General features: G+C 41.9%; 1 protein-coding gene across 1 annotated transcript; it reads left to right on the top strand.

The window, feature by feature from the left end:
- Window positions 1-13,060: 13,060 nt before the first annotated feature.
- Window positions 13,061-100,342, top strand: SLC1A3 (solute carrier family 1 member 3). The gene is made up of 10 exons (XM_007065743.4): window positions 13,061-13,694; window positions 15,460-15,739; window positions 38,318-38,455; window positions 79,418-79,622; window positions 81,397-81,439; window positions 89,799-90,094; window positions 92,815-93,048; window positions 93,459-93,653; window positions 94,917-95,051; window positions 97,669-100,342. The coding sequence occupies exons 2-10, from the start codon at window positions 15,559-15,561 to the stop codon at window positions 97,871-97,873; spliced, it is 1,632 nt and encodes a 543-aa protein (XP_007065805.1). The 5' UTR covers window positions 13,061-13,694; window positions 15,460-15,558; the 3' UTR covers window positions 97,874-100,342.
- Window positions 100,343-144,179: the final 43,837 nt, after the last annotated feature.

Consider the following 144,179-nt stretch of genomic DNA (forward strand, 5'->3'; position numbering starts at 1 on the left):
TCTTGATTGCTATAATTATGATTCTATAACAGTAAACATGTATAAAAAATTCACATTAACATAATGCTCCACATAAATGAGTTTCCTTAATTGAGCTTCATTTAAATGAGTGGTGTTCTTTGTATTTGTATTTTATTTGCTAATGTAAAAACTACCCAGAATTCATTTAGTTTAGATACAGTAATTTCATTATAGGTAAAATGCAGATGCATAAATGAGAGTGTGGACACAATATGGGCTTCATACAGAGATGCTGCTGGAATGAATCCATTTTAGAAATAATAATTTCCTTTAATCATGCTTCTCGTTTGTCTGTACTGCTTTCATGGGGGCAGAATGTCTAGAAAACAGAGGGGAAGAGCAAGAGAGAAGGATCCAGAGTGACCATGATCATTGTATGGGCCAGATCATACAATCATACAATCATACAGATTGTGGATAAATTGGAGAGAGTCCAGCGAAGGGCAACAAAAATGATTAGGGGTCTGGAACACATGACTTATGAGGAGAGGCTGAGGGAACTGGGATTGTTTAGTCTGCAGAAGAGAAGAATGAGGGGGGATTTGATAGCTGCTTTCAACTACCTGAGAGGTGGTTCCAAAGAGGATGGATCTAGACTATTCTCAGTGGTAGCAGATGACAGAACAAGGAGTAATGGTCTCAAGTTGCAGTGGGGGAGGTTTAGGTTGGATATTAGGAAAAACTTTTTCACTAGGAGGGTGGTGAAACACTGGAATGCGTTACCTAGGGAGGTGGTAGAATCTCCTTCCTTAGAAGTTTTTAAGGTCAGGCTTGACAAAGCCCTGGCTGGGATGATTGAATTGGGGATCGGTCCTGCTTTGAGCAGGGGGTTGGACTAGATGACCTCCTGAGGTCCCTTCCAACCCTGATATTCTATGATTCTATGATCATGCCCTGGTGATATTTCTGTTCCTGGAAGAGAGTCATCCACTATCTCCACAGCATCTGTATCCCGTGGGTGGGAGGATACTCAAGGTGGGAGGGTGAGCAGCAGGATCCAGGAAATTCACATTGTCCCCTACTAATCCTGTGAGGAATCTGCGGAGAAGTTAGCACAGCCTCAAGCAGGTATTCTCACCCCCAGTAAAGGGAGTGAGAAGCCTTGAGCCTTTGCACTGAGGCCTGCTATGAGGTAGCAAAGGAATACATGTACTGAGCACTGCTGGCTCCACCAATAGCACTGGTCTCTCTGGAAGGGGCAGGAGTGGAACCATGGCTCTGTTCGCTTGCCACCTTGGCCAGCACTGACCTCGAAGGGTACAGCTGGCACTGCAATTTCCCAGGCAGAACTTTTCCTGGGGACTCTCAGTAGTTCAGTTAATTCACAAACTGGTTAAGGTTAGAACTGATTGGCGAGAAGCTTAAAAAAAGAGGGAAGGGAAAACAGAATGGGGATTAAGTGACATGACAGAGAGAAGACTGCAGGATTCTGGCTGCAGTACAGTCCCCCCACACCTCTTTCCATAATTAGTCCTGAAGTTGCTTTGGAACCCAACTAAGAGGCAGAATGTTTCCAGAAGCTGTGATGGAGACACTGCAAGGCATCTTGGAACCAAAATCTCCAACAGCCATTGTAGAGTCCTCCAGTAGATCCCTGATACATGGAGGCCAAACCCCTAGCTTGTTCTATGGGGTAAACTACCTGTGTATACACATACATACCCTTGATGTAATGCTTTGCGGGGGGGGGAATGCCCCAAGTTGCATTCTCTACTTGCATAAATCCATTACATTTTCCTCCCGCATATCCTAGGGCAGGGGTGGTCAAACTTTTTGGCCTGAGGGCCGCTTCGGCTTTCAGAAATTATATGGAGGGCCGGTTAGGGGCGGCTGTGCCTCCCCAAACAGCCAGGCATGGCCTGGCCCCTGCCCCCCTGCTTCTCACCCCCTGACGGCCCCCTCCGGGACTCCTGCCCCATCCAACCCCCCCATGTTCCCTGACAGCCCCCCCACAGGAACCCTGCCCCATCCACCCCGCCCGACTCCGCTCCCTGTCCCCTGACAGCCCCGAAACCCCCGCCCCTGACTGCCCCCCGCCGCTCCATCCAACTCCCCCCCTCCTTCCTGACTGCCCCCCCAGGGCCCCTGCCCCATCCAACCACACCTTCTCCCTGACCGCCCCCAGAACCCCTGCCCCCATTCAACCCCCCTGTTCCCTGCCCTCTGACCGCCCTGACCCCATCCACACCCCCGCCCCCTGATCACCACCCCAAACTCCCCTGCCCTGTATCCAACCCCACCCCCCGCCCCCTGCCCCCTTACTGCGCTGCCTGGAGCACTAGCGGCTGGCGACGTGGCTGTACCAGGAGAGGCAGCCGCACTGCACAGCACAGAGCACCAGGTCAGGCCGGGCTGTGCAGCTGCATTGCCCCAGGAGCTCGCAGCTTTGCAGCCCCGCCACCCAGAGCACTGCGCCGGCAGTGCAGTGAGCTGTGGCTGCGGAGAAGGGGGAACAGCAGGGGAGAGATCGGGGGCTAGCCTCCCTGGCCAGGAGCTCAGGGGCCGGGCAGGAGGGTCCTGTGGGTCAGATGTGGCCCACAGGCCATAGTGTGCCCACCTCTATCCTAGGGGGCGGTGATCTGTCTCCTTATATTTAAAGGAAACAAGGTTGCCTGTTCAGCTACAGTCATGCATACAATATATGTGAGGGTCCAGTCAATCTATGATGTTGAATGGCGATATCGGAGGTTCACATTTCTCTGCTGAGAACTTTTGCAGGGCAAAGAGGAATATTGCAGTTGTAAGTCTAAAGCTGTCAGAAATCTCAGCATAAAGTTACAACGTATATTCATGGCAAAAAAACTTTTAAATGTTCTCTAATTAAAATGAAATGGCTTTTAGAGAAAAGAAGTAAAAACAAAATCAGAGGATTTGTCTGCTAGCTACAGTCAGCAGAAACACAGTAATGCAGGGGAACGGCCACCACTGTAATTTGAAAACCAATACAAATTTAGATATAAATCACTGAAAATATGAGTCCTGCAGATCAGATAGCAACTGTTTTGCCTAATCTCAGAGAAGATGTGCTTCCAAAACATCACACTTCTTGTGGCTCAGTAGGATTTTATAATAATCTCTTATACTCCATCATCAATAGAATGGCCCCTTGGCATTCTCTTCCACAACTTCTCCATCATAAATCACATTGGCTTACTGACTATTTGCAACAGATGAAGTGAAAAGAGATGGCTGAAGTTGCCAGTAGAGGAGGTTTCACATTGATGACCAATTATGACAAGAAGGTCTTTTGCCATGGCTGAGCAAAGAAGAGGTTCTTTGCCTCCTCACAGCATCTGCGAAATCTTGAGCACCAGAGTTATTCTATGTACTCCATAAACTGCTGAATCCATGCTATCTCTCACCGAAGCTCATTAGAGTACCTTCTATTGGAAGGAAACTGCCTTTTATTTTGCAAAGAAAATTGTTCAGATTAGAACTGAACGAGGGCCCTGTCCCCCCATTTCACACTGGCTCATAGAACAGACTATAGCATAACAGGAACATGCTGCAGTATCTTAAAGGATCCTTGCTCCCTTACATTGACTAGCAGGGCACAATCTAGCCCTGCATGATAATTTAAATGAAAGGAGAAATGCTGGATTTCAAACACATTCATACATTTGGTGAAAGGAGACGCAGTTTGATAATGTAATTTTGCACTGGTGTTGATAAACATCCATCAAAATGCTACAAATTGTAATTTGTTATTTATAACTGTACAGCATAGAGGAAAATATTGGATTTCCCTTTATCACATACAGCTAAGTAATAAGCACAGGACTGGGTTTGAAACCACTCCTGCAGGGAATGGCAATGGCCACACATTCTTTTTCCTGATGTGACAGCATACCTGTACAAACATGTACCTGGCACAAGCCACAGACAGATGCAGGCATGTCTACTGCATGTCAGAAGTGGAGCTCTAAAATAACCTGACATACGATTGCCATTAATCTTCATCTGTCTCTTAGTTCTGCCATTTACTCACTCTGTTACCTTGGGCAGGTCATGTAAACTCTCTGCACCTCAGTTTCTCCACCAGTATAGTAGAGGATAATGATACTTACCCACATTTCTAAAGTTGTCTGAGGCCTATGGATGAGTGTTAAATGCATTCTGTCCCACTGGATCAAAGGCAGGACATATCAAAAACAATATATGAGAACAAGTTCTCATGAGATTTCCATACCAGTTTTTCTGATATAAGATAATTTGAATAAGGCTTTGACAGGCTGTTCATGAGCGTGTCTAAACCTCCAGAACTTTTGAGATTCACCCAGCATTAGTATACAGTGATCATTTGCTTAGAGGTAAGAATGTGTTCACTTTAAATGGTTAAAATGCGTATTTCAGCTGGGATCAATGCACTCATCTGTGTTACATATATGATTATTATTATCATCATCCAAAAAAAATGGTCATATTGAAGTTTATTATGTATTACTTAATTTCCACCTCTTACATTTTTTACGGCTGGATTGGCTTGGTTGCTGTTTAATAGTTTGATGTATCTATAGAGATATAATAACAATACTTTACATTTATATAGAACCTATCATCAAAGTGCTTCACAAAGGTACTCAGATACTTCAGTGACGGATGCCAGTAAAACCCTACATAGACAAAGAAATACGTATTATCTCTGTTTTAGAGGTAGAGAAATTGAGGCATAAAGCAGTTAATGTAATTTGGTAAAGATCATACAGTGAGGCATAGATAGGCATAGATAGGTATAGATTACAGGTCTCTTAATTCACATTCCCCTATTCTAGCCACAAGACACACTGCCTTCTCTTTCTTATATTCTCTTTGTTGATTAACTTCAGTCTAATATTATCATGTTTTAAGTACCTTTTCCCAGAAACAATAAAAACTCTAACACTACTGGAACCATAGGTTGAATTTAAAATGCTAAACTTTGAGACAGCTCAATGTCCATTTTCTCATTAGGTTTCAATACTAAATTCGTTTCCTTTCACAAGAAAATACTACATTCTCATAATATCTACAAGTAGTTAAATGAAGATATACTTGCAAATCACCAGTATATACTGGCCAATGTACATGGCAGAGGGGCATTGCTGGCACATGATGGCATATATCACATTGGACAGTCTCTACGTAAAAGAATAAATGGACAAAAAGAAAAGGAGGACTTGTGGCACCTTAGAGACTAACCAATTTATTTGAGCATGAGCTTTCGTGAGCTACAGCTCACTTCATCGGATGCATACTGTGGAAATTGCAGAAGACATTATATACACAGACACCATGAAACAATACCTCCTCCCACGCCACTCTCCTGCTGGTAATAGCTTATCTAAAGTGATCATCAAGTTGGGCCATTTCCAGCACAAATCCAGGTTTTCTCACCCTCCGCCCCCCCCACAGACAAACTCACTCTCTTGCTGGTAATAGCCCATCCAAAGTGACCATACACACACAAACTCACTCTCCTGCTGGGGGTGGGGGAGTGAGAAAACCTGTATTTGTACTGGAAATGGCCCACCTTGATTTTCATGCAGGTTGTAAGGAAAGTAGTCACTTTGGATAGGCTATTACCAGCAGGAGAATGAGTTTGTGTGTGTGGTTTTTGGAGGGGGGTGAGGGGGTGAGAGAACCTGGATTTCTGCAGGAAATGGCCCACCTTGATTATCATACACATTGTGAAGGGAGTGGTCACTTTGGATGGGCTATTACCAGCAAGAGAGTGAGTTTGTCTGTGGGGGGGCGGAGGGTGAGAAAACCTGGATTTGTGCTGGAAATGGCCCAACTTGATCACTTTAGATAAGCTATTACCAGCAGGAGAGTGGCGTGGGAGGAGGTATTGTTTCATGGTGTCTGTGTATATAATGTCTTCTGCAATTTCCACAGTATGCATCCGATGAAGTGAGCTGTAGCTCACGAAAGTTCATGCTCAAATAAATTGGTTAGTCTCTAAGGTGCCACAAGTACTCCTTTTCTTTTTGCGAATACAGACTAACACGGCTGTTACTCTGAAATAAATGGACACAAATCTGACATCAGGAATCATAACATTCAAAAACCGGTAGGAGAACACTTCAACCTCTCTCCCACTCAGTCAAAGATCTAAGGGTGGCAATTTTGCAACGGAAAAGCTTCAAAAACAGACTCCAAGGAGAAACTGCTGAGCTTGAATTAATATGCAAACTAGATACCATTAACTTGGGTTTGAATAGAGACTGGGAGTGGCTAGGTCATTACGCATATTGACTCTATTTCCTTAAGTTAAGTATCCTCACACCTTCTTGTCACCTGTCTAAATGGGCCATCTTGATTATCACTACAAACGTTTTTTTCTCCTGCTGATAATAGCTCATTAGCCTCTCACAGTTTGTATGGTAACTTCCAACTTATCTGTATGTGTATATATATAAATATATATCTTACTATATGTTCCATTCTATGCATCCGATGAAGTGGGCTGTAGCCCACGAAAGCTTATGTTCTAATAAATTTGTTAGTCACTAAGGTGCCACAAGTACTCCTGTTCTTTTTATTAAAAACACAGAAAGGCTAGAATGACTGACAGTGATGTGCAAAAGAAATTAGAATTAGCCAGATTCGAAGCTGAAGAGAGACAAAAAGAACATGATAGACAGATGGCCTTAAGGCGCTTGGAGATGGAGGCAGAAAAAGCCAGGGTGGAGGCAGAAGAAGCTGTCCACAAGAGAGCCCTGGAGAATAAAGAAAGAGAGAGGAAGCATGAACTGGAGTTAGAGATGGCAAGGGCTAAGCAGAATATACCAGACAATCCTAGCAATCCTTCTCCAGGTACCGCTTCCCAACCCAGAAAGTTCCCCACCTACAAGGTAGGCAATGATACAGAGGCCTTCTTAGAAAATTTCGAAAGGGCCTGCCTTGGGTACAGCATCTCTACAGACCAGTATATAGTGGAGCTGAGGCCGCAGCTCAGTGGACCATTAGCAGAGGTGGCGGCTGAAATGCCTAAGGAACACATGAATAGTTATGAACTTTTAAAAAAAAAGCCAGAATCAGAATGGGGCTAACACCTGAGCATTCCCGTCCGTGGTTCAGAGCCCTAAAGTGGAAACCGGATGCGGCATTTTCCTGACACGCCTACCACATTGTGAAAAATTGGGATGCCTGGATATCAGGAGCAAGCGTTAGATCTCTGGAAGATCTGCCTTTCCTAATGCAAATGGAGCAGTTCTTAGAGGGTGTTCCTGAGGAAATAAAGATACATCCTAGATGGGAAGCCCAAAATTGTAATCAAGGCAGGGGAGATTGGAACCAAATGGGTGGAGGTGGAGGAAAAGAAAAAAACTAGTAGCAGTTGGAGCGGATATCAGAAGGGGCAACCCGAGACAACACCCTACCACCGGGGGCAGCCCAAGGCCCCACCTACATCCCAAGGAAAACCGCAAACACCTTATCCTCCCACCACACCCATCTCCAGCAACCCACCTCGCCCCAGTGACCAGTCAGCTTGGCAATGTTTTAAATATAATGAGCTGGGGCATGTGAAGGCCAACTGCTGCAAGAACCCCAACAGACCGCAGTTCATTACACCAGAGTCACACCAAAGGTCCTCAGGCCCAGATGCCTCCCACGTACCCTCAGAGCGAACGGAAACTGTGAGTGTGGGTGGGAAGAAAGTTATCGCATGGAGGGACACTGGAGCACAAGTGTTGGCTATCCACCAATCCTTAGTGGACCCCAGCTTAATCAACCCAGAGGTCCAAGTGACGATTCAACCCTTCAAGTCAAACTCTTTTGACTTGCCTACAGCCAAGTTGCTTGTCCAGTAAAAGGGCTGGTCAGGAATGTGGACTTTTGCAGTCTATGATGATTATCCCATTCCCATGCTGCTGGGGGAAGACTTGGCCAACCATGTGAAGCTAGTCAAGAGGGTGGGAATGGTCACTCACAGCCAGGCTAAGCAAACCTTCACACCTAGCTCCATTCCTGCACCTTCTAAAAGGGCCCAGTCAGTATTACCAAAGACCCAGACTGAGGTGGTGGAACCGGACACCATGCCAATGTCTGCGACAGCTGTAGTGGTTCCAGTCGCAGAGACCCAGACAGAGCCAGTCCCAGAACCAGAACTGGTGGAGCAACCAGCACCAGAACCATTGCCAGCACTGAATCCAGTGCTTGCAACCCCGTCTACAACTCTAACACCAGAGGGCACCACTGAGCCTGCCCTGCCAGCAGCAGCTAAACCTACGCAAGAGGCTCAGCAGGAGCCTGAACCACAACATAGTGCACCAGCGGAGAGCGGTTCACAGTCAACGGAAACAGCCCCATCACCTGCATCGCTTCCCGAAGGACCAAGCCCAAGTCCACAATTCAATGAGGAACTGATGTCTCCAGCATCAAGGGAACAGTTCCAGACCGAACAGGAAGCAGATGAAAGCCTCCAGAGAGCTTGGACGGCGGCACGGAGCAACCCACTGCCTCTCAGCTCTTCTAATCGATCCAGGTTTGTTGTAGAAAGAGGACTTTTATACAAGGAAACTCTTTCTGGTGGACACCAGGAAGACTGGCATCCTCAAAGACAGTTGGTAGTTCCAACTAAGTACCAGGTAAAGCTCTTGAGCTTAGCCCACGATCATCCTAGTGGCCATGCTGGGGTGAACAGGACCAAGGACCATTTGGGGAGGTCATTCCACTGGGAGGGAATGGGCAAGGACTTTTCTACCTATGTCCGGTCTTGTGAGGTGTACCAAAGAGTGGGAAAACTCCAAGACCAGGTCAAAGCCCCTCTCCAGCCACTTGCCATAATTGAGGTTCCCTTTCAGTGAGTAGCTGTGGATATTCTGGGTCCTTTCCAAAAAAGACACCCAGAGGAAAGCAGTACATACTGACTTTAATGGATTTTGCCACCCGATGGCCGGAAGCAGTAGCTCTAAGCAACACCAGGGCTAAAAGTGTGTGCCAGGCATTAACAGATATTTTTGCCAGAGTAGGTTGGCCCTCCGACATCCTTACAGATTCGGGAACTAATTTCCTGGCAGGGACCATGAAAAGCCTTTGGGAAGCTCATGGAGTGAATCACTTGGTTGCCATCCCTTACCACCATCAAACAAATGGCCTGGTGGAGAAGTTTAATGGGACTTTGGGGGCTATGATATATAAATTTGTAAATGAGCACTCCAGTGATTGGGACCTAGTGTTGCAGCAGTTGCTTTTTGCCTACAGGGCTGTACCACATCCCAGTTTAGGGTTTTCACCATTTGAACTTGTGTATGGCCGTGAGGTTAAGGGGCCATTACAGTTGGTGAAGCAGCAATGGGAGGGGTTTACACCTTCTCCAGGAACTAACATTCTGAATTTTGTAAACAACCTACAAAACACCCTCCGAACCTCTTTAGCCCTTGCTAGAGAAAACCTAAAAGATGCTCAGGAAGAGCAAAAGGCCTGGTATGATAAACATGCCAGAGAGCTTTCCTTCAAAGTAGGGGACCAGGCCATGGTCTTGAAGGCGCTCGAGGCCCATAAAATGGAAGCATCGTGGGAAGGGCCATTCACGGTCCAAGAGCGCCTGGAAGCTGTTAACTATCTCATAGCATTCCCCACCTCAAACTGAAAGCCTAAGGTGTACCATATTAATTCTCTAAAGCCCTTTTATTCCAGAGAATTAAAGGTTTGTCAGTTTACAGCCCAGGGAGGAGATGACGCTAAGTGGCCTGAAGGTGTCTACTACGAAGAGAAAAGTGCTGGTGGCGTGGAAGAGGTGAACCTCTCCGTGACCCTTGGACGTATACAGCGACAGCAGATCAAGGAGCTGTGCACGAGCTTCGCACCGATGTTATCAGCCACCCCAGGACGGACCGAACGGGCATACCACTCCATTGACACAGGTAATGCTCACCCAATTAGAGCTCAACCTTACTGGGTATCTCCTCAAGCCAAAACTGCTATAGAACAGGAGATCCAGGACATGCTACAGATGGGTGTAATCCACCCCTCTAACAGTGCATGGGCATCTCCAGTGGTTCTAGTTCCCAAACCAGATGGGGAGATATGCTTTTTCGTGGACTACCGTAAGCTAAATGCTGTAACTTGCCCAGACAACTATCCAATGCCATGCACAGATGAACTATTGGAAAAACTGGGATGTGCCCAGTTCATCTCTACCTTAGACTTAACCAAGGGGGTACTGGCAGGTACCGCTAGATGAACCCACCAAGGAAAGGTCAGCCTTCACCACACATGTAGGGCTGTATGAATTTAATGTGCTCCCTTTCGGGCTGCGGAATGCATCCGCCACCTTCCAAAAACTTATAGATGGTCTCCTAGCAGGATTGGGAGAATCTGCAGTCACCTACCTTGATGATGTGGCCATATTTTCTGATTCATGGGCAGAACACCTGGAGCATCTGCAAAAAGTCTTCGAGCGCATAAGGGAGGTAGGACTAACTGTTAAGGCTATAAAGTGTCAAATAGGCCTAAACAGAGTGACTTACCTTGGACACCAGGTGGGTCAAGGAACTATCAACCCCCTACAGGCCAAAGTGACTGCTATCCAAAAGTGCCCTGTCCCAAAGTCAAAGAAACAGGTCCAATCCTTCTTAGGCTTAGCCGGATATTACAGGCTATTTGTACCGTACTACAGCCAAATCACCGCCCCACTGACAGACCTAACCAAAAAGAAACAGCCAAATGCTGTTCAGTGGACTGAAGAGTGTCAGAAGGCCTTCAACCAGCTTAAAGTGACACTCATGTCTGACACTGTGCTAAGGGCCCCCAACTTTGACAAACCGTTCCTAGTAACCACAGATGCGTGCGAGCGTGGTGTGGGAGCAGTTTTAATGCAGGAAGGACCGGATCAAGAATTCCATCCTGTCGTGTTTCTCAGTAAAAAACTGTCTGAGAGGAAAAGCCACTGGTCAATCAGCAAAAAGGAATGTTATGCCGTTGTGTACGCTTTGGAAAAGCTACGCCCATACGTTTGGGCACGGCGTTTCCACCTGCAAACCGACCATGCTGCGCTGAAGTGGCTTCATACTGTCAAGGACAATAACAAAAAACTTCTTCGATGGAGTTTAGCTCTCCAAGGTTTTGATTTTGAAATACAACACATTTCAGGAGCTTCTAACAAGTGGCTGATGCACTCTCCTGTGAAAGTTTCCCAGAATCAACTGGTTAAAATCATCCTTGAAATGTGGAAAATACTGTTAGGTTTTCTATAATCAGTAGTATATCTAGAGGTGCATGTGTCTTATTAATTCTGTTTTCTCCTAGAGCTCCAGAAAGAAATCACAGCCAGTGTGGAGCAGGCTGTCCAGCACCGTCTGTGATTTGAGGGGCATGTCATAAATATACAGCTGAGGGTAGCATAAAATCCCTCCTTACCTGTAAAGGGTTAAGAAGCTCAGATAACTTAGTTGGCATCTGACCAGAAGGATCAATGGGGAAAGAAGATACTTTCAAATCTGTGATGGTGGGGGGGAGGCTTTGTTTTGGTGCTCTGTGTGTGTTCTTCCCGGAGACAAAGGGAGAGACAAAGCAAGTAATCCAGCTCCCACTGAAATGATACATCTAATATTACAGAAATAGTAAGTAATAGCAAGAAAATGCGTTAAAGTATCTTTTGTTTTTACTTGTGAATTGTCCCTGTGCTAAGAGGGAGGTTTATCCCTGTTTTTGTAACTTTAAAGTTTTGCCTGGAGGGGAAATCCTATGTGTTTTGAATCTTTTTGTTACCCTGTAAAGTTATCTTCCATCCTGATTTTACAGAGGGGATTCTTTTATCTTTTTTTAAATAAATTCTTCTTTTAAGAACCTGATTGATTTTTCATTGTTCTTAAGATCCAAGGATGGGTCTGTGTTCACCTGTACCAATTGGTGAGGATATTATTCTCAAAACTTCCCCAGGAAAGGGGATGTAGGGCTTGGGGGAATATTTTGGGGGAATAAGACTCCAAGTGGTCCTTTCCCTGATTCTTTGTCTAAATCACTTGGTAGTGGCAGCATACTGTTCAAGGACAAGGTGGAATTTGTGCCTTGGGAAAGTTTTTAACCTAAGCCGGTAAAAATAAGCTTAGGGGGTCTTACATGCGGGTCCCCACATCTGTACCCCAGAGTTCAGAGTGGGGAAGGAACCCTGACATATGCATTCATCCAATTTATTGACAGTTCAAAATGAGTTCAATTTTGATGTTTGTTTTCTTTACTCAGCACTAAATATCTAAGTACCAGATTCTTCAGGCTTTACTCAGCATTTGGACCTAAATTAACTACAAATGTTGTTCTTTAATCCAATATTCTTTGTGTCTAAAAGCAACATTGTTAAGCAGAGTAGACAGTAATTATCCATTGACTCTGCCTGGTTTTGATAGAGATCTTTTTAGATACTCCTCATTTTATTTAGAATACAGCTGAAATTGGGCACAGTACACATGGTGAATATAGACTTACTCCCTAAATAAGAAAGCAGAAACATTGGTGTGATTTTTGGCAAATAATTCTAATCCTATCAAATTTATTCTCCACGTTTATCCTTATTATGTCTAGTTTGTATGACGGTTGTGACATTTTATATTTTTTCTTTTTACAGAAAGCTTATTAACTGAAAGTCCTGTCCTCTGAAATAGTAATAATAATATTAGCACCTAGTACATAGTATACTTAAAACTTTTCATCTATAATCTCAATCAGGAGTCACAGCTCAGGAATTTGATGAAAGATATGCTAAAATGTAAGCCTCTAGTATTTAAACAACATGATTTATCACCCGGCATCTGTCAGTGACTCAACCAGCATTTAAAATCAAAATTCATATTCTGAAAAGGTAAAAGATGCTGCTTTTCTTCCAATGGTGCAAGCTTTTAAATGCAAAAAGGGCCACTTATTTTTTAGGAAAAGCTGGATGTTTTGTGCTTTTCCCTTTATTAGTCACACTGTGCTGTTGAGACAATCTTTTCTGAACTGGGTTGACTCTAAAAGAGCTTAAATTACTGAACTACAGACAAGTATCATCTTGCTTTTTGAGTAACAAGAAAACTACAAAGAACTATATCTCATCATATTTTGATCTATTCTTGATAGTGTTCCAGTTACTCCTGAGAGATGTAAAGCTGTTTCCCCACCTTTCAGAAAGATGCTTCCTTAAATAACTGTCATTAAGGATTCGAAAATGCCTTGGAACCCCAAACCAAAACACTTTTTAAAGTAGACTAACATCCTCATATATTTCACCATTTTTTTGGAAAAGGTAGTGGAATAATGTTATATAATTATGTTTAATTTTTACTGACTCCTGGTTTCAAATCTCTAATCACAAAGACTTCCAGCCTTCTGTGTTGTGTGTCATTCTTCAGTTCTTCCTGAGTCCTGATTTTGCATTTCTAATGAAGCTGAACTGACAAAGCGTGAAAGTGGTCGAAAGGGGAAAAACAAAGAAAGCAACCCTGTTTTTACTGTGCCAAGACTAATCAATATTCCAGAAGCTCAGCTATTTTCCCCCCTTCAGTTGTGTTTTTTATTTTTTTCCAGAGTTGGATTAATAGTCTCCTCCCCTTTTCTTAAATTGCAGTGATAGTAAGTTGGTGTATCCGGAGCACATGCATATTGTCAGTCTTCTCCTTCTCTTGCTCACTGAATTTTTCATCTCTGTTGTACCTACTGGGAAATTTACCTTGTTGCTTGTCTTTTGTGCTTGGAACATTGCAGAATTTAAAAAGGTGAGTTTGTTTACTTTGTTGGTGTTTTTCGCTTTTCATTCTCTTCCTTTGTAAAATACTTTTCTAGGTCATTTGATATAATGACGCTTTGGGGGTATACTGAATTTTCTTTCTTCTTAATCTTACTTATAAAGCGTAGATTGGGATGATATTGTGTTAAATGATCCTGGAGGGAAAAGGGGGCTGGGTGAATCTATAAGCTTGTTACAAAATACTGCAAACTAATTTTCTGAAGAAAACTGTTTCAGAGACACACACAGCAGTCACACCTCCAAGATCAAAAATACCATACACAATACATTTAGCTCAGCCTAAGAATTTTTTCCCCACTCTGCAGCCAATTAAGAAAAGACTAATTACCTCTTTTAGCTTTTTCCAATTTAAAATATACATTTGTTAAAAAAAAGGAGTTAGGTGAGACAGGAAAGGGGGAATGGGAGATGTGTGTGTGTGTGTGTGTGTAGACAATCTTCTTTAAAAAACATATTACAATGTGTTAAAATGCAGGGGAAATAGTATATTAGCATACTAATTTTAAACATATATTTAACTCCAAAAGCAAGACCAAATCCCATCGAAAACATTTTCTTACCTTTTTAAATAACATGATAGCCACTTCAATCATCCCTCTTCTAAAACTTGAACTTTCTAAATGCTTTCTGCAAAGCTAATTAGGCAATAGATGTAGCAAGGCAGAAAGATATAAACGATCTATATAATTGAGAATGGATTTCAGTGCTGAAGCCAGCTATATCCATTCATGAATTTGTGACCCTACCAAAGAAATACTGGAGTAGGTAGCAGGTATAGTTGTGTTATCCAACATTGTGGAAAAGCAGATTCCCACTTTGCAAAATAGTTTTGTGCAGATTTAATTACAGAATAAATTAATTTCAAACAGTCAAAAAAATTAGTGTGTTTGAAATAAAAAGTAGATTATCTTGCGAACATATCCCAACTATTTTAATGAAAGCTTTTAAAAAAAAACTTAAAGCCAAATCTGTAGTGTGATAATTATCAAATCATATCAATGCTTTGCCAGGCAATGCAAAGCATTATCTTGTAGTGTGAACTTGTAACAAACATGAAGTAACAAGCTAACTGGGTTACATCTTCTGATGTTTTACAGATGTGTCAGAGTAGCTTACACACTTCAAAGATGAATGTTACTATCAAAGGCATACCTCCTGAGTAGTAAGTAAAGAGATAAACTATTCCTGCTGTGTTTTGCCACATAACAGGAGAGAAATCAATGCAGGACAAAAAGCATTAAAATGATCTAAAAACATCTGAAATACATAGTATTCTGAATACTATGATTTAAAAAGATATTATTTATCAGAAGTTTCATTTAGAAGATGGGATAGGCAGATTCTGTTCAGATAAATGTGTGCCTGCTAAATAGATGAAAATGAGGCTTGATCAATAGTTATAGATATTCAGCATCTGATTGTCCTGTAACATTCATTTTACATTATTGTAACTCCATTGACTGCAGTGAAGTTACTCCTCATTTATACCAGCATGAAAGAAGAATCAGGCCCATTCCCTGCAGACCGAGAAATACAGATCTGAACAAAATCTGTACTTTAAACTCAGGTTTCCACCAAACGTTGCAGTTATTTACCACATACTGCAATCAATTAATTAATCTAAATAATCCAAGTCTGATTGTTATATGATGAGTATTTGCCTGCATGTGCAGATATTGATCATTCCTCTGAAGTTTAACTTATTGTGACATTTGATATATCTTGTCTTCTAGCTTCCTCCTGCACTTCCCAAGGAAGAAGGTCTTCTGTCTTTCTGGGGAGATTTTAACAGCAGTAAATTATAAAAGAAGAAATCACTTTTCAAAATATAAATGACTAAAAGTAACGGAGAAGATCCAAGATCTGGAAATAGGATGGAGCGCTTTCAGCAAGGAGTCCGGAAACGTACACTACTGGCAAAAAAGAAGGTGCAGAGCATAACTAAGGATGATGTTAAAAGTTACCTAGTGAGGAATGCCTTTGTGCTCTTCACCATCATTGCTGTCATTGTTGGTGAGTAATTTGATCAATAGGGATATTCTGTTTCTCCATTGCATTTGACAGCCTTAGAAAATGTCACTTGGCCTCAGCAATTAGCATTCTGAAAGAGATCCCAAATTCTTCTCCACTGATAATAACTTGCTGGCTTGCAGTATTTTTGGCTATGCAAGTTGTATGTTGAAGTTTTGGAGAAAGTATAATTTTAGTTATTCTAGTACTCAAAGAGGTGAATCATTTTGGTGAAGGACATTAAGTCAGCTGTTTTATTAACTCCTCTATTTAAGAATCAACCCTGCTATAATAGAATCAAAAGAATGAATAATCAAACAAAATCGGTTTCTGCCAAAAAGCAGTTGCAATACAATGCCACAGAATACAATACAACTTTCCACTAACCCATGCAATTAACATGTTGAAATGAGAGAGAGAAGTCCCCAATATTAATTATAGGATCATTTACTTCTCAGACAAGCCAAATATCAGAGATCAGATCCCAGAGTCTAAACCTTTTGTGTTTTCCCTTGGCGAATATAAAATAAAACACAAACCTAAATCCAAGGTCGTGCTTTCTCAATAACTCTTATTCTTACACTTGCATCTTTCAGATACAATCTGGGAGACAATGAGAGTTCTACTTGCTCACGGACTGCAGGATGGTGCCTGATTAGACATTTTTTTATACATGGTGGAAATTCAGTAGATCAAACAGCATGCCCGAACTTTTCAGCTTCCATTGACTTCAATGGGAGTTGGTCTGGCCTGCAAAATGAGCATTGCTGGATTTAGAATGTGTCAAAATTTTAAAATATTCTTTTAAACTATTTTTAGCTACATAAAAGATTGGTTTGACAGAAAGACTTTTTATCTGAAGACAATGAATTTTTACCAAAAAGTGCTCTATATAGAAATATTTTATCATTATTCATAATTGTTATTTTTCTTAACTGAAACTTCGCTATCTAAACAATATAATTTTGCACTGAATAAAACAATTCCTTCTATTGTGGAGCAAGTAGATTTTGGTTCTGTAATAAAAAAAAATTGTGATCAGATTAATTTCAAGCCTAAACATATTAACCCGCCCACCCAAATGCCAAATTTTAGAGTTTACAAATGAGGCCAAATCATGCTTGGGTGAGCAGTCCCATTAACACCTTGTAGAAACTGCTGTAATGATGCTTTCTTATGTGGATTTGATTGCTTCATTTCCTAAGCTGCCTTAGGAATCAGACGTCATTGTTGCTTTTAAAGGTCCTCATATCTGTAGGATTATTTGTAAGAATTCCCATTTTACTGGTGGTAATTGGTTAACAGTGTTTTGATTTCTAAGTAAGAATTTGCCACAGTCAACAAAAAAATTAACTAATATCAGTAACATAAAACATAAAGGTTTTTTAACTGGATGTCCACTGAGAAAGGTGCATTATAGGATCTAAAGTTAAAAAATATGATCTAATTCTAAAGCAATCTAATTCTTAGACTGTAATCTGCTCACAGCAGGGAATCTGATTAAGTCTACACTGAGGCACTAGCAATTCTCCCAGTGTTGGTCTAGCAGCTCCTCCAGCACTACCAATGGTGGGAACACTAATATAGGCTCCCATGTTCACTAGCGCATCCACCATTGCTAGCACTGGTGGAGCAGCAGTGGTGCTAGAACTGCTGAAAATTCCCAGTGTAGAAAAGATCATTGTGACAAATTATGACTACACATACACGGGTATATCTGGAGTACCTCTCACTCCAGCAGCTTCAAAAGAGTTACTTTGGATACACTAGTGCAATGGAGAGCAGAATTTGCCTATGTTTGTAAAATGATACGTAAACTTACAGTATGTGCATGAATAAAGGGGAGGCATATCTATGGCTCTCAATAAAAAAGCAACTTCACTCTTTAGTGGTTATAAATAAGTAGACCTCCTATTACTGGTATGCTGAGGTAGAAATATATACTAATAAGGGACTGGATGGCTTAAGAGTATGGACATCTCTAAATTGTCACTCTGAATCTGGCTCAGGTTGGTAAAGACTAAATTTTGTTACCATCCATCAGTTGTTTGGCAATCTACATAAAATCAGATGGTGGGCTTGGTTTAGTTCCTAGTGGACAATAGTCCACATCACAAAACTAATCACAGTTAGCACGAATTGACAACCTTGTTAGCTGTCTCAGTAAAAGGACCAAGGTTTGAATGAACATGAAAACTGAACTGCGTTTTTATGCCATGGTAGGGTTGAAACATCCCAAGGGGTAGCAGGCAGGGCACATTTGAGGAAGCTTTCATTGCTGACAGCCCAGGCTCTAACAATTAGATAAATAAACCAAGGGCTTTAGTTTCCAGGGCTGTCAGTACAGCAGCTTTCACAAGGTCTAAATTCACTAATAGTAAAATCAAAGGTTAAAAAAGAAAGTATGAATGTTGGTGTACCAACACTTTCCTGCAGGCCTTTTTTGTCAAGGTGAGAAAGCATGTTTAATATGGCGCTTCCCAGTTCATTTGCTAAGCAGGACTGATTCTGGTAGAGGTTAAATTGGTAGGATCATAGGTCTTAGCCCACAATTTCAGGACCATAGTTTCAAATGGCCTTCTGAGTTCGTGTAATAATTGTTATGAATGCATAGATATATATTTGCTCATACTGAGTGGATACACATTTATCTGATTTGTGCACATATATTTTGTTGACTTAACTGACATTACCTAGCACTCACCGATAAGCAAGAGCATAGTGTACAGGGAAACAGCATCATGATCCTCACAAGATAAGGGGAAGTGTATCTATTACCTCTAACTTCAGGTGCTACTGCAATGAAAATTGAAGAGAATGAACAGAACTGATTAAAAAGCATGGGTGTATTCATGCTATTGCAAAGCATGAAACACGAGAGAAGGCAATGCAAAGTGCCAACTATCTTTGAGGGGGAAGCACAGAATCAATGGCTAGGGTACAGACAAAAGGCTTCCATAGCTGCTGAAATAAAAGCAAATTAAAGTAAAAAAATGTTGGCATCAAATTCTGCATGTATGGTCTGTGGCCAGGGGATCATTATTACTATTATATTTTTATAAAATTGGAGCTGATTTCAAACAAGCTATCTTTGAGAAATATGATGTGGAAAAAAATAGGTCATTCTAAATTTTTGAAAACTCCTGGAAGTTTTTTTTTGTCTGCAAAATGAGTTGTCTAGAAACTTTAAATGAGCTTTTCAGTGGATCTTGGCAAGATCTAGGGTACAGGACCTATTCTGAGATGGAGAAAGGCATATTTGGGAAGTTGTTCACTAGTGAATTGAATATGACAAAATGACCAGTAACACTTCTAAGGTGTGCTGCAGGTCCTGAAGGCTTTTGGAAAGTTTGCAGGAGGTGTTACAGATTTTGAAATGTTCACCAAAAACTCTGGCATAATCTCAACGGCTGTTCCATTCCCCATGCTTCCCTCCTTGTATAGTCTCTCCTGATTCCTGCTGTCCATCACCCAGTTTCCAAAAGTCCACAGGAGTCCAGATTTTTTCCAGAAGAACTCCGAAACCACACAGGAACTCCCGTGGAGTTTGGTGGCTACACAAGGGAAAAGCTCAAGTCACACAGAGGTTATGAGTAGAACTCTTGTGAAGCTGGTCACCGGGGAGCACTATTAAAACTGAGAGGTCCAGTGGTGCTAAAGGAGAGTGGGGAGTACATAAGATCAGCAATAGTTCCTGCATATTTTGTGAGGTGATCATGACCCTAATGAACTCTCTAGCTAAAATCTTTTCACAGTGCTCAGCCTAACTAATCTGGCTGTGCATTGGGACACTCCATGGGGGAAAGGGAAGGAATCCACTCCTCAGTCCAGGGAGTGAAAGCGGTGCTGCTTTGTGACTGCTAATTGAGCCTAATGGCTGGAATAGGTGAAGGACCAGAGCATGTGCACAGCAGAAGATTCTCCTGCCTCACCCCACAAAAGAGTAGAACACAGGTGATGTGCACCCCAGCATGGTGTGCCCAAATTTTACCTCCCTGGTGTGGTGAAGCTGCTCCTCAAGGGGCCTCTGTATCCCAAGAAGAGGGGTATAATTTTCCCCATGTAAGATGCACATGACCCAAATATACACTTTGTAAGTGCCTGAGATAGAGCGCTTAAAATTCACATGGGACCAAGACATCAGGCTACGATAGTAAGGAACCCAACAAGGTGTGGTTTTAGGTGAGCAGGCATGAGCACCTCACATAGGGCACAAAGGGTTCACCTGGAAGCAAGCAAAAGGGACAGAGACACATAAGAAGATGGCAGTGGTCTATGAAGAACTGAGTTCCACTCATGCAGAATTCAGAAGCAGTAGAGCAGTCTCTGTGCAGTTCCAGTGTTCTGCTGAAGAAACTGCACAGTTCACAAGCTCCTCACTGACTCCTCTCACTGAGTAATTCCAAACTTTTCAAAAACGCTTCAAGCATATTCCCAGGCAAACACTTAAATTGGAGTTAAGATTGAAAAAAAAAATCACTATGGGAAAAAAATGTAAAAGATGACTTTAATTTTCTTACAACAGAACAAAACCTGAAAGTTCAAATGTACCAAGTTTTATTTATCAGTTACTTCTTTTTACAATACTACCATAACTTTAATTTTGCAGTTATTGCACACTCTCATCTTTTGAAATGAAACAGCATCCAAAAATTCAAATGACTACTATTTTATTTAAAGCCACATGCAGTACAGAGAAATCACATACTTGGTCAATTTGGGAATCAAAAATGTACATATTGGGGACAGATCAACCAAGGTACAAGTGCTCTTAGATACATAACTATATGTACAAACTTCCTATGCGCCAAACCCTGGAACTATCATAGGGTAGAATAGTGCTGAAAAATAACATTTTGGAGCTGTCACAAAATCTGTGTGCGGAAGTACATATTTACTGCACTCTACATACAAATTATGCTAATATCATAACTTTTTCTAAATAGAAGATGTCAGAGAGCTGCTAAAAAGTCAGTCTAAGTTGTTTTAAGCTGATTTAAGACTACTTACAGACTAGATTTGAAGGCTGTGTTGCATGGAACGTGAGAGGTTGGCATGAGCACAGTGTTAAAGATGTTTGTGTGGCTTTAACTATGATTTCAATAAGAAATTCTCTATGTGAAAAGATAGCAGGACAGGGCAAAGGCTCTATGAAAAAAAATATGTTAATAGATATTCCGGTCACCCATTCTTTTGTCTGAAGGTCATTTTATGGGCTGCATATTTGCATGACACTCAGCATAAGGGGATTAAAGGGGATTAAAAACACTATTTTAGCAGGAGCTATTGTAAAAACTACTGTTAAGGTTGCTTGACCCTTTCTAATCTATGATTCAGTTGCTTACAAATTTCTGAAACTTTCATTTTTCAGCCTGAAATTTTCACTATCATTTCTTTAACATAACCTGGAATCTAAAAGATTATATGAATATTTAAACCGTATTTCAGGGTAATTCCAAAGACACCATGATATGGCAGATTAAATAGTGTTTTATATGTAGCTATTATGTTTACAGATGAATTGGGGGAGAAAGTATTTTGGAAAGTAAATAAAGGCCTCCTGGTTTTAAGGATTTTAGTATGAATCATGAAAAAAAGGAAAAAGAAAATTGTTAGATTTCTGGGACTATCTAGTATATCCTTGGCTACATAAGATACACTGAGAGACAGCCAGTGATAGCGAACTAATAGTAAAAAGATGTCCAAAATAATTGCATTTTGAGGAAATTTTTGAAAGACGTGATTTGGGGCAAAGGAAGAGGTGATAGTTCTAGGTGAAAAGTACACCTGGAAAGAGTTGCAGGGTTGTAAGTAGGAGAAGAGATAAAGGAAATTGGAGGTAGTTCAAACAATTAACATTAAATCTTCATGTATAGAAGAAGTAGGTGTGTTTTCTATGCATTTTCTTGTTTGATTTTTTTACAAATCTGGAGATTGGCTATTGGGATGGGTTCTAGGTCATAAATAGAAATCAGTCAGATGGTCTTATCCTTATTCTCAGTAGATATTGGCATGGTTTCCGCATTTCTTTGCAAAATGGCAGAACTGACACAATGTTTGTTCAAGAAAGGTATAAGATTGAATAAGAGATGCGTTGTGCATCCTGGTTGATATGCCTTAGGTGAAATACTGTATACAGAGAAAGTTAGGTGTCTACTTATACCGCTAGCTGCATCTTGTTCATTATATCTGTTCCTCAATTTCATGAGGACCAACTTTACAAACAAAAAAAACCAAAAAATGCCATACACCTCTCTGGGTATCAATCTATCAAGATGCTACTTAATCAGATATTATTGGAAGTACTGAAAAGGCAACTCACATATGACACTGTCTAGTGCACAGATTTTGGTGTTTCTTACAATTATTTTCACCTAACCTTTTTTGCCATTAGTGTAGCCTTTAGGATGAGTGAGTTGTAGCCCTTTCTGAAAAACGTTTAACAGATCAGGAGATTTATTTGCAGATGCCATATCTGCAGGTAATGTGAATATACATTCATTAATCCTGTATGCAACAGGATTATAGGATCATGATTCATGGACCACCCTTCCTAGAGGTGTGATCCTTCAAGAGGTTGAACACTAAAGAGAATGTTGGGAAGATACAGATGAGAGACTCTGAGGTTGAAATGTCAACAGAAGTGCTGTAACAAATAGATACATTAAACAGACTGTACTGTCAGTAATACTGGACAGTATTCATCCAAGAATTGTTAAGGAATTTAAGAATGAAGTGGCTTAGCAAAAATATGCAACTTATTAAACATCAGCTACTATACCAGAGGGCTAGAAGGTTGCAAGCGTTGTACGGGAACCTACCTATCTTTTAATAAGTTGCTAGAGGTGATCTTGTGAATTACAGATCAGAAAGTCTTATTGTACTTCAATACCAGGAGATATGATTGTAATGATCATTAAAATTATAAAAACACTTAATAAGCACAATATAATATATAATAAGGGCAAACCAGCCTGACGTTTGTGAAGGGAAATCCTTGCTCTAACCTACTCAGGTTATTTGTGTGTGTCAAGAAATGTTGGATAAAAGAGAACTTGGAAATATAACTGAACTGGATTTTCAAAAATCCTTTGACAATGTCCCTCACAAGAGTCTATGTTGCATGAAATGAAACATCTTTACTCTCTAATATTTACAGGCATAAAATACTTTTGGCACAAGCAGAGTTGGATTCAACAAACATTTGTTTAGCACTGTGACAGACACCTCAATTACACAGTTAGACTACCCAAGTACTAGATTTCATACATTAATGGGTAGTCATTGCAGGAATCAGGAGTTATGGTAGGTCTCTACAGAGATCATGTATTCTGGATGTTAAAGTGCTATGCATATTGCAAGAGCAAACAGGAACTAATTAAAATAATGAGCATGTTATTTATAAATGTGATTGTGACATGGTGCCTATGACTGCCTCCCAATAGAGTTAGAGGGAGTGAGTGATAGGAATTAGAGTATGATATGAAGCTTGATGTCATATGAAGTATGATATGAAGCTAAAGCAATATTGGAACTAGTAGCAATTATATTTGAGATAACTGAGGATTGGAGAAGGGCAAACATAGTACTTATCTTTAAAAAGTGGTACAAAGCGGACCTAGGGACTGGTCTGCTAACTTTGATATCGAGAAAGATACTGGCATAAATTATTAAACAATAATTTTATAAGCACCTAGATGATAATAAGGTTATAAGTAATAGCCAACATGGATTTGTCAAGGACCAATCTAAATTTCCTTCTTTGACAGAGTAATGTGTAACTGACATGGAAAACTGTCCCTCTACCTCAAAACAGATTTTAAAAATAGGACAGTATTATTCTGCACTTCTAAATAACTTCCATCTGAGGATCTCAATGCATATTAATGAACTATGTTTTATAGCAGCCCTGAGAGTTCTGACAGAATTATTCAGTTCATCAAAATTGAAACATCCTGTGAAGATTATTCTATTTCAACAAAATTCCAATGGCATTCTGCCTGCCAGGCAACTTTTGAAACGTCTGGTTTCCTGCCAGCTTGCTTCTCAGTCCCAGGGATTCCAGGGTCCACAGCCTTGGGGCAGCCAGCCAGAAAACCTGCTCCAGAGTTGGGGTCCCAGGATCCATGGCTCAGAGGAAGCCAGACAAGTGAACTGCCCCTAAGTCAGGGACCCCAGGTCTTCTACGGTCTGCAGTTCTGAGGAAGCGAGCCAGGTGAACTGCTCTGGAGACACAGACTCCAGGACTTTCCTTTACACAGATTTTCAAAATTTTTAGTTTTTATTCCTAATCGGAACAAAATCAAATTTCAAAATATTGAAATCCCCAGTGAAACGGAATTACCTTTCTCCACACAAGTCTATTGGCTAGGTACAGTTACTGCACTATTATCCCTATTTTGCAGATGAGGAAACTAAGATACAAAGAAGTCATGTGACTCACAAGAAATGTGTAACAGTCCCAGGAATGGAAGCCACATCTGCAGATTCCCAGTCCTATGCTTTAGCCACATGACCCTCTTTCCTTGCAGTTCATGTAAAGGAGAAATCATTGGTGAGGAACCAATGTAAGAAGGATTAATGGAAGAAGAGGGTTTTAAGGAGAAACTTGAAGAATGATAGAGAAAGCATTTGGTGGCTAAGAAGCAAGAGAGTATACAAGTTCTAGATATATAGGGTACCCAAAAAGAAGTACTGAAGCCAAAAAGTAAGGAGAGTGAGGTGGATGAGAGATCTGAGAATAAACAAATGTACAGCACAACTCAGCAGGTAAGGAACGTCTGAAGGTAGCAAAGGGTTGACTACAGTGATTGTTTTTAAAATGTTTATAGTTGCAGCTTGCAAGTAATTAGCCTTATCATGGCACTTGCAATATCACCCAATACAAATAGAATTGGCCAATACATGAGTTCAGGTTCACAGGAAATTTTGCTATTTTAAAATTTCCTGAAAACCAAAATTCCAAGAATATTTTGTTTCAGAAACACCAAGACATGGTGTTTCTGAAACTAAATTTGCTCCCAAGGACCCTGACAGCCGCTGAGTGAAACTGATGTCCTTGACAGTTTCACTCAGCAGCTGCCTGGAGCTCCCAGGGTCTGTGGCTCTGGGGAAACCTCGACATGTGGGCTGCCCCAGACCAAAGACACTAGGGCTTCCAGACTCCCAGGCCAGCTGGCAGCCTGAATCATCAGTAAGGCTGAGGGTCTTAGGCGGTCCACATGGCAGGTACCCGGGGACTCAGTAGCACATTTCTGGACTCCCAGGCTCCCAGCTCCATGCAGGGCAGTCCACGCAGTGAGGCTGCCTCAGAGCCACAGATCCTGGAATGGAAAGAATCAAATTTTGATAATTTGAGATCACCCATTTGATATTAAGGAAGATTTCAAATATACCGATGTTATTAGAAAGCATCCAGGTGATTCTGGGAGCACAGAAATGCAGGAGGTCAAACAGTATTGAGAGTAGAAGTGTTTGGGGGGTTTATTGTTTGTTTGTTTTGGTTTATTTACTGTGGGAAGAGTCTCTGATCAAATCAGGAATTAAAGGTCATATCTGTGATAGCTGATGTCCTGCCAGATAGTTTCATTTTTTGGAACCTGAACCTCTAGTGATTTTTACACCCTCATCATGGAGGAATCTGCAAAAGATGAGACATGCTCTTGGTCTCAGATGAGACATACTCACATGTAGAGAGAAAAGGAGTACTTGTGGCACCTTAGAGACTAACAAATTTATTTGAGCATAAGCTTTCGTGAGCTACAGCTCACTTCATCAGGAAAGGGGAAAGGAACAAGTAAAGGAAGTAAGGATGTCATATAAATGAGTAACCAACCAATCCCACAGCAATAAACACTAAATGTCCACAAACTAAGTAAAAATAACAAAAATGCCCCCATAGTCTCCCCATAGGCTATAGTTGGTTGGTTGGAGATCAATGAGAACTAAAAGGCTGCTGGTGTCTCTAGCTCTTCCTTCTGGCTGGAGAGGGTCCCTGGTGGCCACAAGCCTTGGCCATCCCTGGTTTCTAGTGCAGGGGAAACTTATCAGGCTTGGGGGGCAGGCAGTCCTCACAGGCACAGTGGAGTGAGAGGATTCAGTCTCTTCCCTGTGGAGCTGTGGGCTTTGAGTCAGTCTCAGGTCCTCTGGCTGAAAGAAACAAAACAGCATCTTACCCTTGGGTTGCTTCCCCTCCGACTGCTGTAACTTGTCACTTTGCAGCCAGTTCTATCCCCACAAACTGTTCCTGCTTGTTCTCAGCTCACAGGTGTGGAAGTCCTAACCATGTGCAGGCTATCTGGGGCCTGCAATTCGGTGCCTGGCTTGTTCATAGTGTGGCTGGTCTGGCCCCCAAGCTGTTTCTGTCTCTCAAGCAGAGGGGAAGCAAGCAGTCCCTGTTTCAGTTCCCTCAGTTTCTGCTCTGTGCCGCTGTCTGTAAGAAGTGCTGGGAGCCACTTCTATCAAGCCCCCAACTGGTAAGGGACTACACCCAGATAAATTAGGAGGATTATACTACCAAGAAAATATATTGGGTGATATTCTGTGCTGCATCTTTAAAAGAAAATGCACAGATCTCTTAGCCTAAGAGAACGGGAATTAAAGTGGCTTTAACCTATCTTAACACTCTCCCAATTCTGGGCTGCTCCAGGGGCTGACATAACCCGCACATAACTTAGCCCTGGGGGCTTGTCTGAATTACTGCAGTAGGTCCCTGGCTGCCTATAGGCATCAGTGCAGCCCAGAAACACTATGTCCTACAGTCCTACCCCTGACAATCCCCTCCTGCTCCTAGCCAGTCCCTGGCATGCCTCATACTCCAGAGCTTCCAGCAGACAGCTTGTAGAAGGAAGACAGCATCCTCCTGCACTAAGGGAATACTCCCCTGGCTAGAACAAGGACATTTAGAACCTATTTAGGCTATTTCACCCCTTTTACCTGAAATGAAGGGGCTGAAGATGGGGTTAGAATCTCCCGCACTGAGCACACACTATGAACGGAAATCAAAGAGGCATAATAAAGCAGTAATAATGGGTGATTTCATACCCACATATAAAGTGGTCATATGTCACAGTGGAACAAGGTTTAGAGAATCAATTTCTCCACAATTTAAATGATTGCATGATGGAACAATTAGTTCTCATGAGCACAAGAGGCAAGACTATACTCAACTGAGTCCTAAGGAAAACTAGAGTTGGTTTAAGAAGTAACTATAGTCGAGCCACTGAGCAATACTGATAACAATATGATCAAGTTAATCTGGAGGTGAGAATCTAGTCAAAAAGTTCCTAAAGTAAAGAGTATATTAAAATCCTTAGGTTCATCATGCCATTTACTTAAGTATATCAGAATGGAGTCACAGAAAGTATGCCGACCCCTAAATAACAAAGGAAACAAGAAGGCAAGGAAAATAGTAATGGGGTTAAATGGCAATGTACAGGAGGTCATTTCAGATGAAAAATCAAGCCTATATGAAGCCAATAGAAAGGAACATAAACTAGGGCAGATAACATGTAAGATGGAAATAAAAAGGGTAAATAAATCAAAGTCTTTATATGCAGTGTTGTTGTAGCCATCTTGGTCCCAGGGACAAGGTGAGTGAGGTAATATCTTTTATTGGACCAACTTCTGTTGGTGACAGACACAAGCTCTTGAGCTTACACAGAACTCTTCTTCAGGTCTGGGAAAGGGACTCAGAGAGTCACAACTAAATACAAGATGGAATAGATTGTTTAGCATAAGTAGTTAATACATATTTCAAGGAACCATGCAAGGTGAAGTAGCCTATTAACGCTTCTCCAGTCATAAGGGAGAAAAGGGGGAGGGAGCTGTGAGGAGGGTTTAAGTGGGTCATAGATTGTTGTAATAAGCCATAAATCTATTCAGACCATGATTTTTAGTATCTAGCAAATTTATGAATTTAAGCTCCAAGACTCGTCTTTTGAAGGGGTTGTACAGGTTTCCTTTGAGGATGAGGATTGAGAGGTCAGACTGTGATCACTTTGTGAAACATGTTCACCCACAGGTGATATAATGATTTTGTCTTTTATCATTTTTCTGTGTGAGTTCATTTGAGAGCATAGCAACCATCTCATTTCACACACCTAGTTGTTATTGGGCCATTTAGTGGACAGGATGAGTTACACCACATGTGGTGATAGGCATGTGTAGGACCCATGGATCTCAAAAGGTGTGTTGTGGGGGGTGCTGATCATCATAACAGTGGAGCTAGGTCCACACATTTTATATTTGTTGTTCTGGCAGTGTCTGGTGCCATTTTGAATTGGTATGCCCTGGTCTGTGGGGAGCTAGCTTCTGATGATGAGCTCGGCAAGGTTGGGGGGTTAATTGAAGATCTGAAGGGGGGGTCCAGGAAAGATTTCTTTCAGGATGTGGCCCCTATTGAGTATAAGTTGTAATTGTTTGATGATACCCAGTATAGGTTCCAGTGTGGGGTGGTAGATGACAACCAGAAGCATGCAGTTGAAGGAAGTTTTATTTCTATATCAACACAGGTTCTATCAGGGCATTAGGGTGGCCCATTCCATGATGCAATCTACTTCTCTCATGGAGCGTTGTTTAGTGAAGTTGGTTTTAAGTGTGTTAAGGTATATATCCTGGAATTTCTCCTCGGATCATATTCTGTGGTATCTGAGTGCCTGGCTGTAGATAACAGGTTTCCTGGCATGGTTGAGGTGGTTCCTGGATCTGTGAAGGTAAGGATGGTAATCCGTGGGTTTCTTGTATATAGTTGTCTGTAGGGTTCCATTGCTGAAGCTGACTGTGGTGTATGGGAAGTTGGTGGGAGTGTTCTAGAGAGGGATTAATGGATGGGTGGTGGCCACTGAAGTTGTGGCGGAAATCTACGAGGGAGCTTACGTCATCTGTCCGGAAGATGAAAATACCATAGATGTTTCTCAGATATATCATTGGTTATGTGGTGCATTTGTCCAGAAATTCTTCTTCAAGGAGGCACATGAAGAGGTTGGCGTATTGGGGAACCATCCTAGTATCCATGGCTGTTCCCATGGTTTGTTGTTGAATGTAAAATTTGTATAGGTAAGGATGAAATGGATGAGTTTGGCAATGTGTTTGGGGCAGATGTCTGAAGGTTGTCCATTATCTTGTAAATATTTGAGGCAGGCAGCAGTGCTGTCATAGTGAGGCATATTGGTATATAGGCAGGTGACTTCCATGGTGGCAAGGATGGTGTTCTGAGAGAGGTTGTTAATGTTGCAGAGTTTCTGGAGGAAACTGGTTGTGTCCTGGAAGAAGCTGGGCCTTTCTGCTGTGAGTGGTTGGTGGATGGTTTCTAGGACTCCTGATATTCTTTCATTAAGAATACGGTGGCCAGTTGTGATGGGTCTGCCTGGCTCCTCTTGTTTGTGTATCTTGAGGAGCATGTAGGAGGTCCCTCAGATGGGTTCATAGGGAATGAGGTTGTAGAGCTTTCGTGAACATTGCATGGAAAGTAAAGTTAAGTGGGTGCATTGACCCAAAAGATGCCTACACATATGACATTGTGTATCACATTGAATCCTACACCAAGAATGTATGTAATCGGTTGTGTCAAACGGTAAAAAGTAACAGAAACAAATACCCATTTTTCTACTGCACCACAGCTGAAATCATTAATTGCCTTGAAAAGGCTCAAATGGATGGGGAAGTGGTGTCAATAGCTGATGCAGAAGCTAAGTACAGAGAAGAATGTGCTTTGAATGGCACTGAAGACAAACAAATGCTTACAAGAAAGGCTCTTAGAGCATTTATTGAAGGTGAACTGTGGGATAGGGACGTACTTTTTAGCAATCCTATCTGCAGAAATGAATCACAATGCATATCCTTAAAAGCTGCAAAAGATGGGGCTCTATCAAAAGTGGCAGAAAGCACTGATGTCAACAGTAATATGAAGACTGTTTGCAGCTGCTAAATTTTTGTGGAAAAGCTTTTTGTCCTGCAGTATGTGGGAGTTTCAGGGATCAAAACCTGATGCCAAACCTGAAAAATAATACCATATGACATGTACTACTTCTTGAAGTGGTGCATTGGTGATTGCAGTGACTTCAGCACCAATGAGAATGAAAGTAAGCAAGTGGAAAACAAGGCCGCCATTTTATCAGAAAGCCTCTGTCATAAATATAAAGGGAAGGGTAACAACCTTTCTGTATACAGAACTATAAAATCCCTCCTGGCCAGAGGCAAAACCTTTCACCTGTAAAGGGTTAAGAAGCTAAGATAACCTTGCTGGCACCTGACCAAAATGACCAATGAGGAGACAAGATACTTTCAAAGCTGGGGCGGGGGGGGGTTGGGAAGGGGTACAAAAGGTCTGCCTGTCTGTGTGATGCTTTTGCCAGGACCAGATCAGGAATGCTCTTCAGAACTCCTGTAAAAAGTTAGTAAGCAATCTAGCTAGAAATGCGTTAGATTTCCTTCTGTTAAATGGCTGGTAAAATAGGTTGTGCTGAATGGAATGTATATTCCTGTTTTTGTGTCTTTTTGTAACTTAAGGTTTTGCCTAGCGGGATTCTCTATGTTTTGAATCTGATTACACTGTAAGGTATTTACCATCCTGATTTTACAGAGGTGATTCTTTTACTTTTTCTTTAATTAAAATTCTTCTTTTAAGATCCTGATTGCTTTTTCATTGTTCTTAAGATCCAAGGGTTTGGATCTGTGTTCACCTATGCAAATTGGTGAGGATTTTTATCAAGCCTTCTCCAGGAAAGGGGGTGTAGGGCTTGGGGAGATATTTTGGGGGGAAGACATCTCCAAGTGAGCTCTTTCCCTGTTCTTTGTTTAACACGCTTGGTGGTGGCAGCATAGGGTTCAAGGACAAGGCAAAGTTTGTACCTTGAGGAAGTTTTTAACCTAAGCTGGTAAGAATAAGCTTAGGGGGTCTTTCATGCAGGTCTCCACATCTGTACCCTAGAGTTCAGAGTGGGGAAGGAACCTTGACAGCCTCATATACAAGTGCTTCAATGCAAGGCAGGTTTCCAACACATACATAACTGCGCATCATATGTATAGTCTACTATGACAAGTAGCTGTTGGTTTGAGAGAGAGAGAGATCTATCAGTGTTACATATGCAGAGCATTGGCTTCTCCATTGACTGTAACAAAGTATTCTACCTGGAGACTGCAATTGCAAACAAAGTTCTTTGCTGCGTGGAACTGAATGAAGGGTTGTCCATTCCCCCAGACCTCATCAAGGGTAAGTTTATATTTTGTGCTGCCGATAACTTAGACTTCCTTGAAGATACAACTGATGGCAACGGTACTCTTTATGCTACTGTTGTGGTCAGGAGTATATTAATGGGAACCAGTCTCAACCTCAAGTGTTGTCTGGACTATCAAAGAACAATTCCTTGAAGGAGCTTCCTGACTTAATGACTCACTTTCCTACTAAGGTCCAAAAAATCTGAAGCCAAGAAGTCCAGTTTTCAGTGAAGCAGCAGTTAAATTGACTGTAACAGAGTTTTCTATATTCACTATCTTTGATCTCACTTGGTTATTGTGCAAAACTGGGATGCACTCCAGAGGTTAAAAATCATTGAGTATGGCTTCAGATGAAGAGACAGAAGACGTACCATCAAATGATCTAGACACCCAGGACATATCATACCAAACCATTTAAGGAGAAAGGTACATTCCAACCTGGTCAGCCTTTAATTCAGCACCATACGAGGTACTGGAGCAAATGACCTGTGTATGCATCCTGCCAATCATACCTGTTAGCCCCATTGATCGCTCAGTTCACTCAGCAAAATTGCCACCAAGAAGGGATGCATTTATACCTGCTTCAAGGGGGCAAATTATCAAGCAATGGAATGGCTCCAGGATGATCGAGTTCATCCAAAACTACCCTCCCCTATCAGGCATGGATGGGTCTTGAAAGATGGACCAATGACACCAGTTATGTGTGAAATACCATGTGCTTCCAAATCAATCCTGCAGCTAATCAAATCCAAATGCTCACCATGCAGCAAATGTTTAGCCAGCAGCCTACCTTGTATGGACCTGTGTGAGTGTAGCGTAGACAAGGATTAGTGTGACAATGTGTCTAGCAGTGATGCCCTAGACAGAGATGACATTGAAGATGATGTTAATGAATAAATATTTTCAGTCCTACTTGTCAAGGCTAACTTCTCTAGGATTCCCAAAGACCTTTTTTTTTAATGTAAGCAATACAACCCTGTGTTAAAGTACAATTTTTAAAAGTTGATGTTTAAATATTTTCTCAAATATATCTACATAATTCTTTTAGATTTGTCATGTTTGGTACTACTGTGTTCATGTGAGAAAAGACTTTCAAATGATACCAAATTCAACCCATTTCCAAAGACTCTATTATCAAAATGTCTATGAACTAGAGGACTTGGAGCTGGGAGCCGGGGGTGCAGGATAGGGGGAGGCAGCAAGCCCTCCCTGCCATGCCCTAGACAGTGACACCATTGAAATTATGATTCTGTAGATGCTAACAAATCAAATGACACTTCCCTTAGCCTTCTATTAATAACTTGCCCATGGAATAAGATTTTGCTACATTATACTCCCAGACTACAAACATGACAGGACAGGGACAAACTAGCATAGCTTTAGTAAAGGAAAATCAACTAGAAAACCTTACATATGCTAAAAGAGGGGAAATAGCACATATAATTCATCTGACCTTTCAAAACCTTTGAGTAAGAATAATTGGTCAATTTTCAATAAAGTAACAGATTAACAGCAGGGTGCCCCAATATCTTGTACTGGGGCTGGTGTACTATACTTTTTAATGATCTGGAAAAGGGAGTAAACTACAACATATTAGATAGTCAGACCTAGAGAAAACTGAGAGGGTTTCAAAAAGACTTAACAAAATCTTGGTGAATGAACAATATGGTGGCATATGAAATTTAGGTGCTGACAAATGCAAAGTAATTGGAAAGAATAATGTGAACTACTCATTGCTAGTTCTAAATTCAGTGTAAACCCCAAGGGGAAAGGTCTAGCGGTGAATGTGGACAGCTAATGTGAAAGCTTTGCTCAGGTCACAGAAATAGTAAAATATATATAGAAAGGGTCTATAAAAATTATTTAGAGGCATGGAGATTTTCAAACACTAGTGTGTAGTTCAGAGAGGAAATGAGTAAGAGAGAGAGGACAGGGTAGAGGTATATAAAATGATGAATAGTGTAGGGAAAATAATCAAATGCTTCTAATGCTGTTGATCAAGCGCTCCTATTTGTCTTCTTGTAACACAAGAACAAGGGAATATTCAACAAAAATGAAACATATTAAAATTATTAATAGAAACACTTTTTATGAAATACATAATCCATGTACAGAATTCACTGCTACAAGATATCATTAGATCCATGAGGTTAATGGAAGTCAAAAAAAGGATTACACATTTATATGGATTGTGGAAACATCCACAGTCATATAAAATATAGAAATTCTCAAGCTTCAGGGCATAAACCAATCACTAACTTTTTAGAGTGAGAAAGAGGTTTATTGCATTCCATATATGTCTCTAATTGAGAACTTGCACCATCCTCAGCAACTGCTTCTGGTCATTGTGAGAAACAAAGTACTAGACAAGTGCTCAGATCTGACCTGGCAGGTTCCGTTACTACCCATGTAAATCAGTGGCATGCAGTTGTTCATTATGTCTTATTTGAAACAGAACATTATTCCCAGAATTGATGCTAAATCAGCATTAACAGCCACCCTCAGTTTGGTGCGTTATTTTTACCTAGTAGAAGAGTAAGAACGTCTGTCTCAGTTAGGTGTCAGGTTTTGGTGTCTTCTGTTTGCACCAGGAAGGAAAATTCAGATCTTGTACCTTGTAATGGAAGCACTGTCTAGTAATTTTCTTGCGGAATACATGTTGATGTTTTCAGTTTAAAACAGCTAGGTCTGGCTTTTGATCATGTCAAAAATAAAAATCATTTATTTTTATATTTTGTTCTGAAATATTCCACAAAGAAAGTTTATTTAAGAAATGTGCACTGTAAATAAATCTACAGTCCTTTATGTCCACAACTGCATGCTTCTGAAATAGAGAAACAGGTTAGGGATTCACTATTACTTTTAAAAACTGGAAACTCAATGGTTTTACAAAACTGAGTTCCTGTTAATGTTCATTTCAAAATTGTTTGTCTTTTTATCTTTGAGAATTTCTGTGCTAGTTTCAATATTTCAATTATTTCAGGGGAAGAAATCTACTGAAGCTACAAGACTTAGTGAAGGACCCAGCCACAAAGTTCAGATATCAAGGTGATGAGCTCAGGAAAAAACCCAGCATTAGAGAGAAGATTAGATTTAAATTTCCCTAGAATTCAGAAGTGCTTCGTACTGGGTTAGGGTCGACCTCTAATTTACTAACTGTGACCAGATGGTTCTACTGATGTAGAAACTAAATCCTGTTTGAAGGTGTGTGGCCTGCCATCCATCCCATCTATACAACACTATGAGCCAGGTGCTGAAACAGTTTTCTACCATTTCAAGACCAAGCCCACACTGAAGTATAGACAGGACTATAAGAAGTTCTTTATCTGCTCAATAAGGGGATTTTTATGTTCCTTTTAAAATTCATTTTACAAAATGACGCATAAATTTTGTCTTTCAAAATAAACTGCTGGTGCTTAGATTCCTCTCATAGAATCTCAGAAGACTCCTTTTGTTTTGCCCACATAGAAAAATATATCCGTTATATTCACTGTTACTCAAAGGAAAAAGAATAAGAATCATTTTAATAAATAAATTATTCTCAAAAATGCGTTAAAATGTATTAATTTTAATTAATTAATTGGTCTCCCTTCTAGCAGAAAGTTTAGTTGTAGCACACTAAATTACTCTCCACCTGGTGTTTATACCTTTTGGATAATTATAGATAATTGTCATGTTTCCTAGCCACTAGAGAAACAGGTATAGTTTCTAAGATATGAATAGGGGAAAATGGGCACTCTAAATTTGTTACATCTTCTTGGTGCGAAAGTGTCTAGAATTGAATGCAATATTCCAATTTTAGTTTCACCAGAGTCATGCTTCTCCCTGTCCTATGATATCATGGCTCTGTATAAACAGCCCCAAAGCACGTTTCCCTTTTTTTGATGCCATTTGTATTATAAGATCACATCTAACTTGTTTACTCACTTTCATCCCTATGCCACTGTCAGCCTTATTAATTTTTTCTTTCTATGAATAATTTGTGTTTTGGACTATTTTGTCCATTGTGTTTAAACATGCTGAATCTCATTTGAATATAATCACTAAAAAAAACTGCAATAAAATATTCCCAAGGCTGGGTCTAGGATTTTGTAAGCCCCACGTTCTTCATGGCAGATATACTCTCCTTCCTTCCCTCCCAACCATGTTTTCATCTTGTATCTCCTTTCTTCAAATTTACTCTTCCTCATGTGTCCCAGGGGAAATTGGGGCACAGCATCAAATTCCCTCCATCCCTACATTCTAGTCAAATAAAGGAAGACGTTCTAGCAGCTGGGTGTTTTCTCACAGTTGGCCAACAGAGATCACACTGTCCTCCGCACTTTTAGCACTGTCTATTGCTAGGCCATTAGTAAAATGCCAACTAATGCAGAAAGACAGCAAAAGACTCCACCATTGGGACTGTCCCACAAGCTGGGAGTTTTCCAGGAATTCAGTTGCATCTGTGACGGGTACATCCTAAAACCCGTCTCTGATTATTCCTAACCTCAGTTCTTTCTGTTTACAAGAATAACTGTACAATTCAACCAAGGGTCTGGTTTTGTTGTAGTACTATAGTTACCTTTTAAAATTCCACTCACTGACTTTAACAAACAGTATTGATTTTTGTCTTGAAGAAGCCAAAAGATTCTGTTACAAAATGGTTCTCCACTACAATGCAGAAGTGGTGCACCATTTTACCATTCAGAAAGTTGGGCTTCTGATATCATAGATTGCTTGCTCTTTACTTATATAAAAGGTAGAGGAAAAACTTGTGCAACAGGTTGCGGGAACGTTTTATGTGAGGCTTTGTTTCAGTACAATGTTCAGTCGGAATCAGAAACCTGAAACTCTTACTGAAAAAGGCCAGCTCCAGCATTCAGCCTCTTCAAGCCTGATCCTGCAGGGTACCAGAAACTGCTAAGAGGTGTTAAGCACTCTGCTTCACAGCAACACTGGATCAGGCCCTGCTTCCTGATTTGAGTTTGATAGATAGCCTTATCACTATACTTTATCTTTAAAGGTCCACTACATCGATAAGCTGCTTTGTCTCATTGTTTAAGACTTTTAAAAGATAGCACTACAGACTGAATTGAAACAAGTTAAGAAAATTTGCCATATCCTTTTCAGACTTATTAGTCACTTTAAAAAAACATTGTAAATATGTTCTATAGCACGGATATAAAATGTGGTATTTAAATATTTAAAATCACTACTAAGTTCATGTTAAATATCTTTTTTATTTTTCATAGATTTTAAGGTCAGATGGGATTATTATGATCATCCTGGACTGACCTTCTACACAGCAGAGTCCATAAAATTTCACCCTAGTGACTCCTGCACTGGAGGGAATTATTCTTTTAAATACTTTCCTACACTGCTAATAACATTATCTGACCATAATTAATCCTCAAAACAAACCTTTGCAGCAGGTACATTATGTATCATTATACCAGTTTTACAAGAGGGGAAACTGAGATCCAGAGAGGTTAAATGACTTGCCTCAGCCATACATGATGTCATTGGCAAAGCAAAGATTAGAGCTCATCTCATAGCTCCCAGGCCTCTGCTCAGCCCTAGATCATTCTCTTCATCTCAGAAGTTCTGATTCCTTCTACTATGTAATGCTGGACAACCACTGTAATATTGCATACAGTGGTTTACAGAACAGCATAATAAATAACACAGAAAAATCAGCAGAAATTCTTGGCATCTCAAAAAGAAAAGGAGTACTTGTGGCACCTTAGACACTAACAAATTTATTTGAACATAAGCTTTCATGAGCTACAGCTCACTGCATCCGATGCATGCAGTGGATGCATCCAATGAAGTGAGCTGTAGTTCACGAAAGCTTATGCTCAAATAAATTTGTTAGTTTCTAAGGTGCCACAAGTACTCCTTTTCTTTTTGCGGATACAGACTAACACGGCTGCCACTCTGAAACTTGGCATCTCAAGTTTCAGGAGCTGCAGTAACTGCTTTCACATTCAGATAATATTCATAGAACTATTCACTGAAGCAGGCTCATAGTGGGGCCCCAAGTCTCCACTATGTGCAAAAAATGGCCTTAGTGGACCAGAAAATATAGCCCTTATAACACTGTATAAGGTTTGGATCCTGACATGCTCACAGACCCTTCCTTACTGATTTCTGTGGGGCAAAAGGAGGCCTCCATCTGAAGATAATTACAGGATCAGAGCCTAAGTAAGAAGCCCGTCTATTCTACTTGCTTATTATTCAGTACGGTGCTTATTAAGTGTAGAAATGAAGTGTCCACATACATTACTCCAACAGATTCTTTATGCACAAGAATTGTGTTTTCCATACAAAGAAGAGAACCATAGACAACTCATGCCTCTCCATACTGTGGGGTGGGGGAGCACAATCTAAAGGGGAGAATACATGACTGCTCCATGTGTCTTCTCTGCGCAGTGACATCCCCCGCACGCTAAGCCCAACCCAGGCCGCTGTGTTCTCCCTGCCCCACATTACCTGTGAGGGAGAGGGCTCTGTCCTTCTCTCCCCGCGCTTCACCCTGGCACATTTGGCCGCTCTCCCTGGCAGCCGGGCGGGGAGCAGGATAGAGCTGCTTCTGCCTGAGAGAGCCTGGCTGGGAGGCAGCAGGGATCCCCCACCCCGCCCCGGCATGCTTGTCCCTTGTCCTCAGCAGACGAGCCTGGGTAGGGTGTGGGCCGCCGCTGCCTCCCAGCCAGGCTCTCTCAGGCAGAAGCAGCTCCATACCGCCCCCCACGCAGCTGCCAGGGAGAGTAGCCAAACATGCCAGGGAGGGAAGCACAGAGAGAGAACGACAGAGCCCTTTTCCTCCCCACCCCCAGCAGGCTAATCTGAGGCGGCACTTGACCCACATATACCCCCCCAGACACATCGCCTCTGAAGAGAACAATCACAATCATATTGCAGGAGAATTTAAGGACAGCTCCATCCACAGAGCAAGGTGCCGACTCTATAACATGCTTTATGACCAGGTAACCTCATAGATTCCTTCTCTCCCCAGGCCATATGACCTAATATTCAGTGCATTACTGTTTTTTATTTGAAATTGTATATTTTAATATTGTAAAGGGACCTGGAGCATTAACTGGGCACCTAATGACTGAATAATATTTTCTATAAATCTAATAAATAAATAAAATTATAGTGCAAGCAATAAGCCACATTCTGATACTCTTACTCATGTTCAGAAGCAATTCCATTGACCTCAATGGGACTACTCAATGTGAGTAAGGATATGAGAATCTGGTCCATAATAAAGTCTGTATGTTCTACTGAGACACCTAATGGCAACTACTGCACACACATTTATGTTCAGATTATCTTACTAGTGCTTAACCTAGAAAAGTAAGTCATGCTTTTTGTTTCCCTCAGGCATAATCCTTGGATTTTGTCTCCGACCATACAAAATGAGCTACCGGGAAGTCAAGTACTTTTCCTTTCCAGGAGAACTACTGATGAGAATGTTGCAGATGTTGGTCTTACCACTCATCGTATCCAGTTTAGTTACAGGTACAAAAGCCTAATCAACTTTTTAAAAGTTTTCTCTCCTCTCCATGAATTTGTTAAAGATAAAAACATGAAGTCATAAAAAAATGTGCACTCCATAATCTAGACAGACATGGCATTGCAAAGCTATACAATAAATTATACTAACCTGCAACATGAGGTATTGCTCACAAAAAAGTAGATCCACACTCAAAAAACAGCCAAATGATCCAAAAGCTGGATTTTTCAAATGACAAAGTCATTGTAACTACACAAAACAACATATCTACTATCAAGTTGCAGTTGGCTGTAGTCTTCTTCCTTGCCCTTACATCCTGCCCAGAAACCGTTTTCCACAATATCCTACTGCCATCACGGGCAAGAGAATAGTCTATATTCCACTGTTGTTCCAAGACTCGGTGGAGATTTAAATTACTCTGTGCTGAGTTTGGGCAGGTACCTCTGCCACTCCTCTGTCACATACTTGTCTACCTCCAGTCTGTTCAGTGGCAGGATGGAGGCCAGGAAAATATGTATCTGTTGTGCAAGAGATTGCAGCCTCCATTCCATCACTTGTGGAACTTCCTCCTCAGTTCTGGTTTCCCTTTTCCACCCAATAGGCTCTTCTAAGCCTCAAGACCCCATTATTAACTTGCTCCTGGTATTAGTCAAGCTAGTGATGATGAAGTTGCAGATAAGGAGAATAATAAAAATAAATAATGCATTGTCCATTTCTAGTGACTTTCTTACAAAGTTGAATGTTAATTAATTAAGGCTCACAACATATATGTGAGGTAGGAAAGTATTATTATCCCTATTTAATAGAAGAAGAAACTTGGGAATAGAGAGATTTCTAATGTTACACCACAACTCAGTGACACAGCTAGGAATAGAACCCAGAACATATGACTCCATTTTATGATCTAAGCACAATGCCACACTAGCTTTACTGGTATAAGATCCATAAATAGGGTGATCATATTTCCCTATGCTGAATACAGGACACCTGGTAAAATTACTCATATTCAAGCGAGTTCAAAGGCAATCAATCAGAAGTATGCAGTACAAATGTTCAAATTAACATCAAGTTGATTGAGCCCTTGTTAAAAAGAAATACTGCGTAATTGGATTCTTTTTATTTACCTTCTTATCTTTAAGGTTCACACAGGGAGAGGTAACAAACACACTCTCCCATACACCTCTCTCGCACAGGACAGGTAACTGACCAACCTGACCCTCCCTGCCCTGCACTCTCTGCCCTCCATGCCTGGCTGAGCCCCTGTGACAGACCTGCCTCTCCTGGTACCTGGCCCCACATCTTCCTGAGGCAACTCATGGGGGGGGGGGGGGCATGCAGGGTCACATGCCTCCCTCCCCAGATTTCTGCCAGGGTTCACACCACAATGTGGCCAGCGGCAGCCTTTCAGATGCTTCCAGCCGCAGGGGTGAGGAGTGGGGAAGGGATGACCTGGCCCATATCTATGCAGAGCTCATCTCTTCCCACCCCTCCACCCCACTCCCCTGTTTCCCTGTGACTAGAAGGAGCTTGTCCTTTCCTGCCCGCACAGTGTCAAAAGGCAGCTAACACCTCCAGGCTGCTGCTGGCCACCGACATAACCGAGCTGCCTCCTGTCCCCCGGTTACAGCACGGGCAGGAAGAGGTTAAGCCCTAAGGATGAATTGTGCACCTGGACCCAGGGAACCTGACTACTGGGGCTTCAGCGAACCCAGCCAGAGAGGTGGCTCAGCAGGGACAGGAGCCTAGGGGACCGAGCAGCCCATCATTCCCTGGGGGGCAGGACCCAGGACGGGGTGGAGGGGCGAGTGAAGAGGGTGCTAAGCCCCTGCCCAGGGCACTTCTGTGGAACCTGCACGGGGCACGAACAGGCTGGAAATTGCTTCCCTCCGTCCTCCCACCACTCCAGAGCTTAGCTGAGGGATGGCAAGGTTTCCCTGTACCAGCGCTGTGCAGGACTTTGTCACATCCAGGGTTCGGTTCTTCCTGGCCAGTGCCCTGGGCCGGAGGGTCTTGGGCTTTCCTGGGGCGCCAGCCCAGCCAGAGGCAGTGAAGGAAGGAAGAAGCCTGCCAGCCAGGCTGCTGGTGCGCTGAGCACTCCGACCAGGGGCTGGTTCTCTGCACAGCGCTGGGAGCAGGATGTGCCCCGCCGAGAGGGATATGGAGGAGCAGCAGGGTTGGGGGGTAAAGGGGCAAAGCAGGGAGAGGACAGCAAGAGGGAGAACATGTAAAGGGCTGATGGGTGGGAGCCAGAGGCAACACATAACCAGCTGCTGCCTGGCTCCTGCCCACACTCACCAGCCACCACAGCTCCCAGTGCAGTGCCAGCCAGAAACAGGATGGGGGACAGGACTCTGGTGACCAAGAGCCAGTCTGCAGAGGGGGCTGCACAGACGGACCAACAAGGGGAGCGTCCGACCCCACACGCAGCAGCTTTACTCTGCCACTAGCCTTACAAACCCTCCCCCATTGTCGGCCACTGGACCTCCTCTCCCCCCCCTCCCCACTCACCGTTGGTGGGCAGGCAGCTGGCAAGCAGGGATCCGGCCAGCAGCAGGACCTGCTAGTTCTGATGAGGGGGAGACAGAAAATACGGGACAATTTGCCTGTTTTTAAGAAGAAGTCGGGACGCCTCCAGGAGGGCTTAAATATGGGATTGTTCCTTTTAAAACCGGATGTCTGGTCACCCTATCCATACGCTGAGTACAGCAATCTTCTGTTCTAGTGGTTCTTAAACTTTTTACCATGAAGACCCACTTTTCTGAAAGCAAATGAGCACATACTCCACCTTCACAAGTGCTAGAGAATTATGGGTTCTTTTTGCTATGGGGCAAAGGGGGAATTGCCCCCCTTCCTGACTTTGCATAGCTCCTCGCCAGCTGGCACTGTGGTATCTCCCCCCAGGCCCATGAGAGCTGCTGTGGGACAGGCCAGACCAGAGGCCAAATCTCCACGATGTCAGTATCACCCCACGGTCCCCATTAGCCAGACAGGAAGCAGCAGCGGTGGCCTGGGCTGGAGCTGAGCAGAGAGTGACCCAGGCCCCGATCCCTGCCATGGAACAGCCATCAATGAGACAACCTCCCAGCCCTTCACCCCCTGGGATAGGACAGGGACGCCACCTCCGCCCACCTCCAGGTTGGGAATGGCCTGCTAACTCCCTACAATGAGCCATAGCCTCAGTGGGGAGGTAGAAGTAGGGATGCTGACACAACTTTGCACTCCTTGAATTTTTCTGAAATAATGCCCAGGAGACAATATTCATATATATCAGCTGTTAATGAAAAACTAGATTGCTAAAGTATGTAGTATTATAATAGTATTTATTTTGACAAATGTTAGTGAGATAGAGGAGTTTGTTTCTATGTACATAGGTTATACAGATGTGGAAAGTCTGACCCAAAGTGAAACTAGAAACTGAGTTGTACATCTCCCTATGGGAACAGGGATCCTGTTTCCTTTGATTCCCGTTTCTCCCAACCTGCCCTCCATCCTTCTGTTGCCCCTCAAACTCTGTCCCTTTCACCTCCTCCCACCAGCATGGGAAGGCACTGAAAGCAGAAGAGAAGAGTCAATCTCCCTGCCCTCAGTGCTAAGACCACTGCCACCCCCAGTGACTTGGATGAATCACTGCAGTAATAAAAACCCTGCTCAGTCCCTGTATCCCTTCATCCCTGCTGGGTGAGTGAGAGAGACTCTAATTGGAGCTGGAACAGCAAAGCAAGACATTTGGAAGAAAGCCCATGTAGTGATTTGCATTGTCTTATTTTCAAATGTGTAAATAAAAAAGAAAGAAGACAGATTGAGAGAGCCTGTTCTGCACAACGTCCATGGCCTCAGTAGAGGCTTTTGTGAAACAACAGTCTTTAAATGGGTTCTCAGCCCAGTGTCTTCTGAAAGAACCTTACATCACCTGATATGAGCAACTCCTAGTTTTATAGATCTTCATGGCTGATATTTTTCCTGTTACACTCCTCTGAGCCTTGTACTTTTTTTAGTCTTCTCCTTTTCATGAGAGGCATTAATATTACCACATTTAAAGGTTTTGGCTAAAACTGACAAGCTATCCATCCATCTAAGGTATTTATATGGTCGCCATCACTATAGGAGCTAAGTGCCTCAATGTATTTATCCTCACAGCACTCCTGCGAGGTAGGGCTAATCCATGCTCTATGCTTTGAACATAAACGAAATATATAATATAATTAATATAATATATAATAAAACCCCACTGTACCTCAACCAGGGTCGGGAGAAGAGCAGAATACTCCATGCAGGCCACAAGGGACAGATTTGATTCTCCAAGGAAGTGCTTATATATTTTTATTTTTTAATAAATTCATTGGATAATATCAGTGTTTATTTTTACGCATTTTTTCAATTTTTATCAATTTAAACCAGTAGTTCTCAACTTTTACCATTGTGGGCCACATATGCAGCTCTCTATGGTTATGTGGGCTGCATCCACACAATATATATATTCCCCGTATGGCTCTGAGAATGTCACATAGGCTGCAGCTGTGTGCTGACTGGGCCGCAAGCAGCCCCCCGGTTGAGAACCATTGATTTAAATTTTCGCAGTGATACTACTTGGTGCTCTATTGCTACAAATAACAATATACATAGATATTTGGTGCAACATTATCTAAACTGATAGTTCTGCAAATTGTTTGCATAGAGGTTTTATAAACATATACACATGGGGATTTGGTGCAGAGTTATACTCAGGTAAGTATGCAGTAAGTATTTAATTTATAAATGATAGATTATCATCTTTCTAGATATAGTATGATGTAATTTTTAATTAAATTCATATTTTGTGTATTATAAGTAACTCACTAGCTAAAAGCCTAATGCTTCCCAAACCAGACTTGGTATCATATAATCCAAGCTGTTATTGTTAGTATTTTGAATATATACCTTTGTTCTTTGTAGATTTGGGAGAGAGTCTCACAGAACATAATGCTCTGGGTTTCTGCAAAGTTTTATGTATGTGTGACCAAAATATTTGGATGTGTGGACAATCCCAGGAGGTGAATATGGTGACATAGAATCATAGAATATCAGGGTTGGAAGGGACCTCAGGAGGTCATCTAGTCCAACCCCCTGCTCAAAGCAGGACCAATCCCCAATTAAATCATCCCAGCCAGGCTTTGTCAAGCCTGACCTTAAAAACTTCTAAGGAAGGAGATTCTACCACCTCCCTAGGTAACGCATTCCAGTGTTTCACCACCCTCCTAGTGAAAAAGTTTTTCCTAATATCCAACCTAAACCTCCCCCACTGCAACTTGAGACCATTACTCCTTGTCCTGTCCTCTTCTACCACTGAGAATAGTCTAGAACCATCCTTTTTGGAACCACCTCTCAGGTAGTTGAAAGCAGCTATCAAATCCCCCCTCATTCTTCTCTTCTGCAGACTAAACAATCCCAGTTCCCTCAGCCTCTCCTCATAAGTCATGTGTTCCAGACCCCTAATCATTTTTGTTGCCCTTCGCTGGACTCTCTCCAATTTATCCACATCCTTCTTGTAGTGTGGGGCCCAAAACTGGACACAGTACTCCAGATGAGGCCTCACCAATGTCGAATAGAGGGGAACGATCACGTCCCTCGATCTGCTGGCTATGCCCCTACTTATACGTCCCAAAATGCCATTGGCCTTCTTGGCAACAAGGGCACACTGTTGACTCATATCCAGCTTCTCGTCCACTGTCACCCCTAGGTCCTTTTCCACAGAACTGCTGCCTAGCCATTCGGTCCCTAGTCTGTAGCGGTGCATTGGGTTCTTCCGTCCTAAGTGCAGGACCCTGCACTTATCCTTGTTGAACCTCATCAGATTTCTTTTGGCCCAATCCTCCAATTTGTCTAGGTCTCTCTGTATCCCTGCCCTCCAGCGTATCTACCACTCCTCCTAGTTTAGTATCATCCGCAAATTTGCTGAGAGTGCAATCCACACCATCCTCCAGATCATTTATGAACATATTGAACAAAACCGGCCCCAGGACCGACCCTTGGGGCACTCCACTTGATACCGGCTGCCAACTAGACATGGAGCCATTGATCACTACCCATTGAGCCCAACAATCTATCCAACTTTCTACCCACCTTATAGTGCATTCATCCAGCCCATACTTCTTTAACTTGCTGACAAGAATACTGTGGGAGACCGTGTCAAAAGCTTTGCCCATACACTATAAAATAGATTGGGGCTGTTTAATTTTGTTGAGGATTACTGAGGTGTAGAAGAAGTTACAAGAGTGTAAAACTGAGTCATAATTACACAATAGTTTCTGGCTGTTACACAGGTAATAGATGAATTCAGAAATTGAAGGGTTCTAATCTTCCGTCAATACATCTACATAATTCTGAAAGTTATACACATAAATTCAAGGGAGAATAAACTTCAAAGGCTGAAGACAACATATTGGCTGTACATTCACATCCCGAGACTATTTCGGTCTTTTTCCAAAAGAAACAATTCAGAACCTCCTTTCTTTGGCTATTGTAATATTTAACAGAAATAAGTATATATGGATTTATTAAAAGCAATTTTATTGACCATATACTTTGCAAGGGTCATTAGTCTTGCAATACTTTTTATGAGGATTATGTACCAACATTTTTGAGACATTACATCAGGATCACCATGCAATTAAAATGCCTACATTGAAATATAAAGCTTTAAACTTTGCCCTACAAGATTTGTCTGAGTATTTCAAACAGGGAGACAATTATTCAATGTGCAATGGTGTCATAGTGAGGTATGGTTTAATGTCTAAGCCACACATTTCTGAGCGAAAATTCACCCAAATTATTCATGAGCAGTCTTTTTAAAGAACATAGTCTCTATGCAGAGTCTGAGACAAAATTTGAAATCCAAGGAGTTTTGTGAAAATTTCATTGCAAACTTTTGCAAAGCTCTAAACGTATCCCAGACTGGTGGAGCCTCTGGAACTCTTTCCCTTATATTTTTGTAGTAGTTTGGGATTATACAGACATCATTGATTTTTAAAAGTGTTTTTTGTGACTAAATCCTTGTAACAAAAAAGGCCTTTTCCCCTGCTCACTGCCATGCCCACAGTTTCTGTCCAGATTGTTTTACTGTCCAAACTTAGATCAAATCAACAAAAACACAGTTCCTCAGCCCACTCTGGGCTACATCTCCCAAGGGTGTTTCCCTCTTTAGTTCTCAGATTCCTTCTGCCTTGTTAAGTCCTGGGGACTTCAACAGATTGGCTGCTTCTGCTTCCCAGCCTTCCCTCCCAAGGGACTCTGACAGTCCTGCTGCTCTTCAAGACTCCCTATTCCCAAAGAGCAGGCAGTGAAGGCCATGTCTGCTCTCTGCACCCCTTTCTTGACTGTCTCTCAGGCTCCCCTTCATTAGGTTTCTCTCTCTCTCTCTCTAAGCCCAGGTGCTCTCTTTTAAAGCTCACCTGGGGGTCAGTTGGCCAGTCACAGGTGAGGAGCAGGGCCAAAGGACCGTTGCCACCCTTGTGAAAAATCTGTGCAGCTCCCTAAACTTATTTAGGGATTATCAAAAGTGATATAAAATACTAAAAAAGCACTAAGAAAAAAAATTAGTTTTTTTCTAAAGGTAACAATTCTAGATTCTGCAAAAGCTCCACAGGCCTACACACTTTGGATTTGCTCCAAATCCTACGGAGACTATTACTGACATCAGTGAGCTTTAGATCAGGCTTTTACGGTATTGTAGACCTTAATCTTGAAGATTCTAGAAAATGGAATCAGGAATCAAAATAATGTCCCTATCTGCTGCAGCACTTCAAAGAGTACTGTAGAACTGACAGGCTCAGCAAACATACGGGGAAGGTTACTAACACCAGATGACACAATTATTTCATGATCACAACACTGTGTTCAGTATTGTACAAACATACTTGTGATTGAACTGAACGTGTACTTCTAAGAAAACCCAGGATGTCAACACCACTGCAGTCATTTGCCCTTAATGAGCCACATACAATTTCCTATAATTACATCTAAAGGCTCTGCTAACAAGCATTTCCAAATTCTGGACTGTGATGGTCAGAACTGTGTCCTTCCCTTCCTCACCCTCCCAAGACACTTTAAGTGTATCTTGACCTCTCTTCTATTTGCCCCACAAAATCACAGCATGAGGAAAGAATTAGACAGAATGAACATGTACAAACTTTATTTTTCCTTTCTCCAACTGTGAAAGAACATCCAACAAAAAGCAATCAAGACAAATCAGGTTATGACTCTTTGGCTGTTTGGTAACTTCAAAGCAAGTTCACAAGTAGTATTTTGGGAATTGGTCCTCTGCTACCATGGGCTTCCAAGCATCTTCTTCATAGATTTCCCTTGTCCTCCCGTGTTGAAATATCCTATCTTGGACACAAAGGTGGCAATGAGTGGGCCCAGTAAGGTGACCAGATGTCCCAACTTTATAGAGACAGTTCTGATATTCAGGGCTTTGTCTTATATAGGCACCTATTGTCCCCATCTCCCTGCCCAATTTTTTACACTTTCTATCTGGTTACCCTAGTGTCCAGATACAAGGAGACATGCAATAGTAATATGGCTGTCTAAAGAAGGAATGACACTTGTAGATTTAAACAGCATGCCTAACTCTTCACAATCTTTCACTAACACTTAGTATTATTTATTATGTGTGTTATAGTAGAGCTAAGGAGCCGCAATCAAAACCGGGGCCTCATTGTGCTAGGCATTGCACAAACAAGTACTGAAGGACAGTCCTGCCCCAAAGAACTTACCATCTAAATAAATAAGACAAACACACGTGGAGTTGTAACAGAGGTACAGAGAGGTGAAGTGACTACCTGACATTACACAGCAGGTCAATGGCAAAACTGAAAATAGAACCAAATCTCCTGACTCCCTGTCCCACTGCCCTCTCCACAAGATCAAAATATTTCTCCAAATGCTATAGAATTCTCTTAACCCAAAGATACTTATGTAACAATGCAGTGTAGAAGATTGGGTATGGAAGGGTTATCCAAGCATACATAATCATCTTGATTGCTTTTAGCTGTACCCAAATTCCAAAACAAATGGACTATCTGTACAAATGTGATGAGCAAACAGGTAGAATGCTCTCAAATGGTTTGGCACATAAGATCGTATATGTTCATATTATTCAAGTAAAAAAAAGGGAACATTCACATTTCACTCTGTACAGCAGACAACAATTCATACATCAGTATGTGGTGTAGTTTTGGTTTTGCAGTTTACTGGTATAATTTTTAAGGCTGCTAGTTCTGTGCTCAGGAGCTATCTCATTCCGCATTTACTCAAATTATCTAGAGTTGATGGGCTATTTTCTATGCTGGTGTAAGCGAACAAAACTCCATGGACATCAATGGAGTTATCCCTATTTATGACAGAATTTGTCCTGGTGTGTCTTAGTACCAGGTCTGCTGCATCTCTGTCCAAATTGGTTTCTTTTACTAATTCCATTTGTCTAAGGACATTATTCTAAAAAGGAGCCATTAGACAATCATGCATCATATGTATTAATTTAGTTTTGATAACATTACCTTTGGCATCAGGCAATAAATATGCCTCTAAGGCTTAACTGGATGAAACTCCACTCCAGTAGGTTCTATGGATGACACCTGTCCTGGGCACTATCAGCAGCACCCTGATCACTGACATTCCTTAAAGAAAGCTGCAGGCCCAGTTGGAGGCAATTATACACTTTCTGTTGCGGGATTGCGAGCACCTGGATGGCAATCACCAAGATAATTGGGAGAATATAAGTGGAAGAAACAGGAAGCAAGGGACAGCTCAGAAGGAGACTCAGAGGGTTAACCTGGGCTGAGGAGTGAGCGTTGTAGGGAAGCCTACCCTTGCTGTAAGCCTATTGAGGGGACCTGCATGAAGACAAGAGATCCGGGCACCATGAACAAGATACTGCACTGGCTAGTGGAACAACAAAAGGAGATGCAGCAGACCAGCAGGTGGAGAGGCAAGCACTTCTGAGTTGGCAGGCAGAGCAGCAGTGAACGTTGCAAGAATTAATCAAGGAGCAGGCTGAGGTACAGCAACTGCTCCTGCAGGGGCTGGTTAGGGTGACCAGATGTCATGATTTTTCACACTTGCTGTCTGGTCACCCTAGTTCCAGTGAAGGAACTGGAGATTGAATGGTGAGCCTGTGATTATGTAAGGTGAATGGGGAATGGCCCCAACACCTTTTTATTAACCTTTGAGTGGGTAGCTACTAGCGCCAGAATGGTCAAGGGTATATGGACACTTTGGCTAGCCTCTTATCTGGCCAGCGAGGCTCAGGAAACGACCAAAAATTCAGGACAGCCGGATGGAACAGCAGGATACATCCCAGGGCCTTTGTGCAGAAATTGTCAGCAGGGGCCCACAGTGGTTGCAGCTGGATAAACAGGATACTGAGGCCCTAATTGACTCCATTATTCTGGAGCAGTTTACACAGAGCCTACTCAAGATGGGTTCAGGCACCAGCCAGAATCATTAGAGGCAGTGGTGAAATTAACAGAAGAGTATGTGGAAGTGGACTTTTCATAAAAGAGCTGGGTACCCCGATGACCAAGGGCAGGGAAAAGAAGGCAGAAGAATCTCATACAGTGAAGCACAAGAAGGGAATGCGGAGAGCAAATGATGGTGCCTCAGATGCCCACGCAGTAGTCTGCTACCAGTGTGGGGGCAAAGGACACATAAAGAGTGACTGTCCCTACATGGACTACAGGTTCTGAGAGTGGACAGGTGTCAAAAGGGGACTTGGGATAAGAACAATTTCTATCAAAGTAGGCAGAAGAACAACAAGGGGTGCTGTGGATTCAGCGGCAGCATGTTTCCTTGTATGGAGTGCCCTGGTAAGGCAGCAGTGACGACAGGAGGGGGCGATCATAATGATCTATTGTATACATGGGGAAAAGAGCATTTATCCCGTGGCCTTAATCCCTTTGGAAGTAGCGGGGAAGTTTAGATGGCAGGAAGTAGGGATAGTAAAGTCATTGTCTTACACAGTAATGCTAGGAACTGACTAGACCCCATTCCTCTTATGTAGAAAGTGGGAGAAGGGACCCTAACTGATGGGTCAGCATGAAAAGCTCACGAGTGGACACCCTCCAGGGAGTCCTCCAGGTCCAGTGTGTGATAACCCTAGATGTAAGAAAACAGACTCAGAAAGACGTATTACACTGGAGGACTCGGGGGAGGAGAAAAATGTGAGAGGACAGTGAAGCCGAGACGACAAAGCAGTGACACCTAGAGGACAAAGAGGGTGGAGGCTCAACTAACCCCCCCCCCCCCCCCCCCCGAAGAACAAGCTGAATTGAGGGAAGGTGGGTTCCTGACAAGGAAGCCTTGGTGGGCCAACCCACCCTGGCAGTCCCAAACCAGGGGAAAGATAAGGCAGGGGAAGAGAGGGATCCCAAAATTATGGCCCTAGAGGGACAGTTCATGTGGGTAGATATAAGCCCAGAGCCAAGTAAACTGGAGCAAACACTTGTGGGATGTGACTGGTGCAATAACCTATGGGCTGAGTTGGAGCTGTAGGGATAACCTCCATTGTCAAAGTGTATTTTTTGTGAATGGAAGGCAGGAGACCCTCACTGGTAGTCCATGAAGGGCTATCCCCAAAGGGCACTGACACCCCCAGTACAATACTAACCCCATAAAGACGGTAGTGCATGGGCAGCAAAGAGGACCTCTTTCAGAGGCAAGAAAAGGCCTCATGTGAAATAAGGGGGGAGGTGTGTGACAGGGCCCTATCGGCAGCACCCTGACACTGACATTGCTGCAGTCTGAAGAAGGCTGCAGGCCCAGCTGGAATTAGTTATAGGCTTTCTGTTGGGGGATTGAGAGTACTTGGGTGGCAATTACTGAGCTAACAAGGTAATTGGGAGAATGTAAGTGGATGAAACAGGAAGCAAGGGGCAGCTCAGAAGAAGGCTGAGAGAGTGAGCCAGGGCTGAGGCATGAGTGCTGCAGGGAAGCCTACCCTTGCTGTAAATCTGCATTGCAGTGTGTTACTATGTAAGAAAAAAACCCAGTGTGTGTTTGTGACTGTGAAACTACCTGAACTGGCCAGGAAGTGTGGTTCACCAGCTAGCGACGGAGGTGCCCTGTGACAGTCCTCTAGTAATTTTTTATAATTCTGACAGTCATAAATATCCTTTTCTAACACAGGGACATGAGTATTAGTAGACAACGTAAAGGAACAGATTCCCCCCTCCTAAGCAGTAACATCCTTGAGTGCTAAAGAAGGCAAAAAACTCCAGGATGTTCACCTTGTGATGTTTTCTAGGAATCAATCCATCAAACAAGGAAGGCAGGGAATCTTCCTTCTACCCCCAGATCTGTAGAGACCAGAGCTATGCTGCATGAGTTTCTACCCTTTTATGTAGCTCTGATGGTTTTATCTCCACCTGGCAACAAGTCTCCTTGGAGAAATCATGCTACTATTTGCTAAGGCCCGCTGCATCTGCTTAGTCTCAGTCAAAACAGTTAATGCTGCTTTAAAACAGATTTTAACTCCCTCCTTGATTTCCATATATAAATCCACAGATTGAACAGAATAGAGCTTATTTAGCCTAACCAAAAGAAGGCTGAGGGGAGATATGATTGTTCTCTATAAATATATCAGAGGGATAAATACCAGGGCGGGGGAGGAATTATTTAAGCTCAGTGCCAATATAGACACAAGAACAAATGGATATAAACTGGCCATCAGGAAGTTAAGACTTGAAATTAGATGAAGGTTTCTAACCATCAGAGTGAAGTTCTGGAACAGCCTTCCAAGGGGAGCAGTGGAGGCCAAAGACATATCTGGCTTCAAGACTAAACTTGATAACTTTATGGAGGGGATGATATGATAGCCTAATTTTGGCAATTAATTGATCTTTGATTATTAGTGGTAAATATGCCCAATGGCCTGTGATGGGACACTAGATAGCGTGGGATCTGAGTTACTACAGAGAATTCTTTCCTGGGTATCTGGCTGGTGAGTCTTGCCCACATGCTCAGGGTTTAACTGATCACCATATTTGGGGTCGGGAAGGAGTTTTCCTCCAAGGCAGATTGGCAGAGGCCCTGGGGTTTTTCACCTTCCTCTGCAGCGTGGGGCAGGGTCACTTGCTGGAGGATTCTCTGCACCTTGAAGTCTTTAAACCACGATTTGAGGACTTCAGTAGCTCAGACATAGGTCAGGAGTTTGTTACAGGAGTGGGTGGGTGAGATTCTGTGGCCTGCGTTGTGCAGGTGGTCAGACTAGATGATCATAATGGTCCCTTCTGACCTTAAAGTCTATGGGTGCCTGCTCCAAAACTCCATAAACATCCAGTCCCAGAAGCACTAGTGGAATGGCATCCACAGGGTTTCAGGGAGGGAGATCCAGGGCCATGCAGCCAATATTCCTCCTCTTACATGAAGGAAGGAGGCGTTGCACTGCAATAAAGTTCCTTCCATGCATATTTGTGGAGGAGACCATTGGCTCTGTATGCTGCATGTGTAACAGTTTGGGTATTGAGAACAGATGGAAGCTAAATATATTGGAGCACCACTCTGTCCTTGCCTTCTGTGTTTCAGGTTAAGAGAAGCTAACATTCCTACTCCAGCTCATATAGTACATATATGAAAACTGAGAAACACCTGGGTAATATTTTGCCCTGTACAGTAGGTCATAAGAGTGATATATGTTTCACAGACTTCTCACATATTTCTTTTATAGGCTCTAAAAAAACTCCCTAAAAAAAATCTAAGTGCAGAGTCAACTGAGAAATAAAATACCTGGTAGAGAAATCCAATTGTTTACTTATCAGAATAATATAAGAGCTGTTTATTTTGTTTTGCTTCAGCTTCAGCATGTGGAGTGTTTGCCAGTTCTACTGAAAAGAATTCTCTTTAAAATTAATATGGTTTTATGATCTACATACTGGTCCCATCTAGGAAGAGGAAAGACAAAATCCCATAATTTAGAGCCTTCTGGAATGTTATAGGTTTTAGAATTTACAATATTGGGTCAGATTGTGACCCCAGCTAAAGCCCTTTGTACTGTGCTGCTCATATAAAAAGTTGGCTTTATCAACCAGCTGAGAATTCCCAGGGTGTAGGAATACCTGAGTTGTGTAGAATTTCCCCCAATATGTACACTTATCAACATCAAGATTCTGGACATCTGAATCTTGGTGCTAATCTATACACTTGTATGATTATTTGAATAATTTGATTTCTTGCATTCAGAATCAGAGAATACAAAACATAATTTTCTCTACTTCAAAGCCCTTCAAAACTCTACCTCTGCCTGCATCTCTACTCTCAATCATCTGCAATCCCAGCTGCCAAACTGCTGCCTCAGAAGTCCCAGTTACAGTCATTCCACTATTGATTCCTGCCTCTCTTCTCACTGTTTTGTTGTTTCACTCTTATCTTTGTTTTTTTAGCATGCCATCCCCAGTGCTCTTCCAATCTTCTTTCGGAGTGGTAGCCGTGTTAGTCTGTATCAGCAAAAAAAGCAAGGCGTACTTGTGGGACTTTAGAGACTAACAAATTTATTTGGGCATAATCTTTCATGGGCTAAAACCCACTTCATCGGATGCATGCAGTGGAAAATACAGTAGGAAGATATACACACACAGAGAATATGAAAAAATGGGTGTTGCCATACCAACTGTAACGAGACTAATCAATTAAGGTGGGCTATTATCAGCAGGAGAAAAAAACCTGTAGTGATAATCATGATGGCCCATTTCAAACACCAACCGTAACAAGACTAATCAATTAAGGTGGGCTATTATCAGCAGGAGAAAAAAACCTTTTGTAGTCATAATCAGGATGGCCCATTTTTTTTGCGAATCTTCTTTAACGTCCTTTCACAATGCCCATTAATACTAATCTTGTGACCCATTATAGGTAAGAAGGGAGTGAAAGCAGAAAAAAATTCCCTTTTTTGAGTCAAATTCTGATTTTAGTTAATGCCTTTACCAGATCTACTCCAGATTTACAGTAGTGTCTTAGGGCCTGAAACTCATGGGAGGCTTTCTGCTGGGTTTTTAACCCAGCTCTAAGAGCAGGATCTGACCCTATAACTAACCCTTCCTTTGGGTCTCCCAATGTGTTTTGTGTTGTCTGCCTACTTTATAAAGTAAGCTTAATCAGCCCACTGACAGCACAAGTAATCAGTGACATGATAAGGTCTGAGACTATAGCAGACCCACAAGCCTACAGTCTATTCAACCACACTAGATGTCAGTATCCACAAAAATTGTCCAACTTAGAGTGTATTCATTTTTTAACACATTGTAAGTTAATTAATATACAACAAAGTGTTTTAAAATGTGTCTTGAGAAAACAAAAACATAAGGTATTTAATATACTTTTAACTTCCACCTACCCCACCGCTACAATATCAGTATATTCCCAAGTATTCCATAGCTGTAGAAACCAAATTGTCAGGCAGCTTCTGTTTTGTGTCCTTGTACATTTTAGGGGCATATACATTTCTGTATGTGCACAAGCATTTACTCATGCAGTTTGCATAACTGGACAATTGTACTATTTGATCTGATTGTCCAAATGCTTGTTTGTGCACACACAGAAATGCCTGCATTTGCACAAAATTGAAGCCAGGTAAAAATCTGGCCATACAAATCTTTTTGTTTGTAAAGGACCCACTCCCAATCTTTATTTAAATGGGACTATTTGTGGGAATAAGAACATGTGAAGAAAGGTTGCTAGGACTGAGTCCATACTCTGTAGCAATTTCTTTGCAAACTAGCACTTTTATAGAAGCTTTGACTTGACAGTAAGCAGCTGAAATCTACCAACAAGACTTCTTATGCTCAGCTGCTAGGCTGACTGCCTGCTGGGTATAAGCAACCTTTTGGACCTCATTTCCATGGAAACAGAAGTCAGACGGATAAAATTCCATGGGCAAAATTACACAAGAACACAGGGTTTGCAATACCTGTTTAGACCAATAGTTGCATCAAGTCTGGTAGTCTCCACCAATGATTTGATGTTTCAGAAACAGGCAACAACCCCAACATTCTACAATGCACCTCTTGACGTGTACAGTACTGTGCATGGTGTGGGAGTGCTGAGCTCTAATAATGATGTAATGAAAATCCCAAGATGTACCCTAATTTGTCACAAGTGTTTCACTCAGTGTGCTGCTTGACAGTGGTAGAAAATGGCAAGATAAAAGCATTGGGGAATTTAAAAAGGAGTCCAAGAAGCACTAGTACTAAAATATTTGGAAATTAACGAACAGCTCAAGATCTCAGTCAAAGCAAGCTGGCATATGTGTGGGGCTGTCCCATCACTCAGTGGCCATATACTTCCAAAGCGCTGACTTAAAATACAACAGAATTACAGGCAGATTGAAAGAAGTGCTGGAAAATTATTTGCTTATGTGCACTTTCTTGAATATGTTTAGGGGGCAAAATTGACGAAGGTGGAAAAAGTATATACCATTGAAAGCCATATTACAGAAATCATTATGTCCTGGTGTTGAGTGGAGAAGAAAGGAAGGAGAAAAGGAGATGATCAGGTCAGGGACACCTGAACTTCAAAAAAAAAAAAAAAAAAAGGGAGGAGATTTGATGGGATTTGAAATGTACTCAAGGGCCATCAGCATTTGGGATTTGAATTGCAGGGCCATCACTAGCAAAAGACTTCCAAAATGGGCAGGGAGGAGTAGGATAGGGCACAACTTTAGCTATGGCTAGAATTCTGTGTCAAATTTCTACTGAGGAACATCAAACCCCAGAACGATGGAGGGATATGACAATATTTTGCCAGAGTTTCTGAAACATCTTGGCACCAATGCCTGTCCATGGTTGTTAATGAGGGTGGCCTGCCAAGCATGGGTGCTGCGTGACTCCTCCATTTGGGGAGGCTGCATACTCCTGAACCATGGTCCTGCCCATGCCCAGCCTCCTCCCTCCGAAGCTGAGCCCATGCTCCACCCCCAGCCCTGTTTGGCCCCTTCCCTTGAGGCCCCCCCAGCCCGCTGCTCATGCCTCTTCACCCCCTCCCTCAGGGCCCCCCACTTGTCAGCCAGCCACTCATCGTGCGCCTCTTCGCCCCGTCCCCCAAGCTCCTGCCAGCTGGCCGGCTGCTCACCACTCACATGCAACTCTTCGCCCCCTCCTATGAGGCTCCCATGTGGGTGGAGTGGGGATGGGAAGAGGCAAAGGGAGGGCAGGATCTCGGGGGGAAAGAGGATGGGTGGGAGCAGGGTCTTGGGGCAGAGCCCAGGCAGGACCACAGTCAGAGCTCCCTTTCGCCAGTGCGTTCCAAAGGTGGCGGGCCAGCTGTTTGGGGAGGCTTAGCTACTGACCAATCTCTCTGCTATCTTTCGTCTTTAAAGTCCTCTAGTGGCTTATCCTCCAGCTTATATCTCCAGAGGTGAGGACAATTCTCAGTGTCAATCAAGCTGGCTTCCAGAAGGGTCAAAGTGTATGCGACCAAGTCCTAGCCCTCACTACATATATAGAAAATGGGTTTCAATAGAACTCGAAGACAGGAGCTGTTTTCTTGGATCTGACAGTGGCCTACGATACAGTATGGCACACTAGTCTTCTGGTAAAAATGTCAAGAGCTCTCCCAGCATAGGTGGTGGTCATAGTTGAACTTCTACTTCATGACAGGCATTTTCATGTATCTATGGGTGATAGAACAGGTGCATGAAGAAGACAATCCAATTCCTTACCCCAAGACTCTGTGCTTGTGCCCGTCTGTTCAATATGTACACAAATGGCCTGCCACTGACTCAGTCATGCAAGTTTATTTATGTAGATGACATCTGCTGCAATATCTAGTGGCACTCTTTCACCAAACTGGAGAACATCTTGAATGCTTGCTGACCTGACCAAGATGGGAGCCTACTCTAACAATTAGCTCCTCCAACCAAGTGTGACTAAGACAGTTTCAGGCATCTTCCACCTCCACAATACAAGCATAAATTAGACATCTTCCTCAACAGAAAATGACTGAAACACGAGGCAAAACCGGTTTACCTTGGTGTCACACTGGATTGCTCTTTGACTTTCCACTACCATCTAAAAAAGACTGTTGCCAAAGTCAGGACCAGGAATAATCTAATCAGCAAATTAGCCAGTTCAACATGGGGTGCAAGCACATAGACACTTCACATATCAGCTCTAGCACAGTGCTATTCCTCAGTGGAAAACTGTGCCCCTGTGTGGCATCATTCACCTTACACTAAATTGGTAGACGTTGAATTGAACTCAATCATACATGTTATTAAAGGCACTCGTGCCCCACTCCTATCCCATGGCTACCAATTCTGAGCGACAAAGCTTCTCCACACATTCATCACAGAGCGTCTATAGCCAGACTAGTAGAAAACTTGTGCCAATCCAGGTCTTTCACTGTACACGGACATTTTCAGTCACTGCAGAGCATGACTTACATTGAGGTGTCCATTGTGGTCTCAACTGCCAAACCGGAATCTGTCAGCAGCCACCACATGGCATGATGAGTGGTTGGCTAAAGACCTTTGGAATGTTTCCTTGTCGCTGATCCAACCATTTGGCTGCCAGGATTTGACCTGCCACATCACCTTTGGACTCTGCTGAACAGGTTCTGAACTTGCCAAGGAATATGCACAGCTAATCTCAATGTATATGATCTGTGCAACAACCCACTTAGTCAATGGTGCACGCTATTGACGAGTGTTGACTGACGAGATTTCATGGTGGTCTTAGGGCTCTTCATACTGCTGATGAAGGTGCTGTCGGGTGACTCAGCAAGCATTGCAAATGCTAGAAGAAAAAGAATGCCAGTTTTGCACCACTGTTACCCCATTTACTTCAGTAGAGTTATTCTTCAGCTATATGGTTGTGACTGAGTGCAGGAAGAGGCTCAGTATGTTTCTTATTCTGCTTGAGATCAAGCAGAGTGAAAGAAGCCCAAACAAACATGGATTTGATAGAGCTGCTTGTGGTACATGAAAAAGCCACATATATGAGCCTCTAGGAGGACCACTGGTTAAAGAAACACTTAAAGAGTCACCAAACTAAATGCTAATTATCTGGAAAAAAGTGTTCCAGTGATTTTTTTGGACACTTGAATACAGCAATGGTAAAGAGTATTTCACAGGTCTGTTCTCATTGATATATGAAACAGGGTGTGTGATTATACTGTATTATATATGTTTGCAATATTTTTTAATTTTATGGTCTATCCCAGGCCATGATCCTGAAAACATTTACAGGTATGTTAACTTGAAGCACATGAGTAAATGTTTGCAGATTCAGGGCCCTATCTTATCGTAATCCCACAGACAATTGTGGTTATGTGCTCAGATTTCTCCAGAGTGGGAGGTAATAGTTGGTTATCCAATATCACCACTTTTCACTGGTGGTAGTTTAAAAAAGGCTGTGATGCCATCACTTTGGGCACCAATACTTATCTTTCCCCTATTGAAACACCACAATTAATAAAGCAAAATTCAATAATTACATTATTAAAGCCATTTCACCCACCTACTCCTAGTGTACATGCAAATATTTTGATAGTATCAGGGATTCTCCAATGAAAAGAGACTCTTTTCAGAGCTAGAATAAAGTAGGTTTTGGTCAAAAGTTCACTTAATGAATGGCCATTTTATTAACAAAATGTTCTTACTCCAGTAGTCTACTTTATTTCATATTCACAACTGCAGTGAGTTTAACCCTTAAATCACTCAAAACAACTGATTTGGAGAATTCTCAGCTGACTAAATGTAGCCCATATCTGCCCTTTTGCACTGTACAAGTGATGCAAAGGGAGTGGATTTGGGGAGAGGATCAGGCCCTCAAAATCAAGATAGGATGTTTAAATATTGCTTTTTAATGTTCAATATCTTGAAATATGCGAAGAGTCTTCCTATCTGCTCTGCATAACTTCAGAAGTCTAATAATAATATTGTTCTAAAAATATCTTCTCTTTCATCTGTTTTCTTCAAAAATCACCAACTTTTGGGGGGACCTCAGACCCCCTAGAACTTTCGATCCTTTACCCTGGCCTTAACTGGGTCCTGCATACATGGCAACATGAACTGTGTAAGCCAAAACATATTTTTCAGCCCTATTTAGCAACATCAGGACCTGGAAAGAAGCTGAATAATACCATTAAAAAGCACTGAATGCTACTGTCATGCATTCTGGAGGAAATCTCATTTCTTCCCATTGCCTCCTACAAGCATGTGCAGAAAGATAAAGCAAAAATGTAGGTCTTTGATCATGTAAGGCTTTGACTGCATTAGTGACCTGAAGTTCAAGGGTCACTAAAACAAAGAATAGGGGAAAATGAAAACAAAAGCCCATTCACAGAAATGTCAAGCTTGCACTTTTGTAATGAGTTCTGCTAACAGTATAAACAACATTACTGAGTTACAAAATAACTGAAGTATAAGTGCTGTTAGAAAAGTAATCAGCTAAAACAATGTGACACCTTAGTATTACTGTGGCACATTGTCAGACGATCTTAACCACAGAAATAAGAAACAATTTTCTTCTAAATCCCATTTGGTCATTATCAGTTGAAAATACAGTGGGGTTGTATTTGTAATTTACTTACGTGGGCTGACGGGCATTGGGGGGGAAGGAAAAAAGAAAAAATGAGTTAGGTGCAGGACATCTTGGTTATTTACTACTAAGAACAGCCACTCGGGAATCTGAACTAGTGTTTTGTTATCCTACTGTCTTTGGTAATAAACTTTAAAGTACATAAGTCTTCTCTACAGTACATTTTTTTTCTTCAAATGTCACACCATTTCACTGAGGACTAGGGCAGCTTGAAGCTTAGAGTTTTATAACTTGACAAGTGGATTTTAACCAATGCACCAGGCAAATGAAGCAAAAGAAAAGTAACACCCTTAAAGACAGGGCGCTGGACAATGCTCCCTCTAATTTTTGACAGGCTGTGTGCACAAAAAATTTCTTCTGTGCAAATTTTTGACAGGCCGTGTGCACAAAAAATTTCTTCTATGCAAATTGTTGTGCTTCTGTGCAAATTTTTGTGCGCACGGTGTTTTGCCGTGTGCGCAGGGTTTAGGATCTGTGTGCACACGCACACGCACACAGCCTAGAGGGAACAGTGGCACTGGAACGTTTTCACCATGACAACCGGATTATCTGAGGACCTCCAACAAATCATGATGCACATAAAACTGTCGTGATCAATGATGAGCTGAAATGACACAATGTGGATATTGCATCCCTCCAAGAAACATGGCTAGCGTCAAGTGGGTCTCTCAGGCAAAAAGACTACACATTTTTCTAGCAGGAGAAAATTGCTGAAAAAACACAAGAGCATGGAGTGGGATTTGCCATCAAGAACTCACTACTGGGGATGACTGAGCCACCTACAAATGGATCAGAGAGAATTCTGGCACTCTGCTTGTTCACATCTGAGGGCCCAGTCAACCTTGTGAGTGTTTATGTCCCAACACTCTCCTCGTCTTCTGAAATCAAAGACCAGTTCTGCGACCAGTTGAACACCACTATAAGCATGATTCCAAAACATAAATATGTTTTCCTGCTAGAGGACTTCAATGCAAGGGTGGGAGCTGATCATGAAGCATGGACTGTCTTGGTCAACACGGAACTGATAAGATGAATGTAAACAGTCAGAGACTGCTAGAATGTTGTTCTTATTATGACCTCTGTGTAACAAACTCATTCTTCCAGACAAAGCCACAACACAAAGTGTGTTGGAAACATCTCAGATCTGGCCACTGGCACCAACTGGATCTTATCATCACAAGGCATAACAACCTTAACAGCATCCTCATTACCCACAGTTATCAAAGTGCTGATTATGACACAGACCACTCTCTGGTATGCAGTAAAGTTAGACTTAAACCAAAGAAAATACAGAGATCTAAAGCAAAAGGATGTCCTCATATTAATATCAATAACATAGTGGACCAAGAAAAGTCACAGCAGTATAAGAACATACTACAACAAACCCTTGATTCCAGATTGTGCCACAAGCGCCCAGCAGAAATGGGAGCAACTAAAAAACACAATCTAAGATGCAGCTCTGTCAGTCTTTGGGAAGACGGAAAACAAGACTAATGATTGGTTTGACGCATATTCCAGTGAGATGACAACAGGCATAGAGGCCAAACACACCGCCCAAACCAACTACAAGAGAGACCCAAATGAAAAAACCTTACAGCCATTGAGAGTGGCAAGAACCAAGGTAAAACAAACTGCTCAATGTTGCGCAAATGACTATTGGCTGCACTTATGCAAAAGAATCCAAGTAGCAACCAATACAGGCAACATCAGAGACAAATATGCTGGGATCAAGAAAACCTTGGGTCAACTTCAAAGAAGACAGCCCCATTGAAATCAACAACAGGGGAAACAATCAATGACCACACCAAGCAGATGGATCACTGGGTAGAACACTACTGTGAGCTTTACTCTCATGAAAATATCATTACAGACGCAGACATCATCACCATCGAAAGCCTGCCTGTTATGAACCAACTCGATGATGAACAAACAGTCAAGGAGCTTAGCCTTGCCATAGATCACCCCCCCAATGGAAAGAACCCCAGAAAAGACTGCATACTGTCGGAGGTCATAAAATGCAGAAAACCTATCCTACTGCAACACCTTCATGAGTTGTTCTACCTGTGCTGGAAAGAAGGTGAAGTACCACAAGAAATGGGAGACACTCTGTATAAAAACAAGGGTGACAGGAACAATTGTAACAACTATCATGGCATTTCCCTTCTTAGTATCATGGGAAAAGCCTTTGCCCGAGCCATCCTGAACAGACTTCAGACCCTTGCAGACAGAATCTATCCTAAATCACAGCACAGCTTCAGAGCCGAAAGGTCTACTATCAGCATGATCTTCTTGCTGAGACAACTACAAGAGAAATGCAGAGATCAAAAAAAGCCCCTTTACGTAGCCTTCATCCCTCTCACAAAAGCTTTTCACCTTCTAAGGCAGTAGAAGTGAACTATTTGCGCTTCTAGTAAAGATTGGATGTCTCACCAAGCTCTTAAGCATGATTTAGTCCTTCCATGAAAACATGTATGGCACAGTCCAATATGATGGCTCAGTTTCCAAGGCTTTCCAGATTTGTGGCGGGGTCAAGCAAGGGGGTGTACTTGCCCCAACTCTATTGGGGATCTTCTTCTCCTTGCTACTGAAACAAGCTTTTGGTTTCTCAACTGTGGGAACCTACTTGCACACAAGATCTGATGGAAAGCTGTTCAATCTGAAGACTCAGATCTAAAACCAAGACTCGGGAGGCTCTCATCGAACACCACCTCTTCACTGACAATGCAGCAGTGACAACCCACACAGAAGCCAATCTCCAAAACCTCATGGACAGTTTTTCCAAAGCCTGCCAAGACTTCGGGCTTATCATAACCCTAAAAAAGATAAATATAATGTGCCAAGGAGCTGAAGAACCACCCTCCATCAGAATCAACATTTGTGAACCTGAAGTGATGAACAAGTTCACATACCTGTGGTCCACTATCGCAGGCAACCTCTCACTTAAAATGGAACTCAACATCCGCATCAGAAAAGCTGCCACAACAACATCTAAACTGAGCAAGAGGGTATGGCCAAACAAACAACTGACAGAGCACACAAAGATCTGTGTGTATCGTGCATGTTATCAGCACACTTTTGTATGGGAGTGAGTCATGGACTGTATACTCTCATCAGGAAAACAGGCTCAACAGCTTTCATACATGTTGCCTTCATCAAATCTTTGGAATCTCCTGGAGGGACAGAGTCACCAACACTGAGGTGCTCAAGCGGGCCAGTATATCCAGCATGCAAACACTCCTCAAACAGAGATGCCTCCGCTGGTATGGGCATGTGTGCCAAATGAATGATGGGCGCATCCCAAAGGACATCCTCTACAGCGAACTGGCATCTGAAAAAAGACCCAAAGGATGCCCAAAATTGCATTTCAAAGATGTGTGCAAGTGAGACCTCAAAGAAATGGACATGGATGTGGATAACTGGCAAGATCACACTCAGGTCCGCAGCCTTTGGAAACAAAAGCTTAACAAAGGTCTCTGGATTTACAGGAGGAAGCTGTCCAGCTTAGCAGAGGAGAAAAGAGCTTGCAGAAGGCAGAGCCCAAAGGGTCAAAACACCACCTTTAAATGTGACAGATGCAGCAGACATTGTCTCTCTCGAGTGGATCTCTTCAGCCACAGCTATGGTTGCCATAAAAACAATTGAGTAAATTCTTGACCTCTCAGGGGCAGATATCCATGGTCTCTTGAGACTAAAGGATGCCTACTACTACTGTTGCTACTACTAGAGTAGCTCAACTGGTGGCAACAATGTATCCTAGTGCAGACAAGGCAGCAGCAGCCACTGTCATTTTAACAATTGTGTCACCTAGAACAACTGTAAATGTGTATTTATATTCCCCTTTTTCATTACGGACCTGTTCCAAAGCTTACTGAAGTCAATGGAAAGACTCCGTTAAGGCTGCCTCCTGAGGTGCCCAGTGCAAGTGCCAGGATGGGAGGGGCATGTTGACATAGGGCTGCAGCATGCAGCCCATAGAACAGTGCAGGGAGACTGCTGTAACTCAGGACCCCAGAGCTGTCGAAGTTATGCTAGTGGCCTCTCCAGCCTCCGGAGCAGCCCAGGATTGAGAGGACACAAAGGATTAAGGCATAAACCCACTTTAGCCCCTCCTCCTCAAGAGCTGCAAGTTCTGTGCTGCGCCCCTTAAGATAGAAAGATTTGAAGGTGCAAATGGGAGGAGGAAACAAAGGGAACAAGATATAAGGAGTGGGCAGAGTACAGGAGGTAACATGGGGAGAAGCAGCATATAAGAGATGATGTACTCAGATGCTGAGCTGTGCATAGACCTAAAATGAGGATAAGGAATTTGTATAGAATTTAGAAAATCACAGAAAGTTAGTGCAGGGACTTGAAGTGAGCAGGATGACATGCTGAGAACAGTAAAAGAGGAACTTTATTCTGGCTGCTGAATGTTGAAGAGGAGAGAGCTAGCCAGGTCAGAGTTATAAATGTCCAGGAGAGAGAGAACCAGGTCGTAAACCAGGGTTTCAAAAGAGGGATGAGGAAGAGGTGGATTTTTAAAGTTATAGAGAGGGAGAAGCAACAAGACTTTATGAGAGCCTAGGCCTGAGGACAGAATGAAAGAGAAGAGACAAATATAACCCTAAGAATTTACATAACATAACATGAGGTCAAGTTAACAAAACCCAAGGAATGGGATAGCATATGTTCACGTATTAACAAATCCTGTACTGATGAGAAACTACAATTACACCATTAAAAATCTTTATCTTATATTTGATTCCCCACTGAGTGGTAATTACTAGAATCCAAGACTCAAGTCTGTTGGATTTAATAAAGACATTTTCACAAGAAAACATGGGTTAGGGATTCACTATACATAATTAAACACCACCCTTGGGAGAAAATGTAGTTGGGAGAATACGTGTACAATTCTCAGCACCACACTTTTTTCAGGTCATCTTAATATTGTTAAATTACAGAAGAAAGGTGACATCTCAGAGCTTTATTAGTTGCATCAAGAATTAAACTCTGGATGTAGAAATCCTATGGCCAAATTGTAATCACAGTTACACCAGCTTTACACCAACACATATTAGATCATTTCAGTGGATTTATTCCTGGTTTACAGCAGGATAAGTGACATCAGAATCTGACCCAATATAGAAGATTCAGAATTACTTCGCTTCTGGGTGAAGAGTCTACTTTTTGGACGGTAAAATTGTCCTTTGTGTAAACTCAGAACCAATGTCATGGTTGACATTAATTAGCTTAAAAGGGAAAAATGGCTCTGCATTTGATAATGAGATACAGAACCTTCCTGCTCTAGTTGTTCAAATCCTGATTAAGTCACTTGTGACTAAGCAAAAGATCCAATCTATGGCTGTTCCGTGAACTATGTAAAATGAGTTTTAGTGGTGTCAGTCCAGTTCCCAGTGGACAAGCAGCCTCGCCAAGGAAACTGTCACTACAACTGGAAGATGCAGCAAAGGAGACTTGACAACGAGACTGAATTAGCTTCTCAACCCTAAAGTGGTCCCTCAGGTCAGAGCTGAGGCGAATTAGGATAGAGTATAGGAAATCTTGTATGCCTGTACCCCATATACATATCTTTTCTTTAGAAAGAGAATCTCAGTTTCCTTTCAATCAGCACCTTTCTGAGAAGCACTGAATTCATTTCATTTTTAAAGTAATTTAATATAAATGTATGCTAATATATGTATCACAAAATAAAGATCTAAAAGCAAATATACTTTTATATTATAAACATACAGTAGGTACTATTAATTTAGGAATACATTAAGCTCACAATTGTATTAGAAATGTCACATTTTGTGATTTCATCATGAGTTATCCAGTCAGATAACTTTTGCACTGTCTATTCCTAGAACGTCATGCTTCATATGTTCAAAATGTATTGTGTATCATAAGTGTTTAATTTTCCTTGCAAAATAAGTTTTTTCTTCACACTTTCAGGTTCAGCTGTTGAAATCCAAATTCAATGGGACTACATGCATACTTAAAGTTAAGCTCATGCATATGTCTTTGAAGGATCAGGGCCTTAATTTGCCAGAATCCAGATCAAAGTCTTAATAGATTAAATCTAATACCTTGAACTGCATTTAGAAGCCAGTGGAGCCTGTGGAACACAGGTGGAATATGCTTAACACAGCTGGGAAAACAAGTTGCCTACATCTTCTTGAACAGTAGTATCTTGCCAGAATATAAATGCGTTATTTTTGGCAATGATTTACAGAATAAATGGAAGGCAATATTTTTCATTTGGTTATTTTTCATACTTTAGATGTTTCTTACATTACTGGGATATTTATTTTTGTCTTATAACTACAAACTTTGTGGGTTTCAAATTATGTTAATGTGCTTCGCCTTGCCAGTTACTACTATGAACTTACTTCTAATTAAACTGAAGTAATTTACCATGTTACATCACGCTTATTTAACATTAGTAGAGCCAAACAAATCATCAACTGGCAATCCTTTTTCTGAAGCAAATGTTCTCTGGTTGATTTTTTGCCACTGTTCTAGTGAAAGAGAAGCTTTAAACCTAAACAGAAAAATCACATTTCTAGGAGAACATACTAGTCTTGTCTTTAATGCTTTTTAGAACTGCACTACGCAGGTAGCAGTAGTGTTTTGTTACCAACAAACATTTTGAGCAGCTATTTGCTGTGTTCCTGGGTTTCTGATTCTTGGCACTGGGACAGTCAGTCCTTTGTACTCTGTTATTACAATGAAGTAACCAAAGTAAAAAAGAGTCTTGGTCTGAGATTGTCAGCTGTTACTAATCACTGCTTCATGGCTTGCTGTGAATCCCCACTTGCTTCTCCCTCCTGCTCTGCTTAGCACACATAAAGAAGATAAATTACTCCCTAGTTTCCCTTCAAAAACCATATTGTTTGGCACATTCCAATACTGTGAGCAAAGGATGGAATAATGCAAAGAGTTAAATGGGTATCTAAACAGCCCCACAGCAGGGCCCTGTTCTGGCAGATGTGGGTTTCAGGAAATGTACTTCAGCATTTGGTTATCCAAAAGTTTCCTGTTACCTTGCAGAACTTCGAAGTAAATCATTTCTGGTCTGCAAACACTACAATATATTCCTGCAACAGTTGCACTGCAGTTTCCTGCAGTAACAGGAACATCAGTTACATACAATGAGATGCAGCATTTGAGAGCACTGTATATACAGTATACCCTTCATTTAACTGAGAGGTAGAGTACTCTAGTTTCAGATTAATTACTTCATAATACCGGTCATTCCCTGGATAGGTTTATTTAACTTTCCCCTGCCTTCATTAATAGATTCTGTCCTGATGAACATATAACAAAGAACTTAAAAAAATAGTTCCTTATTTATTTTATGTACAGCATGCACAACTCATGCAGGAAAAATAGAAAGAATATTTAATTAAGAAGCTGCAATATTCAAACTGAAACCATTTCTAAGCAAATCATGCACTATTGTCATTGTAAATTACTATATTACATGAACAGGAGTACTTGTGGCACCTTAAAGACTAACAAATTTATTTGAGCATAAGCTTTCGTGGGCTAAAACCCACTTCATCGGATGCATGCAGTAGAAAATACAGGAGGAAGATATATATATACACAGAGAACATGAAACCATGGGTGTTCTCACACACACTATAACGAGAGTGATCAGTTAAGGTGAGCTATTACCAGCAGGAGAGAAAAAAAAACCTTTTGTAGTGATAATCAAGATGGGCCATTTCCAGCAGTTGACAAATTGATTGTTTTCTTGCGTTGACACCAAACATGGTTTTATAAGATTTACAGTCCAAAAAGAAAGTAATAACGATGTTAAATGTTAATGGTCAACAACAACAACAAAGAATACTTTTATCGCATTTAATTTTGGTGTGGTATAAAGTATCAAAAGGCAAAAAGCAGCATAAAACCACTTGAGATTTTTTTTAGTGCCTACAGTGTACATTCAGTCACTCATGTCTTGCCAATATTTTAAGAAGAGGCTACCACACAAGTGTTCCTTCCTGTGATAAAATTCTGTGTAACCAGGAGTGCATGGGTTTGCAGACAGGAGGGATGGAGGACTGGGAAATCTATTCAGATGTTTAGCCATTTAAACATTTTCTCATAGCAATAACCAACGAGGGATGGATGAAACGCCACTTGGCAAACCACTCTATATTAGGCATACTTGCTACTGCAGCAGTACTTTTATTGTCTGACAAAAAATACTGAACCTATTAATAGCAGAGCAAATGTTCTTCCTACTTGTGTCATGTGAGATGGTGTGTGTGTGCGCGTGCGCACATGCGTACACTTTGCAGAAATATCCAGAGATATCCATTGCTGGCAAAAATATCTGGCATTTAGTGCAATCTGGTGCATTTAAAAGGAGTTATTCAAAAGTACTTGTACAATCATCAGGGATTAGTCATCTCTGCGAGGGATGATTTAGCAGCCTCCAGAGAGGGGGTCACTCCATCATATGCAGGGAATCATCCCAATGATCCCTTTAGTTTGGTGGTGGAAGGGACTGAGAGAGTCACTTAGAGCACATCACTCTACTTGGCTGCTCATCTGGGCTTTTCCATACCCTGTCAATTCCCATGGTTTTCTTACGGTCTTTTCTTTCTTTGTCTCATGGAATGGGACTTCTTCTTACATGCCGTGGGATTTTCACTGGCAACCCCTGCACACAGTTATTAGGTGGGCAGCTGAATTAGTCACAACCATGTTGTGTGGATTGAATTTACTTACATTACTTTAATGCTATTTTTTCGTGAGGCTTTTTCTTGTCCAGTGTTTGAATAAAGCTGGCAAAACCTATTGAAATGTGTAATCTGATTATTAAAACTTCTAGCTATGTAAAGATAAGGGGAATTGAAAAATTCAAGAGTCCTGTCAACATCTCTCATCATGAAGCAGATCCACACAGCAAAAATCACACAGTGCTGCATTTTAGACACATCTTTTATGTGAAATTCAGGTTGTCATCAACTGTATTAATTTTCACACTGCTGAGTTAATGTGAAGCTACAGTATTAAGTATCTGCAAACATTAACAATGTTGTACTTCTTTGCTATTTCATTATTTCCTTCTATGTTGATTAATTAGTTTTCTTAAGTCTGGAGTGTAGTTGTGTCTAACTCTGTATTAATTTAGGGCCTGATCCTGCAAGGTGCTCAGCACCCTCCACTCCCATTGTCTTTAGTGGGAGTGAGGGGTGGTCAGTACCTCCCAGAAGACACTCAATGCCACTGAGGATCAGGCTTTCTGAGCCCAAGCATGTTGATTACAGTCAGACAAAAATTCCCACTGGTTTCAACTAACTAATGACTTTGCTTTAGAACTTTTCCAGGCAAATACTTGCTCTGATCTTGTTATTCATTCCGCATATCGTCATCATCACCCACAGTGGGAATCATTCTTATAGTGTGAAGATGTCAGCTTACTCATCCTGCAGTGCTCAGAAGGATGTGAGGGTTAGAGAGTGGTTTACATGTAAAATTTAGGCTAACATAGCTATGGTGGCACTTAGGAGTGCAAAAAATCTACACCCCTCAGTGCTAAACTAACCCGCAAGCATAGAGGCAACTAGGTCAACACAAGAAATGTTTCTGTCAACCTATCTTCCAGTACTTAAGAGATTGTGTTCCTACAACAACAGAAAAACCATATGACAGACTGAAAATATCCTGTAATAACCTGAACAAACCTTACAGAATTAAGATAAACTTTACTGAACTCATTTAAACCTTATTGAATTAGGGTTAATACCTTTGGGGTACATTGTATTAAACATGTAGTTGTGTGCGTGTTATTGTCGGATTGTATGTATGCACCTTCTGTAAGAGACTGACTAACGCTATTTCTGGAAGATATTAGGAATTTCAGAAGACTTTGGAACAATACCTGTGAAATGGATTTCCTAGGAAGTACCTGGGGAATGCAAATGACCCACTTTGAATCCACCCTTTTGAAGCTAAGCTCTGGGGAGGAAAATGTATTATCTTCTAATGACCTGCTCCTGACAACTTCAGATCAACCCCCCGCCCCGAACTGTATAAAGGGAAAACTAAACCTATTATGAGGGTGCTGTGATGAACTTGTAACCACAAGGAATCCTCTGTGGTGGGGATTTGAAGGACTGCTCCTCCCAGAATCCATCTTAGAATGGGGGTTGGGGGGAAAGAATTCCTCTGATAAGAGCATTAGCATGTGTGTAGGTTCTTTCATTGCTTTGGTATGTTTTCTCTGTTAATATTTATTATGTGTTCTCTTTTTACCTCAGGACTAAAGTAGGCTTGCTCAGAAAGACCTGTGTGGTAACTATAATTGTGGGCGTCACACTGTTACCCATTTCTGAAGAGGAAGCAAACAGGTGCCCTTCAGCAACCTGTCTGTGCTGTGAATAACATAGTGAGGGCAGGGAATTGTGCAGCCTGGAAATACCCCAGTCACAAGGGAGAGAGATGCATTTGTCCATTCTGGGAAGCTGGAAGCCTGTGAGTGGGTGCCCTTGCTAGACCACTGAGGGGAAATATAGGAGTAGTTGCCTTGAAGTGTGACAAACCCCTTCTGTCACTGTCTACTGTGTCTACATTAAGGGGTTAAGCCAGCATAGCTATCGTGCCACAGCTTTACTGATACAGTCCCTGCATGGTAGATGAGGCCTAAGACTGCTTTTTAGGGAAAGACAACTTTAAAAAAAACAAAATTAGGGCCACATTCATGAATCAACAGTTGGCTTTACCACTGTTCTACCATAGAACAGTTTACCTAGCAACTACAGCCTCATAATGAAGAGTCTGTAAAAGGATAAACAGGAAAATAATTAGCAACAAAAAGATTCTGTTTTCTATGTCATGTTTTGAAAAACTGAGACTGTGGAGACAGTATTAATTTAAAATAGCCCCTAGACATCACTTTCTATTTATCTACCATATTAAATATTCATGAAAAATATAAATGACTTTGCTCTATTACCAGTCATCAGTTGGATATTAGTTTGTAATTTTAAAAATTAAACACGGATCCTGTCAAGTGCTTTATAATTATACATCAAAACTATGTTATTACAATAGCTTTACTTTTTTTTTAAAGCAAAAAGTTTTAAAAGGTTTGGGGCAAAATCTTTGCTGTGTTTTGTCTCAGATGATATTTATTTATTGTAGAAGAGCAAAGAAGTAAGTCTCTTATTTTCACCAATAGGTTCTGTTAGAGAGAGGCAGAAAAACTCTGAAAGTGTGATTTAACAGGTGACATTAGGAGCTGAGGATTACCCCAAATTCCCAAATTAAAGAAGAAAAGTAATTATATCCAGGGCACAATGCTTCTTCCACTGACATCATATGGCAAACCCCAAGTAAGGAATCTACTTACATAAGAACAAGAATGGTCGCCCTGGGCCAGACCAATGGTCCATCTAGCCCAGTATCCTGTATTCTGACAGTGGCCAATGCCAGAGCATCAAAGGGAATGAACAGAACAGGACAATTATCCAGCGATCCATCCCCTGTTGTCCAATCACAACATCTGGCAGTCAGAGGCCTAGGGACACCCAGAGCATGGGCTTGCATCTCTGACCATCTTGGCTAAGAGCCATTGATGAACCAATCCTCCATGAACTTATCTAATTCTTTTTTGAATCCAGTTATAGTTTTGGTCTTCACAACATCCCCTGGCAATGACTTCCACAGGTTGACTGTACATTGTGTGAAAAATTACTTCCTTTTGTTTGTTTTAAACCTGATGCCTATTAATTTCATCAGATGACCCCTGGTTCTTGTATTACATGAAAGGGTAAATAACACTTCTTTGTTCACTTTCTCCACACCATTCATGATTTTATAGACCTCTATCATATTCCCCCTTACTCATCTCTTTTCCAAGTTTAATAGTCCCAGTCTTTTTAATCTTTCCTCATACAGAAGCTGTTCCATAACCTTAATCATTTTTGTTGCCCTTCTCTGTACCTTTTCCATTTCTAATACATATTTTTAAGATGGGGTGACCAGAATTGCATGCAGTATTCAGGTGTGGGCATATCAAGGATTTATATAGTGGCATTACAATATTTTCTGTCTTACGATCTTTTCCTTTCCTAAGGGTTCCTAACATTCTGATAGCTTTTTGACTGCCGCTGCACATTGACTGGATGTTTTCAGAGAACTATTCACAATGACTCCAGGATCTCTTTCTAAAGTGGTAACTGCTAATTTAGACCCCATCATTTTGTATGTATAGTTGGGATTATGTTTTCCAATGTGCATTACTTAGTATTTATCAACACTGAATTTTATCTGCCATTTTGTTTCCCAGCCACCTAGTTTTGTGAGATCCCCAACTCTCTGTAGTCTGCTTTGGAGTTAACTATTCTGAGTAATTTAGTAACATCTGCAAACTTTGCCACCATACTATTTACCCTTTTTTTCCAGATCATTTATGAATATGTTGAACCGCACTTGTCCAAATACAGATCCCTGGGGGACACCACTATTTACCTCTCTCTGTTTTCAAATCTGACCATTTATTCCTACCCTTTGTTTTCTGTCTTTTAAGCAATTACTAATCCACAAGGGGACCTTCCCTCTTATCCCATGACTGCTTACTTTGCTTAAGAGCCTTTGGACTGCTTTGAGCCTTAAGAGGGACCTTATCAAAGGCTTTCCACAAATCCAGATACACTACATCTATAGGATCACCCTTCTCCACATGCTTGTTGACTACCTCAAAAAATTCTAATGGATTGCTGGGGCATGATTTCCCTTTATAAAAGTTGTGTTGACTCTTCCCCAACAAATCGTGTGCATCTACGTGTCTAATATGTCTGTTCTTTAGTATAGTTTTAACCAATTTGCCTGGTACTGAAGTTAGGCTTATCAGCCGTAATTGATAGGATTGCCTCTGGAGTCTTTTTTTTTAATTTGGTGTCACATTAGCTATCCTGCAGTCATCTGGTACAGAAGCTGATTTTAGTGATAGGTTATATACAACACTTAGTAGTTCTGCAATTTCATATTTGAGTTCCTTAAAACCTCCTGTACTGACACCTCAATCTGGGATTGTTCCTCAGGTTTGTCACCTAAAAAGAATGGCTGAAGTGTGGCTATCTCCCTCACATCCTCTGCAGTGAAGACCACAGCAAAGAATTCGTTTAACTTCTCTTTAATAGCCTTACCTTCTTTCGGTGCTCCTTGAGCACCTCAATCGTCCTTTGTTTGAAAAGCTTCCTGCTTCTCATGTACTTAAAAAAAATTCTGTTAGTTTTTGAGTCCTTTGCTAGTTGCTCTTCAGATTCTTTTTTGGTCTGCCTACTTATACTTTTACATTTGACTTGGCACATTTTATGCTCCTTTCTACTTTCCACAGTAGGATCTGACTTCCAGTTTTTAAACGATGATTTTTTGCATCTAACCACTTCTTTTACTCTGTTGTTTAGCAGAGGTGGCTTTATTTAATCTATTTATTTATTTATTTTTGGTCCTTTTACTATTCTTTTTAATTTGGGGTCTACATTTAATTTGATCCTCTATTAGGATCTTTTTAAAAAGTTTCCATGCAGCTTGCAGGCATTTCATTCTTGTGGCTGTTCCTATTCATTTCCATTTAACTAGCTTTCCCTTTTTTGTGTAGTTCATCTTTCTGAAGTTAAATGCTACTGTCGTGGGTTTCTTTGGCATTTTACCACCCAGAAGAATGTTAATTTAATTACATTATGGTAACTATTACTGATATTCACCTCTTGGACCAGATCCCTTGCTTCACTTAGGACTAAATCAAGAATTCCCTCTCCCCCTGTGCATTCCAGGACAAGCTTCTCCAGAAAGCAATCATTAATGGTGTCTAGAAACTTTATTTCTGCATCCTGTTCTGAGGTGACATGTACTCTGTCAATATGGAGATAGTTGAAATCCACCATTATTACTGAGTTTTCTATAACAGAGTTCAAAAAAGAACTAGATAAATTCATGGAGGATAGGTCCATTGACGGCTATTAGCCAGGATGGGCAGGGATGGTGTCCCTAGCCTCTGTTTGCCAAAAGCTGGGAATGGGTGACAGCGAATGGATCACTTCATGATTACCTGTTCTGTTCATTCCCTCTGAAGCACCTGGCACTGGCCACTGTTGAAAGACAGGATACTGGGCTAGACAGACCTTTGATCTGACCCAGTATGACCATTCTTATATATATAGCCAATATATATAGCCTCTCTAATCTCCCTGAGCATTTCACAATCACCATCACCATCCTGGTCAGGTTTCAGAGTAACAGCCGTGTTAGTCTGTATTCGCAAAAAGAAAAGGAGTACTTGTGGCACCTTAGAGACTAACCAATTTATTTGAGCATAAGCTTTCGTCAGGTGGTCAATAACATATTCTTACTGTTATGCTCTTATTAGTCAAATATGGAATTTCTATCCATAGTGATTCTATGGTACAGTTTGACTCATTTAAGATTATTACTATATTTGATACTATCCTTTCTTTCACATATAGTGCCACACACTCACCAGCACGACCTATTCTGTCACTCCTATGTATCTTGTACCCTAGTATTCCAAGATACTAGTACCTATATATCTTGTACCCTAGTATTCCAAGATTCCAAGTCATTGATTTCCACCAAGTTTCTGTGATGCCTATTATATCAATATGCTCACTTAGTACCAGGCACTCAAATTCACCCATTTTACTCTTTAGACTTCTAGCATAAGTATACAAGTATTTATAATTTTCACTTTTTAGTTTTCTGCTTTCATGTGATGTAACTGAATTGGACTCTTTCCCATTTGACTGTTTCTCTTCAGTTCCTAAGTGTACTTTATCAACTTCTATCCTCTCCTCTTTACTAGAATATAGAGAGTCCCCAGTAGTAGATCCTCCCCATGTGTTGTCTCTTTCTGAACTCCTCTGCAGCTGTCAGCTTTCCTCTAGCTCTTGGTTTAAAAACTCCTTTAAGACCTTTTTAATTTTCCATGCCAGCAATCTAGTTTCATTTTGGTTTCGGTGGAGCCCATCCTTCCTTATAGGCTCCTCCTTTCCCAAATAATATACCTAAGACCCTCCTCCCTACACCATTGTCTCATCCACACACTGAGACCCTGCAGTTCTGCATGTCTAATTGGCCCTGTGCATGGAACTGGACGCATTTCAGAGAATGGTATCCTGGAGGTCCTGGACCTTAATCTCTTATCTAGCAGCATGAATTTGGTCTCCAGAACTCTCTCCTACCTTTTCCCATGTCACTGTTACCATGACCACCTCCTCCCCAGCACTGCACATAAGTCTGTCAAGATGTCTCGAGAGATCTGCAACCTTTGCACCTTGCAGGCAATTCACCATGCAGATCTCCCAGTTATCACAAACCCAGCTATCTATATTTTTAATAGTCAAATCCCCCATTACTATTACCTGTTGCTTCATAATAACTGGGTTCCCTCCCCTTGAGAAGTATCCTCACTGTGAGATGATACCATGACATCATCTGAAAGGAGGGTCCCAACTATGGGATCATTTCCCTCTATTCCAGTTTGATGTCTTCCTTGCCCGAGACTTTCATCCTCCTCAACGGCACAGAGGCTGTCAGACTGGGGTGGGACCGGTCAATTGTGTCCTAGAAAGTCTCATCTGTGTATCTCTCTGTCTCCTTAGCTCCTCCATTCAGCCACTCTGTTCTCAAGAGCCGATACTCGGTCTCTGAGAGCCTTTTTTCCTTGGACCGAATGCAACACATATGCCACCTGCTTACAAGGCTTACAAGGCTTACAAGGCAGGTAATCATACCTGCTGTATTCAGTGCAGTCTCTGGTTAGTTCTTTACCTTATCACAACACAAAACTACAAATTAGATTACACCCATCTCAGAACAACTTTACTGAGCCCTGTTTGCAATGATTAAGAAAATAAAATAATAATAATGATAAATAATAATAATCCAACTGGGTTCAAGAAAATCACCAAAGCACAGTCCTAGGCTAATTTGTATGGCTGTGATCTGGATGGGAAGGAATAAAATAGTGGCTGGTAGTCAACCAGTTTTGGTAAGATGCAGTCTGTAATTACTGTATGCCCATAATTAACTGCAACTCTTTGCACTCTCTCTCAATTACAATACTTGTTGCTACCTTTCCTAGTTCTCAAAACATTTTGTTCAATTTCCTCTCTAGCACCTTTGTTAGGGAGTGATGTACTGCTTTGCCCTTTGTTCCAAGCACTCTGAAGAACTGCGTGTTATGTCTTTATTTCAGCCACAGTATGACTGATTCACACTCATTTCAGGAGAAAGGGGGCAGAGAGTATGTGAAGTGGGGGGCAGGAATTTGGGTTTGTTTTGAATCTTAGAAACCTCTTTTCCCCCAAACATGATTTCCATTCAGCCTGTGAGTGTGTGGATACAAAAATTACAGGCACTCTGCTCACGGTTGCCTTGACAACATCAAGGCATTCTTGTTTATGGTGACCAGTGAGCCTGCAAGTTTCCCAGGCCCATGGGGAAGGGGAGGGCATACGAAGAAGAAGAAGATGGAGCAGAGATGAATGAGATGGCAGAGTAGTTGAGAGCCAGCAGCCATGTGGGAGAGCGAGCTGCGAGCAGGATTAAAGGGGCACATACATCTCCACAGAACAATGGGAGCTTTTGCTGGCTTTCTATGGAAGAAAAGAATATGTACACAATGGCCTGTGACACATAAAAGCCTCAGAGCTAACTTTATTGCTTCTCCATTAAGGACTTTGCCAGAGACCCATTCAGCCCTAAGAAGCTTCATCAACCCTTAAAAATAATTAAGAAAATAAAACCTTTCATTCTTTCTTGCTTTAAAAAATCTGAATTATTTTGGATAATTTTTTTAGTGTTGACACGATGAAAGCTATTGAAAGCTTTGGGCTCAATCCTGCAAAGTGCCAGCAGCTTCTCATGAGGTGCTGAGTGCCCTTTGCTCCCAATGACTTCAGTAAGAGGTGAGGATACTCAGCACCGCCCAGGAGGTGCTGTGAGGTGGAAATTTGCCTTCTCCTCATATAGCGAAACATGATCGTTTGTTAATATTTGTCTCTCAACACTCCATCTTGAACATTTATTTTAGTACTCTTAAAGGTTAAGAACAGGGGGCAGAGCAGTCAGTCCCTCCTTGCCTCAAACTCGAAAATCCTTTGTCTGAAGAAGAAGAGCAGGAATAAGACCAGAACAACTGAAATACAAGGCAACATCACAGCATGATCGCAGAAGAGGAAGCCAAGTTGGAAAGCAGCTTAGTAAGAAAAGAGTATAACTCCTGGTACCTACTCAGGGTCTCATCCAAAACCCACTGAAGCCAATGGAAAAAAACTCCCATTGACTTCACTGGGCTCTGGATCAGCCCCTTAGGGTATGTCCATTCTAATAAAAGACCCAGGGCTGACCTAGGTCAGCAGACTCAGGTTCACAGAGCTTGGACTACAGGGCTATAAAATTGCAGTGTAGACATTCGCAAAAAGAAAAGGAGTACTTGTGGCACCTTTTCTTTTTGCGAATACAGACTAACACGGCTGTTACTCTGAAACCTGTCAATGTAGACATTCAGGCTTGAGTTGGAACCTGGGCTCTGAGTACCTGCAAGGGGAGCATTTCAAAACTCAGGCTCCAGCCCAAGCCCAAACATCTACACTGCAATTTTATAGCCCAGCAGCCCAAACTCCATGAGCCAGAGTCGGCTGACCTGGTCCAGCTGCAGCTGAGCCACAGGTCTTTTATTGTAGTGTAGACGCACTGTAAGACAACAAATCCAGCTCGTCACACTACCCCCATGCCAGTTCAACAATGAAATATGATCATAGGGTCTGATCCTGCAAAAGTGCTGATCACCTCCAGAAAGATGTTGAGCAGCCCCAATTCCCACAGACTTTGGGAGCTGAGGCCACTCAGTCCCGGGGTATCTGGCCAGTGGTACAAGGAGATGGTAAAACCTATAAAAGCATCAAGAGGCCAAACCTACAAAATCTCCGGGAGTTGAATGCACTCAGCATTAGCCCCCAAGTTACCTGGCAAGAGCAGGACAGTATCTCCTGACAGAGGATATAACAGAAACTATACCTGATCTTAGCTAAAATGCAGAGGAAAAAAATACACAGCATACTGTTACTTGTTTTGTAATATAGTACAAGGGGAATAAGAACATATGATCATTTAAACTCAAAATACATAAGCAAAGTTTTGAACAAATTGACTTAAAAAGTGAATATAAATTTATTCTTGATTTTGTTAATCTCACATTTTCTTTCTATCTTTGTTAATTATACATTTTTTTATCACACTGAAGAACTAAAAATAACATAATCCTAACAAATCCCATCTGGTACAAAAATTGCACATGTGCATTATGGAACCAGAAAGGGCCAACAATTACTAAGTTTGTGTTTAGACATGTTAGTAAAGTAGGGTGAATATTTGAATTCTTTTGTGGAACTTTGCCGGGGGGGGGGGGGCGGGGAAGCAATCCCCATTCCTAGATAAAAGGGTTTTTATGATTTACTTCCTGTTTAAAACAACAATACTACTACTTTGAACTCACTAGTATATAACATACAAGGATCTCAAAGCACATAACAAATATGGAATTAGATTTCACAACATCACAGTGAGGTACCATAGGCAAGTATTATTACCCCATTTTACCCCATTATTACCCCAAATTATCTGAGGCACAGAGGAGTGACAAGCCATATATTCCAAAGGTTGGATTCCCATTTGACAATGCAATTTGTGCCTGTAAAATTTTGTCCTTGCATTAGAAGTATAATGCAGGCAGTTAAAGATGTCAGTATAGCAATCTGCTTCTGCATCATTTTGTGGGTGCAATTTTTACATAAAAAAGGGAGTGCAAATGAAAGGTTAGGCCTAAGTGACATGATCAAATTTACACCAGAAGTCTGTGGCAGAGCCAGGAATGGAACCCAGATCTCTCTTTTGATCTTAGTTACATCAGTGTACATCTAGGGTAATTCCCTTGTAACTCCAAACAGTGCATATTTACAGCAATTACAATGTATAATAAATTTTACAAAAACTAATCAGTTTAACTAGGTTATGATTCTTGTTTTAGGTTTGCATATTATTTATGTTCAGATTCTTTATATTCATGGCAGTCCCTTTTTTATATGTTGCATGTTTTACCTATGAGATAGGTTCTCTGAGCACAAAATGGGTGCCTTTCACTGTACTTCATAAATTCAAAGATAGATATAAATGAAGAGACAATGCTCAGATACTATGGTGATTGATATCAATGTAAGAATCTAGAAAGGCAGACAGACAGAAACAGTAGATACCCTAGGCTAGATAGTGCCCAACACTATGTGAGTCCATAAGGAGGAGATGGAGAGGGTATAGAGATCCTTGCCCATCCCTTGCATCATTCCACAGGTGGTAGGTACAAATTCAATGGAAGCATTATTACTGATTTTAAATAGCTGCGTTAGCATCCCAAATGCAGACTGGGAAGGTGTTTCACCCCTTAAAGTGGTTACAGGAAGAGCAGTAACCATATCTGTTGAAAGAGTGATGGATCAACCACCCCAACTGTGCACTTCCTAGGATCCTTGGGAAATTCTTACTTAGGGAGCCACAGTTCCTCTTGGGCCTCCTACTACAGAAAGGCTCCTCCACTTGAAAACCACAATCTGACCTTGTTTGTGCAACCCAGTCAACAGATGATTAAGTAGATGCCACATTGGGCACCCTGGTATCCACATTAAATCAGAATTGCACTAAGATCAGCCAAGTGTTAGGATTAATATCTCAAACTTTTGGGATGCCTACAAAAGACTCCAAATGTTTAATTCATACAATCGCAAGGATTTTCTGAATTAAACTAATGTCACTTAATCTATTTGAATCTCCAATGGCTTGGGCCAGAGGTAAACCCAGGTCATTGTACTAAACATTTAAGAACGGCACTCCATGCACACACACTTCTATAAACACATCAGGTAGCCAATATTGTCTGAAGATACTCTGTGATTTCTTCCCTGCCATTCCAGATTAAGTGCAGCAGATTTCTATGAAGCATTTTTGGATTATGCTTAATCTGATAACCAAAACTCAATGTATTAATCTCTGTGGTACAAAGGAATTGCCACATCGAATCAGACCAATGGTCACTCTAGTTCCCTATCCTGATTCCAACAGTTGCTAAAACCAGATAATTCAGAGGAGAGTTAAGCTCTCCTAACAGATAATTATGTAATAACAAGCATGGGGGGCGGGGGATGTAACAATAACAGCACTACCTGTGAAGAGGAACAGAGTAGTTTTACTAGGCCAGTATAACTTGGGTTGCTTTAAATGTACTTGTTATCAGAACTCCTCTCACAAAGCCTCAGGTTGCTGAGTTTACAATCTTCACGCACAGTTTTATGAGGTGAATGTCCTTGTGCTTAAATTTATTAGGAACGGCTGCCCTGGATAGTAAAGCATCAGGGAAGATGGGAATGCGAGCAATAGTCTACTACATGAGTACTACGATCATTGCTGTAATAATTGGCATAATCATTGTGGTCATCATCCACCCTGGGAAAGGTACAAAGGAAAATATGCACAGAGAAGGCAAAATTATGCAAGTGACAGCAGCAGATGCCTTTCTTGACTTAATCAGGTACGGCTATTATATTGTACATCTTCTGTAGCAATGGCAACAACAGCAATATTTAGATGTACATCACAAGATGTACATAGAAAATCTGGGACTGTGACTAGCTAAACTAGCCAAACTTCATTTGAAGCTGGTGATGCCAACAGTGTCATTACAAAATACAGAACTAGCACAGTAAGTACTTTCAAATAAGCAGCCGAACAAAGTGGCAAGGAAAGAAACTGCTTTTAAAATTCAAAGCAATGTTGTGCTCAGAAACCTGCTTTACTGCCTCCACAAGTTCCTCTCCTGGCCCCCATACTACAACTTCTAACACCAAGTTCCTCTCCTCTCCTTTACCCCCGTCTCCAACAAGAATCTCATTCCACCTGAATCTATTCATTTAGTCATTCATCTTCCCTTACATGGCGGCCCCTGCTTTGGGGCCATATGGTTACCTTTGCTCAATTTGCATGGAGAAGAGAGAGAAACTAGGGGAAAGTAGATAAAATGCATGGAAGAATGGAGCAGAAGCAATGTAGCCTGTTTTCTCCAAGCTAAAAGAAACTCTGCAGTGCCATTTCTGTCCAACCGATGTTCCACAGGTGTGCCAGGAAGTGGGGAAGCAGATAATGAATGTGAACCCAATGGCTTTACCACCAAGAAATTCAGAAGAAGTTCATGCTCTGTTAATTCCAGCGGAGAGGGTCACAGAGCACAGACATGGATGGAGGCCTCCAAGAGCCAGGATGCCAGGAAGGGGGTCTCCAGAATGGAGCAAGAAGAGGCTTTCACTCACCAAGAAAATTAAATTTCAGCATTGTGGAAAAAACACTTGTAATACGTATAAAATATTACTCTAAAATACTGTATGCCATGTCAAATGTACTTTAAACATTAGAAAGAGAGCTGTATGAACGGATTTTTCAGTTTGCTGGCAATTTCAAAAAATAATAAAAAAATTGTTTTGTATCAAATGAAAAATAAAATTTTTCAAAATTTTAGGCAAACTGAAAACTGAAAAAAAAATTGCTTTGGGTCAAACAAAATGAAACATTTTTGTTCATTTTTGAACATTAATGTTTTTTAATTTAAAAAAGTAAAATAAAAGGAACTTTCAAAACAAAAAGTCATTACAGATCAAAAAATTGAAACACTTTGTTTGGAAAGTGTCAAAACAAAATGTTTCAGTATTTTGGGGGGAATTTTGTTAGGTTGGTTTTTTTTTTTACTGAAACAATTTGGCAAAATTGACGTGAATATGTGAAATGTTTAAGTGTCACTGAATCTGCATCATTTGCTGAAAAAAATGTTTTGGTCAAAAAATTTCATCCAGCTCTAATTAGGAAAACATATTGACTATTCCCTTTTAGTAATCACAATACCCTAGATTGTGTGACTGTCAAAATGTCAGCAGTTTTCATTTGAAAAGAAGTGGAGTTGCATTACATATTGAGCAAAGTTAATCTGTATCCAGATCATTTTAATAAATACCTATACCAAAAAAGAGTCAGTACAGACCCTCTAATCGTGTTCATTTGGCAAACCCACCAACATTCTGTTATGTAGGATTTGAAACACAGTTCTTTACTCGCTCACCCAAACCATCCAAAATTTTGTCCTGAAAAGGTAATAAGGTAATACTATAAATGAGGCCCTATTCACTATAACATATACACATGTATTTTTTCATCTTAGTGATCCTTCAGTAATCAGTTTATCCCCATCAGCTGAGCTACTGGTTAATATGTTGCTAGAATGTGATTAATATTTCTGACATTTTATCTCCTTTTCACAGAAACATGTTCCCTCCAAACTTGGTGGAAGCCTGCTTTAAACAGGTAAAAATGTGCTGTTATTTCTAATTGAAACTCCAGTGTGGTATCTTTCATGCAGTAAATTAAAGACTGAAATGTTATTAATGTATTTTTAAGGAACAGCCAATGATTTTGCTTGTCCTTACAGCAGTCATGGATCTTACATGTACTATTATTTTTCAGCTAAAGAAAATGAACTAAAATGGGTGTTTGTTCTTGTTCATGTGTACAGTGGTATTTGTTGTGAGAACTGGGAAAACCCACCTGGGCCAGCAAGCTCAAAAATTAAAACTTCTCCAGATTTGCGTGATTCATGAGCCAAAGGCAAGCTTAATGAAAATCAATGGAGAATTTTCTTTTCAAAGACAATATTGGGCTCAGGGGGATGAAGAGATGGTGAATAATCAATGTACTATTGGTACAAAGGCTGGAACACATCCAGGAATATCACATGGGAAGTCTGCAAAGAACATAGGTTGGAAGTAGAGGAGCCAACTCTGCACACTTCAAAAGCAAAGCATATAGGTCAAATTAATATAAAGCATTGCTTGTACTTCTCACTTACTGCCTGATGATAAGGCAGGAATGCCACTTAATTGTTACTTATTGTGTTCCTCCACCTGTAGCCTAGCCCTAACCAACATTCCTGTTAAAAGGGAAAAATAAAAGAGACTAGTGAGATTTTTAAATTCCCTTAAAAAACTTTGGAGGGCAATACATGAATATAGTGAGCTTTCTACATATATATATATTGCCATGAATATGATTATTTCTTTCTGATACTGTAGTTTCTCATCTTTAGCTGATGCTATACACCATTCATTAGTGCAGTGGTTCTCAAACTTTTGTACTGGTGACCCATTCACATAACAAGCCTCTGAGTGCAACCCCCCTTATAAATTAAAAACACTTTTAAATATATTGAATACCATTAGAAATGCTGGATGAAAAGCGGGGTTTGGAGTGGAGGCTGACAGCTCGTGACCCCCCGTGTAATAACCTCACAATCCCCTGAGGAGTCCCAACCCCCAGTCTGAGAACTCCTCATTATGTATCAGAAATTTTGCCTGGAGCCATAGCTGTATCTTGGGGCTTCTCTATACCTTACAATATCTTTAAAATGTCTCATCTTCATGTGCTCAGCATTCAAGGGGTCTAGTCTTATTAAATAGTCTCAGTAACACTCCAGGCTACCGTGGAAAAGAGTTCTGAACAAACACCTCAATGAGGCCAGTTTAAATGACTGATAGCAGTGAACAGCAAAGTAGTTCATATTAGTTGTTTTAAACCCAATATATGCAAGGAGATTTTACCTTAAGTATGAGAGTTAAATTTTTATTTAAATGCACAATTTCCACTCTATACAATGCAAGAACTGTTATGCAAATAAAAATGTTCTGTAGGTTTTGTTGACAAACATACCATGCATCACAATTTACTTACAGTATAGAAGAGTTGCCAGAAATAGCTGAATAAATAGGAGATATTTAAGGACAATTGTTTCTGGCTGGTCCCTTTCATCATTAGACTGTGCTTACTGAGAAAGCATCTCTTTAAATCTGTCCATATCGGCATTATTAATGTTTAAATCATACCCTTGAACTTCGAATCAAGTAAGGTAGATACAATACAATGCAACTTTTAGAAACTAGAAATTATTTTATCATCAAATCTGTAATATAAAATATCAATCCATTTCACAGCAGAAGTAATTATGGACCAGATTTACAAAGGTATTTAGACATCAAAATACAGTGGCCCTATAGACTTCTTTTCAAAAACTTATCTTAAGGGTTTCTGGTGTGTTTCTCAGAAGACTTGTGAAGAAGGTATTATTTAACTTGCATAGTCCGGTTCACTAACATTCAAAGTATTGGCATAAAGACTGAAAATTCTGACACATATATTTCATAATCCTTTGCTCCCAAGAGATTACAATGATGTGTGGCTGCAGAAATATGGAAACCATAATTGCCAACAACTCAATATCCAAATTGGCATCAAATCTGCATCAAAATCAAGCAGTTCTGATAATATTTTGAAAAATAAGATTATGTGGTGAATTCTGTGGTCACACGGTTCTCAGCTCTGTTGTCTCCTTCAAAAATGAATGTATTTGCTTGAAGAGATTTGCCGAATATGCACTAGAGCCTTTTCTTTCTTTATCTTGCTAGTCCACACAGGAAATAATGTAATGAAATATACTGAGGTTTTATCCCCCTGCCTTACATAGAAGTACTGTATAATGATTCTGCTTGACTTATTGGGGTTTGAATCTATGACCTTCAGCACTGGAAACATGAGCCTTTACCTTTGAATTAAAAGAGTAGCTCTATTAAGCAGCAGTGGAGCAGACCAGTTATTTCCAAATGTTGTACTCCGTCCTCTCATGGGCTACAGCCCATGCTCACATATATATCAACTATTAATGGTATGCTACAATACTGTGATATACGACATTATATTGTCCTTACTGTGACTCGTTTCCTTGAGGTGGACGCTTGTTTTCCATTTGCATGACTGAGGAAAGCAGGAGAAAGGGGAACGTAATGCGGGAACGTAATCCCCATTCTGCTCTTGCTTCCGCTTCCCTTTCCACCCTTCAGCCCTTTGACCACCCCCACCTCCTATTCTGTCCCCCTCCCAGCTCTATCAGCAAAACCCCGAGGCAACAAGCTGCTGCCTCCTCTCCCTGCACTCCCCCTCTCTGCTGGCAGGTATCTCCACAAGAGCTGCACCAGCAAGAGGAGTGGTGGAGCAGACAGTCTCTCTGCACTCAGCGCCAGCACCACAGCAGCCACTGGTGGGCAGGGGGAGTCACTACAGGGCAAAAAAGCCCTCCTCAGTCCCTCTTGGGTGCATGCGTGGGATGTTCATCAGAGCTGGGAAAACCCTGCCAACAAATTCCCAGAAAAAAATGTAGCACAAGGTTGTCAGGCCCCCACCACTGGGCTCTAGCCCCACAGTCTGAGGGAGCCTATAGTGGACTTTTGTGTGGACCAGGCACTAGAAAGGGACAAAGACTCACACTGCCCTCGTGTGTCAAGCTGGAAAGAAAGGTGCTGACACATAGATTTTGTCAGGAAATTTAAAGTGCTCTCCCCCTCCCCAATAAATCAGTTTTACTACCTCTGGCCCCCTGCTTTTCCTCAGGCAGTTCATCATCACTACCAACCTCCCATTCTAATCTAGGCAATACACTTCCCTAGATGTTTGGGAATTGCCTAGGTCACTGTTTTGTGTGTTACTCTCTTCTCCCACTGTGGAAGAACACATATACTACTACCTCCCTGTCTCTCTCAGCATCTCTTCCAGTGCATCAATAACAGGTTCAGATCACTGCTAGCCCCATAGGGTTAAACCAAATGGTGTGAGTCTTTACACCAGTTGTGTACATCCATGTGATAAGTGTCAGTCTTCATTCCACTGTACATTGACAACTTGTTTTTGCGGTTTCTACTAGCAGTGGATGAATCTCAAAAGATTCAGTTCCAGTCAGTATCCAGATAGCTCGGGTGCTTATCTGAAGCTTAGACGAATTTATTCAAACTCTTCTCCATTCATAATCCCCATATTCTCTCTCACTCATGACATTCTAATAGATCCCTGGCACTGCCTTCTATCTCTGACCCTGATCCCTTCATTTCTTTTCCTCCCCTAAATTTGAAGAGCCTATGGTATGACCCAGAAGAATTAGCAACCTGCAGCTGGGGTTCACATTCTGAGGCTATGTCACAGGGGCGAGGGAGACAAAGATGAACTGGATGGCCATGGGGAAGGAAAGGAAGCACAAGAGCCTGTGGGATGGTCAGCATTTTGGCAGTTTTCACTTGAAAATAAGTGGAACCTGAAGCCTATTGAAGTATCACAAAGAGAAATTTGTGGCACCTAATGTTGGAAGTCAAGAAAGTCTGACATAAGAGAATGGCAAGGTTCATCCTGCTAACTGTATTTTTTCTGAACCTGTTCATCCATTTATTATTATTCTTTCCTACAAGTCCCTGCACAATGGAACAGAAGTGTTAAACATACAAGAAGACACATTAAGTATATCAATGTGATGCTAGCTATTGTGTGCACTTATAATAGCTGGTTGGGATATATTGCAGCTACTGTTAAGATGCCTGATTCATTAATGCTTCCATAAATAATTTAGTATGATTAAAATGTGCATCACACTAGTCTGCATGAAATTAATAGAAATGCTGAATCATGAATCTGAGGTACCATTTTTCTTATGTTTCTCATTTTGCTCTTATAGTGTATTTCACGTTGGTAGTGGCAGGTTAGGAAGTTTGAGCTGGTACAATGGTCACCATTAAAAAATATTTCACCAAAAGTTATACCACGTATCCGAGTCACGAAATTTACATTGTATTCTAATTGCATTATCTCACATACCATAGTGTTATCTCTGTTGGTAAAAACTGAATTTTAACAGTAACCATTTTATGTCACTATCTTTTTTGCAAGCTAATTACTGAAGTGTTCGACTACACTAGTATGAGGTTGCTAATTTAAATGTCATGCAGTAAATACAAATCAAATTGCTTTCAATGGTTTGTATCACCAAATACAGTGATGATTCATTTTAGTATGTAAGGCAATCAATACTGTTTGTTTTCATACTAGGATAATTTAATTAAAATTCATCTTGAAATATATTATTCATTACTGAAATAACACCATAGTTTGCAAAAGTCCAATAATGCCATTATTTTAATCTCTATAATGCTATCAAGGGAAAAAAGGCTCTACCTTGAAACGAAGGGGCCATATCCGCCACTGGTATAAATTAGCATAGCTCCATTGGCTTGTGAGGATCTCTGGCCCATCATGTATTGGTAACTTGGACATGGTGTATTACTGCCAAAAATATAACAATCTTGTTTTCCTGATACCCCAGTCCTGCAATGCCTTTCTTACATGAATAGCCTTAACTCTCATGAGTAGTCCCATTTTAAAAATAGTCAAAAGAATAAAGACTCGCAGTATCAGGAAGTAAGATATTAAAATGTCACTTTGATCGAACTGAACTCTACTAGACTGTAATTTATAGAAATATCCTCACCCAGCCCCCAATATATAGCTTGTGCCTTTCCCTTCACATAAGGGCCCACACAGATAACCTAGTCGTCCTCCCACTGAGATGCAGTAGCTGTCTACTTAAAAGTGACCATCTTCTGGTTCCCAGCTTGGACTGATAAGGACTGGGATTTATTAGCAGTTCAGGCACTGCATCTCAGTTAAGGAGACTGTGATTTGTTGTATAAACCCCACACTGGAACTAAAGGGGTTAAGGAGCAACTCAGGGCCCAGGTGACTCTATCCAGCCCCACCTGCAAAGCATGTGCCAGCTGGAGGTGAAGCAGAAGGGACCTGATAGGGCAGGGAGAAAAAGCTATCTTGAGAGCTCCTGAAGAAGGGGTCTGCAGAAACCTTTTCCCTGAGGGAAAGAGCCTGCCTGCTGAGCCCAGAGGGGCTGAAGGTTCAATTATTCTCTTCTTCTTTCACTACTCTGAGGCAAACTGCAAGGCTTTGGTGAGAGAGTGGGTGGTAGGAAGTGGTCTGGGGAGACAGCTTAAAAGCAGTCCTGGGTGCTGGACATTGGTGCCTCTTACAAGACCCTGGGCCACAGACTAGTGGAGTAGGGGGCCTGGGTTCCCTTCCGAATCCCCCTTGTTAAGAAGGGCATGAAAATCCTCACTTCCAGACTCTCCCTCGGGGAAGGAAGCAGAGGGTATAGACCTTTAGAATCCTGCAGCAGGGATTGGACACCCACAGGGATCAATAGATAGACTAAAGGTTCCCCCACCCCCAATCCTGAGGGTGGGGGACACCATGTCTTCCTTGGTGTCTATCAACTGCAAATCTATCAACCTGCAAATAAATAAGACTGATGGGTGACTTGACTGAAGGATCGTGACTGTAGCCAAGGGGAAATATTGGAGGTGGGGCAAGCAGAGGCCTAGCCCCCTAACCACTAGGTGATGCCACCAGTGAACACAGCCCATCACAGAGACTTCAAAGCAGTTGCTCCTGGAAATGTTGCTGCCGTTGGTACTCCTACATAAATGGCAGCAAGACTTGTTGAACAGCAGCCTGGGGTTGATTCTGATGACTCAGCAATTCCATCATCGATTTCAAGACCTCCTACATTTACTCCCTTTGTGAAGAAGCTGTTTCATCTTGCCCTGACACTATCTGTATGCAGGTGGAGTTCCCACCCTGCTCCTAACACAATACACTCATTGGCTGCAGGCCAAACTTACCCTCTTCTTGGGGTTTCCTTGATTGTAACCTAAAAAGCAACAATAAAATATAAACCTCAGCCTATATTTTCTCCTGAGACCAACTAGAATTCTTCCCTGCACTAATACTGTGTCTTACACCCTAGTTTTCTGTGCCTCAGAATGACACCCATTATCCACTCAGACCCTTTCATATCCTGGTCTGGCATTAAAAGGATGACATAATCTGGCTGACAGGGTGAGTCAGCAGAAAAGCTCTACATCTGTGCAGGGTTCTAGCACCTGACATCTGAATCAGCAGAAGAGTTCTGAATCTCTCTGTACGGTCCTTGAACTTGATACCCTATTTCATGCCCTTAAAGATAATATTATCTAATAAAGGATCAAGCGTTTCCCTCTATTGAAATGGAATTTGAGAAATGGTGCAAGGTGGAAGACATTAACTCAGTGTCTCCTAAATCTAATTTAAAAAAAATGATTGTGTAATTTACATACCCACCGCTCCTGCACATTCACTGTTGCTTTCATAAAGCCTCCTGGGCACTTTTTTCCCCTTAAAAGCAAGAATACAAATATATAAGTCACAATTACCATTGCTAGGTGCATGGAAAAAGAGTTGGAAATGTTTGAAGTACCACATTAGATGGTACCTGGCGAGATATTACTGAGTCAAATAAATAATATTCCTTTAATTATAAATTCCAGGTAATTTCCATTTCTCAGATTGCATGATTAGTGATTAGTGGTTTCTTTACAAATTTGATTTAAAACCCTTGAATATCTGGCTATTTTGACAAATGTTTCCTTGTATAAAAGGTTTCCACTAAATCTTCAGAAAGGTACTTCCACTGGGAGTTAAGGACTGAATCCACCTTCATGACTGCAATGGTTAAGCAGATATTCTTGAGCAGTGCATCAAGATTGTGTGTCTGATGTATGGAATCTAACCATACCTCAGACCAGTTGAACTCTTTTCTTCCCCTACACTCAGGTTGCTGTTCTTAGTCACAAGAATGCCAACTGTGCATTCATTTCACTTAAAAACTTCCAAAGTCTTGCAATAGTTTTGAACTATTAGTAATAATACTGAACTCCTTGGGCCTGATCCTCATTATCAGTGGGTAGGTGTAATGGGGTAAAATTATCAACATCGCCTAAGTGACTTAGATGCCTAAGTACCATTGGGTGCAATGAGATAAAAGTTCCTGAGTCACTTGGGTGCTTTTAAAAAATGTTACCCAGAGAGGTGTAAAGATGCCTTTATGTAAATGAGAATTAGGTTCCTTGTGTTTAGACAGGATAGGGCTGTGATTTGTTTTCTGGTACAGATATAAATATGCAGGATATGAAATTATCCTGGGAAAAATAGAAATGAATACATTGTGGAATATTGTTTTTAAAGCAAAGATTTGGAGAATGCTAAGAACTTGAATCTCATTTGTCCACCTGATGTCAGTGGTCACACAAAACAGAATTAGTTTGTAAACAAAGAGGTAAATCAATAACAAATGGTTAAAAAGAGAGAGAAAAATTCATGGCTTTGTTAGGGAAAAAATATGTAAAAGTCCTAATTTCAGTATTTAAAAAAGGAAAAGTCATGATACTTATATTATCCTTACATTTATTTTTCCAGTAGAAAAGTAGGAAATATCTGTAATCAATAGTTTAAAAGCATATAAAGAGCCAAAAAAGGCCAATTCATGGAAGTCTTGCTGAGTAGTAGGCAAACTCAGTGAAAAAATCATGACTCATTATAAAAACACAAACTAAAAGACACAGTTTTGTCACAAAAATCATACCACTGACAAACATAGAGCTTTGATCAAACATACAGCTTTGATCAAAGCTGTATGTTTGAAATATTAATCTGAGCACATGAATTCTTGAAAATAAGGGTGAAATGCTGGCTCCATTGAAGCCAATGTGAGGTTTTCCATTTACTTCAGGAGATCCAGAATTTCACCCTAAAACTTTATTTTACCCCTAAATATGACACAAACTAATAACTCAAAAGACATTTTAAAATTGGGAAGTAATACTGCTAGTTTCACGAGAGTGGTAAATGACAAGTGTACTCATCTGTTTTTGCAGTAAGTCACTCTGTTTTCTGTCTTTTCTTCTTTTTTTTTAAGTTCAAAACAAACTATGACAAGAGAATATTTAGAGTAGCAATTCCACCCAATGAAACATCCGTGGTGGCTTCCGTAATAAACAATGTATCAGAAGCAATGGAAACCCTAACTCGAATGAAAGAGGAGGTGATCCCTGTTCCAGGTGCCGTAAATGGAGTGAATGCACTGGGACTGGTAGTCTTCTCAATAAGCTTCGGATTGGTGATTGGGAACATGAAGGAGCAAGGGCAGCCATTAAGACACTTCTTTGATAGCCTTAATGAAGCTATCATGAGATTGGTAGCTCTAATCATGTGGTAAGTGCCTCTGTTAAGTGCTATGTTAAATTATTATGTCAAAATGTTTTGAACATTCAGCACCAGCATGTGCTGGATACTGAGGACCTGTGTTTTGTAGGAGGTCAGATTAGAAATTCATTGTTCAGCTTTGCTGGAAGGAGGACAGGAGAGACTGGCTGTGATTTAATTAGGCCACACGTTTATTCCTAAATGTCAGTGAGTACCTGGCAGATAAAAGTGTACAATGCAGGTAATTCCATAATCGTTTACATATACCTGGGGGGAAGGGCTGCTATCAGCCCTCCCCCTTTACCCATCCTGGTCCCCAGCCAACCAGCTGCTGGGATCTCACCACCTCCCCTGCTCAAATGTAGATTAAGGGGGGCTATAAAAGAGGTGGGGTTGGCTCCCTGCTGTGCCCGTCATAGGAGCCCTGAAGTCCCCCTTCTCTTCATTTAAAGAATATCTCCTTTAAATCCTTTACAATCCATTTTATATGATCACTGTATCCCTTCCCTATTGAGTACCTGCACTAGATATCCACCCACATTTACATAATGAGTAGAGACATTGTAGCCTAACCGTCATTTCATGTTTGCCCCAACTAAGCCCCCAACCCACTGTAGGGAAGGTGAAAAAACCCACCTTGCCTGGGCCAATCTGGTGGTATGGGAAAAATGCCTTCCCAGACCCCTGAGAAAGGAGCAACTGGCGTCATCCGCACAGCGGATCATGAAAAACCTGGTATTTAACTATTTCTTGTGGGTGGGAGGATTGGTGTTGCCCTACCTGATCCAGGTAAAAAGAGGGCTTTTCCTGCATCAGCACGGACCTAAAAAGTCTCCACTCTCTTCCAGTCACTGGGGGCAGGGGATGGGTCAGCATCCGCACACTGACCTGGTCTGAAGCTACTGCAGCAAGTCACTCTCACACTCAGCAGTCTTTCCAGGGGGGCAGCCTTTCCAGCCTAAAAAGGGCCACACATCTTTTCCTTCAAGCCAGACAATGCCCCCACAGCTTAATGTACAGTGAGGTCATCATGGTCTCTTCTGGCCTTAAAAATCTATGAATCTAAGAATCTTCTGCTGCTGAAAATTGGTATAGCTCCATTGACTTCACTAGACCTACCCCAACTGACAGCTGCTGAGGATCCAGTCCTGAAGGATAATACCTGTTTAGCTATTTATAACTAAACATAATGTTTTAAAATTGAGTTCTGCACACTGATCATCTGAAAAGGATCTAAATATTTTAATGTATATTCATCTCTTGATGCATGTAAGTAATTCCTATTGTCATTACCATTAAAAGGTAAATATACTCTTTAGAGTCCATGACAGAGTTTGCTTGGCATATAAAGATTCTCTTACCATACCCTAACTCTTATTACTCCTTCCCTCTAACTCTATAGGGAGGAAGAGATAGGCACCTTGTCACAATCCCATTCATCAACAATATGCCCATTATTTTCATTAGTTCAGAACACTATTTGCGTTTGCAATGTGCATAGCATAGTAATATGTCACTGCTATTCACAAATGTTCATTCTCCTGTGAATTGTTGTTAGTTTTTATATGGTATTCTACAGACAAATAAAAATGAAATCCCTGTTCAGAAGGGTTACCATAAAATCTTTACAAAGTCTAAGATGCAACATTTCTCAGTCAGAGGCCAAACACAACAATTCATTTATGAAATGACATCTTCCCTCATTTGCTACAGCAGATCGTCTTACACACATATACATCTCCAGTGTCATGGAAACTCCTTAAGTAATGGATGCAAAGCTATAAAGTTTATTTTTTATAAAAATTTCTAATATTTTTTCATACATTTTGTCCTTTACAATCACATCTCTAAACATTATTAATTATTATGATTATACTAGAAATGTTTGAGAATTTAAAATATGGGGAGAGAATTATTACATTGGGAAAACTTCAAGGTGGGTTTGATGGCTGCTGAGAGTAATGGTATAATGAATGTAATAATCAAGTTATGTTATTTTACATGAGTGTAGTAAAATGACAGGAAACAACTTTGTAAATAAGACCCTGTGAAAAGTCCAGCTGCAGTTAAGATTATCTTTTATATACCTTAACTAGCAGGTTGCCATATTGAGCGTTAGAGCCCGACCTCAGCTCTGGCTGAGTAGTATTTGGCACAGCTGAGGAAAGTGGTTTAAGCTACTTTTGCAAAGCCCCAACCGAGTGCACAGTCTCCATCATAAAATCAGCCTCCAGGTGGCTCTACCTATCCTATGCCCAGCTGCCTATGGACTGAAGCAGCCTGGCATCAGCCAAACCTAATAGCTTTCTGGCTGTACCTCTTTCCCCAACCACATTCAGCACTGGGAACCAGGAGGCAGGTAGCAAAGGAGCCACTACCCCAGCCCTACACAACCCAGCCATTCCCACACAGGGGGAATCCTCAGGGAATTGTTTAAAGTGGCTTTTAAATGGCAGTCAGGACTCCACAGGAGTCCACCAGCTGTCGATGGCTGGGAGATGGACTGACTGCATTCTGTTCCTGACCTCCTCTTTGCTGACCCTGACCCCAGCAGAGCCATGCAAGTGTTGCAGCCACTTTCGCTGCTGTAGCCTCCACCAGGTTGACTTGCCACTGCCCAGGATCTTGAATTGGGTCCAGGATGTTTATGGTCATTATATCAGTATAACTTTGTAAACAAACAAACATCTATTTGTTCAGCACATATTGATTTGCTTACTTATTTGTAGGTATGCCCCACTTGGTATCATGTTCTTGATTGCTGGGAAAATTGTTGAGATGGAAGATATGGGTGTGATTGGTGGACAGCTTGCCATGTACACTGTAACAGTTATCATTGGTTTGCTCATTCATGCTATTATTGTTCTACCACTACTCTACTTCCTGGTTGTTCGTAAGAACCCTTGGGTATTTATTGGAGGACTTCTGCAGGCATTGATCACAGCTTTGGGAACATCTTCAAGGTACGCTATGAAATTTTAAATCCCAATTATAAATAAAATCTGACCAAAATGTTTCCAATCCTGCAGTCCATATGCAAATCTCCAACGGATGTCAATGAGAGGGCCTTAGTCTACACAAATACCATGAAGCATTAGAAAAGATGGTTTTCTGCCATGAAGAAATTTACAAATATCAATGGAGGTACTGCTGTAATTACTAGGCCCACAAAGTTAAAACAATATCTACGTCTGAGAAATCTATGCTATAATATTATTGGTATGATGAACAACATAGGCTAATATAACTGAATAAATTCATTGTCATAGACTAATTTTTTATGCTTTTGGACACTATTTCAGGCCTACTCCTCTCTAGTATAGAAGATTATTATATAAATGAGTATGTATATTGTCTTTTTTTCTTGTTTTAGTTCTGCCACCCTACCCATAACATTTAAATGTCTAGAAGAGAATAATGGAGTGGACAAGCGTATTACAAGATTTGTGCTCCCAGTGGGTGCTACAATTAACATGGATGGGACTGCTTTATATGAGGCTTTGGCTGCAATTTTCATCGCACAGGTTAACAACTTTGAACTGAACTTTGGGCAGATTATCACAATCAGGTACAGAAGCCATTATCTATATACTTTGATTCAACGTGCCTTTAAATAACAATGGTGTGAACAACTGATCATTGCATTTAAGAGGGTCAGCAACAGCCATCATTTTAAAAGTATTTTACTTTAGATAGCTTAAGTATCTGTGCAGCGCTTAAGAGCTGTAGGTTTATATTCTGCACAGTGCTGCCCAGTGGGTGCATACTCCAGTTGCAATTTGTGTTAGAGTAAGTTATTACTATGAAGAATGCTAGGAGCAGAAAAGGTGTTACTGAGACATAGCAAAGTACTGTAGTTGGTGTTGTCTAATTGTCTCTTTCTATTTGTGATTCAGCTGCATGTGAAGTATGCACCATAAGCAATCAACACAGTAACATGCTACAATACTAATGCTAAGGGAATACAAATGAATTGGCGAAATCTCAGATTTTGTTCATTATGAACTTTGTGCTGTAAGAAGCATTTCTAGTTTTAAAAACGGTCATCCGAGTTCAATATTCAATCAAGACAAGGGAAAATTCTGCTTTCAGATCCTCATGACTCATTTTGATTCTGGATATCTGCTCTCCAGTATATATATGAAACTTGCCATGGATTATATGGATACTGTCTTTTAGATTAAGTTCTCTAGTATTACATAGGGATGATAAATGATGTGTTATCATTAGATCTGTGCTTTAAATCTTGATTCCTCCATAAGATACAGAAGATTATTTATCAAACAAGGATGAGATGAGACCAAGAAAATTCAGATCGAGATCCACATTTCTCTAAAGCCCAAAAGGTGCTTAGATCCAGGGTTTCAGCCATTATTAAGATAAGGGCTAACTATGAAGTTTGGATCCAGATCCACACTTTCATAAAGTTTGCATGTGTTCAGATTGGGGATTTAGTTCAGACCCGTCTCTAAAATAGGCATTTCTACTTAAAGACCCCTTAGGTCTCTGCACCATGTGTTTCTCCAACAGTGTGAAATTGTATGAAAACTCAGAAAGAAAACTACCCACTCGAATGCCTGCCTTGATTCAGATTTTTCTCTAGAACCCTTTATACAATTGGGAAAATTGTCTTTTCCTTTTTTGTTTGTACAGTGCCTAGTACAATGGTGTGCTGTTCCATCCCTGGGGCTGCTAGTTGTTATCATAATTATAACATGTATTCATCCTAAAATCAGTAATTTTCTTCATAACTTTTAAAATGTTTACTAAATAGTAAGGAGAATTCTTTTTGGAAACTGACTTATTTCTTCACTGTCATCTCTCTACACAGCATCACAGCTACAGCTGCCAGTATTGGGGCTGCAGGAATTCCTCAAGCCGGACTGGTCACCATGGTCATTGTGTTGACATCTGTTGGTTTGCCTACAGAGGACATCACTCTTATCATTGCAGTAGACTGGTTCTTGTGAGTATTTCTTACAGAGTCCTTAAAGGGCTATAGCATATTATAAAATACATTGGACAGGGACATTCTGATAATTTCTGATTTGTGATCATGTGATAAGTTGGCTTATTCCTTTACTGAAAATAGTTGAAAAATGTGGTTATTTTGAAGAATAAAATTTTATCCTACCATGAAGGAGGCTCAAAGTCTGAAAATTCAGTGGATCAGTTTAGAGTTGATTTATCCCAACCCTTCTGGCTGTCCAGACCAGTGAAGGTTTGTGTGCTTTCCCTAAGGATGGATGAATTGAATAGTTAGTCTTCTGAATAATATGCATATTAGCCTTATCAGCCATCTTGAATATGGCCAGACATTTGGCTAATGTGGCTGACTCATTTGTTTCCCCACCTCTGTGTCTGCTAGAGAAGGGGTTCTCGACATTTTCTTTCTGAATGATGCTATAAAAACTCCAGGGCCAGAGAAAGGGAGTGGGGGGCTGGCTCAGGGCTCCAGGCTTCAGCTGCCATGGACCCTCAGTTGAGAACCACTGTGCTAAAGGAGGAGAACACTGAGCAACCTTCCTACATCTGTAAGTACCTGTGGAATCCCCTTAGGCCCAGCTGCATTTCTCTGTGCATGGTTATAGGGATAGAACAGCAACACTGTCAGCAGCAGAAGCCAGGAACCGTTCCATGTCTGCCAGTGCAAATAAGGGTGACAGACAGGCTGATCCACTTACCTGGAGATGCCTTTGTGGGGCTAGGGTAATTGAAGAGGTACGTGTTCCTCCACTCCATGTCAATGTCTGTCAGGGAAGGATAGCAGCCATTTTTCCCCTTTTCTCCATCCCAGCTCTTCAGAGAGTATTTATTTGGATCACTTGATAATTACCTTTTCTGTTCATTCCCTCTGAGGCACCGGGCATTGGCCACTGTTGGAAGACAGGATACTGGGCTAGACGGACCTTTGGTCTGAGCCAGTATGGCCCTTCTTATGTTATGTCCTTTTCACAGTCCTACTTCTTATCTAGATAGAGTAAAGGGGAATGCTGCTAAAAGTGAGAAGGCAGGGGAGAGATGAAATGGCTGTTGTTCTCCCATGGAAGACATCCAGAGAGGGATGAGAGTTCACCTAACTGTTCATTCCTATTACCACCCCCACTTCCTGACAGCAGCTCAAAGTAAGTGTAGAGAAGCGTTTGAGCCCATTGAGAGGGAGTACAGGGAAATTCAGATGAAATATATGCGGGGTTAAACAGTTTCCCAATACTAGGATCATTTTCCCATCCCTACGCTTTACGCTATTCCTCACAGGATTGCCTATGGATGGTGCTATTCTAGGACTGAAAATACAGCAGCACCGTGGCTCATGTTGTGATTCAGTGAGTACCAGAAAGAAAACTGATCTTTACCCCAACAGTAGTGTTACTTATGACAACAATGTTCAGTTTTTAAGGGTATCACTAACTCTGTGAGATTCTCACCATGTGCATAGATCCCAAACATTTAAGGTCTAGGCAGGTGGATGTGATGAGAAGGTGAAATCCAGCCCCAGCCTGCCTCCAGGATTGCTGTGCATTCTTCCTCCCCTCCAGCTGTTATTCCAGACTATGGGCTGTGTTATGAGTTTAACATGTCTCAGTAGCTCCTCTGTGGACCTTTCTCCAGCCCTTTACCATTGGGGCCTTCTGTGCAACCCTTTCACAGCACGTAGGGGTTATATTTACACCCCTGAAGAGCTGGGTAAGATGCTGGGCTGTCCACTAGCCCAAGAAGAACTAATGTCACAACAGAGTATTGGCTGAACCAAACCTTAAGCAAAAATGTCAAAAATGATTTCCTGTGTCCACTATGGACTATAATTCCCAGATGCTTTTCCTTCACATCTCAGCCACTCCAGATCTTTCTCCAAACACAGGGACTCATACAGGAGAAATTCCTGCCATCCTACAGCTCAACTGATTTTTGCTGGCCTTTATATGGACCAGCACCCAGCTCCTCAAAAGTATTTAAGTGCCTAACTCCCTTTGAAATCACTCAAAACCTCAACTGGGATGCAGCTGTTCAGTCACAGGCAGGGCTGGGCCCATCTGCCCTTAAAGGGGCTAGTCACACAGTGACAGGCTGCTTGCCTGCAGTCTCCATGTGCAATCATTGGGGGGTCTTAAGTGGTACAACGGCCCTTGCTCTGGACCTCTGCTGCACGCATGAATCTCACCCTAGATTATTTACAATAGTTTATTTTCATTCTGGGAATGACAGCTAAGAAGGCAACATTCAGTCAACTCAGATATCAGGAGGTCATTACACCTGACTTATTGTAACATACTCACAAGCCCCCAAACATGAGCTGCCACAAGCCCACTCTGCTCAGATCACTTCATAACACAGCAATCATATCATCCTGTGAAATGGCTAGTAACATTATGTTTCAGGTCACTGCATTAGGCTTAGAATTCTGGTACAATTGTTAGTTTCCGCAAAGATGGAGTAATGCGATTAACATTTCTGATAGATGAATACACGTAGAAGTATTGGATCATCTCATGGTTATTTTCAAAAGCTATTTTACACAGAGACTCTGAATGTTTCACTTAAACAAGTGGGGAAAACAAGACTAACGCAACTATTTTCCACAGGGACCGTCTTCGTACCACTACAAATGTCTTGGGTGACTCCATTGGTGCAGGGATTGTTGAACATTTGTCACGGAATGAGCTGAAGAACAGGGATGCTGAGATGGGTAATTCTGTGATAGAAGAGAATGAAATGAAAAAACCATACCAACTGATCTCACAGGAAAATGAGAGCGAAAAACCATTAGACAGTGAAACCAAGATGTAGGATAGACCAGGCATGATACCAACACTAGGAGTGTGGGAAACATACTTTCTACAACCATTTATATCTTGTTTTCAAGAAGTCCATTTATATCTTGCTTTCCCCCATATGATAGCATTGGAACAGAGTTGGTCAAAAACATTCTGAATTAACAGTGCCCAAGGTATGTGTTTGCATCCCACTTAAAAAAAAAATTGGCGAGTTATCATACTGGTCCTGCTAGAGATGTGCTAACTGGGGGCGGGGGTGAGGGGGAAGAGGGAGAGTGTCTATTAAATCATTAAAAAACATACCAGTGTATATGTTACTCAGTCCTGTAAATGTGATCTCATTTTTATAAGCTGGAAAGTCACAATAGATAATACAGCCTGAAAAGGGTTTTATTTTTTTAAATACCTATTGCCCATTTCTTAACATCAGTAAGCACACAAATCAACATTTTTAACTTGACAACTGCACCCAAACAAGGAAATTAACAGGATTTCTTTTTTTTTCTCTTCTGGTGATATGTTATTTCTTTATCCTATTACTAGCAGGACAATAAAAAGGAGGACTTTTAAATTTAAAAAAAAGTAGAGATGTTCAGGTAAAAAAAATACCCACAATCAGCACTTTTATCAGCTGAGCTGAAATGTCATTTCTGAGGAGGTGATTTCATCTTAATAGGACACTTTAGGGTCAGTGAGGGCCAGTTCTTGACAGGTGCTTAGCACTTTCAGCTCCCACTGACCAGCAGACACTTATGCATATATATATTTTCACTCACCTGAGTAGTCCCCTTAACTTCAATGCCACTACTCACATGAGCAATGTTACACATATGCAGAGAAGTGCTTGAAGGATTGTATGCTTTTTGGAGTGGGAGGTGTACTTCATCTGTGCTCAGAAGGCACATAGCACACTGTGGGTGCATTCACAATCTAAATAATATGTAATAAAAATAGCAGAGAGGGCCAGCACTTTGCAAGAGGTACTTCATACCTGGCAAGAGATGCTCCGAACCTAATTGGATGGGGCTCTAAACCTGTCTGTGTTGCTGAAATTGCATTGCTGGAAGACCTGTGACCAAGAGGTCACTTTCAAAAAATGGAAATATTGTCATCAATTAGCCTGGTGTCATTCCATGAATAAGTAGTAAAACTATTAGCCAAATATTCCTTGTTTTACATAGGGGAGAGAACTCCCCCTCTCACTGGGAGGTTCCCATATCTTTTTGGGTTTACCAGCAGCAATTCAAATATAAAAAATAAATTTTTAGAAAGCAAAACTAATGGGTGCTCTATTACTTACTAGGAAAAATATATATAAACTGAAGAATAGTAAATACATTTAATAAATGTTAAAAATATAATAAGAAAAGATTTTTAAGAGTAATATTGTAGATCTCCTTCAAGACACGGAGAAGGAAACAAAAAAAGGGGGGGGAGGAGAAATACACTCCGAATCCTAAGGCTTTTTTTTGTTCATTTCAAGATTATTCCCTGAAAAAACCCTTTTATGAAAAATATTAATTGTATATATTTCCCTTTTCCACTCTTTCTATTACTGTAGGAGTCAAACTGGAAAGATTTATGGTGCAGTTAGAGATAGGTAACTGAGGAATACGAATCCACAAGCACAAAACTAGTTGAGTGGTCTATTTTATGTTTGATTTGTTCTGAACTAAATGTTTGGATTTGAAAATGTTTGGATTTGGTCTGAACTAAGAGAGAGAGAGAGACAGAACTGAGACATTCCCACGTCATACCACAACTGCCACTTGCCAAACATTCAAAAACATCTGTAGCTTTTGTCTCCAGAAGACCATAAGAATTGATATGTAATGTCAATGTAACTGTGGTGAAAATATGAGTGTGATGATTGAAGGCAGTCTTTTCCCATTTTTAAAGCAACAAGGCAGGCTTCTTTTTCCAAGAGTGACAAATCCTATTCATTTTTAGCAGGCCAGCCAATGGTAGCAGGAACAACTCATGAGTGAAGTGAGCAGAATTTAGCCGAGAGTATTCAGCAGTCAGTGCTTTAATCACCTCAAAGCTCTAGATGAATCTCTGACTGAAAGTGATAAAATGTGAACTTTTTTTGCTAACAGAATGAAAACCTAGAATGCAGACAGGCATCTTCGGATATGTAATTAGAGATATTTTTATATAGATCCTGTATTCAGTGTGTGTTTATAAAAGTTAACTTTAGAATGTCTGGAGTAACAGTTTAATTTTTGCTGAGACTCTATTTGGAAATACCCTGCAAAGACATAATGTAAATGGTTGTCTTTCTATGACATAAGTTGAAAAAAATGAATTGTGTCACAAAGTTTGTGATTTTTTTTTTACTAACTTTGTTTCTTATGGAAATCAATTACTATAGAAAGATTCCATTCCCCATCTCTCATTGGCTCTGCATTTAGATGCACCCAATGTGGATTGAGAAACATTACTTTGTAGATGTATTTTCAATAAAAATAGTTTTACATTATTCTGGTATTGTGTGATTTCTTTCAAATTCTCTGTAGTGGGGAAATCTTCAAACACACTCCAAATATTTGAACTCATATTGTACGGTTTCAGGAAATCCTGTACTTTTTACCCAGCAGGAGCTTATTAATGCATCAGTACTTCTCAAGAATTCAAATGCCCGTTTCTTAAACTCTCACATGAATAAAACGGTTAGCCTCCACAGAATGCAAAAGGCGATTAAAGGAAGAAAAATGTGACAAAGGAAAAAAAAAGATGTAAAAAAACCCAGAAAGAAATGTTAATTTAAGTTAAGTTTATTTTGGTTCAAATTCAAATTCATATAGATGTGTGAATCTGAAGATACAGTATAATGAGAGCTTTCATATGACTTGTAAATTGCATAGATCAATGCAGGGAAATCATTTAGAAAATATAATTCTAATACCGATTCCGCCACAGCCTACAGATTTAATTAGGGTATCACCACAATGGAGCAAAGAAAAATAAAATCTGGGGGGGAAAAGAGTATGCTGTGATGGTTAGAACTCAGTTCTGCCTTACAATCCCATTGAATTACAACATAATTAAGAAGTAGTTTAATTACACTTTCACTGATGGGTGTATTAGTTTTTTTTCAACAATTCTACTGTCTAGTGATTTAGTTTAGTTTTCATGACCTAAAATACAAAAATAGTTACTTCTTTTTGTGGGTCAAAGTAGGGAGTTTTTCTAGATGTAACGCCACATGATTGGTCATTTGAATTATAACTAGAATTGTGCAAGGAAATTGTTTCCCTAAGCAGATTACCTCTAGTTTGCGGGTTTCAAAGACATCTTCTTAACTGGAGAATTCATCCACAGCCAAGGAGCTTCCATCATCCACTTTTTTAACTTATAACTGTTCAGAGCAGAATGGAAACTCCCTAGTCTCTCATGTATTGGTTGAAAAATGACCAGATGTCAAGGGTAGAACAAATTTAGGCTACTTATTTGCAGAACTGAAAAAGCAACAACACATTAACAAGAAAAAAATGAAACTAATATTTAATACACAAAATTACAAATGTATCCCTAACACAGTCTAAAGGACTACAAGAGGCAGGAGTAAAAGAAAAAGGAAGTCCACATTGCCCTTTGTCCATAACAAGGCTCCCATTGACTTTAATAATGCAGGATCAGGATCTTCGACACCACTGAGTGGGCTTTGGGATGCTCTCATCCTTCCACCCAGATTTCAAATTTTTGATAATTCCTCCTTGATGTCTCTTTACGAGTGATGAGTGGCTTAAAATCACTCCTCCTTCATGAAGTTTGTTCGGGTGTGGTGTTCTCCCACCCCATCTTGCCTCTAGGTCCTAAAACAAATATTCCACAATGACCTCTTAAGCTGTAGGCCATAATAAAAGGCCCTCAAAATTGTTTTCCTTCAACTGACTTTTCTTTTGTAATTTAAATCCAACAGAACCCAGAAGAATATTACTGTAGGTTACCTTTCCAGTCCCACAATTGTCAGAATTTCCTTTTACAATGATGTCTGTGCTCATTTTCTTAGTATGCTATCCTGAATGTTAACATGGTGAGATGCACTTGTCATTACGATAAGCTGTAAAATGGGTTTGAAATGTTAATTAAAATTTTAACTTCTGTGTTTGCTTCTGGAGAAGACAGTCTTGATGAAAAGTAACATAGCATCTGACATTATTAGCTGTACAGTATCTAATAGAAAAGACTGCAAACCAACAATCATACTGCTCTCATGCTGTTTAACAGACTTAAGGTGAATTCTTGCATGTGAACTTGAAAAACTGCTTCAGACATTTCAAACACTGATGCCTAGTTTGTAGTGGCAATAAATGCAGTGGCTCAGATCATCTCCTGTGCAGAGATCCACTGGGTACAGGTGAGGAGGTGGGGGCATTAAGGAGCTGGTTACAGCTTTCTGATTCTCCTGGTGCACATGAGCTGGCTTCACCACAGGTAAGAGCAGCAGCGAGGCTGATCCAACTACACCAGCTCAAAACAGTCCCCAATGGACAGAAGTAAACTGCACCAATTCAAGCCATTTTTTACACCATTGCAGCAAGTCTACACTAGAAATTTGCACCAGTGCAGCTGTATAATTTCCTACTGTAGTGGAAAAAGACACAGTAGTCAAACTCTCCCAACTCTTCCCAGCTTTCACACTCTGCTGCAAACTTTTCCCTAGATCCCATTGACAGCATATTACTGTCTAACAATGTAGCCCTGCCTATGCCCCTAATAGATTGGTATAAGAGTTGCTGTACCACATAGGTACTCCCTTATGTAGGGTGAATTCTCAGCGAGCTCTCTAACTTAAGTTTGAGGCTGTTTGTAGCTCTGGAACATCACAAAGAAGCAGCAGCAGGGCCAGAGGTCTGACCCAATGATGCTGACCAAAGCACATGCAGTGGGGCTAGAAAACAAAGTTTCTCAGGCTATGTTAGAGCAGGGTTTCTCAACCTGTGGGTTGGGACCCAAAATTGGGTCACCAGAATGTTTCATGTGGCAGCTTCTGTGGTTCCGTCCCACGGGGCTGGCTGGGCTCACCTCCCTGCTCCAGGCACTGCAACCTCTGGGGTCCCAGTGCCGCTCACGTTTGGTCCAACCATCATGATAACAGGAGTCTGAATAAGCCAAATTTGAGTGAGTGGCACTGCAACCCCATGAGCCAGGTCAGAACTCCACTCACACAAATTTGGTCCAGTCAGAGGGGCAGGGCCAAACCTGATTGGCTCTGCAACCCCAGTGGTTGCAACGCCTGGAGCAGAGAGCCAAGCCCAGCCAGCCCCACAGCACAGGAGCTGCAGGAGTCGTCACTGTGGGGTGAGTGCCTGCCCTCTGGGGGGCAGGATCTGACCAAAACCACTGCTGAGCCCTCACCTCCAGACTATTTACTGGGGCGCAACAGGCCATAAACATTTACAAATAGTCCTGAGCCCAAAAAAGTTCAGAACCACTGTGGTAGAGCACACTGGATTCATCCTAAATATAGCTTACACCTCCAGAAGACCCCTTGGGGATTGCATGCCTGAATTCCAACAGAGGGGGGAACCAGAGGATTTTCTACCTAAAACTATAATTGTGCCTCTTCCCTTTTTTGCTAAGAATTGTTTCTGTTAATGAAGGAATCATATGCACATAGATATTCCGGATACATTACTCATGGGAATGCCTTTGCTGTTGGAATGCTATTAGAAGAGGGATTGAGAGTCTGGGATAGTCCAGTTTCTATTCCCAGCCCTGCCACTGACTCATTGTGTGACACTGGCCAAGCCACTTACTTGCTCTGTACTTACTGAAGTTTATCCATTGGTAAAATGGGTAGTGTTAATAGTAATAAATAATAATTACCTTGGGAGGGGTGTAGAACTTAATTTGACTGTAAAATACGTTCACTTTGGCTGAAAGGTATTAGGAAGTGCAAAATGTTTTGTATGAAATTTTGCAGAGCAATCATGTACATAAACTGAACCAGTGAGATTTCTCCAACTTTATGTAATAAACCATTATATTCCTGCTTACAGATTGATTAAAAGGCCTGTTATTTCTGGAGTTACTACCATCATTGGCACAGCTAAAGACAAGGGTTTAGTTTATCACTTGGCAGTCTTACCCACACAATTGCTCTACCTGTTAAACAGTGCCCCCTTCACCGGATAAAGGGCCTTGACATTCTACAGTTTTTCAATAGTGCTTTTATTTGGGAGTTGGGGTACATAATGAACACCCTATTCAGAGTTTATGTCTGTGAAGCAGCATGTGGGCAGCATAAAGGAAAATGATCATTCATGTAGAAAATCAATTACGGGCAGAGCAAAGTGCTTCTGTCTCCCGGTTTGAAGTACTGTACTCGCACAAATTCCACAGTGACATTTGTACTCCATTATGAGAAATGCCATTTTGTTCAACTAACACCATACCACATCCTTCATAAAATAGCAAATTACACTGTGCCTGGTGCCAACCATCTATTCAGCAGCACACTTTACTTCCAGTGTGATCGAACTGCACTGTTTCCCAGTGTAGAATAAATGAGAGCTGGGTGGCTAAGCCCCTTGCAGCTCCTAATGGCCTCACTCTATTGAAAGATCAGCATAAAGTGCAACTATGGATTAACAAATGGAGAGAAAGAGAAAGCAGGACACATGGTGTGTAGCATCATGTAACACCAGAAACACAGACTTGCAACAAAAAATAGGACATCAGCAAAAGCAGCAAGATTCACAGCCGTAACAGAGGAAACATTAGTCCCAATACATACAATTGGTGGACTGAGCCCTTACAAATAAATTTCCCAAATGCATCCATCAGAAGTGTGTGAAACTCCCAAAAATCACTGCAGGAACATTTGCCTCTGAAAACAGGCAATATGGCTCATTCATAGATATCATAGAATCATAGAATCATAGAATCATAGAATATCAGGGTTGGAAGGGACCCCAGAAGGTCATCTAGTCCAACCCCCTGCTCAAAGCAGGACCAAGTCCCAGTTAAATCATCCCAGCCAGGGCTTTGTCAAGCCTGACCTTAAAAACCTCTAAGGAAGGAGATTCTACCACCTCCCTAGGTAACGCATTCCAGTGTTTCACCACCCTCCTAGTGAAAAAGTTTTTCCTAATATCCAACCTAAACCTCCCCCATTGCAACTTGAGACCATTACTCCTCGTTCTGTCATCTGCTACCATTGAGAACAGTCTAGAGCCATCCTCTTTGGAACCCCCTTTCAGGTAGTTGAAAGCAGCTATCAAATCCCCCCTCATTCTTCTCTTCTGCAGACTAAACAATCCCAGCTCCCTCAGCCTCTCCTCATAAGTCATGTGCTCTAGACCCCTAATCATTTTTGTTGCCCTTCGCTGGACTCTTTCCAATTTATCCACGTCCTTCTTGTAGTGTGGGGCCCAAAACTGGACACAGTACTCCAGATGAGGCCTCACCAGTGTCGAATAGAGGGGAACGATCACGTCCCTCGATCTGCTGGCAATGCCCCTACTTATACATCCCAAAATGCCATTGGCCTTCTTGGCAACAAGGGCACACTGCTGACTCATATCCAGCTTCTCGTCCACTGTCACCCCTAGGTCCTTTTCCGCAGAACTGCTGCCTAGCCATTCGGTCCCTAGTCTGTAGCGGTGCATTGGATTCTTCCATCCTAAGTGCAGGACCCTGCACTTATCCTTATTGAACCTCATTAGATTTCTTTTGGCCCAATCCTCCAATTTGTCTAGGTCCTTCTGTATCCTATCCCTCCCCTCCAGCGTATCTACCACTCCTCCCAGTTTAGTATCATCCGCAAATTTGCTGAGAGTGCAATCCACACCATCCTCCAGATCATTTATGAAGATATTGAACAAAACGGACCCCAGGACCGACCCCTGGGGCACTCCACTTGACACCGGCTGCCAACTAGACATGGAGCCATTGATCACTACCCGTTGAGCCCGACAATCTAGCCAGCTTTCTACCCACCTTATAGTGCATTCATCCAGCCCATACTTCCTTAACTTGCTGACAAGAATGCTGTGGGAGACCGTGTCAAAAGCTTTGCTAAAGTCAAGAAACAATACATCCACTGCTTTCCCTTCATCCACAGAACCAGTAATCTCATCATAAAAGGCGATTAGATTAGTCAGGCATGACCTTCCCTTGGTGAATCCATGCTGACTGTTCCTGATCACTTTCCTCTCCTCTAAGTGCTTCAGGATTGATTCTTTGAGGACCTGCTCCATGATTTTTCCAGGGACTGAGGTGAGGCTGACTGGCCTGTAGTTCCCAGGATCCTCCTTCTTCCCTTTTTTAAAGATGGGCACTACATTAGCCTTTTTCCAGTCATCCGGGACTTCCCCCGTTCGCCACGAGTTTTCAAAGATAATGGCCAAGGGCTCTGCAATCACAGCCGCCAATTCCTTCAGCAATCTCGGATGCAATTCGTCCGGCCCCATGGACTTGTGCACGTCCAGCTTTTCTAAATAGTCCCTAACCACCTCTATCTCTACAGAGGGCTGGCCATCTCTTCCCCATTTTGTGATGCCCAGCACAGCAGTCTGGGAGCTGACCTTGTTAGTGAAAACAGAGGCAAAAAAAGCATTGAGTACATTAGCTTTTTCCACATCCTCTGTCACTAGGTTGCCTCCCTCATTCAGTAAGGGGCCCACACTTTCCTTGGCTTTCTTCTTGTTGCCAACATACCTGAAGAAACCCTTCTTGTTACTCTTGACATCTCTTGCTAGCTGCAGCTCCAGGTGCGATTTGGCCCTCCTGATATCTTTCCTACATGCCCGAGCAATATTTTTATACTCTTCCCTGGTCATATGTCCAAGCTTCCACTTCTTGTAAGCTTCTTTTTTATGTTTAAGATCCGCTAGGATTTCACCATTAAGCCAAGCTGGTCGCCTGCCATATTTACTATTCTTTCGACTCATCGGGATGGTTTGTCCCTGTAACCTCAACAGGGATATCATAGACTTTAAGATCAGAAGGGACCATTATGATTGTCTAGTCTGACCTCCTGCACAACGCAGGCCACAGAATCTCACCCACCAACTCCTGTAACAAACCCCTAACTTATGTCTGAGCTATTGAAGTCCTCAAATCATGGTTTAAAGACTTCAAGGAGCAGAGAATCCTCCAGCAAGTGACCCATGCCCCACGCTGAAGAGGAAGGCAAAAAAAGCCTGGGCCTCTGCCAATCTGCCCTGGAGGAAAATTCCTTCCCGACCCCAAATATGGCAATCAGCTAAACCCTGAGCATGTGGGCAAGACTCACCAGCCAGACACCCAGGAAAGAATTCCCTGTAGTAACTCAGATTCCACCCTATCTAACATCCCATCACAGACCATTGGGCATATCTACCGCTAGTAGTCGAAGATCAATTAATTGCCAAAATTAGGCTATCCCATCATATCATCTCCTCCATAAACGCATGAAGCATTGTCTTGAAGCCAGATATGTCATTTGCCCCCACTGCTTCCCTTGGAAGGCCGTTCCAGAACTTCACTCCTCTGATGGTTAGAAACCTTCATCTAATTTCAAGTCTAAACTTCCTGATGGCCAGTTTATATCCATTTGTTCTTGTGTCTATATTGGTACTGAGCTTAAATCATTCTTCTCCCTCTGTGGTATTTATCCCTCTGATATATTTATAGATCGAAATCATAACTCCTCTCAGCCTTCTTTTAGTTAGGCTAAACAAGCCAAGCTCATTGAACCTCCTTTCATAAAACAGGTTTTCCATTCCTCGGATCATCCTAGTAGCCCTTATCTGTACCTGTTCCAGTTTGAATTCATCCTTCTTAAACATGGGAGACCAGAACTGCACAGAGTATTCAGATGAGGTCTCACCAGTGCCTTGTATAACGGTACTAACACCTCCTTATCTCTACTGGAAATACCTCACCTGATGCATCCCAAGACCGCATTAGCTTTTTTGACGGCCATATCACATTGGCGGCTCATAGTCATCCTGCGATCGACCAATACTCCAAGGTACTTCTCCTCCTCTGTTACTTCCAAGTAATGCGTCCCCAGTTTATAACAGAAATTCTTGTTATTAATCCCTAAATGCATGACCTTGCACTTTTCACTATTCAATTTCATCCTATTACTATTACTCCAGTTTACAAGGTCATCCAGATCTTCCTGTATGATATCCCGGTCCTTCTCTGTATTGGCAATATCTCCCAGCTTTGTGTCATCCGCAAACTTTATTAGCACATTCCCGCTTTTTGTGCCAAGGTCAATAATAAAAAGATTAAATAAGATTGGTCCCAAAACCGATCCCTGAGGAACTCCACTAGTAACCTCCTTCCAGTCTGACAGTTCACCTTTCAGTGTGACCCGCTGTAGTCTCCCCTTTAACCAGTTCCTTATCCACCTTTCAGTTTTCATATTGACCCCCATCTTTTCCAATTTAGCTAATAATTCTCTATGTGGAACCGTATCAAATGCCTTACTGAAATCAAGGTAAATTAGATCTACTGCGTTCCCTTTGTCTAAAAAAATCTGTTACCTTCTCAAAGAAGGGGATCAGGTTGGTTTGACACGATCTACCTTTTGTAAAGCCATGTTGTATTTTGTCCCAATTACCATTGACCTCAATTGTCCTTAACTACTTTCTCCTTCAAAATTTTTTTCCAAGACCTTGCATACTACAGATGTCAAACTAACAGGCCTGTAGTTACTTGGATCACTTTTTTTATCATTCTTAAAAATAGGAAATATGTTAGCAATTCTCCAGTCATATGGTACAACCCCTGAGTTTACAGATCATTAAAAATTCTTGCTAACGGGCTTGCAATTTCACGTGCCAGTTCCTTTAATATTCTTGGATGAAGATTATCCGGGCCCCCCAGTTTAGTCCCATTAAGCTGTTAGAATTTGGCGTCTACCTTGGAAGTGGTAATATCTACCTCCATATCCTCATTCCCATTTGTCATCCTACCATTATCCCTAAACTCCTCATTAGCCTCATTAAAGACTGAGGCAAAGTATTTGTTTAGATATTGAGCCATGCCTAGATTATCCTTAACCTCCACTCCATCCTCAGTGTTAAGTGGTCCCGCTTCTTCTTTCTTTGTTTTCTTCTTATTTATATGGCTATAAAACCTTTTACTATTGTTTTTAATTCCCTTTGCAAGGTCCAACTCTACATGGCTTTTTGGCCTTTCTCACTTTATCCCTTACATGTTCTGACCTCAGTAAGGTAGCTTTCCTTGCTAACCCCTTCCATCTTCCACTCCTTGTAGGCTTTCTGCTTTTTCTTAATCACCTCTCTGATGCATCCGATGAAGTGAGCTGTAGCTCATGAAAGCTTATGCTCAAATAAATTTGTTAGTCTCTAAGGTGCCACAAGTACTCCTTTTCTTTTTGCGAATACAGACTAACACAGCTGCTACTCTGAAACCTCTCTGAGATGCTTGCTCATCCAGCTGGGTCTACAGCTCTTGACTATGAATTTTTTCCCCTTCTTGGGATGCAGGCTTCTGATAGTTTCTGCAACTTTGACTTGAAGTCATTACACAACCTCTTTTCTCCAGGCACCTTGTATTTCTGATTTCCCCACAGCTACTATTTCTTATTTCCTTTCTCTGTGTTGTCATTTGGTTTTTCAGTAGTTTCGCAAGACTCCTTTAAGAAATGGCAATAAATAACTTCCTGTTTCGCTGATATTCTCCCTGTTGTTAGCTAAGTATTATTTATATGGCTACAAAAACTTATGTCCATTCCTCCATCATTTCCTTCTTCTCAATCCCTCTTTTATTTTCCTTGCCTCTCCATTACTCATATTCCCCTTTCCTTTTCCTGTTTTTTCTCTCTCCTCTTCTCTTCATTTCTCCAATTTCCCTCTCTTGCAAACTCCCTCACTATTGCCTCTCTTCTCCAATCAGAATAGCTCTAAGTCTTTGTTTCCCAAAGGGAAAAATCTCATCTCAATATAGTTTCTCCTTTAATTCTCCTAATTCCTCTGATATCCAAAACAAATGGAGTTACTCTGGATCTACATGCATGATACCAGAACTATTTCTGATTTTAAAAAGTTTGGCCATGTTTTGTTTCTTTGTGAAATTGGAGAAAGATACAAAATACAATTCTCCCTTCTTTAAAAATATGAACTTTCAAATGTACAAAGAACCTGTAAAGCGTGCAGGGAACATCTCCAGCTAAGGACGTGTGTCCTCTTACACTGGAAACACAAACCCTCTTCAGGAATGAGAAATTGTTCTGCTGAGTTATGGCTGTCTGGAGAGAGACATAGCAGTCCAAGAAGAAGATGAAGTAAGATGGAGAAAGGAAGAAGCATATTGTTGCTTGAGAGCATCCATTTTTTCTGTGCCAAATACTGGATTACATATGTAACTCTTCTTTGAACATACCATACAAGATAGAGTGTGACTTATAACTTTTTAATGACATAGAGGTTATTGTAATTAATGTCCTGCATTGAGAAGCCAACGGTTGACTTGGACATGGAGGCAAGATGATCCACTGGTTATGGCACTCGAGTGTGACATGGTAAACTCATGTTCAATTCTTTTCACCACAAATTGCCTATGTGACCTTGGGCAAGTCACTTAGCCTCTCTGTGCCTCAGTTTCCCATCTGTAAAATGAGGATAATAGTACTTCTTTGGCTCATAGGGATGTTGTGAGGATAAATACACTAAAGATTGTGTGGTATGCAGCTACTATGGTAATGAAGGAGATATAAATACCTACTTTGAGACTTGACTACCCTCTAAACCCTCCAGAGAGGTGGTGCCTCCAGTGCAGATGCTTAGGGGGCCTGACCTGCCATTGACTGTGCTATTGGTGCTCTGTGTATGAACAGCTAAACTAAGTTCACTTTAAAATAAATCTTAAATTAATTTGTTCCTTGCTGCTATGCATGAAAACAGAGCCAAATCCGACATTCCTTACTCAGATAAAACTTGCATTAATGTCAACTGGAGCGACAACAAAGCCAAGACCATTGGACTTGGCTCATAGAAGATAAACCAAAATGAAAGTGTTTTTAAAATTGAGAATGAACTTAGTACCAATGACGAAGAGTGCCTATCATTAGCTCAGTGTAAACAGGTGCTGCAGAAGTTTCCCCATGCAGTTGTGCCAGTTCACCTTGCTCTTGACCTGTGGCACCCCGGCTATTCTAATCCTATTCCTCTCCCAAGCAGAGACTGCCAGCAGTGCCAAATTATGTGGCAGATTTTGTGATGTGCACACATGGGAACTAGGATGAGACCACCCAACTTGCCTTCATTTATGAGCTAAGCCAGGATGTAAAGCCAGGTCTCCAGAAGAAAAAGACTATGGCATGAACCCACTGTGCCACTTAGCCCCCACAATGAGAAAAAGCTATTCAGATGCTGCCAGTGCTTCATTTTTTGATGTACTGTGGCTCTTTAACAATCAGCTTGCTAAAAGCTGTAAATGTTTCCCAGCAATGATAGCCAAATTTGGTCAGGGTGGATTCTGCTGCCATCATGTGGCAAAGATCATTTTTACAGTAAACGTTCCTTTTTCCAAAAAGAAAAGGAGTACTTGTGGCACCTTAGAGACTAACCAATTTATCTGAGCATAAGCTTTCATGAGCTACAGCTCACTTCATCGACTGCATACTGTGGAAAGTATAGAAGATCTTTTTATACACACAAAGCATGAAAAAATGGGTGTTTACCACTACAAAAGGTTTTCTCTCCCCCCACCCCACTCTCCTGCTGGTAATAGCTTATTTAAAGTGATCACTCTCCTTACAATGGGTATGATAATCAAGGTGGGCCATTTCCAGCACAAATCCAGGGTTTAATAAGAACGTCTGAGGAGGGTGGGGGGTTAGGAAAAAACAAGGGGAAATAGGTTACCTTGCATAATGACTTAGCCACTCCCAGTCTCTATTCAAGCCTAAGTTAATTGTATCCAATTTGCAAATGAATTCCAATTCAACAGTCTCTCGCTGGAGTCTGGTTTTGAAGTTTTTTTGTTGTAATACCGCAACTTTCATGTCTGTAATCGCGTGACCAGAGAGATTGAAGTGTTCTCCGACTGGTTTATGAATGTTATAATTCTTGACATCTGATTTGTGTCCATTTATTCTTTTACACAGAGACTGTCCAGTTTGACCAATGTACATGGCAGAGGGGCATTGCTGAAAAAGCACAAGATCAAATCCGCACAGACACACCCCTGGAACCCCGACCTGTGATATTCTATCTACTACCCAAGATCCATAAACCTGGAAACCCTGGGCGCCCCATCATCTCAGGCATTGGCACCCTGACAGCAGGATTGTCTGGCTATGTAGACTCCCTCCTCAGGCGCTACGCTACCAGCACTCCCAGCTACCTTCGAGACAGCACTGACTTCCTGAGGAAACTACAATCCATAGGTGATCTTCCTGATAACACCATCCTGGCCACTATGGATGTAGAAGCCCTCTACACCAACATTCCACACAAAGATGGACTACAAGCCGTCAAGAACACTATCCCCGATAATGTCACGGCTGACCTGGTGGCTGAACTTTGTGACTTTGTCCTTACCCATAACTAAGGTGCCACAAGTACTCCTTTTCTTTTTGCGAATACAGACTAACACGGCTGTTACTCTGAAACCTGTTTCTTTTTCCTTCCCTTCTCCCCGCCCCCCACTTGCAAAACTAAACAATCAAATGAACAACTTTGCATATTATTTAATGTGCTAGCTTCAAATGTAGCAAAATCAAGGGAGAGCACTTAATTAGTATTACTATTAATTATTAATTCTGAGGTAATTCTCAGAACTCCTGATCAGGCTGTGTTGTGATACACTTTGTGGACACACATTCTGGTTTTGCTGAGACATAAGCAAAAACACTTTCTTTCTCTGTGTATGTGTGTGTCCATTTTAGCTTGTTTCCTTTGAGCCTCTGTCAGAAGTGAATGAGGCCTTCAGTAACAGTCTGAGAAACACTGAGTCAGATACTATGAAGAATGATTGCATATGGGAGGATTGCTATATGTAATAGCATTGAAAGCCAACACAATATAGCTGAGCATCCAGAGATGCTGGAACAATTTGTATAGGTGGGGGGGTGGAGAGCCATTGAACCAAACTGTAAGCCCTGTATGTGATGGAAACCACTTCAAGCTAGGAGATGCAACAACACTTATGTAAGTATCATTCAAAGCCTCCATTTTACTTTATAATGATCAAACAAGCTTGCTTTTGTCAGTCAATTGTTACTGAAGAGGCTAAATGAAAATTTTAGCACTGGAAACTTTCTGCATTTGGAATCCTGGTGTTTTAGAGACAGGGCCCGAACCTATTCCTATAGAAGGGGGAAAGCACCATTTGCTTTTCCATATACTTTTAGACAGAACAAACTTTATTTATATTAAGAGAACAAGAGAAGACTGAACAAGGATGATGTCTCCATTAGCAAGCATACAGTGTGTCTTTCTTCTGGAACAGGCTGAAATACACAAAGCAGAAGTTTGCAGCAGGCAGCACAGTCCTTACAGATGGAACGGGGCAGAACACTGAAATAAGGTGTAACAATTACACACTGCCTCCACAAGGAGCAGGAGCAAAGAAGCAGGAGGCTTGTGCTTTACCAACTGTAAAGATTTTTCAGAGAAATCCTCACATTAGGAATGAATCAATAGACTAAGATTCAGGTCTTTAGCTGTGGCCAAGGAACACTTAGTGCATCTGAAGAAGAGAAGCACAAAGGCCTTTTTCATTCCCCCAGTGTCTAAAGTAGTCTGAAAAAAATGGAGGTTTGTTTTTTTAAACACAGAAATGAAAACATCACCACATCTGTTTTGCGCTCCCCCCACCCCCGAGTCCTGCCCTCTCTGCTCCACTCTGTTCTTCCTGAAGCTATAGGAGCTCTTCACCTCCCTTCCCAGGCCTGGGGAGGGGAGGGCTGCAGTTGGGGGCTCTTCTCCCCCTTCGCAGGCTGAGTGTTGCAGGAAGGAGGAGCAGTCCCTTGCTTACAGGAGGGGAGGGAAGAGGGAGCAGTACTGCTCTGCATTGTTGGGCTCTTTAGCTCTCACAGCCCTCCTCCCCTCCTCTGAGAGTAGTTCTCCTGAGGGGAGGGAAGCGGGAGAGACCACTGCCTGCTTGGCTGCTTATAACCCCAACAGGCGGGAAAAGGGGAAGCAGCCAATCAGAGGGGCTGAAACCTGCTCCCCTCACCTACCTGGCTTCAACTGAAGATGTTTTATTTGCTTAGTTTTTCAACTCCTTTCAACCAGCTTTAACTCTGCCAAGGGCTGGTCTGTGCCAGGCCAGTCCCCAAACACAGCTGCTCAAGCCTCCACCAGCTGCCAAGGGCCCCTGAAGGCAGCCAGGTATCCCCAGGCCATACGGAAGGCCCTGGTCACCACGCCTTCTCTCCATCTGCAGCCCTCATGCTGGCAGCCAGGAGAGAAGTGACAAAGAAACTTAGGCCCACATGAGAATTCTCCTGGGCAGGGGAGCTATTCTAGGGCTAGATCCATTGGCTATACCTTTGTGCTGGTGCAAAGTGGCCACTGCATAGTACAGGATCAAGGCCTGTGTTGCCTCGTCTTTCAGTGCTGCCAACTCTTATGGAAATAGGTGTTTGTACTTCAAACTCCCTGAGTCAAGTGACTGCAGGAGAATCTGTTTTTATTTTTTTTAAATGTTAGTTTCTAGCCCTCATGGTTGCAGAGAAGAGCCTGAAAATATAACTCAAGTGTAACCTAAAGGCTCAGAAATCACAAGGCAAAGAAGCAACAGCTCAAATTTACTATTTTTAAGCAAGTCTCAGGATTCTGGGAAGCCTGACTTATGAGTTTTGAACACCTGTGGCTGGTGATACTGAACCACAATACATGGCCCATCAAAACCTGCTCAAGCAAATGGCCCAATGTTTCTAAGGAAATAACACTGCATTAGGAGTTCGCCAGTTCTGCAGAGACCCCTCCAGCTGTGAAAGAGGGATGTGCTCCCAACAGTTCTTCAGACTCCAACAGGAAACTGCTGAGCTTGAATTAATATGCAAATTAGATACCATTAACTTGGGTTTGAATAGGGACTGGGAGTGGCTGGGTCATTACATGTATTGAAAAGGAGTACTTGTGGCACCTTAAAGACTAACAAATTTATTTGACCATAAGCTTTCGTGAGCTACAGCTTATGCTCAAATAAATTTGTTAGTCTCTGGGGTGCCACAAGTACTCCTTTTCTTTTTGCGGATACAGACTAACACGGCTGCTACTCTGAAACTACACATATTGAATCTATTTCCTTAAGTTAAGTATCCTCACACCTTCTTGTCAACTGTCTAAATGGGCCATCTTGATTATCACTACAAAAGTTTTTTGTTTTTTTCTCCAGCTGATAATAGCTCATCTTAACTAATTAGCCTCTCACAGTTTGTATGGCAACTTCCAACTTATCTGTATGTATATATATATATATAACTTCTTACTATATGTTCCATTCTATGCATCCAATGAAGTGGGCTGTAGCCCACGAAAGCTTATGCTCTAATAAATTTGTTAGTCTCTAAGGTCCCACAAGTACTCCTGCTCTTTTAACAGTTCTTCAGTGACCCCTTCTGTCGAGCCAGAGGTTACACTTAAAGTGTGGTGAGTGCTCCTTTAAAACCATCAAACTGTATTAATTTTAAAAAACTGTTAAAAATAATTGAGATGTTTGCACAAAATCTGTGTTTATGGAAATTTTTAAACTGATTTTACCACCTTTGGTTATTAACGCAGCCAAATTAAAGGAAACATTATTCCAAAGCTAGTTACTTAGAAAACTAAGTGGTGGGTCATATAAAAGTGCTCCACTAAGATCTCTAAATATCCTCTGACCAAAACAATCTCCGGCAAGGTGCTGAGTGCTCTGCACTACCATCAACTTCTGTGGAAATTGAAAGCTAAATTGCAAATCAGGCCTATAAGTTTGATTTGCATCTATGTGTATTTTGGGGAATACATGATGGCAAGAAAGATCTTGAGCAGTAAAGCTCTGGCTACTATAGATAAGATATATCCCTGTCACAGGGTGCTCTATTCACCATTAGGCAGCACCACCTCCTGATTGTTCTGGGAATTAGCTCTGCCAGGCCAACACCCCTTCCTGCAGTTGTACTCTCTGATATGTCTACACTACGAAATTAGGTCGAATTTATAGAAGTGGGTTTTTTAGAAATCATTTTTATATAGTCGATAGTGTGTGTCCCCACACAAAATGCTCCAAGTGCATTAAGTGCATTTACTCGGCGGAGTACTTACATAGTACCGAGGCTACCGTCGACTTCCGGAGCATTGCACTGTGGATAGCTATCCAACAGTTCCCGCAGTCTCCGCCGCCCATTGGAATTCTGGGTTGAGATCCCAATGCCTGATGGGGCAAAAACATTGTCGCGGGTGATTCTGGGTACATGTCATCAGGCCCTCCGTCCCTCCTTGAAAGCAATGGCAGACAATCGTTTCACACCCTTTTTCCTGAGTTACCTGTGCAGACGCCATACGACTGCAAGCATGGAGCCAGCTCAGCTCACTGTCACCCTACGTCTCCTGGGTGCTGGCAGACGCAGTACTGCATTGCTACACAGCAGCAGCTCATTGCCCTGTGGCAGCAGATGGTGCAATAGGCCTGGTAACCATCATCATCATCATGTCCGAGGTGCTCCTGGCTGCCTCGGTAAGGTCGGTCAGGAGCGCCTGGGCAGACATGGGCGCAGGGACTGAAATAGGAGTGACTTGACCAGGTCATTCTCTTTAGTCCTGCTGGCAGTCCTATTGCACTGACTTCTGGTGAGCAGCCAGGAGATGAGGATGGCTAGTAGTCCTACTGCACTGTCTTCTGCTGAGCAGAAAGGAGATTAGGATGGCTAGCAGTCCAACTGCACCATCTGCTGCCAGCCAAAGATGTAAAAGATAGATGGAGTGGATCAAAACAAGAAATAGACCAGATTTGTTTTGTATTCATTTGCTCCCCCCTCCTTCCCTCCCTCTGTGAAATCAATGGCCGACAATTATTTCGGTGAGATCTGTCAGGAGCACCTTGAAAAGTTTAATAGAGATTCAGTCCTGCCTGAAATACTTGGGGGAGGGATAGCTCAGTGGTTTGAGCATTGGGTTGAGCATTAGCCTGCTTTTCCCATGGCTTTGAGTTCAACCCTTGAGGGGGCCATTCCGTGTGACAGCTGTTGTTTTTTTTCTCCTTGATGTAAAGCCCCCTTTGTTGATTTTAATTCCCTGTAAGCCAACCCTATCAGCCATGTCATCAGTCGTCCCTCCCTCTGTCAGAGCAATGGCAGACAATCATTCCGCCCTTTTTTTTTTGTGCGGACACCATACCATGGGAAGCATGGAGCCCGCTCAGATCACTTTGGCAATTAGGAGCACATTAAACACTATGCTTATTATCCAGCAGTATATGCAGCACCAGGACCTGGCAAAGCGAAAGCGGGCGAGTAGGCGACATCAGCGCGGAGATGAGAGTGATGAGGACATGGACACAGACTTCTCGCAAAGCACAGGCACTAGCAATGTGGGCATCATGATGCTAATGGGGCAGGTTCATGCCGTGGAAGGCCGATTCTGGGCTCGGGAAACAAGCACAGACTGGTGGGACCGCATAGTGTTGCGGGTCTGGGACGATTCCCAGTGGCTGCGAAACTTTCGCATGCGTAAGGGCACTTTCATGGAACTTTGTGACTTGCTTTCCCCTGCCCTGAGGCGCAAGAATACCAAGATGAGAGCAGCCCTCACAGTTGAGAAGCGAGTAGCAATAGCCCTGTGGAAGCTTGCAACGCCAGGCAGCTACCGGTCAGTAGGGAATCAATTTGGAGTGAGCAAATCTACTGTGGGGGCTGCTGTGATGCAAGTAGCCACCGCAATCAAAGATCTGCTGATATCAAGGGTAGTGACCCTGGGAAATGTGCAGGTCATAGTGGATGGCTTTGCTGCAATGGGATTCCCTAACTGTGGTGGGGCCATAGACGGAACCCATATCCCTATCTTGGCATCGGAGCACCAAGCCGGCTAGTACATAAACTGCAAGGGGTACTTTTCGATCGTTCTGCAAGCACTGGTGGATCACAAGGGACGTTTCACCAACATCAACGTGGGATGGCTAGGAAAGGTACATGACGCTCGCATCTTCAGGAACTCTGTTCTGTTTCAAAAGCTCCAGGAAGGGACTTTCTTCCCAGACCAGAAAATAACTGCTGGGGCTGTTGAAATGCCTATAGTTATCCTTGGGGACCCAGCCTACCCCTTAATGCCATGGCTCATGAAGCCATACACAGGCAGCCTGGACAGTAGTCAGGAGCTGTTCAACTACAGGCTGAGCAAGTGCAGAATGGTGGTAGAATGTGCATTTGGACGTTTAAAAGTGCGCTGGTGCAGTTTCCTGACTCGCTTAGACCTCAGCGAAACCAATATTCCCATTGTTATTACTGCTTGCTGTGCGTGCCACAATATCTGTGAGAGTAAGGAGGAGTGGTGGTAGGTTGAGGCAAATCACCTGGCCACTGGTTATGCGCAGCCAGACACCAGGGCAGTTAGAAGAGCACAGGAGGGCGTGGTGCGCATCAGAGAAGCTTTGAAAACCAGTTTCATGACTGGCCAGGCTACGGTGTGAAAGTTCTGTTTGTTTCTCCTTGATGAACCCGCCCCCCTTTGTTCACTCTACTTCCCTGTAAGCTAAGCACCCTCCCCTCCTCCCTTCAATCCCTGCTTGCAGAGGCAATAAAGTCATTGTTGCTTCACTTTCATGCATTCTTTTTTAATTCATCACACAAATAGGGGGATAACTGCCAAGGTAGCCCGGGAGGGGTGGGGGAGGAGGGAAGGACAAGGCCACACAGCACTTCAAAAGTTTAAAACTTTAAAACTTATTGAATGCCAGCCTTCTGTTGCTTGGGCAATCCTCTGGGATGGAGTTGCTGGGTGGCCAGAGGCTATGGAACTTGGGGAGGAGGGCGGTTGGTTACACAGGGGCTGTAGCAGCAGTCTGTGCTCCTGCTGCCTTTCCTGCAGCTCAACCATATGCTGGAGCATATTAGTTTGATCCTCCAGCAGCCTCAGCATTGAATCCTGACTCCTCTCATCACACTGCTGCCACCTATCAGCTTCAGCTCTCTCTTCAGCCCGCCACCTCTCCTCCCAGTCATTTTGTGCTTTCCTGCACTCTGACATTGTCTGCCTCCATGCATTTGTCTGTGCTCTGTCAGTGTGGGAGGACAGCATGAGGTCAGAGAACATTTTCATCACGAGTGCGTTTTTTTCGCCTTCTAATCTTCGCTAGCCTCTGGAAAGGAGAAGATCCTGTGACCCTTGAAACACATGCAGCTGGTGGAGAAAAAAAAAAGGGACAGTGGTATTTAAAAAGACACATCTTATAGAACAATGGGTACATTCTTTCATGGTAAACCTTGCTGTTAACATTATATACATAGCACATGTGCTTTCGTTACAAGGTCGCATTTTGCCTCCCCCCACCACGTGGCTAACCCCTCACCCCTTCCCACTCCCCATGGCTAACAGCGGGGAACATTTCTGTTCAGCCACAGGCAAACAGCCCAGCAGGAACGGGCACCTCTGAATGTCCCCTTAAGAAAATCACCCTATTTCAAGCAGGTGACCATGAATGATATCACTCTCCTGAGGATAACACAGAGAGATAAACGGATGTTGTTTGAATGCCAGCAAACATACGCTGCAATGCTTTGTTCTGCAATGATTCCCGACTACATGCGACTGGCCTGGCGTGGTAAAGTGTCCTACCATGGTGGACGGAATAAGGCTGCCCTCCCCAGAAACCTTCTGTGGAGATGTCCTTGGAGGATTTCCGCTCCATCCCCAGACACGTTAACAGACTTTTCCAGTAGCTGTACTGGTCACGAATGCCAGGTCAAATTAATCATTAAACACGCTTGCTTTTAAACCATGAATACTATTTAAAAAGGTAAACTCACCAGAGGTCCCTTCTCCATCTGGCGGGTCTGGGAGGCAGCCTTGGGTGGGTTCGGGGGGTACTGGCTCCAGGTCCAGGGTGAGAAACAGTTCCTGGCCATCGGAAAAACCAGTTTCTCCGCTTGCTTGCTGTGAGCTATCTACAACCTCATCATCATCATCACCTTCCTCATTTCCCAAACCTGCTTCAGTGTTGCCTCCCTCTCCATTGAAGGAGTCAAAGCACACGGTTGGGGTAGTGGTGGCTGAACCCCCTAAAATGGCATGCAGCTCATCATAGAAGCAGCATGTTTGGGGCTCTGACCCGGAGCGGGCGTTTGCCTCTCTGGTTTTCTGGTAGGCTTGCCTCAGCTCCTTAAGTTTCACGTGGCACTGCTTCAGGTCCCTGTTATGGCCTCTGTCCTTCATGCCCTGGGAGATTTTGACAAATGTTTTGGCATTTCGAAAACTGGAACAGAGTTCTGATAGCACGGATTCCTCTCCCCATAAAGCGATCAGATCCCGTACCTCCTGTTTGGTCCATGCTGGAGCTCTTTTGTGATTCTGGGACTCCATCATGGTCACCTCTGCTGATGAGCTCTGCATGGTCACCTCTGCCAATGAGCTCTGTACTCACCTGCAGCTTGCCACTCTGGCCAAACAGGAAATGAAATTCAAAAGTTCGCAGGCCTTTTCCTGTCTACCTGGCCAGTGCATCTGAGTTGAGAGTGCTGTCCAGGGCGGTCACAATGGAGTACTCTGGGATAGCTCCCGGAGGCCAATACCATCTAATTGCATCCACAGTACCCCAAATTCGACCCAGCAAGGCCGATTTAAGCGCTAATCCACTTGTCGGGGGTGGAGTAAAGAAATCAATTTTAAGACCCCTTTAAGTCGAAAAAAAGGGCTTTGTCGTGTGGACGGGTGCAGGGTTACATCGATTTAATGCTGCTAAATTCAATCTCAACTCCTAGTGTAGACCAGGGCTCACTCTCTCTCACTCACTCTGCAGCCATTCTCTCACTCTAGGAGCTGCAGCTTCTTCTTCATGACTCAGCCCTCTGGCCAGGTCACTAGGTGGTTTCCCCTTCCAGGCTAAAGAGTCTCACTGGAGCTAATGTCCAGGCAATGCCACTCCATCAGTGGCTGGTAGGGGAACCCAGACCCACGCACTATCCTGGGTTCCAACCCAGGGACCCTACAGCATGCAGCCAAGGTCTGCTCAGTCCCCAGCCTTGCTGCTCTCTCCCTGGCCTGCTTCCTACTCGCCTCCCCACAAGCTCTCTTCTCCACCCTTGTCTCGTCAGGGTACTTCCTTTCCTCAGGGCCAGGTTCCTAGGGTCCTATTCTTTTCCTAGACTCCCTCCTTCCCTCTCTAGTACACAGAGGATGGCTGCAGACTTCTTCAATCCAGCCATTTCTGTTGCCAGCTCCCTGGCTTTATACTAGCCTGCCAAAACCTGCTCAGCTGAGCTCCATCTTCCAATCAGGGGTTGCTTCCCCAGCCTAATTCCCTCATGTGTAGCTGTCTCACTAACTAGCCCTTTCTCAGCTTCCTTAACCCTTTCAGGGCTAGTGTGGGGTGCTCACCCCATCACAATCAAAATCAAATAAGGCCATGACACACACGAGCACCCATTCACCTTATGTGGGTCAGGATTACAAAAGGCTAATAGTCTGGTTACAAGGCAGAGATCAACATGCAGTGACTCCAGTGCCTATTATTTCACCCACAAGCATTCTTTTGGCTGGCCAAATAGAATAATGCCATGTATATATTGCAAATTGTAAAGGGTAGTAACTAAGTGTTCTTAAGGCTAAGGAATTAATTAATTAATTGTATCACTCACAAGTTGTGGTGACAGTTACTGTCTTGGTGGGCAGAAGATTTATGTAGAGAACTCCCTTTTACATTAACAGAAGTTATATATATAAGTCCTTCAAGTATCAAGTCGATAATAGGCCCTCTGTTCCCTTCAGTGAATTCCTGGAAGAAATTAGGTTAGAAACGTAGCATTTCCCACACCACATCAGACCATTAGTCCCTCACCAACATCACACCTGTTGCCCATTTCCTAGTCCCTACACCAAACCTGAGTAAAGAGGTTGGTACAGGAAGGTTTTGTGTTGGACGGGGGAATGGAATCCTTCCTCTAGGCCTCTTTGAGGACAATAGTACAGCCTCAGGGTTGCAATAGCCTCCATGATAGACTGCTGCTTCCATGAGTGGGATTGATTGATTGATGAAGCTGTATAGAAACAGATCCTTAAGTGATCATGCCTGCCTTAGCCTCATGCTATCCTGACCAGCCTGCTCTAACCCATCCTAAAACGGTGCTAAGTAATATAGATGAACTCCTGTAAAGCAAAACTTTGACATATAGAGGGATTTTGGACCTGCTGCATGGGCTCCACTCATCTCCTTCTTGCCCCTGCACAGTGAATGCACATTGATTCTGCTGCCTGTCAGGCCTTCTGCGCTCTTGGAGGGATGACGTGTCTGTCCTGATGGTTGAGCAGAAAATGAAACATTTTCATGCTGCACTTAGCCAATACTGTATGTGGGGGGAAGGAGGAGATTCCTTCACAGCTCCTGCTGTGACCAGTCTCAGTGACTTGTTTATACCCTGAAGCATGGGTTTTTTTTGCTGTTAATTTAGCCTTGTTACAGTGATATCATTCCGAAATACATTTGAACTATTTGTAATAAATGTGACAGGATGTGAAAAGTTCCGAGGGTGTTCTTTATGACATGTAAATTATGGCACCAGTGTAAGTCAAGGAATAGTTGAACCTGCTGTTTTCTATGATCACAAAATAATCCTGCCCTCTAGGGTGACCAGATGTCCCAATTTTATGGGGACAGTCCTGATATTTAGGGCCTTTTCTTATATAGGCTCCTATTTCCCCCCACCCCCGTCCCGATTTTTCACACTTGCTGTCTGGTCACCCTACTGCCCTCTGATGAAGATTTTACACAATCAATTTTAGTGTTATCAACTCCTGTGATCTAGCCCAAGTCTCTCAATATTTAGTGATTTTCTGAAAGCCTCAGCTCCTGGAAAGAAAGAAAGAAAGAAAGAAAAATCTTCCTCCCGACACCCCCCCCCCTCAACCAGTCTCATGATTTTTTGAGACTCAGATTTGGCAATATTGCATTTTACAATGGAATCATTTGCTAGGGTGCAGATTAGAAAGTCTTACTACCTGGCACAATGAGGCTCTGATCTTTTATTGATGCTCCTAAGAATATCTTTTGTAAAACAAATATAATAATTATTACTATTATCATTGATAATAAAGTGGAACTCCATATCGACCACTGAAATATTGGATGTGTTTGGGGGAGATGTGGCACTTGTTCCTTATGAGTGAATTGGATCCCTGTGCAGAAGGCCAATCAAATGATTTAAGATCTACACTGTGGGTGCTACAGTAACACAGCTACAGCTCTATAGCTATGCCACTGTAGTGGTATAGTACAGATGATTCCTACAGTGGTAGAAAGGGTTTCTCCATCACTGAAGGAACTGCATCTCCCCGAGCAATGGGAGCTAGCTCAACAGAAACATTCTTCCATCTATCTAGCTGTGTCTACACTGGGAATTAGGTCAGCACACCCCTGAGCACTAGAGCTACGTAGACCTACTGTGTAGACCATGCCCTTATCTCCCTCTTTATGTTTAAGAGGGTTCACAGGCCTTGCACCAACCCAGTAGATAGGGATTAAGTCCACCCTAACTCATGAAGTGCTAATTCTTTGTTTCCACTGACATCTAGTGGACATGAGTAGAAAGCTGTTTTAAACAAATCAAATTATTTTTGTTTCAAGTTTTACCCATGTTTAAAGTACAGGTTTATAGGAAAGTTTCCCACAGATTTCATTAAATTGTACATAGGGAATAAGGATTGATCAAGTGAGGAAATTCAGTGATGTGGTGATTCAGATCTGTGCAAAGCCTTCATAATTAAACCTAGAAATCAGGAGACATTGGGCTTGCACTGAGTTTCACATGAACCTGTGTTGAGTTATAGTTTTAGTCTGAAACCACTTGAAACTTGGTGGTTTTTCATATTTTTGCCCCAGCTCAGGCAAAACAGCATTTTGGTCTGAATCTCACTTAGAATTCAAAGGAAGCCAAAAACTTAGACTAAAACTCAGGGGAATGCAAATCCATGCAAAACAGAAACAAGGTACACATGCACGTAAATGGAAACCGAAGCAGCTCTGGATACATGAAAAGTGAAATAATATCTATCCATACTGTATTGTGACAAAGTCAGACCTGACAGCTCTGGAAGAGTGATTGAAACCGGTATATCAGTCTTAGAATGGTTAAAGCTCTTTTTCCTATAAACTGAAAGAGGTTACTTCAAGTTAATTATGGACATTTGCGTCAAATCAAGGGCAGCCTGTAACCTTTAAAAACCTCTTCAATGAGACAGAAAAGAGAGGAGGGATGGGAAGCAAGTGTAGAAGGGTCGTGTGAAGTGAGAGAAAAGGCTGCTTCTTAGGTAAAGAGCTGTTTTCTCCTGTAAAGCGAAATATTGTGTTTATTTCTCTTTGGGGAGAGGCCCAGCATAGGTTAGAGAGAATGGCTGGGGACTGGTAGCCAGCATAAGAAGAGGCAGTACTCCAGTGGGAGTTAGGAAATGTAATGTTTTGGGTTTTGTTTAAAGAAGCCCTCGGGCCACCCCTAAGGCTTACCCTGTAAAACACTGTAAATAAACCAATGTGAAATACTAAGCCTCTGGAGTGGGACTGATTTGCCCCAGGTCTCCTCAACACCCATTGGAGAAAACTGAGTCCTGACATGATGAAAGAGATGCATTGTCACAGTATCCGTATTTGAAAACAAGTCAGGATAGAGATTTTCTTGTATAACAATACTGCCTTATGCCATTTTAACACACGTAAGATGTACAACCTTTTATCTCGGCATTTCCAGGCTTTCATGTGTCTAACCTTGCAACTTTAATTTTCTTAATGACATTTTAGAGTCCACCTCAAAAAAGAGACAGAGGCATCATTGTGGATGCCGAAAACGGTTGCTGAATGTGCCAAATCAGGCTAAAAAGCAAACAGGTCAAGATACATAAGTAATAGATGGGATGATACCAGAGAAAATAGTGAAAAACTGTTAAATAGTAAATGGTATCCCATCACCTGCAATACTGTGTTTGTATCTGGTCACCCATAAAGGCCATAAAGGCATTCAAAGAGAGACAACAAAAGTGACTAGAGGCATGAAAAGAGATTGAAAAGACTGTTTAGAAAGGAGATGAAGAAATGTGATAGAGGTATGCAATATAGAGAGTAAATGGTAAGGAGAAGGCAAATTGGGCACTCCTATTTACCCCCCCTCACAATAGGAACACAAGGGTGCATTGGATGAAACAGAAAGGCATCAGATTTCCATAATGCATAATTAGCCCGTGGAAAACATTGCCACAGTATCATTGAGTTCAGCAGATTTAAAAACAAAGACTGGATGTTTATACGGACAATAAAAACATCCATAGGTACATTAGATAGGCTTATTTACAAAAAAGGTTTGGAAAAAGGTGTAAATCCTCAGGTCTCAGAGCATAAGCCAACCTCTAACTCAGGAGTGGCCAACCTGTGGCTCCTGAGCCACATGAGGCTCTTCAGAGGTTAATAGGCGGCTCCTTACCTAGGCACAGATTCCGGGGCTGGAGCTATAGATGCTAACTTTCCAATGTGCTGGGGGGTGCTCACTGCTCAACCCCCTGCTCTGCCCCAAGCCCTGTCCCCACTCCACCCCTTCCACCAAGGCCCCTGCCCCTTCCCCGAGCCTGCAGTGCCCTCGCTCCTCCCCTCCCCCATAGCCTCCTGTGCACGTGAAACAGCTGATTGCGGTGGGTTGGGGGAGGGGGGAAGTAGGCGCTGATTGGTGGGGGCTGCCGGCAGGCGGGAGGCTCTGGGGGCTGGGGAGCGGATGGGGGGCTGCTGACATATTACTCTGGCTCTTTGGCAATGTACATTGGTAAATTCTGGCTCCTTCTCAGGCTCAGGTTTACCACTCCTGATCTAACTGAAGCAGGTCGGAAGAAATTTTCCTTTTGGGTGTGTTCTTCCCTGACTACCTACTTCAGGATTCTTGTATCTTCCTCTAAAGCAGCTGGTACTGGCCAGAGACAGGATACAGAACTAAATGGATCACTGATCTGATCTGATCCAGTCTGGTAATTCCTATGTTCCTAAGTTTGCCAGCTGCATATAAAAGAGTGCTAAGGAACAGGAAATATGAATGCACACTACATTCATCTCCAATGCACCTGTGCAATTATGTATTAAGTTACATTTTAATGGCAACTTCTAAATATTTAAGCTGTTTGTCCTAACCTATTATTATTATTTACAGTATACTCTTGACAGACCTGTTATTCCTGTTCCACATATGAATAATTCCATGATACCCCATATAGCCATTGTTTCCTTAAGCAATACACACACACACTCTGCCTATTTGAGATATTTATAATGTTCATATCACCTTTGTGTCTAAAACTCTGATCCTACTGAGCACATGAGCTACTTTACTCACATAAGTAGAATGTTTGAATTCACTGGGACCACTCAGATGAATAAAGTTACCTACATGCATAAATCTATACTAGAAAAAGGAATATATGGAGCTGTCCAAATCATTTATTAAGTACATTTAGCATTTTGTCCTCTTCTACATTTGTCCATGAATGGGCTGACATTTTTACCAATATATTCGCTGTTTAGAATTGCTCAGTGAGTGTTTATGTGAAAAAATTCCAGCCAATAGACTGTGCATAACTGTTCATTGCAAGGTTTGAGTTTTGTTATTGTTGGGTTTTTTTGAGAATTCAAAATTCATCATTTATAGACCTCTGCAATATCCCCTTAGTTATCTCTTTTCCAAACTGAACAGTCCCAGTTTTTTTAATCTCTCTTCATATGGAAACTGTTCCATACTCCTAATCATTTTTGTTGCCCTTGTGTGTACCTTTTCCAATTCTAATAGATCTTTCTTGAGATGGGATGATCAGAACTGCACACAGTAGTCCAGGTGGGTGCATACCGTGGATTTATATAGTTGCATTATGATATTTACTCTCTTATTATTTATCCCTTTCATAACAGCTCCTAACATTGTGAGGTTTTTTTGAACATTACATTAGCTTTTTTTTCTTTTCTTTTTTAATACAGTCCCAGCTCCTGGTATCTAGTGAGAATCCCAGCTTTTGTTTTAAAAAAGTAAGTTTCTAGACCTCATGGATGCAAATAAAAAATTGAAAATGTGACCAGAGTGCACCCTAAAGATGCAGAAAGCCAATAAAAAGAACCTCACATTTATAATTTATTTTTAAAAAAAAACCCTCATGATTTTTAAGCAAATATCATGATTTTTTGAGACTGGACCCATGATTTTTAAGTCCTTGGGAGTTGGCCATATTGTCTTTTGCATGATTAATATTTGAAAATATATTTTCATTTGATTTAATATCTCTTAATAACGGCCAATTGGGAACTGGTTGCTGTACAATAGGCACCAAATGTCCCTTAAAATACAGCAAAGATGGTCACTCTACACACACTGGAGCAACTCCCTTTTCTTAGGGAAAGGAAGATAATTTCTGAGGAGTTGCATAGGTGTCAGCAAAAGCAGAGTGTGAGCACTTCTGGGCTCAAGACCAACCACCGCCAGGCCCCCGGTTGGGTTTAAGGAAAAGATATTTTAGCTAGCTGTTGCCCCCTTCAGGCAAAGTACCACCTGCATGCAGCAGACTTACTCAGTGTGAGTGGGTAGGTCACTGGTAACAAATCAAGCTGTAATCCCACTCGGGCCTATTTTTCCTCAGGGAGGCTCTGGCAGTCAGCAGTCTCTCAAGTTGTTCCTAGCCACAGTCAGGCCTCCCTCACAAGTAAGAGTTAGAAATATGGCCCCCTTCCCAGTCAGACCCAATGAAGCTGGGCTCTCCCTTTATAAGCCATCCCTCTAAGCCTGATACCAACTGCAGGTTTAGCAGAGCGGGGCTGATTGAGCCCACATCAACTCATTAACACTTTCCTTTCCAGTGTGGGGTTTGAATACCCCATCATGCACCCTCCCAGGGTACTGTCAGAAGGTGTCAACTTCCCCCTCTTCCCCAAGAAAAGAAATCTTCATTTTGGTGTGATTTTCCCCACACTGTGTTGTACTTTGAGTATGGTTGGAGGGATAAGGTAAGATATGAGATTCCATGTATGGATAGTCTCAGCAAAGATGATTAGGGTGCCCCTGAAAAGCAGATGATGGACGAGAACAGTCTGACCCAATGCTTTTGGCTGATCTTTCCCCATAAGGCAAACCCCACTCTCCGTCCTGAGATCTTCTGGGGTATTTTGAGGGTTGCAGATTCATGCCTTGGGTCCTGAGAGGCTAGTCTTCCTGCTGGTCTTCCCTTTCGCTTGAGCTGGCATCTTGGCCTCAAGCAGGCTCTCCCTACCCTTGGTGGCTGTGACACTTCCCAGGAGTATCCAGGGTTGTGAGGCACCTTGCTACCTACCATCTGCCCTTACTGTGAGAAAGTCTTGTCTGCATAGACACCAACTTCTGCCGGTGCTGGTGCCGGTGGGTGCTCGACCCCCGTCTGCCCCCAGCCCCACCCCAACTCCACCCCTGCCCTGCTCCCTCTCGCCCCTGCCCCGCCCCCATTCCAATCCCTTCCCCAAAGTCCCTGCCCCAACTCTGCCCCCTCCCTGCCCCTATTCTAACCCCTTCCCCAAATCCACGCCCCAGCCCCGCCTGTTCCACACCTCCTCCCCTGAGTGCGCCACGTTCCTACTCCTTCCCCCTCCCTCCCAGAGCTTGTCACGCTGCAAAACAGCTGTTTTGCAGCAGCAAGCACTGGGAGGTAGGTGGAGAAGTGGGGACGGGGCATGCTCAGGGGAGGAGGCAGAGGCAGAGGTGAGGTGAGATGAGGTGGGGAGGTGGGGAGGGGAGCTTGGCTGCCGGTGGGTGCAGAGCACCTACCAGTTTTTCCCCATGGGTGCTCCAGCCCTGGAGCACCCATGGAGTCAGCACCTATGCTTGTCTGTGCCTGCTATGGATTAGCTCCCTGATTACACCAGCCTCTGGCAACACAAGCACTGCCTTCCAGGCCTCTGCAGGCCTTGCTCTATCTGTACAGGTTAGGGATAGGCATGCACCAACCTCCGAGTCCTCCGAGCATCCCTCTGGAGTGTCCAGCCCCTGCTCCCCTGAACACTCACAGACCTTTCAGATTCACTATTCCTAAAGGAATCTTACACACCAGTTTATCAGAGTCACCTCAGAAACACCACTCTACTTAACACAAGTACTTAGATATCTATCAAGTGAAAACAAGAATAAGTTTATTGTCAAAGAACAGAGATTCAAGTAATAGAAAGTAAGAATATTGGAAACAAATGGTTAAATATAAAACAAAATGATGACATAGACTCATAGACCTTAAGGTCAGAAGGGACCGTTATGATCATCTAGTCTGACCTCCTGCACAATGCAGGCCACAGAATCTCACCCACCCACTCCTGCAATAAACCTGTCACCCATGTCTGAGCTATTAAAGTCCTCAAATCATGGTTTAAAGACTTCAAGGTGCAGAGAATCCTCCAACAAGTGACCCATGCCCCACGCTGCAGGGGAAGGTGAAAAACCCCCAGGGCCTCTGCCAATCTGCCCTGGAGGAAAATTCCTTCCTGACCCCAAATATGGCGATCAGCTAAACCCTGAGCATGTGGGCAAGACTCACCAGCCAGATACCCAGGAAAGAATTCTCTGTAGTAACTCAGATTCCACCTCGTCTAACATCCCATCACAGGTCATTGGGCCTATTTACCACTAGTAGTCCAAGATCAATTAATTGCCAAAATCATATTATCCCATCATACCATCTCCTCCATAAACTTATCGAGCTTAATCTTGAAGCCAGATAGGTCTTTTGCCCCCACAGGTTCCATGTTTCTAGAGCCCGAACTTAACTCACAAGGCATTCCCCTATCGCCTACAAGATAGCTTACCCCAAGTCCTTTCCCCAGCATTTTCAACTAGATTCAGAGCATAGAAATACACATAGATATTTCTAAGAACACAGACCCATTAAAACTTTTCATGGGAACTTGTGCTCTATTCCAATATCTCACTTGTTGTTTAAAGATCCAAGTGTAAGCTTTTCCCGTGCCGATGCTTTATGAAAGTAGCCAGACTTTCTAGATGTTATTGTACTCATTTTAAAGATCAATTAGTGTATCATTTTGACAGAAGACATTTTCACAATTCTGTCACTTTATCTCACATTTACTTTGAAGTATTAGCTGATTTATATCAGGAGATCTGCTTCTTCATTTTTTATTTCAGAGCCTAAAGGATATTTTGTTTATAAATTTTCCTTTCAGTCCTTTCTGTCACAGGGGTAACTAACTAACTCCCTTGCTACCAGCTCCATAAGTACTATTGCATCAGTTTGCAAGCTTGGATTCCAATCTTATTGTCAGAACAGTGTGATGAAAGAGTCTAACTATCTGATGCAAGAACGTAGTCCTCGAGCAGCTGATCAAGTTGATTCACCATGTCTTAGTGCAAACCTGTTTGTACCAGAGTATGCTGCAAACTCTTTGGGATATACATTATTCTGAGTTTGGCACTAGTATTTTCAGTGACCGGTTATAATCTTACCTTCCTTCTGTTGCATGGTACAGCAAAATAACAAGCTGGAAAAGCACAAGTATTACATCCACAGGTCTGCATCCAGTGGTAATCACAGATTACATAGTGTGGATGCATTCAGTCCCAGATACCTTTCTGAATTTCTGGCTCCTTGCTATATGGTGCTTTATTATAACCTGCTATATGATGTCTCGAGGGAATGAGACTGCAGGAGTCTGGACTTGCAAGGGCATGGGGGAGGGATACTTTCTCTATCTTTGCCTCTGTAGCTAAAGGGCTGTGAAATCCCCTCCTTTCTGTCATGAGACGAGCCCTGTTTGAAAATGCCTTTTTTTCAGCTCAGCACCCAGTTCTGGCCTGGCTTTATTCATTCATTATTTTATTGAATTTAATTGCTATTTTAATCATGTTTGATTAATGTCATTTAGTGCCAAATTCTACTCTCAGTTACACCTGTGTGACCACATTGACTTTAATAGGATTGTACAGGTATAATGGGGAGCCCAGTTTGCACTTTAATCCATGTTTGTTTTCCAAGCAAGTATTTCTTTTATGGATAGATCTGCAGTGCTCATAGGGAACTAAGTAGGTGGAACTGGAGAGGAGGTTGCAGAATGGAAACAGTTGTCAAGTGCCTGCCCAGCCCTGAACAAGCCCCTGTGTGTGCTGTGTAGGAGGGAGCCATACTAAAGTGGTGAGGGAGCCATGCTAAGGAGTGAGACTTATTCTCTGCTGTACAGATCCCATATCCATGGGATTTCAGCACATTTTCTCCATGGAACCTAAGGCTGTGATGGAGTCCCAGGTCACCTCTCCCCAGGGCCAGGTTATGCATCCTTCCCTCATGCAAGGACGACAGGAAAGAAATTCCAAGAGGTGAGCCTCACACAATGCTCTATGGGCCTTTCCCCCACAGGAAGGGAAGATCCTCCTCCAGATAAACAACATTATATTAGTAGAGATTAACTGATCTTATTAATCATTTCAAACATGGATTTTGCTACCCAAATATATTGTCTTAAAAACTATTATTCTACACAAACTTCCAAGCACCACCTCCACTGTAACATCTCCCTTAACCTCCTCCTTTATTCCTTGTTTCTGCTTCATTCAAACAGTACATTTTAGGTTTTTCCTACTGGGAAGCAAACAGTTACAATTCAATTTGAAATAACAGTTCCCAGAAATTTAATTTACCTCCAGTAATTACTGCTCAGGGGGAAAAAAGCAATTCTTAAATCCCCATAGTTTGCCTGGTAGTTCCTCTTTGAAGCTGACATCATATTTACTGATATATTTTAAGTCAAGCATGAAAAATTAGTCAAATACCAATAACTTTGTTATCCAGAGTGCTGACAAAGGAAATGATGCAGCAATTAAACACCATATTGGGTTCATTAAACAAATATAGCTGCCATTCTACTGGTAGCAGCGTATTTATGAAAGCTGGGTTCAGTATCAAGCGGAGAAGGATAGTAGAAGAGAGATGGGATATACAAATATTTTCAGGATACTCTGCAGCCTGGGAAAAGCACAAAATATTGAAATACTTTTTATTTGGGCTTTTACAGTAAGGCCATCTCCAAAAATGGACTACATGGAATTCCCTTCACATAATCAATGCTTGGTCACAATTCAAAAAGTGAGTAGTATTTACAGGGAACAAATAAACTTGATTCTGCAATGACCTAAGCACCTCATCCAAAGGTGCCCAGTGTCCTTATCTCCTTTTGACATTCATAGTCGTTGAAGGTGCTCAGCCCCTCACGGGATTGGCCTGTTATTCCCCACTGAAGTTAGTGGGACAACTCACCTGCTTAAAGTTAGACGTGATCTTAAGTATCTTACTAAAATGGGGTATAAATGGCAACATGCCCTCATAATTCCTCATATTTATGCTGGAGATCAGAAATGCCCGTTTCTGTCAGTGAGTGTTATGTAGCATTACAACAGTTATTTATTTTTCTAAGTAGATTTCTGAGGTCCTCAGTGAAGCATTTGTTGGCCTACCCAGAAATAACTGTCTGGCTGTTTGAACAGGTTGTTTGCTCATTTCAGAACTCTTCCCTTTTTTCCCCTTGAAGTAAGTGGCATTCATTACAGAAGATATCAAGTGAAGAATATCCTCTGTCTGAATCCACAAACAGATGTCTAACAATGACTGGATACTTCTGGGTAATCTATTTTTGCAAACAATGGAAAACCTCTTTGAGTCTGAGCCTACAGACCTCACACAAGTAAATATCTAATTGGCTTTAAAGGAAATTGTGCCTAAGGACAGCAGGAGTGAGCCCTTTCCATGGCTGTTTTCAAGCCAGCTGCTTCCATTGCTGGCCTGGGAAATCCTGCCAAGAATCCAACTCCTGACACCAAGAAGTTTATTATTGTCATACCATGTGATGTGGGGATCACATGACACAAAGTAACCTCCCTCCTGCCCACCCTCCCCTGAACACTCACAGCATCCGATGCTAATTTAAAGAAAGAAAGCTCTGCTACACACTATTTGGCACAATTTTAATATCAACAGAACTGGGATAAATATTCAACTAGTATAAAAATGCATGAGTCAGAATTTAAAAAGCAATGTTTCAATAAGCAGGCCCAACAGGGCAGCAGCAGCTCTGTGCACTGTGATTCAGGAGGGCCAGGCTCTGGTGAGGGGTTGGGATTTCTACTCCTAAACAGGTGGATGCTGAACATGTCATGCCTGGGATGGGGCAGTTAAAGTTAGATACATATAATAGCAATAATACTTACTGGTGTTCATCTTTGAAAAGTTTTACAAAATTGATTAAGACTGTTCTTCTCCCTTCTGCTGTGAGATGTGGATGGGAGTAAATAAAAATCAAATAGGGCAGAAAAGCCCTTGAATCAGCAGGAAGGGAGAGTAGAGACAATGCAGCATGCTTCCCCACTGAAATTACTTTTGGCATGTTCAGGGCCAAGGGAGCAGCTGGGAGTGAGAGGGGCCTTCGGGTAGACGGAACAGCCATATTCCTCAGCATGCTTCCCCGGCACCCAAGGGAAACAAATGATCCTAGCACCATTAACTTCTATTCCCCAGGGACAAGGAGCCAGTTATTTGCTAGAAAATTAAATGTTAAGAAACTGTAAATGAACGTGTCTCTGGAAACAGCACGGTTCATATTATTCAGTTGTCCTGCATCCTACTGCTCTCCAGCTGTGAGATCCTAGTTATCCCCTAGGATAAATCTCTACTTCATAAATATACACAGAGCCAAATTCATCCCTGTGATAAATCCATTGATATCAATAAACCCCAGGGTATAGCACACCAGTTTCCCCAGTGCACGAGGAATTCCCAGGTGGTGTAGACCTAACATAGTTACTCTGGACAACCACATTTTGAACCCTCCAGATTAGTGGGTGTGTCCTGGGGGAAAGGAGGATTGGCCAGAATTCAGAGGGGTTGTGACTATGTCTGACTGTCAGAACATCCCTTGGGGCCATAAGCCAAGCAACGTGATGGGCCATGAAAAAGGCTAATGTGATGCTAGAATTTATCAGGCAAGGTATTTGCATTAGAGATAGGAAAGTATGGTTATCAGAGAGGCACAGACGTCTTCAAGGCATCAGCAGACTGGAGGAGAAGGGGTGACACAATAAGAGACAATAGCAAGTAATTAGAGATGTGATGAATTGCAAAGGGTATTGAATATGACGTCCGGAAGCTTAAAGTCTTCGTGGAGGAAAATAAGAAACAAGTGGATAGATTCACAGGGAGGGGAGGGTGTGATGTGACCTGAAACCCAGGCAAGAAATGTGACCCTCGTAGTTGTATTTTCAATGGACTGCAGATGGCCAACATGGATGTAGGGGAGGCCACATGCAAGGCGATTGCAGTAATCAAGACAAGAGATGATAAGGGCCTGTGTGAGAGTTTTAGCTATTTGGACATAAAGAAAAGGACAGCACTTTGAGACACTATGGAGGAAGAAACTGCAAGATTTGGATACAGCATGGATGTATGGAGTAAGGGAAAGAAAGAAGTCAGAGATGACTCAGGTGGGAGAATGGTGGAGTTGTTAATGACAGAAAATATGGAGAGTGGAGAGGGCCTGGGAGGAAAGATAAAGAGTTCAGGGTTGGTCATGTTACATTTAAGTTCATGGCAAAACGTAAAAGAAATAAACTGATATGGGATTGCATGGAGGCATATGGATCGGGAGTGGGCAGGTAGATTTGTGAGCCATGGGAATAAAAGCCCTGTCAGCAAACGAGGCACCCAAGGATGAAATTATGGAGTCTAAAGTTAAAAGAGCTCCTTGCAATATTCTAATAATTCAATTACAAGTATAGAATGTTAAATTCATTGGGAGGGTATAGTATTCTAAATCAGCATTTGTGGCCAGTAGTAATTTCAGTGGGATTGCAGTATATATTCTGCCTGTTGAGAGGAGTTTGAAGCACCTCTCTGGTTTAAATAATGAGATAAGCGCCTTTCTGCACCCTGCAGTCAAACCACTGAACAGGACTCTGGAAGCAGGTGGAGTTCCCAATGTGCTCCTAACAGAATGGACACAGTATATGTCACGCAAATATACACTCTACCTGGGGTTTGGCTTTACTGGGTTGCTCATATAATAATAATCAAATGTAAACCTCCAACTTTCCTGTTCCCAGTATGCATCTGCCATAATTACTCTACATTTTTATGTCTATCTATCTAGTTATCTATGTGCCCCCACACACAAAAAATATACCTTGCCTAAAGGCCTTTACTTTGGCATTGTGCAGGGGAACAGAGTTCACCCCTTTATACCTAAATGAGTGCTATAATAGTGTAAGCAGAGTCAGAATGAGCTCTACCCTGACATCTGGTGGTGAGCTGTGGAAAAGGCCTTCAGGGGCTGATCTCGTTTGTATGGGCACACCCACCCTGCCTAACATGATGGACTGCCTGCCCAAATGGTCACTTTGGCTGCTGTGGGATCCCCAGTCTTTTGTTATTGGGGCAGGAGTAATAAAGGGTTGTTATGATGGTTATGTGAATCAAGGACAGTAGAACTGTACTTGGCATTTTATGATGGAGGGACTCTCCCTAATCTAAGCAGCACTCGCTAGGCAAGGGACATGGGTTCCAAAACCCAGTGAATGGGGGGGGCGGGGAGAGGAGGGGATGGATGGATGGATGGATGGATGGATGGATGGATGGATGGATGGATGGATGGATGGATGGATGGATGGATGGATGGATGGATGGATGGATGGATGGATGGATGGATGGATGGATGGATGGATGGATGTGTATTTGATAGTATAGGTCTCCTTTTGAGGGTTTGAAGTGCTACCTTGACTTCTCTACTGTGTAATAACAGAACTAATTTTGACTCTCTTAGGAGTATTGTTACATGCTGCTGAGCTGAAATCACTGATACCTAAGTCTAAGCATCCTACTTTGGGCTAGTGGTGCACCAGCACTCAGGCTCCCCTACTACCAGCTAAACTCACTGAGAGCTGAAGTCACTAAAGAGCTAAAGTTACTGAGAGTTGTGTTAAGTAGTGGTGGGGCCTGAAGATAAGTTGGTTAGCGGCTAGCAGGACAGCTAGCGGAGAGGTGTGAAGCAGACAGCAGGACGGCTAGTGGAGAGGTGCGGAGAGTGGAGTGTAGCAGAGCAGATAGCACAGGAGTTGGTGGAGAGGAGCGGACAGTGGGACGGCTGGCAGAGAGGCGCAGCTGGCGGTAAAGATTGCAGCAGAACCCCATGGAGAGGTGTGGCACTTGGCCATCGATCTGAGTCATGGAGCATGTAAGATGCTGCCTGTACCTCCCTCTACTTCCACCCAGGCTGGGAGGTAAACTCTGCAGATGAACTTCTGAACTCTGGGGGCTGCACTGACCAAGGTCAGAAACTGTGGGTGGGGTGACTGTTGGGTTGCTGGACTTAAGACCCTGAGGGGAAAAGGACACTGCCAAACTTACTTGGGTCTTTTGCTCATGTTTTGTGTTCTGAATCCTGTTTGTGGTGGTTCCCCAACACAATGCTGCATTGTTTACCTCCTTTATTAAAAGGCTTTTGCTACACTCAGACTCTGTGCTTGTGAGAGGGGAAGTATTGCCTCTTAGAGGCGCCCAGAGGGGTGGTATGTAATTGTCCCAGGTCACTGGGTGGCGGCTCAAGCCAGTTTTGCATTGTGCTATTGAAACGGAACCCCTAGATACTGAACCCGGCCCTTGTTGCTGCCAACTCTGACAGACTGAAGGGTTACAATAAAATGGTCTTTAAGTAGGTGACAACTATTAGATGCAATAGAGTTCAAACACACTAGAAAAGATAGATTAAACGGTTTGCAAATTACTGAACCTGAGCTGACATAAAATAGGATGAATAAACCCTGTCACTCTAAAGCATCCCCAGTTCAGCTCCAAAGGAGATTTTAATGGCTTTGTATTGTTGCTACTTGTATATATTGTCCCCCTACTCTCCAAAGCAGTGCCCAAGAAGTGGTTTATGGTGGGTGCAACTTCCAGAAGGTCTGGTTTAGCACAGCAAGGTGCAAGTTGCCTGGCAGCAGCAGGAGTGACAATGCTGAGACGGCTCTTCCTAAAAGAGACAAACTCATAGTGCTCTGCACTGGTCACTACATTGCTTCTTCCAAAAATAAGCATTGAGATCAAAACTTAAATTCTTGTTTTCACAGTAGCAAGTTACTTGAAAATTATTTGTTCACTTTAAAAGGTTGCACTTGGGACTAAAACAGTAATGTGTAGCTGTCATATTCTCTTTGCTTCACGGATTGTATGTTCTCACTTCACCCCTCTCTCCACCCACTTTTGTTTTTCCATTTTCAAGAAAATACAGAACAGAGCAGTAGGAACCTCAGTCTGATCACGTACAAGCAACACTACAAGCAGAGCAGACTGTAAGCTCTTTGGGGAGTTAGAGTTGACTGGGGTTCCTTGGCATTTCCACAAATACTAATAGCAGTACAGCATAGAAAGAGAAAAGAGAGCTCCATAAATTACATATGCAGCATAGAGTCAAAGGGCCTGATTCTCATTTATAACAACTCTAGCAATGTAAAAGGAGAAAAAGTTCCCACGTGTACTTTAAATCAAAATAAAGGATTTATGTGTGTCATATCTCATTCTTTTTGTTGTTGTGTCATTCTGATTAAACTCCAGGAACAATAGCTGCAAAGAATAAACACTGCTTTTCCTTGATTTTGTTTACAGTGTGCTCTATGTCAACTTGTTCAGTTATGTCTGGGATTCTCTGTTTCCAGTATAAAGCCAGACCCTGATGCTGCAAGGTGCTGAGAACTCCCAGCTGAAACTAAAGTCAGCAGGAGTTGTAAGCAGTCAGCATTCACAAGATCCAGAATCCATTCCATCACTGATCTCTTTCATGGAGAAGGTCTGAATGCTCCTTTATCTGTGCATCTAGAGAAAGAAATCAATGTGCTCTCCAGTGACATTGACTCCATCATCCCTTACTTTGACACAGAATAGTTGTGGATTGTGGTGGTGAAGGCCTGTTTATCTGAATCTTGTGTGAGTACCTACTCCAAAAGCCCCAATAATTTAGAAAATCGCCCGTTTGGTTTATTGATCCTTCCAGTTCCAGGTAGTTAGCCAAATAACTATTACAATGATTATCACAGCACATTCAACTGCCTAAAATCCTTCCTCTCATTAACAAAATCAGTTTTATGCTGTAGTAAATCATGGTTCTCTCCAGTGCTGTCTAGACACAGGGTTATTTTAACTGTTAATATTAAAGGGTCAGAATCAGGCCAGCTTGTACTAGGAGTGCTTTAGGAACTATTGTCTTGCAGGCCAGGCTAGGGTCAGCCTCTGCTGCTCTGTAGTCAGTGAAGCTTAGAGTGTTCAGTAAGCAAAGCAAAACTCATTAAAAATAAGGGGGAGGCAAGTTGGAAGAATGTAGCCGATTCCAGTACAACAGAATTTTCATCCTGGCTTCAAGCCCAATAGCAGTCAGGGTGGTGAGGTTACAGAGTGGAGGGGACAGAGATGGGATAGGGAAGGGGGAGGCTTGTTAGACAAAATGTAACAAACGGCATGAACAGAAACATTTATTTTGGTCTATTTTGTGCCTTTATTTCCTTGTAAAAATACTCTTATTTGCAAACTACATCATTCTGCTGTTTGGCACGTTCTGCTTTTCCAGTAGAAGGAATCAGATATCTTGACTGAGGGGCTGACCCTGCAAGGTTCTGAGCGAGAGCCAATATTCTTGTTACAGAGCTTCTCCTCCAAAACAATCAGCTTCATAGTAAATATGGCACCAAATTCTAGTCCAGTTGCACCTGTGGCAACCCCACTGTATTTCTCTTCCTGCCTCAAGCCCTTAAATCTGCAATGTAATTTCGCACCAACCTCCATAGGTGAAACCTCTAAGGGGGAGAAGGGAGACAAGTCCAGGTCTCATATTTTCACTCCTGGCTGCACCACTGTCATATTCAACTCCACAGTTATGCCTATCCACTGTACAGCAACAGATAGAAGGAAATGGATTTGCAGACATGAAACAATTACAAGAGATGTAAATATATGGCCTCACCAAATGCCTGGATAATATTTTGTGGTTATTTTAAGTATCTTCATTGTTTTAGTATTTTGCTAGCTATTTTTTAGTAAGAATGCTGGAAATACTTAGTACTAGATCCTTGCCCCTGGTCCAGCTTCTTTTCAAAGCTATAAAACCAGCAGATCCAGCATCCTGAGGATTCTTCCTGTGTGGGAAAATTCTTGGTCCATGAGGAGCTTCTGTAACAGCAACTATGTCCTCCACTTGCCCCCAGCACAGAATGTGTGACTAGGAGCAAAGTAGCACAATTAGGGCAATTCCATAAAACCCTGGAACGGCCATCAGGGCCTATTGACAGCCAGCACAATGTAAAGCAACCAGAGGCAGCTCTGCTTTACACCAGCAGCTAGCTGGCCCCGCAATCATGGGGAGGAGTGCAAGTGTGGCTGAAAGTTATCTTTGCCCACTTTCCTGAGCTGTGTTGAGCCCAGCTCGGAGGCACACTATGAAGTAGGCTTTGGATTTTTTTTTGTTAAGTGCCACATACTAAAAGGCCTTATGTATATGATCATAAAAGAAGAAATGACTAAAAGATATTCTGTTACAATTTACCAAATAAAAAAAAAAACAACTTTGTGTTACCAGAGCAGATGTTTTCACCTTCTGTGATAACGCAGAAAATGTTTTTATTTCATTTTGGGGGGTGGGGGGGGAATAGCTTGCTGGGTTCTGTAATACAATATTCTGAGTACATACAACTTATATAAAGTTTGATCAGAGGTAGATCAATGTCAGCTCTGTCCGGTTCCTTTGAGGGTTTCACTTTCACTCCTACCTAACCAGAGGTTTTTTGGTGGAGTTTTTTGTTTTGTTTCTTCTTTAAATTTTAGATGTCTTGAAACAGTTCCATATTCATTATACAGTTCATGGATCATCTTGCTGAAGAAAAAGATTAAACTATTGCCAAAAGCAACAAAAGTCTCAAAATGCCCTACAAATGTCCAGTTTGTTTTAAGTTCCATAAAGGTTCAAGGTATTATAACAGTGTTAAGATTCAATAAAATTGGCTGAATATTGTTATATATTTTAGAAGATTGAATATTTTTTAAATGTAGACCAGATCATCCATGACACCAGTTACAGCTGCATCTAGTGTAACTGGAAGAGGAAGGGTAAGGGTTGGGGAAGAACAAAGATGGCTGTAATGCCATCTTTATGTTCTCAGTGATACTGGGGCTAGCTGGGTGTCAGTTCAGATCCATGCCCAACTTAGAGCAGCCTTATGTGGCTACAATAGCTCTCAACAGGCCATTTTAAGTGTCAGGGATAGCTAGATTGCATCAGTGGTCAAGCCATGCCTCCTTTCTCATGGCCACACTCTCAATACACCTCTTATGGCAGGGCCAGCTGGGGATTTTCCTATACTGGGGAAATCACCATACAGCTGGCTAAGGTGACTTTCTGGAGCACCACAAAGGAGGAATGGGGGCCAAGATCTGGCCTACTGTGTATATACTCTATATATCCATCGGCACAGAAAAATATGTATATTTATCTTTATGTGTAATATATAAACCTATATTATAGACAGACCAGTAGTGACTCCTATATTTGAGTCTGCCTAACACTCTCCTAGGTATCATATTAAGCATGTGCATAAAGTTAAGTACTTGCATAAGGGATTGAAAGTTCAGGGCTTATATTGGCTATCCACTTGTTTTCATTCCAGCAATGTAATTCCACTGTATAGAATGAGAAGATGGTATGACTGATTCTTTTCTCCCATATGCTGGTGTATATTACAAGTAACTGCACAGAAGTCAGTTCATGAACACTGATAGAAAAGCAGTGTAAGTGAGAGAATCATTGAAAATATATTTGTACAATAAAATCATGTTTAATTTTGAACAATATCAAATGTTAGCAAATAATTCCCTTTCAATTTGATCATCAGATAAGGAATTTGATAATAGTTTATACAAACTTCTTAATTATAAACTCTTTGAGGCAGGGATTGAGTCTTTCTATACATCTGTGCACCAGCTAACACATTTTGGGCACTACTGCAATATAATTAATAAAATAATCTTTCATACTTCCCCTAATACTATCATTGGTTATTTATTATTTCCTGTGTGTACATGATTTTTTTCCATATCTACATTTTTAAAACTACTTATAATACTGGCCCTGTAATCATAAAGCTGATTAACAATATAGTCTTGCAACCTAGTCCCACAGTCAGTTCTGCCTTGGTGGAGATATTTGCCTGCATAAGATTCACTGCAGAATCAGGGCCTTTATACCAACTGTTTACATCTCTTCTAGTAAAGTTTAATAACATTTCCTGACAAGGATGCATTTTGTAATATTCTGCCCTGGAGCATAAGAACTCTTTTGAAACAATTACTTTGGCCTTTTAAATAAAGTCATGCCCTTAAAATCTTCATCATATTACAAAAGCAAAATTTAGGGCATTACCAAAATGGCAAACAACTTATCACAATTTTTTAAAATTATTTTTGTAATGGAGTTCAGTTGAACAGAATCTTGATTTAGCTGCATGGTTATTTCCTTCAGAGAAAGAGCAGCAAATCCTGATTAGCTAATCTCATGCTGAAGGGGAACTAATATCCTTGACTGATTAACTGAATTTTCTCCTATGAATTCCTTACTCTGCTTTACAAGCAAATATTTTCCAGTTACATTGAAACTATTTCAAATTACCAAGAAACACCACCAGAGGGCAATGAAATAAGGTTGATTTACAAAACTTTGCTACAACATGATCAAGTTTACTCCAGGAGAAAAAAATCGTGCATATTTAAAAATACTTTTTCCTCAAGTCTATCCAACATGCTCTGCATTCTAACTATGACCAAAGAGAACAAGAAATGGGCTTGACAGGGCATTTTAGAAGGTGAATATACTATATACAAAAGTAAAAATACAAAGGACTGAGAGGAGTATTTTAAAGATGACATTCAAGGCTCTCAAGGATATGACAAAAACAGGGCATCTGCAACAATTCCTGCTGATGACCAATTGCTGATTTTGTATCCTGAAGAGATAATCGGGGGATGAAAGTAGTAAGTACCTGAGTCTGGGAGGCATAGGAGTCCCATTGAGGAGAGTTGTGACACCTGCATCCATAGGGAGAGGTGGTTATTTGCAGTGAGATTTCTTGGGAAACATTTTCCCCTCCCAAACACTTCTAGAATATCCTGTCTCTTTCTGTCACCTTTCCTTCTGCTTCTTTTAATCTGACTCTGTAATTGCCCCATCTCCTCTTATTTTTTCTATTTGCCTCTTCTTCCAGTATCTCCCTTTTCCTGTTTTCCTTACCCCTTTTGCTTTCAGATAAGTTTCTTCCTGTTTATATATTTCTTTTATTGCTGTTATGGCTCTTTTAAATATGCACTCCCTTCAGTGTGCTTAACTTTCCAGAGGGTCTATGAAGATATTTAGAGAGATCAATTACTGCCAACTCCCCAGGCTATGCTCCCACTAGACATAAGATATTCTTCTTCAGGACCAAATTTGCCCTCAATTATAAATCAAGAGTAACTCTATTGATCTCATAGACTCATAGGTATTAAGGTCAGAAGGGACCATTATGATCATCATCTGACCTGCACAATGCAGGCCACAGAATCTCACCCACCCACTCCTGCAATAAACCTCTCACCCATGTCTGAGCTATTGAAGTCCTCAAATCATGGTTTAAAGACTTCAAGGAGCAGAGAATCCTCCAGCAAGTGACCCATACCCCATGCTGCAGAGGAAGGCGAAAAACCCCCAGGGCCTCTACCAATCTGCCCTGGAGGAAAATTCCTTCCCGACCCCAAATATGGCGATCAGCTAAACCCTGAGCATGTGAGCAAGATTCACCAGCCAGATACCCAGGAAAGAATTCTCAGTGGCGTTTCTCGGAGACACCAGTGTAACTGATGGCAAAATGTAATCTTTAATTTCTAACTTTTATTGATCTGCAACAATCAAATACAGAAGCATGTGATGCCTTTGCTGCCTCTGTAAAGATACTTATATCCAGAGATAATCTCAACCAGTGTGCACCCAAACACTATCTTGCAGAACAAATCTTGGAGCAATATGTTGATTGCAGAGATGACTGTTCAGATGTGAGCAGGGAAATTGATGCTGTGTAAGGAAAGAAAGAGATGGACTAGAATTGGGAAACTTGGGGCCTAAAAAAGTGCAGTGAATTTTTTGGGTTTTATTTTTACAAAAAATAGAAAAATATGCATTGGCCATTGCTGCTGATTTAAATCATCACTTTATTTCTCTTGTATGCAGTGACTAGTTTGATTTCCATTTTAGGCCCTAGAAAGACTGAGGGCTTGTCTACACAGTGGGGTAATGTGTTCTACTGGGGTGTGATTCTAAAGCACACTAACGTGCATTAATTGGTCTGTGTAGACCCTGCTGGTGTGCACCAAATATTCTCTAGTGTGCTTTAATGATGTACTGTTTCAAACAGCTCTATGTTAAAGGACATCAGCAAGGTCTACATGGACCAATTAATGCACAACACGTTAGTGCACTTTAGAAATCGCTCCCCAATAGAGCACATTACCTTACTGTGAAGATAAACCCTGAGATTGCATTATTAAGAAATGCCATTTAGAGAGGGCTGAAGAGATGGCACTCAGATTCTTCCTAGAAAAGAATGCTGAGTTTAGAGGAAGGTGCGAGTCACCATAATCAAGAAAGCAGGATGGGCTGCAGAACCAGTATTTACATAGATTTGATATTCATTTTACATCATGCAGCTCAACTGGGGCCAGAAATTCACTTAAGATTAATCACTCTGATAGGTTCTAGGCTTCTTGGGTTGAAACTACAGATAGGCCCAGGCTACAGTATCAAGTTTTAGATCCACACTTCAAAATCTCCAAAATTTGAGAGTGTTTGGATCCCAGGGGATCTGATTCAGCTCTTGCTTACACCAGTTTAATATAAGTGTAATTTATCATCTTCAGTAGAGTTACTCCTGGTTTATACCAGTGTAAATGAGCAGAATTAGGCCCAAGGATTTAGTTGAAGTCCATGTGAGACATGAGAGTTGTATTAAGGGAATAACGTTGGAGGGGAACAATGTGAGACATAGGAATATCTTATCCGTCAGAATGGAAGACACTCTCTATTGATGGGTATGCAGGGTTCCCAATGCCTGATTAAATCAACTACATTTT

The sequence above is a fragment of the Chelonia mydas genome, chromosome 5 (assembly GCF_015237465.2).
Source record: "Chelonia mydas isolate rCheMyd1 chromosome 5, rCheMyd1.pri.v2, whole genome shotgun sequence".
NCBI classification, from domain to species: domain Eukaryota; kingdom Metazoa; phylum Chordata; order Testudines; family Cheloniidae; genus Chelonia; species Chelonia mydas.

What these genes read in the sequence shown, in the direction of transcription:
- SLC1A3 (XM_007065743.4), top strand. Translation starts at nt 15,559, where the DNA reads ATGACTAAAAGTAACGGAGAAGATCCAAGATCTGGAAATAGGATGGAG. An exon ending in GCCTTTCTTGACTTAATCAG is followed by an intron (nt 79,623 to 81,396) that starts GTACGGCTATTA and finishes TCCTTTTCACAG; the next exon opens with AAACATGTTCCCTCCAAACT. An exon ending in TTGGTAGCTCTAATCATGTG is followed by an intron (nt 90,095 to 92,814) that starts GTAAGTGCCTCT and finishes ACTTATTTGTAG; the next exon opens with GTATGCCCCACTTGGTATCA.